General features: G+C 33.9%; 6 protein-coding genes across 6 annotated transcripts in view; 3 read left to right on the top strand and 3 right to left on the bottom strand.

The window, feature by feature from the left end:
- LOC133193309 (uncharacterized) overlaps positions 1–871 on the top strand; it is a 10,331-nt gene extending 9,460 nt beyond the window's left edge. The window contains exons 8-9 of the mRNA XM_061329258.1: positions 184–216; positions 397–871. Of these exons, the coding sequence (XP_061185242.1) occupies positions 184–216; positions 397–434 (71 nt within the window). The 3' untranslated portion in view covers positions 435–871. The remainder of the gene's footprint in view (positions 1–183; positions 217–396) is intronic.
- A 4,190-nt stretch (positions 872–5,061) lies between these two features.
- LOC133193308 (uncharacterized) lies at positions 5,062–8,047 on the top strand. Its single transcript, XM_061329257.1, has 2 exons — positions 5,062–5,304; positions 7,777–8,047. The coding sequence occupies exons 1-2, from the start codon at positions 5,096–5,098 to the stop codon at positions 7,955–7,957; spliced, it is 390 nt and encodes a 129-aa protein (XP_061185241.1). The 5' UTR covers positions 5,062–5,095; the 3' UTR covers positions 7,958–8,047.
- Positions 8,048–22,883: 14,836 nt separating this feature from the next.
- LOC133193439 (protein PALS2-like) lies at positions 22,884–46,846 on the bottom strand. The gene is made up of 20 exons (XM_061329384.1): positions 46,795–46,846; positions 46,452–46,655; positions 45,448–45,630; positions 44,819–44,861; positions 44,398–44,558; positions 44,031–44,171; positions 43,042–43,165; positions 28,593–28,714; positions 28,021–28,179; positions 27,723–27,884; positions 27,406–27,484; positions 26,920–27,068; positions 26,086–26,217; positions 25,854–25,971; positions 25,510–25,569; positions 24,688–24,849; positions 24,133–24,335; positions 23,740–23,865; positions 23,597–23,617; positions 22,884–23,287 (listed from the first exon to the last, which is right to left on the bottom strand). The coding sequence occupies exons 1-20, from the start codon at positions 46,807–46,809 to the stop codon at positions 23,111–23,113; spliced, it is 2,541 nt and encodes an 846-aa protein (XP_061185368.1). The 5' UTR covers positions 46,810–46,846; the 3' UTR covers positions 22,884–23,110.
- Positions 46,847–47,715: 869 nt separating this feature from the next.
- Positions 47,716–64,420, top strand: LOC133193440 (proton channel OtopLc-like). Its single transcript, XM_061329385.1, has 9 exons — positions 47,716–48,353; positions 56,075–56,433; positions 58,701–58,836; positions 59,541–59,661; positions 60,054–60,270; positions 60,754–60,923; positions 62,339–62,492; positions 62,698–62,826; positions 63,360–64,420. The coding sequence occupies exons 1-9, from the start codon at positions 47,968–47,970 to the stop codon at positions 64,142–64,144; spliced, it is 2,457 nt and encodes an 818-aa protein (XP_061185369.1). The 5' UTR covers positions 47,716–47,967; the 3' UTR covers positions 64,145–64,420.
- Positions 64,421–76,189: 11,769 nt separating this feature from the next.
- LOC133193102 (uncharacterized) lies at positions 76,190–114,402 on the bottom strand. The gene is made up of 17 exons (XM_061329077.1): positions 114,327–114,402; positions 97,707–98,102; positions 97,462–97,595; positions 97,135–97,363; positions 91,697–92,092; positions 91,452–91,585; positions 91,125–91,353; positions 87,094–87,489; positions 86,853–86,986; positions 86,537–86,765; positions 82,766–82,816; positions 79,405–79,506; positions 79,206–79,230; positions 78,875–78,951; positions 77,755–77,776; positions 77,586–77,656; positions 76,190–76,275 (listed from the first exon to the last, which is right to left on the bottom strand). The coding sequence occupies exons 1-17, from the start codon at positions 114,400–114,402 to the stop codon at positions 76,262–76,264; spliced, it is 2,715 nt and encodes a 904-aa protein (XP_061185061.1). The 3' UTR covers positions 76,190–76,261.
- Positions 114,403–128,038: 13,636 nt separating this feature from the next.
- Positions 128,039–144,179, bottom strand: part of LOC133193311 (proton-coupled zinc antiporter SLC30A9, mitochondrial-like) — an 18,458-nt gene continuing 2,317 nt past the window's right edge. The window contains exons 5-19 of the mRNA XM_061329259.1: positions 143,280–143,343; positions 143,069–143,170; positions 142,764–142,840; positions 142,591–142,613; positions 142,330–142,397; positions 139,542–139,644; positions 139,245–139,300; positions 137,324–137,453; positions 137,133–137,175; positions 136,723–136,794; positions 135,170–135,380; positions 133,783–133,845; positions 131,818–131,944; positions 131,608–131,721; positions 128,039–129,045 (exon numbers count right to left, since the gene is read on the bottom strand). Coding sequence (XP_061185243.1) covers positions 128,986–129,045; positions 131,608–131,721; positions 131,818–131,944; positions 133,783–133,845; positions 135,170–135,380; positions 136,723–136,794; positions 137,133–137,175; positions 137,324–137,453; positions 139,245–139,300; positions 139,542–139,644; positions 142,330–142,397; positions 142,591–142,613; positions 142,764–142,840; positions 143,069–143,170; positions 143,280–143,343 — 1,313 coding nt within the window. The 3' untranslated portion in view covers positions 128,039–128,985. The remainder of the gene's footprint in view (positions 129,046–131,607; positions 131,722–131,817; positions 131,945–133,782; positions 133,846–135,169; positions 135,381–136,722; positions 136,795–137,132; positions 137,176–137,323; positions 137,454–139,244; positions 139,301–139,541; positions 139,645–142,329; positions 142,398–142,590; positions 142,614–142,763; positions 142,841–143,068; positions 143,171–143,279; positions 143,344–144,179) is intronic.

Raw genomic sequence — 144,179 nt, forward strand, 5'->3', positions numbered from 1 at the left:
TAATCATTGCTACAATTTTTACTATGATGTCACAAACAAAACAGTTTTTCCTAGTTTTAGACTCAAAAAGGATTCCCTATTGTACCTTGTACTTTCAAATTGATAATTTTTCAAAACATTATATAAGCCAGGTGAGCATTGTGGCCATCAAGTCTCTTACATGTTTTATTTCTTTTTCCACAGAGTCAAATACATCAGAAGGAATATCAAATTCAGGTAAAAGCTTTGAATGATTCATCATTTAATACATGTAATGATAAACTTTACACATTCATCAAAAAGATGTATGTCTTTACTATTTCACTGAACAGAATGTATAAAAAGTATGTGATTTATTATTCTATAACAAACATTACAATCAATATACATTTTTGAATTTCTTTTTTTCTGCTGCAGGAAAAAGAGTCAACAAATATGGAGATGTTATTGAATAATATTTTGTGCTTTTGAAATAAACTTATGTCTTACAATACATAGTTATCAAAATGATAAAATGATCGCTGATACCCTCTATTATCATTTAGTCCTAATGACTGAGCACATTTCGTCCTTGACAAAAGTATACAGGAGTTCATTGAAGATTTGAGTGCATAGTGTTTTATAAGACATAAAAAAATGTATGATAACTACGGTATTTCTCTATTGTAATAGTTCTTTTATGTATGTTTAAAAGCTTGTTCAAAAGTCAACTAAATAGATAATAATTCATAAATAAAAATACTGTTAAGTAAGAAAATGTTGCATATGTAAATCAATTATGCAAACTTTGCATTAATATAAAACAATTTTGACTTGTTTTAAAGCCGTTTTAGTACAGTTTTTCATTGTAACCATTGATGGGGCAAAAGGGCAAACATAAAGATGGGAGCTAAATGAACATTTGTTTTGTTTTGTTTTTTGTTTTGGTTTTTTGTTTGTTTTTTTTAATGCAGATAAGAGTACTTTGCATTTATTTTAAAGGAAGGGGGGGGGGGCACTTTTCATGAGCAAGCAATTAGAATTTAATTTCACTGGTTCATGCAGATTAATTTTGTGAGTGACTTGAATATACAGAGGATTCAACAAAAGGATATTTGACAAGGTAATTGTTAGTTGGGATGTAAATTTGTGGGTATAAGGGTGTATGACTCACAAAACCCGTGGACATTAACATCCCCCACCCCCCACCCCCCACCCCAAAAAAAATTCCACAGTAGCTTGTTATTTTTCTGCTATGTCGATTATGAGAAATTACATGAATTGTAAAAACTATATGGAAATATTTAAAATACTTTTATCATTTTTATACCCCACGCAACAAGTTGCGTCAAACTTTGCAGATATTTAGGACACAATGTGTAGATGTGCATATTACCAGGAAATTCCGATTCCATTATTTTTCTAGGAATTTAGGCACTTTTCAACTTAGATTTTTGCCCATATCTTGAATATAGAGATGAACAGATTGTCAGCGCAACTCCTCTTAAACCGCTGCACAGAATATATGGTCAAACTTTTCAGATATTTAGTACACAGTATGTACGTGTGCATATTACCAGGAAATTCCGATTCCATTATTTTTGCCCAAAGAGTTTTGCCTATTATTGAAGAAACTTTCCAGCTAGGTAATAAGGAAATCTATTGGAATCAGCTTTTGTAATGAAATTTTATGTGAAATATTTTATGACCTCAAAAAACCCCTATTGATTTTGAGATCAAAATATTAATAATTTAACACACATACACACACGCAAAATCTTGGATAGTTCTTACCCCCACCCCCCTCAAATTGGTGCTTTGCCTTAAATAATTTCGTAAGTACAGTATGTAAACTAATTCATATGACTACATCATAATTTTGTTTCCATCAATTATTTAAATGTGTAAATTGTCATGTGCTGGGCATGGACTTGCACTCGTTAACAAATCGAAATCACTGAGGAATTTAAATAACAATTTGTCAGCATAACTCCTGCACTGAATTTTCTAAAACTTTGTAGGTATTTCAGACATAATGTATAGATTTGTATATTACCAAGAAATTTTAATTCCATTATTCATCTAGAAACTTAAGCCCAATTAAATTTGTAACATACAAAGATTTGAATGTCCTTGTATGCACGAAGTTTTGATGTGATGATTCTTTGCAAGTAATGCCCCTTTCTGAATTATATTGTGTATTTAAAATGCACTGTGCCATTCATTACGTGTTGCATTGTCGAGTTTTGGGGGAGTGTGGGGTATATGAGCTTGCTCACTTTTTCTTTCATTCAAACAGATACATATAAACATTTTTGGGGGGAGGGGGTTGTCATTGGCAGCCACACTTTGTGATAGCTGCAGAACTGTAGTGTTATGATTTATATTTTAGACTTTGACCATAACGCCACAGATCCCGTAATGCAAATATGGTGCAATTTGCGGCGCAAAATTTTCTGCGCACGGTTGGCGAGAATTTCTCCACTTTCCAGCATTGGTCAATCAACTACCTACCTTTCACTCCTTAATTCCAGACATATTCTCTAACCAAATGTATATTTTATCTACCTCCTAACCCTTTATAGTCATAAATACAGACCAATACACTCGTTTGTTTTAAACTTTCTGCCATCCGACAAAAAAATCAAAACAAGCGAGTTTATTGGTCTGTAGAGACGACTATAAAGGGTTAGGAGGTAGATAAAATATACCGGTAAGTTATCGAATGTGTCTAGAATTAGGGAGTAAAAGATAGTTGATAGACCAACGCTGGAAAGTGGAGAAATTCTCCCTAACCGTGCACAGAAAATCTTTTGCCGTAAATTGCACAATACTTGCATTACGGGGCCTATAGCGTTATGGTCAAAATCTAAAATATAAATCATAACGCCACAGTTCTGCAGCTAATTTTGTTGCTGATATTGAATTTTCCATTTGCATATCACTTCAGGGCTAGTTGCACCTGCTAACAAAGTATATAACGTTTATGTTAAACAACACATGTTCAAAGTGAAATTCTCTTTCTCTTTTAATGATAACACTGATTTTGGTTTGAAATGTTTTTGACACTCACTCACTCTGACTTTTACATAAGAGAGAACCAAAACTTCTTAATTTTTTATTAGAAAATCAAATAGTCCTACAAGTTTAGTTCACCTGAGCCAAGGGTTCGATTGAGATTTGATCAAAATTTTGTCCATTATCGCCATTGTTATCGATATAAACTTTTCACATTTCGTCTGCATAACTATATATTTGAACCAATTTCAACTATACTTGGCACAGAGTATCCTTGGATTAAGGGGATTCAGATTTAAATTGTTGAATGAAAAACAATGTAAACTAATACACTAATAGTGGCCCAGATCCTTCAGATATTAGGATTCTAAAAGAGCCTTGAAGGTAAAATAGAACAAGGTAATAAAATATTTGAATGGATTTGGATATTTCTGGAAGATACAGGGGGAAATAGTTGACAAACTTGTGTTTTTTTTAATTTACTATGACCTTATACCACAAATGACATGAATAACAATGGAAGAATGCATTTAATGATTTGGATCATTGGCTGAGCTTTTTTCCCTCAAGTCTAAAGGCTTTTAATTTTACCTTCCAGCTGTTACGTACTAGCTAGCTACTTGTACACATTTATGAATATTGGTTATATTTATTTTCTGTTAATAAATTAATGCTACAGTAAAACACAGATCTGCTTTTTGCCTTATAATCTCACATAAGTTGGGGGATGTTTGAGACTCCCACAAGAGTATGCAATGGTTTGGGCCATGGACATCGGACTGGGTAACAGTTGGTATCTAGAGCACTTGATTTGTGATGCAAGGATCCCGGATTCAATTCCCAGCTCAGGCATACATCTTCTCCTTTTCTGTTACATACTTTAATTGATATGAAAATTATTAATTTGTTATAACTTATATACAAAGTAGTAATTTTAAAATAAAATTATTAATTTGTTAAAACAAATTGCTAATTTGTTAAAACAAATTATTAAAAGATACTGCATTTGTTATAACAAATTATCAACTTGTTTTAAGAATTATTAATTTGTTATAGCTAATTGATAATTTGTTAAAAGATACTGATGTGGCCCTAACACCCTTCCGTAGTTTTTTGTATGAGATTTATAATTAAACTTTCTTTCGAACGTTGGAGCTATATTATATGGCGTTTCTGAGCTAAAAAAATAATAATACGAGATTGAATGTAGATGAACAAATACATGATATTTGTTATTTACGTTCAAATTAACATTTTCCCCGATTTTGAACTTGAATATCCCCACGTTTCTATCATATTAAATTGACTTTAAATTTAACTGTGTCTGATATTTATTTAAATGCGGAGTCGGTAAATACATCGGTTATTAGTTCCCTACCGGTGAAACCGGAGGGGACTATAGGTTTCCTCTGAGTCCGTCCGTCTGTCCAGCTGTCTGTCCGTCCGTCTGTCCCTCTTTCTGTCTGACAGTTTGTCCCACTTGGTTTTCCGCACTTTTTCCTAAACGCTTGCAGATATTGAGCTGAGTTACAGATTAAGTTTGCTTTTCGTTCCGTTTCATTGATTTTTGACGAAATTACGACCTCTTCAATTTTTAAGGGTTTTCCGCAATTTTTTTCTAAACGCTTGCAGATATTGAGCTGATTTTTGGTATGTGACTTTACCTTGATTACTTATAGATCAAGTTTGCATTTCGTTCCGCTTCAATGATTTTTGACGGAATTATGGCATTTTCAATTTTTAACGGGAACCAGATTACACTTGCCGGTAGGGGACTAGTAATGCAATACTCTCAGAATGCTTGTTGATTTAAATTTCTAATATCTATGAAACGCGATTGATTTAAATTGTGTAACTTACAGGAAAGTCCTATTTTTATATAAAGTAATAAAACAAATAGAAAGATCTTTTAAATTTTAGATAGTCTGAACTTATCAAAAATACGCCAAATATGACTTTAACTTAAAGGTTTATAGGTCATGAGGTTACTTTCCAGAACTGTCAAGTAGTTTGCAAAAAACAAAAACAAAAACAAACAAACAAACAAAACAAAAAACATATGGTTGGTAAAAATTTCCAGTCGGGTTCGGTATTCTCCAGCTCAACTTTCAATGTCAAAATGGCTCCCAACTTTCCTAAGTTGGAATGGGGCTACGATTTTGCAGATTCTATTCGGGTTATCTGCGGTTTAGTACCAAAAAAGACACCGAATGTTCCTAAATTTGATCCATGGGATGTTAAAACATATAAAGTTGAAGATTGCATTCAGGAACTACAAGATTATCAAAAGAAACTAGCAGAAAAGGGACTAAAGGATCATTGGATTAGGTAATATTTAATTTAATATTAGATGCGGTGTTATATCCCCTACTACTCAAACTCCGTCACCGTAAGCGGAAAACACATTGCATTACTCTTTTAATTATTCTTTCTATTTATTTCGTGTTTGCTACATTTAGTAATGAACTTAAGCATTGTTTTTATTACTATAATTAAAAAAAAAATGGAGTTACTGGGCTTATATCAGGTCTGGTACAATCATTAGATTTAGCTACGTAGCTTAAATTACCTACATAGCTTTATTTACCTACCTGAAGTAGCTTTATTTAGCTACTAAATCAAACTTATTTCTTAAATAAGCATTTTTCCCAGAAAGTGCAGAAAATTGCACTTTGAAGCAGTGATAATTTTCAACTTTGAACTCAGCTGAAAACAATTCATGAATAAATCACTCTTGGAGATGTGTCTTTTTCTGCGCAATTTCAATCAAAGTTCTAAAAGTTTTGGGGCTATATACAACAGTTAATTTGTGACCAAACAGTTACTTCTTGAATGAAATAACAAAGAAAACCAGTTCTGGTTAACATGAGCACAATGAGAAGCAATCATACTTGTCCACACCTCATCGCACACAAGTTGGTGTACAGTTATTCAAACAATGGGAATACATCTTTTCCTTAGAAGTGTTCAAACGCAGCAATATTAAAACTTTCTCTGCTTTGGATTGCTCTTTAAATATCCTCTAGTGTAAATATAAGTAGTCATTTATTTGCGATTTTTTGTCTTTTTAAAATGAGAAACAAAATTGTGAAAAATTGCCTTTAAATAGCTAAATAAAGCTACCTGAGGTAGGTAAATAAAGCTGCGGTAGGTTATTTTAGCTACGTAGCTAAATGTACTGATTGTACTGGACCTGTATATAAAACCACTAAATAGAACGCATATCACATCTGTGTACATTACGTTCAATGAATCCTAAGTCCGTCACCAGGGCCCACTACAATTTGTCAGCATTTTAATTAGCTGCACTGTAGCTCTCTGCTAAAAAAATTCTGACAGACAAAGCAGAGAGCTACAGATCCAAGTGTTGTAAAAACCTTCGATTTACACCACCGCTTTTTTGTCACTCGCTTCAGGTATTATTTCTTGTATTTTTTGCTTTCCCCTGCTTTAAAAAATAATATCCGATAATTAACCATATATTTTACTCCTATTCCGATACTTTATTTACCTTTCAACGGTTCCAGATGGCTGTATGTGGTTTTGGAATACATGTATCAGTTTCAAAAAATGCATTCAGACGTGGCGACGTCGACGTTGGTGTCATCCAATAATACGCCTGAAATAACACGCCCGAATTTATTTATCTCTTTTTACATATTGTATTCTTTGTAGACAGTATCTTCATGACATTTGAATCTCCTGAATTTTTTATTTACATTTTCTTGGCAAGTATATGTTTTTTGAAAGACTTTTTTTTGCATGACCCCCAACATGGACATCGGAATGGTAATTTTTTAAACCGACATTCCAAAACCATTAAGGTCTGTTTGAGACCATTGAAAGGTAAATAAGGTATCAAGAATAGAAGTAAAATATATGGTTAATTATCGTATACTGTTTTTAAAGCGGGGGAAAGCATAAAATACAAGAAATAATACCCGAAGCGAGTGACAAAAAAGCGGCGGCGTAAATCGAAGGTTTTTACAATGCTTGGATCTGTAGCTCTCTTCTTTGTCTGTCCAAATTTTCTCAAGCAGAGAGCTACAGTTCTGCAGCTACATTTTAATAGAAATTTGTCGCCTGCTTAGTTTTTTTGTCCCTTTTCCTTAAACTTGTAAACACAAAAAAATAGTTTTTAAGATTTAAAATATTGTTAAATTATATTTTGAGAAACGTGTCAACAACAGAAAAAAAATATTGTTAATATAATGTATTTTATATGTAATAACGTCGCGCTGATGTTATCTCCTGTATAGCTGCTGAGCTGAAGCATTATGGTTTTATATATTAGTCTTTGACAAGAGCGCTACAGATCCAGTAATGTAAATAAAGTGCAATTTATGGCACGAGATTTTCTGTACTCTTTGGGGATGAATTTCGCCACTTTCCAGCATTGGTCAATCAACGATCTTTCATCCCCTAATTCTAGACATATTCTATAACCAACCTGTATATTTTATCCACGTCCCTTGAAAATAGTATTACTTAGTTCTGAGTTAGCATAATGTTTTATAAGAGGGAAAGAGGGAGTCAGCTTCTAATCATAGTACTGTTAGGACTGGATACCATCTAGAGTTTACAAATCAGGTTGATTGTATTGAAATTTAATGGAACAGAAAGTTGAGAGGGATTATGAATTGGTTCAGAATCCTGTTATTTATTTGGTTTTACAAACATAATTTTTTTTCTTCACATATTTTTGAGATCTGTTAGAGTTGGATCATATATATACCGGTAGTTTTTATATGAAAGCACTATTGAATGTATTGTTTGAAAACTGAACCCCTTATTTTACAGATTTGAGGCATCTCAATACCACAAAGACATTCATATCAACAAGAACTTCACAAGATGGCAAATGTTTGGCAGAATGTTGATTCCTGGAATCATTGTAGGGAGTATTCTGGCATACCTGAAAATAAATTACTTCACCTATCATGATTATGAAGGAAGAGAGGAGAGATTTAAACACCATTGATTATATTATTGCTGTAACACACAGAGCTGACTGCTAATTGACACCTATTTTGTGACTTGGTTAATAAAAAGAAAATGTTATGTCAACTGATTTAGATTTTATTTTTGTCTTCAGTGCTCAAATATTTTAATAGGTCATCTGATCCAAAGGCTCAAGTGAGCTTTTCAGATTGAAATTTGTCCACTTTTTATGTTGGTGGTGTTGTAAACTTTTCACATTTTCATCTTCTCCAGAGCCACAGGGCCAATTTCAACCAAACTTGGCACAATGCATTCTTGGGTAAACAGGAATCAAGTTTGATCAAATGAAGGGTCCCCACTTTTGAGGGGAAATAATAAAGAACTGATGAAAAATTAATTACATTTTCAAAAAACTTAGGAACCACTGGACCTAAAATGATGAAACTTATGTGAAAGCTTCATTACATAGTGTAGATTCAAGTTTCTTCAAATTATGACACCCAGGGGCAGAATGGACCAAAATGGCTGATCAAAGTTTGAAATGGGAATCTATAGGAAAAATCTTTTAAAAATTCCTTCTTAAGAACAGCAAAGCTATGATCAGTCATACTTAATACAGGGTTATTTTCGCCCCATGTTATTTTAGCACTTTCACACTTACAAATAATTTGCCCCGTTTTTGCCCAATTACAGTTCTGTTTAGGAAACTATACTGTGTTTTTTTTAATTTGCCCACCTGTGAGTAGGGCGAAAGGGGCAAAAATAAAACAGGGGCAAAAATTTCCCTGTATACAGTATTGCTATGGAAGCATCCTCAAGTAGTGTAGATGTAAATTTGTCCAAATCATGATCCCTGGGGGTAAGGTGGGGTCACGAAGGGTGATCAAAATTTTTACATAGGAATATAGGGAAAATTCTCAAAATCAGTAAAGCCATGATCAGTCATGGCAGCATTCACAGGAAGTGTAGATTCAAGTTTGTCCAAATCATGACCCCTGGGAGTAGGATGGGGCCACGATAAGTGATCACATATAAGAAAATTCTTTAAAAATCTCAAGAACAGGAAAGTAACGATTAATCGTACTGATTTGGTAGCATCTTCAGGTAGTATAGATTCAAATTTATTAAAATGATGACCCTTGGGAGTAGGGTGGGGCCTCAAGTGACTCTGGTGAGCATTATGGTCAAATAGCCTTATGATCTTTATGTGAAATGCTAATGACAGTTGAATAAAGCAGCCAATTCAAATGGATAAAAATAGACATGATATTAAAACCCAGGAATATCATCATTTTTCTAGTAAAAATTTTTAACCCATGGCATTTATAATACTGTAGATTCCTAAGTATACATGTAAGCATGAAAATAATTATCGCGTAATTTCGCGAGAAGCACCAATCGCAAAATAAAATTATTTGTTTTTATTTTTATGGTGCTGAAATCCATATAAAACCTTGATTAACATTCAACTCGCGATTTATTGTACTTCCAATAAAACGTTTAAGAACCATTTCGCGTTAATAAGTACTCGCGTAAAATAAGGAATCTACAGTATGCATAGTCTTTTTCTGGTCAAATATACGGAGGTCCACACCAGAGGAGCTTTATGCCTTGGTTAAATAACGGCTTTTAATCTTGTCTGTTCATCAAGTGAGTTTTTCTGATCACTTGTCTGTCTGTCCATCCATTTGTTAACTTTAAGCTCACTTTAGCCGTATCTTGCAAAGTTTATCACAGATTTCCTCAAGGATTGGGGTGGGGCAACATTATGGTGTCGGAGTTTTAAAAGTGAATTTGTAAAAACAAATCTTTTTTAGAGCAGCAGAGCCTCACTAATCATATATATACAGACATTCCAAAGTTATATTGTATTAACCTCTTCTTTTTTCAATCATGGTCCCTGGGTTTAAGGTGGGGCTGAAATTTGTTATCCAATTTTTACATAATATCTGTATACAGGGGGAAAAAATTTTCATATTTAAATTTAATGCCATATTTATATAGAGACATTCGAATTTTTGGATTCAAGTTTGGATATACGATACTAAGTATCCTCTTGAGGATAGGTTAAGGCCACAATATAAGGTCAAATTGTTTTTATGGGAAGAAAAAGAGGGAAAAAACATTTAAGGGCCAATGTGAATCAGGTGAGCATTGTAGCCCATGGGCTTCTTGTTCAGCATACATCAAGATGTTAGATTTAATTTAAGGACCCTGTATATACTAGAGGAAAGGATTTTTTGGAACCTAATGGCTATTATAGTGTGGAAAGGTGTAAATATTGAGTTCATTCATTACATTTTCAACACAGGATACCTCGCATTTACCCCCATGAAAAATGTTTTAAAAAAATGAAGTGCTGATGACAAGAAATCACTATTGTTACTCAAGTGGGCAAAGTAACTGCAAATGAAATGTTCAATCTATTCATCTTGGCCAATTAAAATGTTACGAGTGCTGATTTGATCACAAATTAAGTAATAAACTGTACATTTCAATTTATTTTATTCTTGATAAAAGGGTAGATTACACTATCTTCATAAAAAGAACTCTTTAGCGAGCTCTTGAATGAATGAAAAAAAAACTTTGACTAACAGTTTAACTACTGTTTCTAAAAGTTCCCTCATTGCAGCGGGTGTGAATTTGGAACTTTATATGTATGAGATATGAACTGTTTCTCCGTTAAAAATTCATGGACCTGACATGGATTTGAAACTTTCTTGCCAGTGAACTCGAACTTCCAGGAATGACTGTGTAAAGATCATGAATACCCTGTCAAGTACGAGCTTCCAGTGTATCTCTGTACAACGTTATGGTCCAGACACCATAGCACGGACAGGTATACAGCTAAACAGACGGACGGACGGTGTCATGGACAAGGTTATTCCTAGCTATATGCCTACCCAATCTTCCTATCAATTTGCCCCTCGATGTTAAATAATACCTTCCGACGTCCCTGTATTAGTGACAGAATTAAGAATCTGTTGTTACATGTTTGAATAATTTCTAGCTCTCTGAACCGCTGAGATCCAACATTGTAGAAATCATACATGTCGTGTTCACCTGCACGAGACCTTCCAGGTGAACATGACATTCATTTTTTTCTACATTGGACTAAAAGCTTCCAAATTGATATATTTTGTTGTGAAAAGTTATGTTCACCTACAACCATCTTCCTGGTGAACGTAACATTTATTTCGCTTCTATTACTGCTTTGTCTAAAACTTCAACAATTGTAAACAATCAAGAAAGATGGCAAGGGCTGTTGAACGAGTTTTGGGTCGGTAAATATTGTACTTCTCAGGTGACTAAATCATGGTATCGACTAGCTGCAGAACTGTAGCGTTATGGTTTTATATTTTAGTCTTAAGATAACCATGGTCAAAGACTAAAATATAAAACCATAAGGTTACAGTTCCGCAGCTAGGTATCAACTGGAAAAAAAACCCAAGCAGTTATTGCTTAAAAATTTTCAACAGAAACTGTTGTGTTAAGGTACATGTATATTTGTAGTGAATTTTCTGCGAGATGATAAGGCAGAGTATTGAGCAGTAACGAAGTGTCTTCACACGCACACTAGAGGGAATGAATCCCAAGAAAATTGATAACGATATAATTCAAAATAGACATTTTAACCAATGTGTACTGATAAAATTTATATATAAAACAGTTTTAAATCTCTCAATTCATTTAGAAATGTAAATTTATTAAGTGTGTTAGTAGCATAACGTTTATGATGTGTTTATGGGTCATGGATAAATTAACCCAATGAGGATTTTCCAAGGAACAAAGGTTAATGAAATTATTTTGGTAGTTTCATTGACATTTATTGGGATGAATTTATCATGCATTTTGTATTAAAGAGGTAATGGGGCGCTAAATGTGATAATTCCACGATCTATTGACTGTCAACAACGCAATGATAACAGATGTGATAATAACTTCAGTATAAAACTATTAACATTTCTTTATTGGGATAGTCTTTAGAAATATCGCAAAAATGAAGTCCAATCTTCCCGTTTACATTGGTATCTCAAATCATACCAATACATCAACACGTGATATTTACTCATTTGAGAATGAAAACTTCGCTCAATATACATTAGTCTTTTCTGACATCATTGGTTTCTTCGTCGTGTTGTTAAACTGCGGAGTGATATCAATGACGATTTACAGTAAATGTATCCTAAAGGATCCACGTTTTCTGTATCATCTGTGTTACTCCTCTGCTGATTTGCTTGTAGGTATATCCTTACTAGTGCAATGTTCGATACGTCATCTAAATCTTCATGATATGCACGTCGGAGAGAGATTGGTAGTGTCTTCTGAGTACGTGTTCTTTGCGTCGATTAACATTTCCTACTTCATGTTGGTTCTGATTTCTTTCATTCAGTTCCACGCCGTGTGGTTCCCAGTAAAACATAACAAAACCGTCTCCATGTCCTTCGTTGTGACATCATGCATGGCGACGTGGATGTCCGTTATTGTTCTAAGCTTTGCCTTGACGTTGCCCCACAAATGGTCTCTTATCAAGGACACCTTTTGGATTATCAGTTGGAGGGTGCATTTCCAATATCTTTTCAGCAACGAGAAGCAAATCATGGCAATTGCCTTTTGGTTACAGTTACTTTTGCTTGTGACCGTCAATACCTTGTCAGTGCTGAAAGCAGTAGAAAGGCGCGAGAGACACACTTGGAGCACCTTAACAAGAGGAAACTCGTGCATTAGCTCTCGTCCATCCAATACCTCCAGTGTAACTACCTATTGGCGTCGTTTGAAGAAAATAAGCACGTCTGTTGCACCAATGTTCATCGGTCGTATTTCGCTAACGGAGGAAAATAGGATGTCTGTTAAAAACAAAAGCAGTAGCACCAGCGAAACCGAGATGATTCAAAAGCAGAGCCACAACATCTATGTGGTTGAGGGCTCTCCAAGGTCCAGGGCAAAGTCTTTTGTCAAAGTAAGGTCTTCGTCACTCTGTAGCCTTTCTTCGGAGTGTAAAAAGGAAACTGAATCAAAGTCGCCGAAAAAGTACTTATCAAGAGCCGATTGGCCACGGAAATCCAATAATTACTTAGAGGAATTAAAACCCACACAGTTAAAAACAAGTAGTTTGATGATGCCTAAACTTTCCCAAATATCTAACCAAAACAGTAGTCCTCTAGTTGTGTCTTATCAAAGTCAGGCAAAGAAATGTGAAATTCTCTCTAGTCGTCTTTGTTGGACGAGATGTGAAAGCAACAACAATGGACTCTCCGCCAGTCCTAGCGTTTCTTCAGCATCAGGGGAAGTTGTGAACAGAGACAACAGCTTTTCTAGAAGAGTTCAACATTCCAAACTTTTCTGTGTCACCAAAAAGAATTCAACAACGAGTAGCAAGCTCTCTACAGGAAAACGTGGCGAACCTCACATGTCAGACCGGATACGACGACTCCGGAAGTACCGACCCATGAAGGGGAACCTGACTCTGGCAGTTTTCCTTCTGGTCTTTGTTTTATTTTCTGGTCCATTTTACGTGGCCATGACTTTGCAAATACTCTTTCCCAGAACCCTCCATCCGAATCTCTTCTATGAGGTTGTAACTATTTTACGCCTTCTTATGTTTTCAAATTTTATTGCCAACCCTCTCGTATCGATGATTCGTCTGCCTGTGTATAAAGAAACCATTGACAAAATCAAGAGACGAATGCTCCTCCGTGTTTTTCGAACAGCTCGTTAATTTAAATTAAAATGCTTTACATGCCAGACTTGTATCATTAAAGCGTCTTTCGTTCCCTTAATAATTATTGTTCTCAAAAATGGTGCTTATACTCCCCTTTGGCACCTAAATCCATAAGGGACTGATGGACTACCAAAGTATTCAGACTGGGCTCTGCCAAATGCGACAAGCGCTACTCTATGCGTTGAGCGCCCTGTTAAGATTTCTTCTAACTCAACATGTAATACTTCTTGAATGTTGCAGATGATGCTAAACTTGTGTATTATTATTGTTAAAAATCTTTGTTATCCTACTGTTTTATTTTGTATTTTGAAATAAAATATAAATTCCTGACAAATCTTTCGTTAATATCAGCTTACTGGTTGAATATTCAGTTGTCTGTAAACGGACAATGCATGGTTACTAAGTAGTTGAGTTTCCTTTTATTTTCTCTCTTTACTTCTTATTTAATTGTTCTTATTTATACCCCCACCTGAAAAGTGTATGTGTACGTGTGGGTTGGGGGTATAGTGATTGAGGTGTCTGTCTGTACATCCGTCAATTACACAAGGGGATAGCCAACCTTTATCCCCAAACTCTCTTGCATCACTGAATGCAATTTATTTAAATCTTTATTACATAGTGGCATGGCTCATCTGTTTTACGTTTCGATCGGACAAATATTTCAGGTTTAAATGGACTTTGCCATTATATTCTATAAAGGGGATACCAATCTTGTTAACGCAACTCCTCAAAAACCCCTGATCATGAATGAAATTCAACGGAACTTTCACAGAATCTCATTTAAATACTGCCCAAAAATGCACGTTGCCATTATACTCATATGGGAGCGGGGCTAGTCATTTTGTGGGCTCAGTGCTCTCACAGTACATGTACTAGTATACCTCTATTTTTGTGAAAGTCAATGACCCTCGCACATATTTTTGCCAAAAGAAAATGTGTATGTGATAGAGGATAGAGCTTCAAATCAGATTGAAGGTGACTTTTCCTTTCCTCAAATAGTCAAGTTGATACGTTTGTCTATAATTACAACACTTGCTAGATGTCTTATAAACTACTGCAAACCATCCCTCCCCAACCACCAATACAATATACCTACGGGTCTCTAATTTCAGAGTGCATAACAACTTCTTTTTGAAAAGATTTGGATCAGGCCTTACTTACTTACTTACTGCCCGTGACGCCTTTGGCGTATAGGGCAGTAACGAGGGTTTTCCATCCTTGTCTATCACTGGCTAGCTTTTGGAGTGTGCCCCGCTTCTCTTTTGTTCTTTAAGTTCGGCTTCTACTGTCCGCCGCCAAGTGACTTTGGGCCTTCCTCTCTTCCGTTTTCCCTCTGGTGTCCAGAAGAGAGCTGTCTTTATGATGCTGTCCGAGTCCCTTCTAAGTACATGGCCAAGCCATTTCCAGCGTCTTCTGATGATGATTGTGGCCATGTCCTCTTGCTGGCACCTGTTGAGAAGGTCTTGATTTGAGATGGTATTGGGCCAAAATATTCTTAAGATTTTTCTCAGGGACTTTGTATGAAATGTTGGCAGCTTGTTTAGGTCGCTCTCTGTCATCCTCCAACACTCTGATCCATACAAAAGGATAGGTAGAATGCAGCTTTTGTATAGTTTCAGCTTTGTTCTTGTTGTGTACTGACTTGATCTCCAAACAGTATGTAGGTTGTTAAAAGCTGCTCTTGCCTTGGATAGTCTCTCTTTGATGTCGGTCTCTGCTCCACCATCTGTTGTTACTTTGCTACCCAAGTATGTAAAGGTGTTGGTGCATGGAAGGATGTGATTTTCCACTTTGACCGCTTGTGGGTTGTTTACATTTAAGGTCATGACCTCTGTTTTTTTTGTGTTTATCTTCAGTCCAATGCTTCCTGCATATTTGTGTAGCCTGCTGGTTTTGTCTTGAATGTGCTAGTGGGAGTGGGAGAATAAGGCTATATCATCAGCAAAGTCCAGGTCTTCTAGTGTTGTAAATGTACCCCATCTGATGCCTCTCTGAATGTCAGATGTTGTATTCTTCATGACCCAGTCAATGGCTATGATGAATAGTGTTGATGACATTACACAGCCTTGACGGACTCCTGTTTTAACGTCAAACTCGATGCTGGTGTTTCCAACTCTGCATCTGAAGTTGACATAAAAACTCTTGATGACATCTATTAGATGTTGTGGGATGCCATATGACCGCACAATTTTCCAGAGACTGTCTCTATGAATGCTGTCGAAGGCTTTTTCGAAATCAATAAAATTAATATATAACTGTCGTTGCCATTCTGTACACTGTTCAATGATGTTTCTTAGTGTAAATATTTGATCAATACATCCTCGCCCTGGCCTAAATCCTGCTTGTTCTTTACGCAGTTTGACATCTACAGCTATGGATATCCTTCTGATGATGATTTTAGCCATGATCTTACTTGGGATGGAAAGCAGTGTTATTCCTCGCCAATTGTTGCAGTCATTTAGGTTGCCTTTCTTTGGTACTTTAATGATGACTCCATGGTTCCTCTCATCTGGTATGGTGTTTCTTTCCCAGATGTTATGGAAAATTGGCTGTAAAATTGTGGCTATTCAGACGTTACCAGTGTTCAAATTAAGTTACCTGTACGGTTTAATTACTGAGCATGTTTGAACAAAATTAGAGAAAAGAAAAATTCCATTCTCACTTGAATACTTCTTCCTCATTAGTTACGACGTTTCCCCCTTAATGCGTGCAATTACTCGTGTATCATTTAATTGGCACTTCATGAAAAATATATCTGGATGAAAAGTATCTAATAGTAAATAAGAAACTGAAATCAAAATGGAATAATACTTACAAGGTTTATTTAGAAAATAATTTTACAACCAGACAAGTAATTATAAAATTCAGAGTAAATGGCCATTTTTTTTTAGAATTGAAAGAGATAGACACAAAAAATATTCCAAGAGATTGCCGACTGTGTAAAATTTGTAATGAATTAGATTTCTTTCTTACTGTCAACAAAACCATTTGCTCAGAAATCAAATATTTTCTGAAATCAATAGTATAAACACTGGTTTTAGCTCACCTGAGCCGAAGGCTCAAGTGAGCTTTTCTGATCAAAAAGTGTCGGTGTCCCTCTGTCGTCTGTAAACTTTTCACATTTTTGACTTCTTCTCAAGAACCACTGGACCATTTTCAACCACACTTGCCACATCCTTGGGTAAAAAGGATTTAAGTTTGTTCACAGGAAGCGCCACGCTCTTTTTCAAGGGGAGATAATTAAGAATTAGTGAAAAATTAGTGGCATTTTAAATAAATCTTTTTCTCAAGAACCACAGGGCCAATTTCAACCAAACTTGCCATAAAACATTCTTTGGTAAAAGGGATGTAATTTTTTTTTTACAGGAAGTGCCACACTCTCCTTCAAGGGGAGAAAATTAAAAATTCGTGAAAATTTTGTGGCTTTTTAAAAAAATCTTCTTTTCAAGAACTACTGGGCAAGAAAAGATGAAACTTACGTGAAAGCCTTATTACATTGAGCACAGAAACAACAAGGGGCCAAAGTTTTACATAGGAATATAAAGGAAATATCTTTTAAAAATTTCTTCTCAAGAACAGCTAGGCCATTATTCGTCATATTAATAAAGAAGTATCATCAGGTAGTGTAGATACAAGTTTGTTCAAATCATGACCCCCGGGGGTAGGGCGACGCCACAATAGTGGGTCAAGGTTTTACGTAGGAATATATAGGAAATATCTTTAAAATCTTCTTCTCGAGAACTAAGTCATTATTAGTCATATTCATACAAAAGCAATCTTAAGTATTGTTAAATCAAGTGTGTTCAAATTATGACCCCTAGGGGTGTCAGAGTTATATGTAGCTCAAACCTATCAGAGGAGTTTAATTTGAAGACTGGAGTAAAACAGGGATACCTGTTCTCCCCTCTTTTCTTCACATTCTGCATTGACTGGATCATGCGAGAAACTACCAAGAATAAGCGGACGGAAATCAGTTTGGCTCTGTCAGAAATGATTGAAGACCTAGATTTTACAGATGATATAGCACTGCTAGCTCACCGACATCGTGATATATATGCAAGAAAAAACAACCAGCTTGCAAAAACAGCAGGAAATATTGGTCTAAAAATTAATAACATCAAAACTAAAATCATGAAGGTCAACACTAAATCAGACGAACCCATAACCCTAAAAATGGTATAAAAATTGAAGATGTCACAGACTTTGTCTACCTAGGAAGTAAGATCACCATAGATGGGAACTCCGAGGTAGATGTACTAGCTCGGATTTCTAAAGCCACAGGAGCGTATGTTGCACTGCAAAACATCTGGAGGTCAGCAAAGATCAGCATAAATACCAAAATCAAGATTTTCAAGAGTAATGTGTTTGGGTCCTCCTGTATGGTTCTGAATCATGGAAGTAACAAAAGCCATTTCAAACAAGCTAGATGCCTTCCAGACCCGTTGCATTCGCAGAATACTAGTATTACGCATTGTTATACCTTTAAAAATTTGTTCCTATATAAATCAATACTAATAAAAGTCTAACATTTCCAATGTTTTACTGAGCGGTCATAAAAAAAATCTATGTTTGACCGCGGAGTGAGATATTGGACCTGTCGATGAGATGTTGGACCGCTTACGTCATATAATGGGCGGTGTCAGCTAAATCTCATTTGCATTCTTTGGTAGTCGACATACATGTATGTCAAAAATGAAATAAAATAAATAAATAAAAGGTATAACAAAACATTTATTGACTGTGTTTTCGGGCAAAATGCGTTTTGTCGACCCCAAGAACCAAACTGTTTGCCTGAGGCCATTAGGCCGAAGGTAAACAGTTTGGTTCTTGGGTCCGACAAAACGCATGTTGCCCTCGAATCCAGTCAATACATGTATATTATTTGCCTTAATATCATCTCAAATAAAGAGCTATACAAAAGGACTAACACCATTCCTCTATCCCAAAGATAAGCTGTGGATAGGACACATATGCAGAATGCACCCAACCTCCATCCCAAGCGTTGCATTGAGATGGACACCAGCCGGTAAGAGAAAGAGAGGAAAACCAAAAGAGACCAGGAGATGATCGGTGGAGAAAGAAATAAAAGAGAACCACTGTACATTGGGACAGGTCCAGAGATTGACACAAGACAGACCAGCTGGAAGTCTCCGGTGACAACCTTATGTGCTGGCCAGCACGAAGAGGACTAAGTAAGTAGGGGATTGAAGGGGGAGGGGGCACAACAGATGGTCAGAGTTTTACGTAAGAATATGAAGGAATCATCTTGAAAAAATCTGCTCAAGAACAGCAAAGCCATGATTAGTCATATTATTATAGAAGCATCCTCAGGTAGTGTAGATTCAAGTTTGTTCAAATTTGGGGTGGGGCCACAATCAGAGTTTTACCTAGGAAATTTTTTTTAAAATTCTTCTGCTGAAAATCAGCAGTCATGATTAGTAATATTGATATGGAAGCATCCTGAGGTAGTGTAAATTTAAGTTTGTCCCCCTCCCCGTAAACTTTTCAATACCGATTCCTGTTTTTTTCCTAGCCAATGTGCGCAGGTGAGCGATGCGGTCCATGGGCCTCTTATTAAAATGTCAAATCACTTAATAAAACACAACAAATTTCATTTCCAACATCTGAACTTTTGTCAGCAGTTGGAGACTTTATGAAGCAGTCAAGAAAGGTCCATGTATTAATTTTTTTAAACATTATGCTATAAAACCATTTTAACTTTATGTCATATATGTAATTTTGATCTATGTAGTTGTTTGAACCATATGATATAATATGTAAATAAATATATATATGTACAGTAGCAGTTTTTCCAACCAGATACGCATCGTTCGAGGACTAACCGGTTAACTGTTAATCCTTCGCAGCCATAATATCTGAACATTCCCCGCAGCCGTAGGGGTGGGTGGGGTATATTTAGCAGTCATGGTAATTTGAATCTTCTTCTCTTAATTAGAATTCAAATAGGGGATCTTGACCCACTCACCCCCGGTTTAAAAAACAAATTTATAAGAAGGTCGGTATTTCCGAACAAAAAAGTCTAATAAGGGTTCAATATACATTTCACGTACTTAATAATCTCGACCCCCCACCCTCCCCCCAAAAAAGAAATAAAAATGAATAGGGGGTCGATATTTCGCAATCCCAATATCTTCAACCTCCACCTCTTTACTAAAGAGGTCTAGCGCAGGTTCAATATTTTGCAGCCATAATATCTTAACCCCCCCCCCCCTCCAAGAGCAAATCCTTAAAAAAAACCTTTAGGGGGTTCAACAATTCACAGCCATACTATTTTAAATCCCTGATCTTTTAACTATTAATGTCTTGAAGAAGGATCGAAATATTCTGGCCATAGTATTTTGAATACTGAATTGGATATTATATAGAAATTTCAATATTTTGAACCTAGGTTAAACAAGAGGCCCATGGGCCACATCGCTCACCTGAGTAACTTTGGCCATGCTGTTCTTTACCAGATTTCCACCCTTTTAATATACCTATTGTGGCCCCACCCTACCCCCGGGGGTCATGATTTTAACAATTTAGAATCTACACTACCTCAGGATGCTTCCAAATAAGTTTCAGCTTTATTGGTCAAGTGGTTCTTGAAAAGAAGATTTTTAAAGATTTTTCTTATATATTTCAATGTAAAACTTGGATTCCCTACTGTGGCCCCGCCCTACCCCCGGGGGTCATGATTTGAATAATTTATAATCTACACTACTCCAGGATGCTTCCATATAAGTTTCAGCTTTTCTGGCCCAGTGGTTCTTGAGAAGATGCTTCCATATAAGTTTCAGTTTTTCTGGCCCAGTGGTTCTTGAGAAGAAGATTTGTAAAAATTTTTCTTATGTATTTCAATGTAAAACTTGGATTCCCTATTGTGGCCCCGCCCTACCCCCGGGGTCATGACTTGAACAATTTAGATTCTACACTACCCCAGGATGCTTCCATATAAGTTTCAATATTTCTGGCCCAGTGGTTCTTGAGAAGAAGATTTGTAAAGATTTTTCTTATATATTTCAATGTAAAACTTGGATTCCCTACTGTGGCCCCCTCCTACCCCCGGGGGTCATGATTTGAACAATTTAGATTCTACACTACCCCAGGATGCTTCCATATAAGTTTCAGTATTTCTTGCCCAGTGGTTCTTGAGAAGAAGATTTGTAAAGATTTTTTCTATATATTTCAATGTAAAACTTGGATTCCCTATTGTGGCCCCGCCCTACCCCCGGGGGTCATGACTTGAACAATTTAGATTCTACACTACCCCAGGATGCTGCCATATAAGTTTCAGTATTTCTGGCCCAGTGGTTCTTGAGAAGAAGATTTTTTAAGATTTTTCTTATATATTTCAATGTAAAACTTGGATTCCCTATTGTGGCCCCACCCTACCCCCGGGGGTCATGATTTGAACAATTTATAATCTACACTACCCCAGGATGCTTTCATATAAGTTTCAGCTTTTCTGGCCCAGTGGTTCTTGGGAAGAAGATTTTTTAATGACCCCACCCTATTTTTGTCTTCTCTTGATTATCTCCCCTTGTGAGGGGACTTGGCCCTTCATTTTAACAATTTAAATTCCCCTTCACCCAAGGATGCTTTGTACCAAGTTTGGTCAAAATTGGCCCAGTGGTTCTTGAGAAGAAGTCAAAAATGTGAAAAGTTTACAGACAGACGGACAGACAGACGGACAGACGGACGGACGGACGACGGACAAAATGTGATCAGAAAAGCTCACTTGAGCCTTCGGCTCAGGTGAGCTAAAAATCTTGGTGTTTAATATGTTACATGACACTGGTGTTGTGTCTTAACATCCCCCCTTTTTTCAAATTGTAAATGAATTGACCAACATCTACATGTACCTCCAAGTTTTCTAAAAGAATAAATTTAAACGCATATATTTATTCCTATTTATTATTTTGTTAAAATAATTCAAAGTTGTTAACAACTGGTATGCTGCAGCACATTGCATAATGTTAAACTGGAATACAGACAAAAACTCACAAAATGGATTGCTTCACATATTTTTAACTATCATAAAAACTGGATTGTACAGAGCTGAGAAGAGGCTGGTCTAAAATATGGAATGTACAGGAAACAATAAGACTAACCCAGTATTTAGACATGTCATATTTACTTATTGGATTTGTAGAATAAACAATAAGTCATAGGCACTTGTTCAATAAAAATAATTGTATTCCACATAATGATGTATGCAGTATGCAGAATATATAATTTTTCATCAAACAAACAAATTGAAATGGAGATGAAGTAAGGACAAAAACAACACTTGTAAAGAATATTAAAAATTATTTTTTTTAAAAAATGCCCCCTCCTTCATAGTATTTAATACAAATATATAGCACAACCACCTTATAAACTTGTTCCCCTTTCTACACTAACTGTTGTATATATATTTTATATGGAATGCTAGCTGTAAATTGTGTATGAAAATTCTCCACTTGTACAAGTAAGGCGCACACAATATTCCTTCTTTCCCATACTAGAATTCTGCTTGATGAGACGTACTCTGAGATTCCACAAATTAGGAATGAATATTAGAAAGAAGAAATCCTGTTACAATACACATACTGATGGAAACTAAAGCAGCATTAAACAAGGAGAAATTCTCCCTTTAGTAGTAACAGACAAAATTTCAGAATGTATTGTGTAATCAAATCACAACCTTAAATGAAAATTGTATAAAATGCTAACAACCTTTCAATAGCACATAATGATGTTTAGCTAAATGCACATTTGTCGGACACACAACCAAAAACAAAGTAATTACGAGGATAAGTTGTGACATAGATACAGCACACAAAATTGATCACAAATTGCTAAAAATACCCTAATTTAAATAGTGTTTCACAGAAATAATAAAAATTATGGTATAAACACATGTATATAGTTATTTTGAAAGAAAAATATAGCACATGCAGTCAAGAAAATATATTACAAAAATATACATTTATATACATTTATAATTATTATTCCTGATTGTAGTTGAAATTCTTTGAAGTCTTTGATTAAGTGTACTTTTCGCAGTGTAAATGTTTGCTTCATATACAATTCACTGTAGTTGCACGATAAATCAAGAATAAGTGCTTTATATGCTAAAAATTCACTTTACAGGTATATATGTTGAAAGAATTCTTTATATTTGTGTGAATCTAAACAACACTGATCAAATGTGAAGGAAAAATAAGTGAAATTACATCTGTGAATTTAAACCTAATACATTATTTTATGGCTAATTTCCAATTAATCAAATACAAAATATAGTCTCCATCACACAGTAAATCAAACCATACACATCCAGGTACATACAGGTATACATTTCCAAGCAGAGCTGGATTTCTTGATTTTTAAGTAGCCTAGGTTTTTTTTTTAACCTCTTGATGATTTTCATATAAAATTCTGCATAGAAACTTAGATAATGGACATGAGTTTAATGAGATGGCATTTTTAATACACCCAATCCACAGGCACCCACTGCGTCGCTGCACTTAAATCTGTCAACGCTTTCTTTAGCTCTCGGTAAGTTTCCTCAAAATCATCGTTTACCAGGGTCAAATCAAAGTATTGTTTGTACACACGCTCTATCTGGGCACTTTCTTCCACAGTTCTTAAAAAGTCCTTTTCCTATTGATGGAGGAAAGGTGATATTAATGCATACTCACAGTTCTGTTAGAGTGTATTACATGGATGTCTGGATGCACTTGTATTTCTAAATGATTCACTTGGATCCACAATGACATACTGAATTTTTAGCATTTACAAGTGCAAAGGAAGCTCAGACTTTTAAAACGTTTGAGATTCACTGTATTATTTAAGACAATGGCAGTATTTACAAATACTTTAAGAATTATATTTGGGATCACATTCAAATACATTTGAATTTTACTGTTGTGAAGGACTGAAGGTATAACCCCAAACAAACATGATACTTACCGTCCTCATTTCCACCTGTCCCTATACAGGAAAGAAAGATATGATTTACGTCATTACAATGATTATTTGTCATAACAGTAACAAAATTAATGTACAATATGATAATCAGAATCTGGAGGAAAAATTATGAGTTTTTTTCCTACCCCTCTTTTCCCTGCTACACCCCTCCTTCTTCCCTCCTCCCACATCTGTTTCTGGACTTCAGCACTTGGTGCAGCGATAAATACTATAAAAGGCATGTACTCTGCATTCTTGAGGACTTTCAATGACTGGAAAAAATGAATTGTACAACATATCAAACAAACCTGGCTATGCCCTATACCTCAATAAAAACACTAAACTAATATACATATAAGTTACTGGACATAAAAGTACATGACATTGTATATCTAAATTACTGGAAATAAAAATCAGTTTTTATGCTGATATGTAGTAAGTTAGTTTCACAAATTGGTGCACCAAATGTGTTAAAACATGACTGATATATTACTGTAGGGCCCCTTCTGTTTCAGAAATGAATGACATTATAAACTTACCGTTGGGTTGACATCAAGGACACACATCTTGCCCTGCTGCACTGTGTAGTGAATGGAGTCAAGTTTAGTCCCATAAAGATTTCCATTGAACTCTCCATACTCCAAGAATTTGCCAGCCTGAATGTCTGCTTCCATGTTTTCTCTTGTATCAAAAAAGTAACCCTTCCCATGCTCTTCTCCTTTCCTGGGTTCCCTTGATGTGTCTGATATAAAATTTAAAAAGATTTATTTTATTTGTCTCATAGATAGACTTCTGCAATTAAATTTCATTAAAAAAACTGTCACTTTTGTCCACTTTTAGAATAATGACTTAAAAAGGTCAGGGTAGAAGAAATCCAATTTAGTGATGAATCACTTTTATTCATAATGTAATTGTTTGGTTTTTCTTCGGTTTTTACACAGGAGAACAGGATGACAAAGAGTTTGTGACAATGATGTCTGTAAGGCACTCCTTTACCATCTAAGGTGAATTACATGGTATAATTAACTATTGAGGCCTCCTTGCACTAATAAATAAAATCACAATTACATTATATCATTCAATAAAAATCTTACGAGGCATGACTGCACCAAATCGTTTGGGATCATCCCGAATCAACCGCTCCTTCATGGACCTCTTGCCTACATGGCTGGCTCCTACAAGGACTAAGGTCTTCCTCTGGAATGGAGGCATCCTTGTCACCTCCTCATAGATTGTAATATTACAATTATCAAAATCTGAAGAAAGGAAAAGGTATAACAATAAGTAAGATATAAAGAAATGATAAAATTGTATCAGAAACAGCTTTATTACATTTTCAACAGTGAAATACTGTGATTTATTTATTGAATAAGTGATATTCTCTCACAGTGTGAAAGGATACCAAAATGATATTCTCTCACAGTATGAAAGGATATCAAAGTAAGTAAAAAATAATTTCTGGCCTGTCATAAGATAGAGATAGCAACTAAACATCTTGATAGAGCTAAAACTGCAACTTTCATCCCAAATATGATGCTAAAATCCATGCCATGTAATGTTTTCAATCTCACAACTGCTAAGCTATGACGTCTTAACCACTCAACTATGACATCAAGCCTAGCTATGACACTGTGTTAAGAAAAGACAGAGGCAAAGGGAAAATCAAAGAAAATGTAATAAACAGAAGATTCAATGTTTTGTAGATGAATATGGAATTCATTTCACTCGTGAGACAGGATTTTTTTTTATATTTTCACTCGTGCTTCGCACTTGTGAAAATATCAAAAAATCCTGTCCCACTCATGAAATAAATTTCATATTCATCTACAAAACATTGAATATCCTCTATTTATTTTGATATGGAGATTCTCTGACAAACATTATCTAATCAATGACTTGTTATTTTCAACACATACCTTTATGGTTTCTAGTTGTATATTTAATGGTTCTCTTCTTTCTTTTCTTCAGGCCACAAACTACAAAAGACAGCAGTCATAGGGAATGGAATGTTTTTATGTTATGTGAACATGTACACAAAGTAATGGAGTATTTTGGTACTGAATATTTGGAATCTTACTATTTAACAGTCATTATGCTAAAAGGTTAAATGTAGTTAGATTACATAATTTCATATCATCAACTGGTAAAAACAATCAACAATTTGGTGCTTGAATCAACGAAGAAAGAACACATTATACTCTAAACATTGAACCAGTATCAACTGTATCTTCTTTAAATCATGCCCTGTTTAAAGGCTTACATAGACTGCTTTTAGAGTAGTCATAATCAGGCTGTACATAAGCCTGCCGCTTTTCCTCCAGCTGTTGGGCAGGGATTAGTCCTGTGGGTCCATCCCCTTCCTCTGTTACTATCTTAGCCTGCATGTAAGTAAATTACAAAGCATTGAAAATAAGCACTTTTTGATACCCAGCTTATAGACATTACACTCTTTAAACAAGAAAGTTTTTAAAAAATAGAAATTTTTTATCTACCTGCCACCAGTTGGGATCCTCAGTGCTCATGATGTGGAGAATGTCACCATCTTTAAATGGCAGACCAGCATCCTTGCAGGGTATCAGACGGTCTCTTTGAGGATCGTAATTAAAGTGTGCTTTTACGTATTTCTAAAATATAAACATTATTGCACAATATACAATCAGTTAATATCTTCAATACACAAGTAGGATTAGACTTTATTCAGTCTGACTTAAGAAAGAGAAAACTTCTGATAATTAAAGTTTCTTGAGTAAAAAATAATACTCCTTATGCAACAAGTATTGAGCAAAAATAATGAAATTGCACAAAATTTGGAAAAGAGTTTCAAAAGAGAGAAAATCAAAAGTTTCAAAAATTGTGAGGCAGAACTGGAAAAGATGAAGTATTATGTCACAGAAGTTGTGTGCCCAATATGCCATTCACCAAAAAAAAAAAAACAAAAAAAAAACAAACACACTCATAAGCTGATGACAGATTCAAATTTGGAGAGAAAAAAATTAGCTGTTTATTTATACTTGCAACCTACATGAAACTATCAGGAATAGTCCAAGTAAGCAGAAAAAGAACAGGTAAAAAATGTCACTGATATCAGTGTAGCTTTAAAGAATTTCCTACACGCAGATTACTTATATTTTGTAAAGCAATTCTGATGTTCAAGACAAAGCATGTCTCTAATCATACATATTCCAAGATTATTTCTACTAATATATTCAATATGTGAGCACCATTACATTGCATGCAGATTTATTCTTTGTACCAGTTATAGTCTATAACCTAAGGCATTGTTTTTGTCTATTTTACATCGGTAAGAAGATACTACTGTTTTATACCTGGGTCTGTGGTTGGTGCTCAGTAAAGTTCTGGACGATTTTGAGTGTGATTCCAGCATCAGTGCTACGTATAATGTCCATCAGTTGCTCTGGTGTAGAAACTGGGATTCCATTTACCTCCTTAATCACATCCCCGACATGCAGGAGACCTTAAATATATATTGTTTAATAAGAAAACTTTCAGAAATCATTTAATATTGTGCTATCTTTACAAAGAGATATTGATTTAATTCACATTTCAACTTCTTTTACTTCTTTTGGTAACTTAAGTACAGGAGCATGGTATTCACTTCTTAACATAAAGTTAATGCTTTGCACTAACTGTAAAATATTTGAAACATTCAAGGAACTTAAAGTACATCAACATTTATACAGATTTGAAAGTGTTAACCTACTTTTTCAAGAATACTGATACCATAATTGCAGTTTTAGTTTTGAATTGATCTACAATTTCTTCTGCATTGATTGCCAACATCAGTAACCCACCCTGTTTGTCAATCATGCTGCCTGCCAAGATACGAGCAATAACTAGTTCTGCTCTCTCATCTATTTTCACAGTTATACCCTGAAAAAGAAGAACTGAGAATTTTAAAAAAAAAACAGTCATTCTACATCTTCCTTTGTAATCACATGCTGGTGCCAGCATACATTCTCATAACAAAAATTTCCTGCTTAACGCTTAATACTGGTATTAAATTTCTCAAAAAAAAGAAGCAAAGAATAGGTACTTCTTTTTAAAGATAAGACAGTGTGTCTTGGAAACATTTCATATTCTTTAAGTAACTTGAAAAGGTTTGGCTTACCAAGGGTGCATTTTTCTCTCTCCTTATTCCTACCAGACGAACCTGGTCAGGCATGTTACTAAACATAGAAAGTGGGGGAGGAGGAGACATCATCTGAAAATCTTCCTCGATCTCATCGCCATAGTTACGGTCAGCCACATCATCATGTGCCCTTAGCAAAGCCTGAATAAAGAAATTAAGAGCTCATATGTATATACTCCATATTCAATGCTTAGAGACATTTAAGTTAATAAGTATTCATAACTAATTGAATTATTTAAAATATACAGTGTATATGACATCATTTTTGTAAGATTACCCCTATGTGAGGATTAGACAAAATGTCTTCAAGTTCTTGAGCCTGCTCATTGTCATCCAATGAGGGCCCAAGAGCATTTACAGCATCAGTTGCCAGTTTTCCTGCACTCTCGTCTGTAACAGGTTCCAGGGGACTGTCGTCCTCTAATTTATCCTTTGCCTAATAAAAGATTTTTTTAACACTGAATGGAAGAATACGAATACCAAATGCTTGTGTTTATCAATCAAGTTTACTGTTACATGTACTTAAAATTCTTATGACTTCAATGTTTTGAACATAATATATATCTGTCTCATGGGACTGTTAAATGATATTTCATGATGTCGAAATGCCTTTATGAGAATGAACTTTATAAAGTATACACTGCAACTCCAACATTTATCAACATTTATCTCTCATGGTAAGTTTATTTCATCTGCTTTACATGTAACACCCCCTTCCCCCTTCCTCCTTTTTTAAGCTGTGAAAAAAAATCTCTCAGGAAAGAGGAATTCTTTTTGTGTCTGGTCATACTTGGTTTTTAAATGTCTTAATGATTCATTAAGTGATAATGTACCATGAATTTTCCTCACCTGTATTAAGCTTTTTACAGCTGGATTGCTTAAGAAATTTTTCAGAAAATCCAAATCATTTTGATCAGCTTCCAAAATATCTCCAATTTCATCAAGATTATTTTTGAGCTTGTGAATAGAGACTGAAAATGGAAAAAAATTATCATGTACAAACTAAAATAAAATAAGATTCATGACAAACACCTGTACAACTATTCAAGATACACACAGATTAATATTTTTTTTAAATGTTTGTTGTCAATATGACTGGAGGTGGCATATTGCTCAAATAACAATTAATGCAATATCATACAATTAAAAAAGAAATAAAGCAAATAAGAGCATCCAATATGAAAATTGTGCCAGCATTCTTTACTTTTTAAAAATGCATCAAAAACTGCAATAAATATATTCTAAATACATGTATCAACAATCAATGGATACTAAATTGTTTGCTGCAGCATTATAAACAAATAGACTTAGATGATCTGATCATAAAACAATCCCCTGTTAATAAAGTAGAAAATCAATAATCAGAGACATAATGATTAATAACCATTCACAAGCCACACCTTAATTAGCTTCAGGTTTCCACTATACACATGATTCATGGAGATATCAATCATTCATAAGCAAAAATTTAACCTACCTAGGCCCGACTCACGGGCTTCTCGTGTGGCCGCAGGCATAATTTGTTAGTGAAGATCTCCTGAAAAAGTAAAATTTAAGAAAAATAAACATTATTACACATTTATATCTACTATAGACAAACTGACAGTGACCAGTACATCAGTGATAGAATCTTGGACACTATCAAATTATATATCGAGCTTCAGTACATTATAGAGAGAAAATAAACAATTAATCAATTTTGACAGCACAGATTGAGCGCCAATGTAACGTATGGGATGCAGTTAAGCAAGTTTACATCACAACCACTTCCTGTTTTCGGCCATGTTTTGTTTGGAGGGGATGGATTTGTACACACACGAAGTTTGTTTACCTTCAAACCATACGTTTTGATCAAAAGCATTAACATAAAGCAAAGGATTAGATTAATCTCTCATAGTGCACTTGCTATGAATAAGAGAAGACAAAAATTAAAGCTTTATGACAATTTACGCATTGTAGAATTATTACCTGTAATCAAAAACTTCACCTGTTGCGGTATGCGACACTGATATGCATTCCTGTTTTTCATTGGTTGCTATTTATAGTACATGATTGGTTTATATATCGAGCCCGATTTCTATGTCCACGAACTTTCAGATAATTTCGATACAATTAAAATTCCTTACGCAGTTCCAACTGTAAAGATTAATGCAATGTATTTAAAAAGGATTTTTCTCGTTAATTAAAAAAACATTTAATCTTTAAAGGAGAAATTAGAATCTCAGCCTTCATCCCCTTCAAAATGTGATGGATGTGATCTATGATTAGGCCTAAAAGATATAATTAAATGTAATTTATATTTCATTTGTTAAAATATAAAAATTTAAAAATATCATGCCCCACCCTTTAGGAAGCACGAATCCCTCTTTAATTGGAAAGGAGAGTCATCATATATCTTTCTTTATTATTTATTTATTATTTCTTTATTTATTTATTACATATCTTTTCTTTATTATTGTAATAATTTCATACTTGTCTGTTATGGGCTCTAAATTAGAAAATAAATGTTCTGTTCTGTTCTATACTTAATTATCATTCAATTGGCGTCATAATTTCATAGATATTATGAACTCTGTCGGAAGATTACGTCGGGCGATGGGCCAAATGTGAAAAAGAAGACCGTGATACTTTGTCAGAGTGGATTGAAAGTATCAGATGGATGTTGAAATCTCGCATTAAACGATTGAGGGGCAATATGAAAACCATTTATCCTTCTGTCTTCAATAATTTAGAAGTAAAAAAAGAAATTAAATAGATTATATATGTACACGATCAATATGTACTGGTTCCAGCTGACAAAGCAGGTAACAACATTGTCTTTGTTTGTAAGGCTCATTATTCAAATAGTTTTTTAGAGGAACTTGGATTTAATTCTGCAAGTGGTAATCCAACTTATACTTACGATTCCCTTTCTAAGAAACATATTTCCCCAAATCATTTGTCAGTTTTAAACTCTTTTTAATATTCTCAACAATCAAATTGAATTATACATGTATAGCGGGTTCCTATGGAATTCCATATACGACAGCCAACTGGTTACTGCCAACTGCTCACTGCCAACTGCCACTGTTCATAGATAATATTGCCTGTTTTGTTATTTTTAATATCTTTAACACGCATGCTTAATTGAATAAACCCTATGGTGGATTGCAATAATAAAAAAATTTGCGGATTCAGGAACTTTTTAAACGGTGAAGGCAAGGAAGGAATAAATAGGAGGAAAGAGAATTCCTTCTTAAATACAAAACATCTAACTCCCACATTTCCTTGCAGGCAAATAACTCAGTAGATTTTTTGATCTGGGGAGAGGGGGGTAAAAAAGGCTTATATAAGTCAGAAAAAATGGGGGGGGGGCTATTAGTAGAATCTTGGGTTATATTTGTTGGTATATGCATTTATATCAGAAATACTAATAAAAAATCATAAAGGCCTTTTACTCTATGTAAAAACAGTTGATCTCAGGCAAGGAAGCAATTTCAGTGCATGGAGGGGTGGGGGGCACAACCCAACGTAATTCCGTTGACAAGGAATAAAAAAAGTCACAGGCGTCCTTATTGAAGGAGCACTACTGTATAGTATCTGTTGAAAATTTAGTGGGTACCCCCCCCCTCACCACCACCACCATCACGAATATATATATATACATGTATCTAACATTAGCCAATAAAATGATTTACATAAGACACGTATAATAATACCGAAATAGAGGTACTTTTCCTAGGGGTAAAAAGAAACACCGAAAGATATTACTAGATATTTTACACCAGGCAAAAGTTATGTTTTTATAATTTTCAATAATATTTCTAGTATAAATACAAATACCAACAAATGTTACTCAAGACCCTACTAAAAATTTTGTTCTTTTGTCGTATGTGACCCCCACCCCCACCCCCCTTGCGTCAAAAAGCTACCGAATCATTTGCCCTGCAAGGAAATACAGAAATTAAATATTTTGTTTTAAGAGGAAATACTTCTTCCTCCGATTTACCCCTTCCTCGCCTTTACAGTTCAAAAATTCCTAAATCTGCCAAATTTTATTATATTGTAAGAATTACACGCTAACTCTCGATTCCCGCCTACATTTTCCATCAATTTAATTCAATATATTTGGCAATTTGGACATTAAAACTTGTTTGAATGCAAAGAAAATTTCATTAGTATTGAGTACTAATTTTAAAAACCAGTGACAAAAAGTTAATTGCTTTTATTTACAACTCCTTTCATAAGAGGGTAGAAAATTTTATCAATTGAAATAAGGCTGAAAACATCATCAGATTTTCAAATACTCATGGAAATGGATAAATGACTCTTAAATCTCACCGTATGTTTAACATGTTCCATATATGTAAAATTCAATACAGGTAACTCTTGATGGCTCGAACTTCGATCTCTCGAAGTTCTTGATCGCTCGAAGTGTTCTTGAGAAGAAGATTTTTGAAGATTTTTCCTATATACACCTATGTTAAATTTTGATCGTCCATTGTGGCCCCACCCTACCCCCGGGGATCATGATTTGAACAAACTTGAATCTACACCACCTGAGGATGCTTCCATATAAATATGACCAATCATAGCTTTGCTGTTCTTGAGAAGAAGACTTTTGAAGATTTTTCCTATATATCCCTATGTAAAACTTTGATCGTCCATTGTGGCCCCACCCTACCCCCGGGGGTCATGATTTGAACAAATTTGAGTCTACACTACCTGACAATAATTCCACATGAGTTTCATCTTTCCTGGCCAATTGGTTGAGAAGAAGATTTTTCAATAATTCCATTAATTTTTTGCTATTTCGTAATTATCCCCCCTTGGAGGGGGGGGGGCGTGGCCCTTCATTTGAACAAACTTGAATCCCCTTCACCCAAGGATACTTTGTGCCAAGTTTGATTGAAATTGGCCCAGTAGTCTGGAGAAGAAGATGAAAATGTGAAAAGTTTACGACAACGCCAACGACGACGACAACGACGACAGACAACGGACAAATTTCGATCAGAAAAGCTCACTTGAGTCTGACACATGTTTCATATATGGATATTTTACTAGAAAAAGACGTTAATGGTTACCTAACAACAAAGCTTTATGATAAACGTGATGACTTCAACTTTTCTATCCTCAACTCCCCCCCCCCCCACGCTTTTGCGAAAGCGAGGGGATATTAAATCTCATTCATCTGTCAGTCTGTCTAGCTGTCCGTCTGGCTGTCACAAAAACTTTTACTGTGGCCATCACTTTTGAATGAGAGGGGATAAGATTTTCATATTTCACAAGTACATTACCTGTAATAAGACCTTTCCAAATGTACTATGAATGTTGACCCTGTGACCTTGAAGTTTGACCTCTACTTTACAGAATTTTTTAACAAACATTAACCTTGGTCATACTTTTGAATGAGAAATGATAGGACTTTCATATTTCTCTTGTACATTACCTGTGACAAGACCTTTCCAAAAATACTATAATTTTTTACTCCGTGCCCTTAATCTTGAAGCTTGACCTAGTTTTCAAAAAATTAACATTGCCTATTACCTTTGAATGAGAAAAGATAGAGCTTTTATATTTGACGTCCATTACCTGTGACAAGACTTTTTAAAGATGCTATGATTTTTGACCCCCTGACCTTGACTTCCAAGTTTAGTAGTGGTGATACTTTTGAATGAGAGATGATAAGGTGTTCATGTTTGACAAGTGCATTACCTGTCTTTCAAGACCTTTCCGAATGTGATATGATATTTGATCCCGTGACCTTGAAGTCTGACTTTATCTTCAAAATAATTAACATTGGTGATAACTCTTGAACGAGAGATGATAGAGTGTTCATATTTGACAAGTGCATTACCTGTGTCAAAAAGTTTCCAGGTGTGCTATGATATTCAACCCCTTGACCTTGAAGTTTGACCTAATTTTTCGAACATTTTATCATTGTTGCTAACTTTTGAAGGAGCTAAGACAAGGCATTCATATTTGTCACGTATATTTGCCTGTGACAAGCATTTCCAAATGTAGTATGATTTTTAACCCCTGGACCTTGACCTTGAAGTTTGACTTAATATTCAAAAATTTTATAATTACTGATAACCTTTGATTGAGAGAAGATAGAGAATTTAGATTTAACACATTACCTGTTTTGAGACCTTTCCGATTGTATTCTGGATTTTTACCTCGTGACCTTGACCTTAAAGTTTAACCTACAGTCTTTAAAACTAATTTTAAAATGGTAATAACTTTTGAATGACAGAAGATGGGCTTTCATATTTTTACATGTACATTACCTATTACAACACCTTTTAGAAAGATATATCATTTTTGACTTCGTGACCTTGAGCTAGAATTTTGACCTTCTTCTAAAAAAAATTTGACTTTGGCTATACCCTTTGCTCCAGAAGAGATAAGGCTTTCATATTTTTTCACGTGTGCTTTACTTGTGACGAGATCTTTCGGATTGTATTATGATATTTGGTTTATTCCCACTTAGCCAACATTTTGAAAAATCCTATTCCCACATAGCCAACATTTTGATTTTTACACCTGAGTGATCAACAGGCTATAGTCTGTTTTCAGGTATATATGCTTTACCTGAGAATTTCTACCTTTGAAAAAAATAGTGTAAAAATAAATTCATATGAAAACTTCAGTCAAAACATAAAAATAAAATTTAAATTAAAAAAAAATGAAGTTCTAGAAAAAAAGAATTAATTTATATAAATGTAGTAAAAAACAAATGTAAATCTGCATTTTTTTAAAATTAAAAATTGAATATTGATAAAAGAAAATATTGAAAATTAATTAAGAAATAAAGTATTTTAAATGATACCAAAGAAAAGTGTATATTACATTGCAGAAACAATTTTGAATATTCTAAAATATATTCATCAGTTGAGATTAAAAATATTTATCTGAGTATGTAATATTCGACTGTGATAATGATCACAGTAACAGAATCTTTTGATACAAACTGATTCATTAGGCCAAAGTTTTTATTATTATTTTTTTTTTTTTGGTTTACGATTTTCTGTCTCAAAAAAATGCATTGGGTGGTCGAAAAATAAAAATAAAAATAATTTAGGATTTAACAGTTTCATTTTAAAATACCAGCAATGTTTATTTTAATAAAAATAATACACGTCAATAGTACTTTTAAGTTTTATTGTCTAGATCACATAACTCTTTTTTATTTAATTTTAATTCATTTCTAACTTTAGACTGAATGTCATTTTCATTTACATATAGTTCTGATTTTTGTTTGTCAATCAGAGCATGGTTCATGATGCTCAACTTCTTTTTGTGCTCTTCAGTGATAAGTGATGTGTTATAAACCTCGGTATGCCCACAAACTAAAAATAAGGATCCAAATTTAAATTAAATTTAGATTGAAGAAAAATACAATTTAATTGTTTAACAATATCAAAAGTAATTGACATTGAAATAAAGGTTATAATAATTTGATCATGCATCTATCAAATTTAATGTTCAACCTGCGGCACAAAAGCCTAATAATTCCTCAATCAAGTCCTTCTTTAAATTTTTGTTATGTACCTGCACAGTAGGCAATGCTCATTATTTTCTTAGTAATTCAAAGCGCTTTGATCTCAATTGAGTATGAAATTTGCAAAGATTTGTATATTGAATTTACTTCTATAAATTAACAAATGTTTTATACACATTTGAATTTATCCAGTGAAATACTGGTCAGCGTTACTTCAACTAAGATGTATCTCTCAACACTAAATTGGTCTAACTATTATCCATGGATTTATCAGCCTATTTTGGGAAACACCATTTTTGGGGAATTGGGAATAAATTATCGGCTATTTGATGAAATTGGAAAAAATTTTAAAATGTTACTTAAATCCTGTATTCAGGGGTAATTCATTTAACATTTCAGCATGAACTCTAATTTGGGCAACCAAACAACAATTAAATATGATCCATCTTCATCATACAAGATCAATTACGAATAATAGACTAATGAAAGTAAATTGGACTTCAATGAGTGTAAAGCAGTTACACAACGTAGGGTTGTACATGTGTGTATGAGATTTTCAATTTAGATCATATAGTATCTGTTTCTGGAGATTATAAACCTCCTGCATAAATACTAAGTACACATTTTCTAAAAGTCCTCTTTTAATATGTATTAATGCATTGGAAATATATTTTTCTATTTGAAATAATGCCCAAAGTCCTTACCATTCACTCAAAGGTCAATTGAATAGGTGGAAATAACTTAATAAATCTATATAATTACACAATATCATCATTTTTAGAAAAACGGAGGAAATTCGGATTAAAAGTTGGGGATGTTTTTAAACATGTGTTATAATTGTAGCTTTGCTAAATGAGTTAAATAGATGAAAATTACAGACAGTCTGACAATTTTACTTTGTGTTTTTTCAAGATAAATAAAAATAAAAGCATTGTTCACCAATTGGCAAAAAATACTGCCAAATTGGGAAAAACTGAACTCATTTTCAATTGGGCAATTGTACATGAGAAGGCACTGATAAATCCCTATTATCTATAGGTGTAACCGTGTCTGCTAGGTCGATCAGGATTGGGCATTATTTTTATTTTCATGATTGGTGAAAATTAGGGTCGGCGGAATCGTAAACCAAACGAAAAAAAAAACTTTGGCCTTATCTGATTTAAAAAATCAACTAAGAAAATTTCATGCTTGATATTCACAAACCTGTCTTTTTTAACTATATATGATTCTAATAGGGCCTATATATTATTTTATATCATAAAAATGAAATTTTTTTCGGGGGGGGGGGGGGGTTCCTGTCATTTTGTTTTATTTTTACTCAGCCATGGAAAATGTTAAAAAAAAACTATAAATTTACTGAAGAATTAATGTTTGTACTTTTTTTTTAAATTTCATATACAGTTTGAATATTTAATTCTATGTTGCAGCATATTATGTGTTTTACATTCAAACTTTAAAATTTTAGGCTTGATTCAAGTTGAGCTATAATTTATTTAAAAAGAAGAAGGATATAATGATTAATAATTTAAATATATTCAATGATCGATTTTTGAATATTTATTTTATAATAAATATATTTAAAAACGTTTCCCGCCAAAGATGTTACAAATGTGACAAAGAAAATTAAAAAAAAAAACAAAACAAATTGTGATACAGCAATAAAGAAGAATAAAACTGTTAATTATTAAAAATAATTAAATCACACTGTAATTAATATATCAATTATTATTATATTGTTAAGAAAAGATATTTTTGTACTTGCACTGAAACTCAATTCATCAAAAAAAATATTACATTCCTCATGGTGTTCTTATATGTACATGCTACAAATTAAATAAATTATTTTATTCGGCTTATACATGTAGCTTAAAACAGACTATAGCCTACCTGTAATTCATTTCTTTTGTTCTCAGTCTGCACCCCATTCCCACTTAGCCAACACACATTTACCTGTGTTTTACCTGTATTTTTTCAAAATGTTGGCTAAGTGGGAAGACACCGATATTTGACCTCATTACCCTGATCTTGAAGTTTAATACAGTTTTGAGAAACTTTAATCTTTGCCATAACTGTTATTAATTCAATAACTCATGTCTTTTTTGTAGGATGCACTGATATTATATGGATAAGAAAACATTATCATATAATAATTTTAATTTTACTTATTAATTTTTTATTTCGAAAAAGCAAAAATGTCTGATTCTTCTTGAATAATATGAAATAATCAAGAGCTTACCTCAGTCTTCAATGCTGAAATCATATTTCAAAAGAGATGTTTACATAACGTAAGTCCCGTAAGTAAATTTTTGGTGAGGTACGCCTCCTTAATTTTTTTTTGTTTAAAACTACATGTACGAGGTTTGAAATGCATTTTTAGAATTCACACTATAATTGAACATCTTAGCAGGTAACTTTCATTTCAACTTTCAGCCAAGATGTTTTTGCTGTGGTTTATATACATGTACATGTATAAGGTTTGTAAATCCTACCCTGGGAAATAAACATGGGGAAATTTGGTTCTAGAATGTGATTCCCCCCATCGAGGGGAAATCCTACTCTAGAGCACAGTTTCTGGGGGAAAAGTGGATATTGGGCCCTGTCCCCCTTTTTCGAGTACAGTATTTTGCTATAGTAAGTTATCCTCTAGATGCTGGTCCCCCCCCCCCCCCCCCCCCCTACATACACACTTTTTGTTGCTGTAAGGTCGAGCACTGGCAAATTCCAGGATTTGGACAGTTAATATATTTTTTTTTCCTTTTCCTTTTTTTTTTTTTTGCTTGTCAGATTTGGGAAGTTGCGCCCGCCCTCCCCCCACCCCTTTCAAACTTTTCGGACAGTTAAGGTTGTTGTTTTTTTTTTTTTTGCTTGCTTGTCAGATTGTTTAATGAGGTTGATTTTTGTAGTTTCTGGGAGGAAAGGTGGCTATGGGGCCCGGCCCCCTTTTTCAAGTATAGTATGCTATAGTAAATTATCCTTTATAGATGCTTGTTGTTCTCCCTCCCACTTTTTGTTGCTGTAAAGTCGAGCACTGGCAAATTCCAGGATTTGGACAGTTGATAAGGTTCCCCCTTTTTTTTGCTTGTCAGATTATTTTGGGAAGTCCCCTCCCCTTCGGACAGTTTAGTTGTTTTTTTTTTTGATTGCTTGTAAGATTTTTTTTGAGAGGTTGCCCCTCCTTGAAATCGTTGCTACAGGCCTGCGAATTACAATAAAATATGGTCAAATCAAAAAGTCTCAATTTGGAAACAAAAATAGCGATGTTTTGATTTTTTAAAGCTAATCCTTGATAATAAAATGTATTCTGTTACTCAAGGGATTTTTCACTTTTTTCAAGAAAAGGAAAAAAAACGGAAAGGGATAGAAAACCCGTGGACTATCTGCAACGAATGACTTGCAGGAAGGGTTCGTTATTTTCATGACACTCAAGACAGAGGATAAGCGAGGAAAGAAGCATGTTACATGTATGTTTGTTGGATCAAACTTAGTTGTTGGACGTTTTGAAAAAATACATATAACTTTTAAGTTATTTAATGCTTACAACAGAATTTCTTGAATATTGTGCTCGTATTTAGAGCTATTGTTTAATCTCTCGAAGTTGTAGTGCATGCAACGAGTTCTGCTGCAAGTAATGGTAAGGATAGACCATGAGAGTGAGGGAAGGGGGCTGTAAGTTACATCCTCAATAAAAATTGAAACAAATGCAGGAAAATAATAATCGAATTAAAGTAAAATTTGGGTTTATCAGGCTGTGAAAAGAAAAAAAGGTGTTCATTTTGTACTATGTGAAAGCTTCCTTACTAGCTTCCTGATACTTCTTTTATGTCACATGACTTTCAAAGCATAGAAAATCAAAGTACTGAAGGTACTGATGGGAGTTGATTTTAAGGACGATTTATGTTTTTAACCTTGTTTACAGCTTTTCAAATTATGTACAACATTATTGCTTCTTAATTTGGTATGCGAGTATCAAAAGACTAAAAAAATGTCACGATTCTAAGGAGTCAAAAAAGTAAGGCTTGTTTTGATTTGACCACAACTTTTGAATGATATGCAAACACGTGTAAGACTTCTTCATTGCTCAAATTTTTTCAGTAATTTAAGGTATTTTCCTTACCAAAAATTTGTTTAAAAGTGCCAGAGCGACTTTTTTTTCGTCAGAATGTGATTCAAGTTGTTGATTCCGCTCCTATACATGTATATATAAAATCTTAGAATAAATGATTTTTAAGTGTACGTTTGAATTTACATATAGAGAAATGGAGTACGTTTTGCTAATTTGCATAGGCGCCATATTGTTTTCAATATGGCAGATTTTTGTTCAATGCATTATAAAAGAAAAAAAAGCATAGATTAAAAAATATTAATTCGGAATAATTTCTTCCTCATTTGATTCTATCTTTTATTGTGTCCTGTATCGGAATGCAATCTTTCGTTTACAAAATGACGAAAAGTTGAAAGTTCATTTCGAGTTTGAAAATCTAAAGCGAAGCTTCATTACAATGATATTCATGTAGAAAAAATGTGATGAAAGAGCTTACAAGGTCTTTATCAAGCCAATTTATAAATATTTGTCATTTTCCGATTTCATTCTCATCCTGCGTGAAGTTGTCAAATTTGCAATTTCAGTTTCTAAGATACATGTAATCAGATGTTGTTTTCTTTTAAACTGAAAATCCTGTTTTAGACAGAATTCAGAAAAACCTAACAAACACTCCCAGTGTGGAAAATGCAGGGGTTTTTTTGGTTATTTTTTTTTTTACCTGAGAAAATATTGAACTTCATTATTGTCATACGATGAGGGATACGATCAAATAATTACTTATATTTCATTATAAAAAGATTGATAATTCATTATTATTATTATTATTTTTGTTGTTGAAAAAATCACAAAAATAATGAATATTCATTTGCGACGGTCACGTTGTCATTAATTCATGAATAAGGTGTACAACATTTAAACATGTGATGTACTCTGACCAAAGTTAAATCACGACAAATACCATCTATATTGGTGATGAGAAAATTAATGGAGCAACATGTATACCAGAAATAGAGATTCTTCTCAAATTTATGCCCTCTTTCCAGATTTGTATTGTTTGATAGATTTTTAGAGATCAATCACTGTCTGTTATCTTCACCTTTTTCATAGTGACTTGGATTTACAATATACATCTTCACTCTTGTAAAGGTGGAAAAGACTTACCAGATTTTCAAGTCTATACCAATAGCTTATCTTTGATCTTACAATGTCGAAGTGTAGGGGAAATCTACCAAATTCAGATAGTACAGCAAAACTATTTGCATATTTATGTACATCAAGTATTAATTTGCAAACTTTCAGTTTATCACAGAATGATTTGGATAACATCCTATCTATTGTACCGCCAGGGATGCTTTTTTTGTAGTAAATGGATTAAAATAAACCCAAATTTCATATGCATACAATAATTAAAATAGGGTTAATTGAATGATCAAAAAAGTGAACAATGGTTTTAATGTCTAAATTTATTGAAACTATGAATTTTTTCTTCCTTTTTTAAAACTTAATTAATTAATTTATATTTTTGATAAAGTTAATATACTTTGAGCAAACGATAAGAGCATGAGAAATGATACACTTAGGTATATATTTGTTTAAGATACACTATATATGACATAACAGTGTATTTACATATAAATAAATTTCGTTCGTTTATAAATTAAACCTTATTGCGTGGCATAATTCATTTTTAAATGTATCATTTTTATTTTTTATTTTTACTTTTCGCTGGAATCTAACTAAGATTGCAGCGAGATGAAATATTTCATTACAGGTACATTAAACCACAAAGCAACATATTTGGTCTTTGTTCGCAAATATATACGAATCACACGGTTTTGTTTTAGAAGGAAATGGGCTATTTCAACACCCCACTCCACTCCAAACATACTCAATGTGCCCAAAATTAGCAAAATTCTGGATCCACTCCGAATTCCGTTCTATCAACAGTGAACTAATTGTTGAGACAATTATGCATGCACAGCATTAATATTCCTGCAAAAATAAAAATATTAAATAAGCCATCTCAATTACACATCTAATAAAAATTAATCCTGTGTATACTATCAATAATTATCATTCCAGGCACAAAAGTAAAAGGCTGCTAAATAAGTTAGTCAAGTAGGTCACGTCTGCTGCAGTTTGGAGATTTAGAACTTTACACATGTTAGAGATACTGGAGGCACATAATGCCCGCTGTGATAATCAGTCTTGCTCGCATATGTACATAAACATTATAGGGTTTACATCAGTTGTCTGTATCAATCTGATTTTGTGTTCTCTGTATAAACTGACATGCATTTAATCGTATGTCTGATTATTAATCCCGTTATTATGGGACTCATATTGTCGAAGCATGGTGTTTATGCATTGTTTTAATCACGAGGATACTTTCAGCCTTTCCCTACAAACTGATGAAAATGACGTATCTAAGCTATTTTAGGAGCGAGTTTCCTATCTTAAAATTAGAATATATGCACTATTTTCTTATTCGCAATATCTGTAAATCTATTTTCTTACATAAATATTTAGGCCTGCCGTTTACTGAGATTATACATTGCATTTTTAAATCTTCACACCCTGCTCAATTTGTAGTTTAAACTCTAATTTCAACATTTCTCCCATTTTCACAACATCCTGCATTTAATTGAGGACACCCCCTTGGTAGCTGTTTGTCATTTGTATGTATTGATGCGCCTCTGGCGCGCTGACTATGAGGAGTTGATAAAATCAACTCCCAAATCCACAACGAGCCTATGGACCGCAATGCTTACCAGGGTCACATTTCTCTCATTCTTATTGCAAGTTTTCTCTTGCCCTCTTATTTGAACCTTCTTGTAATGAACAAGTCAACCTACTATACTCTCAGAGAGTAATGAAGCAATAAGTTTAATATATAAAGCTTTTATCCCTTGACTTCAGCCTGGTGCTGTTTAAATACCAAGCTAGCCTTCATCACAGCAAATAAAAAAAATATAGCACTACACTTATCACTCCTCAAGACAAAAATATACACTGTACATATATAGATCTAATACTACAAAAATAAGATATTTGTATTTATTTACCTGCTGTATCTGTACATCTACTTGATTATTGACATTTCAAAGGGTGAAGTAAAATGTTGATGTAAAACAAAATGGCATTTTTGAATGCCTCTAATCACAGGGTATTATCCATAAAAGTTGATCTACACAAATCATGATCATTGAAAGAAACATGGCTCTATATTAAGTAGCTGGATGAAAACATAAAATGCATCTAGCATGAGAAAGATTTTAATATTGAAGACCTTATGAATAAGACATTTGTTAAATTTAAATAAAAAAAAATAATTTATATAGATAAATTATTGTTGTTTTTTTTTCTTTAATCTAGCACCAGTTTAAATACATGTATTAATAGTGCAATATAAAGGCACATAAAAAATCTGATACAAAAATATCCAATAATTTGTAATAAAGATATGAATTATTTACAATATACTGTAAACCAACTTTTAGTCGCCTGCGAGAAATATTCGCAAGTTTCGTGATCTTCTATAACTCGCGAATATTAATCCCTGCGAACCATTTATTTTGCTTTGTATTTGTATACAGTAATTTCTCAGTCGCGAAAATTAATCATCGCGGATTGATTTCAAACTGACGAATCACGAATAAAAGATGATGCGAATAATAGTTGGTTTACAGTACTTTCATGTAAGATAAAGTTTTACTGACACACCCCAGCACCTGTTGTACAGTTTGATCCTGATTCAACAGTAAACAGTCTACCACTTGGCATACACACACACATCTTGTACACTGTTATGTTAGTGTCCGCTGAGTATTGACTGCTGTTTGGAGTATCCTTGTTGATAAACGTATGGTTGGATGCTTCAATGTTGATGTTTCCTACCTAAATTTAACAAGGAAAGCATGATTTTTCTTCATCATACCCACCCAAACAACCCTCTCAAAGTGTTTTTTTTTTGGAGTGGATGATCATCATTTACATTGTTCATGTACAGATTTAAAATGCTTTCAATTTTACAAAGAATGTACCGGTATTTAAACAGCATATGATGAAATACATATACAAAGGGAATTCAAATTTCTCTTTTACAATGGTTCAATCTAATTGAAATTATAATTAGATGTTACATGCACTAGCCTACTCGCTGCACAAGGCATATAGCAAGAATGTGAGCAGATCTAACATCTAATTTTACTTAGATTGACAGTGGTAGAAATGATACGTTCATTTAAACAATAAAATGCTTTCTTTGGTTGATAGTATGGGAATTGATGTTGCAGCTGTTGCAGAAAAAATGCATAACCTGCGTAAGCGGGTTATGTGATTTTTTTCCTGCAATGGCTGCAATGTTAATTCGTACTAACAAAGAAAGAAAGACATTTTATTGTTTATATTTATATCTGTGCAAATATTCATTCAAAATAGGATTTAGTAGATGAAATAATGTATTATTGATATGCACGTCACTGTACGTTTCATGGAAGGAACAGCCATTGCTTCAGAAATGTGTAAAGGTGATATGCTTGGCGGTGTTTACGGACTGATAAATGGCAATGGTTTTCTTAAGAAATAAGGGAGATAATATTCAGTGGATGTAAATATTAAATGATGGAAGAAATGTCATCATTAAGCTGAAATTGTCTTTTCTCCCAGAGATCACCTCTTATACAATATTCAAAGACATAAACTTTAACCGGATGGCTATACATGTGTAGCTGTATTCATAACTGAGACAAGAATGACTTACCTTAGACTGAACAAGAAGATTACGACCTACATTGATGTGAATATGTTTATCCCGAGAGACCATATCAAAACTCTCCATTCCTGTTAGAAACATTCTATCGGCCTCCATAACTAATCTATCCACCCCAGGCAAACTCTTTATCTGTATGTATTCAACATCATATGACTTATATTAAAAATAACATTTTAAACAAAGGCTACTCTGGTATTTTAAATACATGTACAAAAGCTTGCAGAATAATATCCTTGTTTTACATGAAAAATAGATGACAAAATGATTATGATTTTTAAGATGAATTCTTAGTTTTTAAAAGATAGATGATTCTAGTATTTGATATATATATATGACAATATACTGGTAAACTTACATGACCAGTTGAAAGAAATGGGACATGCAGATTTAATCCAGCATTTTGAACATTGCTCCATTTTTGAGATTTGGTTGAGAAGAAATTGGTTTTTGTTTCCAAGTCAGAAACCACAAATTCATCCAAAGAATGGAACTGAATTCTGTTTGGATTTATTATACCTAAAGATGCAAAGAATCAAGTACTTTTTGGCACAATTTTAGCTGTACTAGAATTTACAAATACCTCTTTTCATGTTGTAACAGATACTGAATACGTTTATATATACACTCAATGACAAAATAAATGTATATTTGAACAATTTACTTTATATATTTAAAATAAATGTGTATTTAATCAAATCATTTTATGTAACTGTTTTAAGGACACTTGCATCAGAACATAAATATATTGCATCTATCTGCCTTTTACTTATACTTACCTTCAACATCTTTCTTCTTTAAAGAGGATGCATTTAATACAATCTAAAACAAAATTTTATGTATAATTCATAATAAGTTTTCTTCCCATATATGGAATAACCATGAATCAAACTTTTCACAGAATCCTTTAAGTTAATATTTCAAAAATTGTGACCTCCTTTGGAATACTTAATTGCTAAAAAGTTTAAGTACATTGTGCATATACCAGTACTGGTATACCTTTAAGAAATCTGACAAAATGGTGAATGTGGATCAGAAATAAAGCACTGAAAATTTTGTATTCCATTGCATTTTTTTGTTTATAAAAATATACCATGAGATCATCTCTCTGTTATTTGTTCCTTTGAAGATGCAGTGTAACATTTCATAGGAAGACAGTCTTGGTCATTTACATGAAAATGAGTTACTTCCCATTAGTCAACTTTGCACTTCCCAAGCATTGGTTATCAATGGTTTTTTTTTAAAGTTTTGTTTAACACATGATAGAATTTACATAAACGGTAACCATGACATGCATATTCATTTGAAATTTATGTTGCACACATCCTGTATGATATTTTATGTAATTATTCTAAATGTGATCAACTGACAAAGCTTATCTTTCAATAAGGTGAAAGAAGAACCATACCTGTTGTCCAGAATCAATGTTTAATGAAGAAGCATGCCTGCTGCCAATTCCACCTTGGTACAAACTGATAGAGGGCAAGGTAGTCTCTGCCAGAAATCGCAGCAGATTGTTTTCTGGGATAAACTCCAGCATTTCTATTCCTTCTGTGCTCACTCTTAGCATGTACAGGATACCTGCTGTCATCTAAATAATTGATAAAAATACCCATATGATTATACAAAACTGCTTTACATCAAGTTATGGGAAAAAAATTATTGTTTTCTAATTGTATCTATTTCTAAAAATCCCCTTCTCATGAAAATTCTCTGTTTTTTTTTTTTTTACTACATTCATGTAATTGAGACATTTAGTATTTTTTAAAATTTATTATTACATAATATATTACGTGTTACAAAATTTTACAAACCAAACTCCTGTAATAGCCATACAAATGACTACATGTAATATTCTCTTCACTGTACTCTTCAACAATTTAATTTTACCAGTATATTAATATACAAAAGAAAAAAGCTATTAATTTATAGCCGTCTCCCTCAATACAAACATCTGATAACCCTTTTCTTCTTTTTTTCATTTTTTTGTTTTCAGGTAACTTCTGTTTGCAGGTGTGTGCCCCCCCATCCCACAACTTAATATTGTTAAACGCAGGTAAGGTAAGAGGACCTGGTTCCATTTGACTTTAATTTTTCCTCCAATTAAATAACACCATTTGAATTTTTCAGTGCCTTTTTATGAATTTGAGATGATATAAAGATGTGGATAGACGATAAGCCTACTACCTTTCTTATTTCACAATAATACATAATGTCATCATTTTTTCCAGATTTTGCTTTTTTCAATTCAAAATAAAAAGGGTATGTATAGGACTCTGTACCAAAAACCGGTTCCATTAAGCCCCGGGCATGCATGGTGCAATGGCACCTTTGTCTATATGCACGATTATGGGTCGTACTTACTACGCACACAAGGGAGTTGGCAGCCCTATATTAATATTTAGTATTTACCAATATATTTAGCAGAGCTAGAACAACCAGAATGAAGATAAGGCAATACAGCAGGTAGACTTTACGACCTCTGACCCCAGTCCTGTGGAGATACTGCTCATCAATGTTGATGTACCCGGCATTGAAATTACTATTGTGTTCCCTGTTAACCCGCCGCTTTACAAAGTATCTACCTCTCCTCGTAACTACTTGATTATCTGGGCTCTGAAAACATTCTGAACAATCAGAAAGGAAAATTGGATAATTCTGTTGATGAGGTTTCAATACCCTCTATAAAGAAAAATTATGACAAGTGAAATAAAGCTGTATATTACAAAATTGTACATAAATGAATTCTACTCACATCATCCAGGTCCATTTTAGATATTTTGATTGCCGAACCCGATTTTCAAATATAAGTTTACAACTTACACCTTGTCCTCGTTTTTACAAAAGAACTTACGACTAAGACCAAAATGTAATTTTGTAAATAACTTTCTGATTTACATTTATTTGAAAATTGTTTTAATCTTTTAAATAAAAAAAATTAGAAAGATATTTTTATGCAAGCAGTTTTTAACAGAATCATTCATTTTGCAAGATTTTACAATCAACCTAACTTTTTGGTCTTAGTCGTAAGTTCTTTTGTAAAACGCGCCCACGGAAGGCATACTGTATTTTTGATGAATGAATAACTGAGAGTAAATTTTTTACACAATTTTAAGAAAATGCACTCACTTTTACCAAGGCAAACCGGTTTCGATAAGCTGCAGAGTGTTTAGTTCTCTCTTTTTCAAAAGGCTGCAAAGTCTTGTAATTAAATGCTTCATATTTCGTAGGCTAATATACGATAATTCCGCATCTCGAAAGAGATGGTGTGTGTGTGAGAGAGAGAGAGGACATTATTTAGCCCACCCACACCTTTAAACGATGTATATGAATCATTTGTTTAGAAAGCCCAAAATTCATAGAATCAATTAATTGTAAGCTTACTCATCTAGAATAGACCAATGAAGAATGTAAAGCTTACACTATCGACAACATATTGGAATCAAATCATGGTAATGAGGTTATTGTTTTACTCATCTCTTCTATACATTGCGTAATGTACAAATTATATATTTACTGATAAAATGTTCTGTTCCTCAACCGACTACTTAATCAAACGGCCAATGTTTCACAGCCGAGCACTGTCAGGATGCTTTGGTATAAGGGGTTTTAAAAGGCAAGGGGTATTTTGTATCCTCCGCGAGTAAACAGTAACTTGAATATCACAGTGTGATTTTTGTATGGAATATTGTTATGACAAAGGAGAAACGAAAAACTCCAGATTGCTTTTGATGCCGGGGCAGCACCAGTAAAAATCAGTTAACCGCTGGGCTAATGAATGCAGAAGAGAAGCGCGAACCGCAGTGCAGACGTCTTTTGACAATGCTGTGTCAGTTAATGGATTGCCAGTGTACTTTATCAAAGACCAAGGAATAATTTTGTGTAGAAAATTCTGTTTCTGGAGACTTTCCTATCAATCGGTGTCAACATGAATGGATATACGGCAGTGACTAATTTTAAAGACACCACAAAGACAATAAATATTGACAAACAGGAGCCTAAGATTGGAATTCATAAAAATGACTGTAATTTGGACATTCCCGAGTCAGACAGTGGGGACGATTCTGAAAATACTTATAGACCTTATAGTGACACAGTGGATACTGACGCCAGTAACACCCAGGACGAAGGGGACCCGCCGTCACCGCCTGTGTCCCGGGTAGCGGACAGGTGCTTGTTGAACAATTTGAATATAGTGAGTAGTATAATAAGCAGCGACTCGGACAGCTGCACGGAGGGGGAGTTTATCTTGGACCGTGGTGGGCAGACGACAGACGAAACCAGCACGTCGTCTGAATCTGATGAAACGCAGATGTAAGTACTGATTCCAGTATAAAGAAAGTGAGAAAAGGAACCTTCTAACCACTTCATGTGGATTTTAAAAAATCCCTCGGGGGGGGGGGGGGGATTGTATAATTGTGTTTGAATCATTGAATTTTTTTTTAAACACAAAAAACAAACAATTAGGAGCAAATTTGTTTTACATAAAGTATTTCTAATCATTAGGCATGTTAGATTTATATCAAAAACTGATCTACTGCATATTATGTGTCTCTTTAAGAGTAAATGTTATCACCATTAAAAGAGTAACTTCAAAAAGAAAACATGTGAAATGAATACATTGTATTAGGGACTTTAAAATTATTATTTACGGTGTAGTTTTAATGAACATGTATTCATGAAAACATTATTACAGGAAAAACAAACTATAAACAGATGTTGGCTCATAGAACGAGCGCGCAGGGGGGAAGAGAAAGTGTTACCAAAATGATTCAAATACTTGGAATGTAGTAATTTCGTTAAAACAAATGTTTCACTGAAATGGATTCGGTACGATTAAATGTTAATGTTGATCAAGGGTTATCTAGTTTTGTTTTATGATGATTGCGCTGCGACACTAATTGATTCGGTATTTTAAGGCAATTACTCAGAGAAGCTTTCTCTGGTTTTTGTTACGAAGTACGGAGCAATTAAAGAATTCCCTAGGGTGGATAACTGTCTGTCTTCCAGGTCAACAACTATCTCTTATGTCCTTGTCAGGTTTGAAAAGTAGATGATATGTGTCTTACCTAAATTATCTATCTTGAAATATAGACATAAAGAACAGTAACAAGTGATATGTTTTAAATCAATGTCAAAGTATTAAAAATAGAGTTGTCGTGTACATGCTGTCCAAAGGAATCCGGATTTCTAACCAACAGTCCATTTTACTTTGGAAAACTTAAGGTTCATAATCGTAGCAAGTGTCAGAGTAGGAAAAAAATGTCTTTAGTAATTTGCTGAAGATCAATATCTCCGATGATATTCCAGATATTTGCAGTTGCACGCATTTTCGTCAAGAAAGGTGCGAAATCGGTGAAATTGCAGAGATCACTTAAATGAAATCCATTAACATCGGATTTGTTTCGTTGCTCTGGGGCTTTTTCCGTATGTCATCCTCACCTCGCTGTGTGAACTTCTGACGGAACGACCGGGACACATGCCGGCCAGACACGAAGGTGGCTAAGTGGATCCCCACGGGTCCCCAATCGATATCACTCACAAAATTACCACACTACATTTTATGACAGCATTGAAGATTATGGCTTATAATTTGATTGAGCTGGAAGATTAGAAAGCAGACATTCGGGGAAAAAATCAACTTTTGAAAAATTTCGAGTTTGTCTATTTTTTTGTCTTGAAAAATTAAGAGATGTCAAAATTCGAATATCTCACTATCAGGTGGCAATGTACAGTACCAACCAGACCCAACCTGACACCAAAGCAGTCCCAGAAAGCAGTCCCCGGGACTGCTTTTGGGACCGCTCTGGGACTGCTGTGGGACCGCTATGGGACTGCTGTGGGACTGCTCTAGAAAGCAGACCCGGCAGTCCCAGCAGTGTCTGGGACTGCTTTCTGGGACTGCTTTGTTCACTCATGCGTGAAAAAGGTTCTGAGTGACATGATAGCTCCGCCCCTTGTGTATTCTGAATTTGCAGCTCTTTGTTGTTGTTTTGTTTACTTTCTGCAGAGAGGTGTTTAAGATAGAAACAAATATAAAAAAAACAAGTATTAATTTCTTACAAAAATTGAATAAATAGAGATAGTTATACATGTAATTACTAAATGTCTTAAGAGGGCTATAAATTTACACAATTGTAGTCTAGAATTAATTTTAAGAAAATAAAAGTAGTTAAAAGGGAAGTCAGGGGATGATTTTTATTCCTTAAATTAAACTTCAATACAGGTGTTTGAAAGAAAAAATTCTAGGCCTATTTAATAAATTAATGCTTTCAAATTACATGTGTACTCAAAGTTTGCATTAGCACTATTTAAAAACAAACAAACTTGTCATTTCAGTAAGATACATGTATTCAGAGGAACGTACTGTACTGAATTTTTTTTTCTTAATTGAAAAAGCTAATACCATGCTTAAAAAAGAGCACTCCATGCTATTTTTTACCACCCTCAAATAAAACCTAATAATTTATTTAATGACCATGAAATAAAATTATTCTACCATTCTTCTGTCACATAAACAATGTGAACAATTATTCGGGGATTTATTTATGAATTAGTTTTTAATTTATAAACAAGTTATTAAAAGAGTACATTTATTTAAAAAATAAACATTTGAAAATATCGGGAATTGTGACCTGTTTCTTATTTCTTTGTTTGTGTTTACCTGGCCGGTTAATACAGCTGGATTGTATAAAATGGTGTCAACACCTGAGGTTTCAATCGCCTTTGGGCATAATTAGCAGAAAGTCAATGCATGTTATTTGGGTATCAGTGTTACACATCATTGAACACGCTGGTCAACATTGACACTAATTTCAATCTATGTCCTGCAAAAAATCTTAGTTTCAATAATTGTGTATAAATTTATTTCGGGATTAATTAATTTTGAACATAATCTGAGGGTTCCATTTGCGTGATTTACAGATGTACACTCGAACATTTATAAAATAAAACAATTAAAACTGAGAATCTAAAGATAATTTAATTAAGAAGTCATTGAAAATAATCATGACTGAAATATAATACTCAGCAATGTTTAACAAAGAATTTTTCAAAAGCTCCAATACTTAAGAAAAATGCATTCAGAGTATAGTATGGGAATCGGCCTTGCTCTATAATTATTATTATCTATTTAAAGCTAATTCTGGTATAAAATAAACAATTCAAGTTTAATTTTCTATATAAAAAATAAATATGAAAACCAATATCAATCACAAAAAATAAATTGGTTTATTTTGGTTAAAAATTAATATACCAAATAATTGTGTTTAAATATTCATGTTATTAATATATGTGAGCGTCTTCTTCATTCAATAATTATAATTTGTTTCTATACACGTACTGTGATTTTCTTAACAGTTCAGAAATGACTGTCACGTAAGAATTGTAAATATCTGTTGATACTACTCAGAAAGAATTGCTCATCAATTTCAACTGCCTTTTATATAGTTACATTGTTTATTGGTAATCTCATTCTGAGTAAGCTCCGCCCATTAAATTAAATAACCCCGCCCACTGGGACTGCTGGGACTGCTTTCTGAGACCGCTGGGACTGCTGGGACCGCTGTGGGACTGCTCTGGGACCGCTCTGGGACTGCTCTGGGACCGCTCTGGGACTGCTCTGGGACCGCTGTGGGACTGCTTTAGCAGTCCCAGAAAGCAGTCCCCGGGACTGCTCTGGGACTGCTTTGTGTCAGGTTGGGTCTGGTTGGTACTGTACTGTATAAGATTTCTTGGGGCCCAGTTGGGGACTCATGATGACATTGCATTGATAAATTTACCCTTGTTTCCCAAATTTACATGTAATTCAATATCATTCCATATTATTTTTTTATTTTGATGGAAAACTAACCGTAGAGCGAGATTAAAACCATCGGGTCAACAAAGTCGATACAACCTGTCAAAGTCTACAGGATTGTTATTTTAAAATTTTCCTTAAAAATAGTAATATCTTGTTTCTCCCAAGTGCTAGATAAATCGATGACCTATAGACACGCCTTCACCTATCAGCTTATATGAACGTTTGGTCGGAGTACGAACATAAATCTCTCCTCGCGTCCATCATCCTTGTTTTTCAGTTTTTGTGGACTTCGATAACAATTTTATTTAATTATGTCATTGAAAAGACCTTGCTTTAGGAACCCGAAACTTCCGCCCATTCTTCTTGACGGAGACGTTGCCGCACAATTTATCAACATAAAACTAAAGAAATCCCTTAGGAAGCCAGTGTTAGATTCGTCGTTATCGTAACCCTGGTCTAAAAGACATGAAAATTAACAGAAGTTGGAAAATTTAGTATTGGTGTATTAGACCCTTCATTTGAACGTTCTAATACAATATGGAGGGGTTAAAGTAAGGAATTTTTTACACTCTGGTCTGTTTTGTGGATCAGTTGTCGAACAAGGACCTGACGTTAGATACTAAGAATTGATTATATGTTATGGGAGTTATGAACACTTAGTAATTAAAATCCTTCAACAACGTTCCCTTTTTGTGTTTGACTGGATATACTTTGAAACTCAAGATTGTAGAAGAAAAAAGGGTACTAGTATAGAGCTGATAAGCAAATTATGATGTTCTTTGAACTTTTTAAAAACAAATTTAGATAAAAGATATATATTACTATGTTATTTTGATTCTGCTGAAGTATTATGATGCTAATATTAATTAAATACAAGATTATTGACGCAAGTGCTATGTTAACAAATAATTTACTTTACATAGTCTGGATAGTTTCCTAATTTGAGAATTTCGTTTGTATACGTGCAAGTAATTCATTTCTGTTGATTTACATGTACTATACTTATCATCTTATGCATCTAAGAACTAGCGCTCGATTTAGCTGGTAAATCAAGCAATTTTTCAATAAAACAAAATAAATCACACACACACCCTCACACACCAAAGAAAAAAAATGAAACAAGAGGCCCAAGGGCCTTAACGGTCACCTGAGTACAATACAACAATTTAGAGGATCCATAAACTGAAAAATGAAGCTTTGTTGCCCAAAAGCAAGAAAAATAGTATGATTAGCATCAACAAAATAATTGGTCTAGTATCTATCTGCCTATCTGACTTTCCAAGTCATTAAATCTATGAAAGTACATTTTCATTATACAATAAATTATCTTGCATAATTCTCTTATTCTATTAAGCTTTCAAATACATTATTTACATTGATTAATTATCAAAGGTGAATGGCAAAGGGGAATAACTTTGCTCAGCAGAATACAAGTTAATAGAGCCCTGGCCAGGACTAGAACACTTGACTAAATGGTCCAGGTGTTCAAAATTCTGGTAAAAATACCCTTGCATATTAAAACTTTTACTCTGTTTGCCTTGAACATCCCCAGAAGCATAGAAGATTTTCAAAGAAATGCATTTTCACCATAATATTAAATAAATAAAGCCCCATCCTTACCCAGAACATCTGACCCATTGGCCATGAACTCACAATTCTGGAAGAAGCACCCTTTCTCATTATAACTATACACTTGTTTCTTTACTTTATAACCAGCAGTAGAAAAAATATTTTGAAAGAAATTATGCATTTTCACTATATATAATCAATAGAGCTCTTTCCCCCTCACCAGAACCCCTGACCCAAGGGCCATGAGGCATTCTTCCTTATCATAACCATGCACTTCCTTTGTTTGAAAAAAACCCAGGCGCACACAAGATTTTGAAAGAATTCATGCCTATTCCCTATCTAATCAATAAAGCCCCGCCCTAACACCAAAACCCCTTACCCAGAGGCCATTAAATTCATAATTTCTGAGGCAGCCATGCTCATCATAACTATGTACTTAGTTTATTTAATATCCAGGAGCAGAGAAGATTTTCAAAGAATTAATGCAATTTTAATATATAATCAATGGAGCCCATCCCTAACACCAGAACCCCTGACCCAAGGGCCATGAAACAATTTCTGAAAAGGCAGTCATGCTCACCATAACTATGTTCTTAGTTAGTTTATTTAATACCCAGGAGCAGAGAAAAAGATTTTCAAAGAATTAATGCAATTCTACTATATAATCAATAGAGCCCTGCCCTAACACCAGAACCCCTGACCCAAGGGCCATGAAATTCACAATTTTGGAAGAGGCACTCTTGCTCATCATAACTATGTACTAAGTTACTTTATTTAATGCCCAGGAGCAGAGAAGATTTTCAAAGAATTAATGCATTTTAACTATATAATCAATAGAGCCCCACCCTAACACCAGAACCCCTGACCCTGGGGCTATGAAATTCAAAATTTTCAAAGAGGCATTCTAGCTCATCATAACTATATACTAAGTTAGTTTATCTAATACCCAGGAGCAGAGAAGAAGATTTTCAAAGAATTAATGCCTTTTCACTATATAATCAATAGAGCCCAGCCCTAACACCAGAACCCCTGACCCTGGGGCCATGAAATTCATAATTTCAGAAGAGGCACTCTTCCTCATCATAAATATGTACTAACTTAGTTCATTTAATATCCAGGAGCAGAGAAAAAGATTTTCAAAGAATTAATGCATCTTCACTATATAATCAATAGAGCCCCGCCCTAACACCAGAACCCCTGACCCTGGGGCCACGAAATTCACAATTTTGGAAGAGGCAATCTTGCTCATCATAACTAAGTACTAAATTAGTTCATTTAATAACCAGGAGCAGATAAGAAGATTTTCAAAGAATTAATGCATTTTAACAATATAATCAATAGAGACCCGCCCTAACACCAGAACCCCTGACCATGGGGCCATGAAATTCACAATTTTGGAAGAGGCACTCTTGCTCATCATAACTATGTACTAAATTAGTTCATTTAATACCCAGGAGCAGATAAGAAGATTTTCAAAGAATTAATGCATTTTAACTATATAATCAATAAAGCCCTGCTCTAACACCAGAACCCCTGACCCTGGGGCCATGAAATTCACAATTTTGGAAGAGGCACTCTTGCTCATCATAACTATGTACTAAGTTACTTTATTTAATACCCAGGAGCAGAGAAGAAGATTTTCAAAGAATTAATACATTTTCACTATATAATCAATAGAGCCCTGCCCTAACACCAGAACCCCTGACCCAGGGGCCATGAAATTCACAATTTTGAAAGAGGCACTCTTGCTCATCATAACTATATACTTAGAAAATTTATTTAATACCCAGGAGCAGAGAAGAAGATTTTCAAAGAATTAATGCATTTTCTCTATATAATCAATAGAGCCCCACCCTAACACCAGAACCCCTGACCCTGGGGCCATGAATTTCACAATTTTGAAAGAGGCACTCTTGTTCTTCATAACTATGTACTAAGTTACTTTATTTAATACCCAGGAGCAGAGAAGAAGATTTTCAAAGAAATAATGCACTTTCCCTATATGATCTATATAGCCCCACCCTAGCACCAGAACCCCTGACCCTGGGGCCATGAATTTCACAATTTTGGTAGAGGACTCAATGCTTATTACAATTATGCCAACAGTTTGACTGCTTGATGTCCAGGAGTAAAGAAGAAGATTTTTAAAGATTGCATTATTTTTGGTGGTTTTAGCCCCACCCCTCAGGCCCCAGGGGGACAGGGACCATGGAATTCACAATTTTTGTTCCCCTTCACCCATAGATGCTATATGCCAAATTTGGTTGAAATTGGTTAAGCGGTTTCAGAGAAGAAGCAAAAAATGTTCAAATGTTAACACACGACGCACACCGCACGACGCACGCCGACGGACGAGAACGGATAGCAATAGGTCACCTGAGTGACTCAGGTGACCTAAAAAGAAAAAAAAAAGAACGAAACAAAGACCTCCCCCCCCCCAAAAAAAAAAGAGAAAAAAATAAACAAAAACAAAAACCATCTGATAGGTTTCAATGTACGTGTAACGGTAATTAAGCCTAATTAAAATGCCAGATGAGAAAATTTTTCAATAGAGCACATCGTGATGCCTGTTCTTGTATTGAAGAATATAAATGTAAATTTAAGTGTACTGCATGGTTCTCAGCAGAAAAATAAATTTACATTTGTTTTCCTTTTACTGCGACAGATGGGTGGGAAACCGAACAAGGACCAGTGGAAGCGTTTCCACTCCTCCACTTCCTAGTTTGACCAGCTCCAATGCCAGCGACAGCTGTGTCCAAAGCCCCAGCAACCGGAATAATACAATTCCACGGTACTCCTCCCGTGAAGTTTCCTCATCTGGAAACGCGTCAGTGGTGACGTCACAAGCGGGCACTGGCGACGAAGCTAACGTGGGCAGAAGTCACTCATGGCATGAACTTCCAAGTGACGTTGAATGTCAGATTCAGAGAAGGTCGTCCAGAAACATCAGTCTTTTACGCCATAACCCAAGGACTGGAAATACAGAAACAATTGTGATTGAGACCCACCCAAATGGAGATTCAGGTATCAGAATTTATACTTAACATGTATCCATGAATAAATGGCCAAAAAAAAATAAATAAATAAATAAATAAATAAATGAAATAAAATTAATAAATAAATATACCCCGCTCACTAAGAAGACAGACACAAAAGATGATACAAGTACCCGTGAATGAATAGTACATTGTATTTTCAATACTGTTTAAGTGAGAGGAAGTACATTTATATAGAGGATATTCATGTTTTATGGATGGATATGAAATTTATTTCACGAATGGGACAAGATTTTTTTAAAATATATTTTCATGAGTGCGAAGCACAAAATATAAAACAATACTGTCTCGTGAAACTACAAAATATTGAATTTTCTGTTTATTACATTTTCTTTGATTTTTCCTTTGATCTGTCTTTTCGTACCTCAGTGTCATAGACTGTGACATCATAGTTGAGCGGTTGAGACAGCTTAGCAATTGTGAGAATAAACATTGGATTTCAACAACATAGTTGGAAAAACTCTGGCAGTTTTAATCTCTGTCGGGTCGGTATACATTCTACCTTATAAGAGTTAGGCCAGGGAGTATGTACAACAAAATTCAAGAAGGGAAGGAAAATCTCATGTTTTGCCGCACTTTGATAATCTTTCACATTGTGACAGAATATATCACTTTGATATTCTTTCGTACTGTGACAGAATATCACTTTTATTCATTTAAATAAATTACAGTATTTCACTGTTGAAAATATGATAAATTTCTTTTTTTAAAGAAATTCTTATGGATAAGTTTGAGTAAAATAAGCTATCTGTTTTAGCATGGGATGGTGTAACACTACCAATCAACACAAGTATTTAAAAAAGATGTCTGTGTCAGTGTGTGTAAAAATTAGCAACGAAAAGTACTAATTAAATTAATCAATATCCTTACTTACATAGTTTCAGACTGGAATAGTAAAAATGTGAATATAACCCTTTGCATAAAAATAAAACACAATGATTCATACGATGAAAATTCGGGTACATTTCGACCTTCAGTCGACCGTAGTTAAACGCATCCACTTTAAAGCCACAATGGGATTACCTATCGCTGAAACATCTCCCCTGGTATCGAATGCCTGACACCTTAAAACACTGACACAGAGACACATTTTCTCGCATCTTTTAGAGCTCGAAATGTCATTTAATATAGATATATAAATCTTTGCAATTGGATTTAATGAAAGTTCGTTCCTTCCAAGCTCTATGCAAGTTAAAACGTAATTAAAATGGAATTGTGGCGAGGAATGATTTTTTTGTAAAACTCGTTATTATGGACTGTTGTAAATCAAACAATTTTTGTTTTGACTCATACGATAGAGGTAAGAAGAATTTTCTCCTAATTTCGAAAAATAAAGAACATTGTAAAACATAATCAATTTACTGTCTAAAGAATAAGAACATAAAGCGTTGATAAAATAATATTTATGATCTCTGTTTTCTTGTATAAGTTACACGAAAATAATTAAAATACAAGTTAAAATTCTTTTTTTTTCCTTTGAGATCTGAATTTTCACTGTATATCACCAAAAATTAGTTTGGGATTAATTTCATTGAAATATTATGCTTAATTTTTCTCCATAGAAAAAAATCATCAAAATCTGTAAAACGTATTTCAGTATGATATATACATGTACAATGTATATTATTGTTCTGATTTTTTTTTTCTGAGAGAATTCTTCGACAGTATAATGCTGTTGTTATTTCAGTTAAATTAATTGACCATGAAACAAGCGCACGGTTTAGAAATTACTTAGAAACATGATCTTAAATGTATTTTACAGATACCACACTATTTACTAGGTTTATATGGAAATGAAATATGATTTTCAAAGCCAAATAAATAATAATTGAAAGAAATGCATGTTTTGTTCTTACCCCTATAATCATACTGTGAGAGTGTAATATCATCTTTATGTTGAAGAATTGATTCCCCGTAAAATATTCCTGCCCATGCCAGTTGTAGATTCGTGTCTTTCACTTGTTTAATTTCCTTCATGAGAGCACATTTGGAAGCAACATGACCATCTCACGCAAACCCCGCTTAATTCACTTCTTGTAAAGTTGATGTATTTTCCAAACCATCCAATTAGCATGTCGAATTCTTGAAAATCTAATGATTTAGTGCAACCTTAGAGTTTAACCTCATACGTTACAAATAAAAATGATATTATTAAATATTTCTTTCATTTATCAAAGCATCAATTAAATTCTGTTTATTCGAAATTTCTGAGACTGGTACTTTGTGTAATTGCAGGACTTGGTCACGATGTCCATTCTAATTCTGAAGAACTCTTCTATCCGGATTCGCCATCAAATGCATCATGGTCCATTCTAAAGAAAAACAATGGCCGATACAATGACGTCAATATTCCTGTTGATTCCACTCTCATGTGAGTAGTGGAAATGCCGATGAAAACATGTTCATTGTTGTGTACAAATATTTGTACATGTAATTTATAATATTTAGTGGATTTTCTGTGGTTTAGAGTAAAATGATATGAAGTCAACTTGATCTAGTCCTGCACTGAAGACAAATTCAGAAATTTGGTCTTTATATATATATTTTCAATTATTTTATGTAAATTTTGGTTATATAAATGTGGTGCTCAATAGATTTTAAAAATTACTGTCACCGTCTTTCTAAAGTTTTCTCCGGAGGCTTATTCCCCACCTCTTCCAAAGCAGGGCCCTTTTGTAACAAAAGACATTGCATGTACCACTAAGGCTAAACAATTTTTTCTTGACCCTCTGAAAGCCTTTATTAAATGCTAGTATAAAGGTGTATGACCGATTTTTTTTTTACATTAAAATAACTGCTTACATTAATTAATCCCAAAAAAGAAAATAATTGTAAAACACATTTAAAAAAAAAAAATAATCCTTTAGAAGATCTTTTGTAAAATGAATCCCTGACCTGTAAATATACTCAGAAATTTATTCAAACATATTTCAAATACCATGTGCAGAATTAACTTTGCCGTTGTAGATGATTATAATAAAAGTATGTTGCATTGGATTTTTTTTCACAGTAGCCAAACGTTGCTTTCACGTTTTAACTTTATTTATTCAAATTAACCCAATTTTCTTTTGTCAGGGACAACATGTTCACGAGCATCAGCGGATTATATGCCATGGCGGTTGTTGTATTGGGTTGTGTTATTCCTATATCAAAGATCTTCTCCAAAGAAACTTTCATCTTTTCTTTCCTTTTTGATGTATGTTTTATTTTATTACATTTTATCTCAATTTTCGTTCGTAATATCGTGTGAAAACTCTTCCAAATGACGTTGAAGCTAAGGTTTTATAACATGCATCTCTTGTAATTATAATTAATCCCGTGAGGCTCTTGGTAACGTCTTCAAGCAATAATGTTAACACTTCAATCAAGAATCTATTCATTATTTTTATCTACGTGAGAAAGGTTTTTTTTTTGCAATATTAAAGATGTCCAAATAATTTTTGGGAAATAAAAGAAAGGAAAATTATGCGATTTTTTAAAATCATAGTCTTAAGTAATTATTATTTCAAATCATTATATATCATAAAATAAAGGAGAATTTTTTTCCCAGCGTTTTTGAACGTCAAAAATTACACCTCTTTTTTTCAGGGTTTTTATATATACATATACACAATCAGTGTATTTTTTCTAATATATGCGTACGTCTACCTCCTCCAAGATAAATCCCTCAAACTTCGGAAAAACCTTCGAAGAGGACAGTACACTACAACTTCTGGGTCACGTGGTAATTTAAAACGGAAGTACTCATTTGATGATTCCCGAACCTATCATACCGGAAGTTTCTACCTGAGACTCGGTGCAGTAGGTAAGAACACTGCTATTAGTATATACGTATGCTACGTCAAAAGCAACACTTAAATTTTGTAGCGTTCAGATATATTGATAAGGAATTGTGACACGAATGCTAAACATGCAAGCAAATAAACGAATGACCATATCAATTTTGAAAATTTTACAAATTAAAAGAAATGTATGAATACAAATTTGTACCTGTAATTGTTGTGATCAAACTTTTTTTCTCTCTATGGGTTATGCTAAATATTGAATGACGAAAAAAATATATATCTGTGCATCATGTGTACATAGATTTGTTTTAAATGTCTGGTTTAAAAAATAGTTTAGAGAGACGTATCTTTAAATAACGTAAAACAAAAAAACAAAAAAAAAAAAAAAAAAAAAAAAATGAAAATATATATTTTTTAAATATATATCGTAAAATTATTTTCTCACATCTTTTGAATATAATCGTCATGTAATCATAATTTGGAACTAATTCTATTATTTCTAGGCTTTGGTATTGGTAGTATGATACAGAGTGGGCTTCATTTTGGGGAGTTATTTGACACACACCCAGACCCCCCTTCCTACCCATGTGAAAATATCGCTGAAGGAGCCAGACCTATTTTGCATCTCATATTCACATTTGTACAACTTTATTTTGTATTCTTAAATTCCAAGGTGAGATAATATTTTATTTTGTTCTCTTCATTAAGTAAATATAATAAAAGTTTAATTCTTATATAATTTCTCGCTAAAGTGAATGTATAATATCTTTTGAAATATTCGGAAGATTGATATTATTATCCAACCAATGCACTGAGTGAATTTTAAAAAGCAGAACAATTATCGTGAAATAAAACAAGTTTTTGTCATTCTATATTTTTTCTCTCCCCGTGGAGATTCTTATTTATTTAAAAATATAATTAGTAATTACAGTACTAATATTTTTCTTAGCTGCAAAATATGTGGTTACCAAACTCAGAAAAATAACCCCACCCTATGAATAAATAAAGAAATAAAGAAAAACGTCAAAAAAAAAAAAAAAAAAAAAAAAAAAAACTGGGCATAATAAAAACAGCACAGAAGAAATAGAATCTTACATTTCAAATGTAAGGAATATTACAATAAATTGTTATAAAATGAAAATTTTCTTGAACATATGTACTTGTATAATATAAGGGACTAAATTAATGTATATATTGAAAGATTCTAAATAACTTTTCTATATAGAGGAAATTTAGTCATACATGTTCAGTGTATAATTATGAATCCAGGCTGCAGACTATCATCCGTTCATAAAATAATAAATGTTTCATGCAGTGAAGATTTAGTGGGGTGGAACGTGTTGATACTAGGTCCTCGTCTGTAAACTATTGGCCAGACTCTGTACACAAGTCAAATATGATATATTGTTTACAGATAAAATTATCTTTTGCAAGGAATTGTTTAAATATTCAGTAAATCATACCTCGATGGCCCGATACCTTGGCATTTCTGTTAACGCTGCAAAGGTGCATTCTCTGACAGTAAGGTGAACCATATGGTAATTAAACGGTCACCCGTAGTCAGTCTGCAAAGGGAAACTTCAAAGAACATTTTAAGATATTAACATTTACACCTGCTCTTCGTTACTATCGGTGGGAACAGAAGGGCAAGCAAACACCACATAACATATGTTGTGATTTTTATCGACTGTCGGTTGTTTTGAAATCTAACAGTATTTGATGGAGTAATGGAATATAGGAAGTTACCTATCCATGGATAAAATGAATAACAAAAGCTGTCTTTAACTTTAATTTGATAATATTTCTTTTAAATAAAAAAATTAATTCTTGTAGAACATTCATAAAAATATTTTTAGTTAGGGAGCATTAACACATAATTTAAATGAACGCCTGCCAAGACCCTGTAGCCAATATGAGCGTTATATACTTTTTTCTTCTTGCAAAGTTAAAATTGTATATAATCATTTTTAGAAATTTATAAAAAGATTATGTCACTTTTGATCAAAGGAAGGTTTTTCGTTACTCGTATTAGCTATTTTCTTTGTAAACATCAGATGATGGAATGGTTTTGTGGATTGCTTGTTTCAGATGTGCATACATCGATATAAAACAGTGGCAAGGTTTGGGTTGATGCACATGGTGGCAACAAACGTTTGTGTCTGGGTCCAAAATATTGTCCAGGAGACCTTGCGTGAAATCAGACCTCTGTATGAAACAGGTGCAGGCACCAACGAGACAAGAGGTAACAAACGGTTTGAAAGTTTATTGCGGCTTTTATTATTTACTTTATATATACTTAGTAGTTCTCTGGTTATTTTTTTTTTTTTACCTTTTCTAATAGCAGAAAATTAAGAAACATAAATCAAAAACTCTGAGTCTGAAAAGATTCTGAGCGTAAAGTAAAACGCCTGTAAAACGAATGTTTTGTTTACGACTTCCCTTTCCAGATTCTGTTGTCCAAAATCACACAGGATACCGCCTAGGTTGTAATAGGAATTCTTTGATGTCGGACGTTGTGGAAACCTCTAGTTCTTACTTGTATCCATGTACCATTGAATATAGTCTCATATGTGCAGGTACTTTTAAATCATTACATAATTAAAATTTCCTATAGCTAATATCCAAACATAACAAGAAATCGCTTGTATAACATTTTAAGTTAAATTTACACGACTAACTACATGTATTAAAACGAAAACGTTTTAAGAAGCTAGCAAGCACAATGCCTACGGTGCGACAAATAATTACGAAGGTGAAAAATTAAATCTCAATTTAGCAAAATTTTCCTTGATATTTCATCTAACATTATTGTGTATTTCACGTAAAATCTCACAATTTGCAAAAATCTCAAAAAAGATTGAAATTATTTGAGGGCAAAAATGATCATTTCCTCATAACACAATTTTTCCATATGAGTGGGTCCTCGCTCCATTTTTTTGAAAGTTTATCCTCAAAGTCGGAGATCATCTTTAAAGAGAATTCATTTTTAAAGCTGTTAAAAAGAAATTTTAACATGACCAGAAAATGTACTAATCAACTGATTGTCAACATCTTTATTTTTACCTACAAATGACTTCAAAACATCGGTATTTTTTTTTAATTTAAATAGGAATTCTGTACGTTATGTGGAGGAATATCGGAAAGGGTGGGCGGACACATGAGGAGGTAACAAGTGAGGAGGAAAGCAAAGCTAAATCTCATCGTATGACGGTCGACTGTTCCCGCTCTAGTCGTGGACTCTTTTTGGGAATTTTTATCCTCGTAGGAACAGTCATAACTATGATAACATTCTTTGTTCTCATTAGGTCGAATAGTTATCTCAATACGGCCGTCAAACTGGAACATTTATCTGCTGTGGTTATTTACGTAGTGACGTCAATTGCCGTCGTATTGGCATTCCACAGAATGCAGACGTTACGAGTAAATTCGGAGAGGGAATTGGACCTGGAGGAGTCGTTGCTTCTGTTGGGTTTAGGAGGTCTCTACGTGTTTACTTTTTTCAGTATTATTGCCGCTTCCATGAAGAAAGGACCAACGGATTACTTAGTCATTTTGTCCTGTGTTTTCAGACTGTTTCAAGCCTCATTGCAAACAGTCTTCCTTTTAAGTGGAATGCGAAAGTCGTCATGGCGACGAGAACAAGAGAGACAAAAGCCTGGGCGGGAATATGTTACGTTCTTGTTAGTCAGTAACATTGCAATGTGGGGACTCAATACGTTTGAAATTCAGAGATCTCGGGCAAACCCAGTGCAACTTGAATTTTATGGATTTGTAGCCTGGACAATTTTTAATCATTTATCTGTCCCACTGACCATTTTCTTCCGGTTTCATTCTACGGTGTGTCTGTCAAATATCTGGAAAAGTGCATGGAAAAGACGGATGCCGGCAGTTTAGGTGTCTTTCATTTACTTTTTAGCACTGTTATCAAAATTATCAATAGAAATATGCATCGTATTTGCTTTATTTTGATGCTACCATCTTTTTCATAATCCTCAAAGGCTGATCATTGTGTCTAGTATTATATTCATAAACACATCAAGTATTATATTCATAAACACATCATTCTTTTATGAAACTATGAGTCCGGATATGAAAATAATTATTTTTATACAACTATCATAAATTTTTAATGCCAAAGGGCTTCAAAGAAGTTGCTATTGTTCTAATGTGTTCAATTTATATGTTGTACTTTTATTTCACAGTTTATTTTATGTCATTTGAAATAAATTCCTATTTCATTGATACTAGTATCTTTTAAAGCGAACGTAAAAATCTGTTTGTAAACTTGAGATAAATATTAAGAACTTAATATATTTCCTGTTTTCAACTGCATTTACAATGAATAATTACTCAGCACATTCGGCAAGAAAACATAAAAATAATGTAATATTGAAGAGATGCAACGAATCTGAGACTTTTTAATTAAAAATCCATCTTTTGTTAAAATGGTTGAAATTATTAGGGCAGCAACTATTATGCAAATTTTGACAGGATGTGCCAAATGAAACTTGAATACCAACATGCATTCAGGAGATAATGGCGATCGGTCTTTTTATATTATAATATATAATATCTGCATCAAAATCTTAATAAAGCAGTGGAGAATATAGGTATATGGGCCAACGTTGGCCCAAAATAGTTGAAACAAGACGCCATTTAAAGTCACGTGTGCACTGTGGATACGTGCCATTTGTCTTGCTTCAAGTAGGGCTTGTCCAATGACACAAAAAGGTTACCTTGTGAGGCCTGTCATTCAACCTTGGAGGACTCATTTTAAAAATATAGTTATTATTTTATTATTTATTTAAAGCAAATGCATTTTTAAGGGAAGTCATACAATTTATAGACTCCACATTATAACTGTTATATATACATTTTATATATGCTTACAATACTATACTTTCACATTTATTAAAAAGAACCTAATTTTGATTTTTTTTACTACAGATTTAGTCCATGGTTCTTATAGATATGCACATCTTATGCCTGAAAATTCTTTAGTTTGTTTGTGTGCCAAATATCTTGGAGTAATTTTAATTCAAAGGGAAATTTAGATTTTGGTTCCATCCCTCGTTCACGGGTGAGGAGGTCGAAATGCACAAATTCAGTTGTACTAAATGTTAAAATAAGTTAAGAAATCCTAAACAAGAAATAGAAAAAAGACAATGAGGCACTTGAGTTACTTATAAGTGAGACTCTCATAGACTATTTGAAAAAAAAAAATGGTAAATTCACTGAATGTGAAGAACAAATCAAATTCATTTGATGCGCGGAACAGTTCAGTTATTGATAGCATTAATTCATTTACATTCTATATGTATTGCGGGCAACAATTCAATTGAATATTTTGAAATGACCAGCTGATAATAAATATTACAGTATATGAGTTTGTAATAATTTTGGAACAACATAGAAATTAACTCCCTTTGATTCAATGTTGTTTCTTTAATGTTACGTTCTAAATTGACTAATTTGAGAGTTGTTTTTCACATCTTAATCAAAGACCCACAAACTTGCAATATCAATCATTATGTCAATAAGATGGAAAAAATATTTTTGTGGATATTTATTTTTTATTGCTCGTAGCCTTTACTATATTCCTGAAGAAATATACTGAAAGTAGATTCCCGACAATTTGCTGGTGAAAATTACGAAGCACAAAAGCAAACTGCAAATCCTTAGTTATGATATAATGCTTATAAACCTCACTTACTCGTCGTCAAGACACCCCCCCCCCCCCCAACCCGGGTAAATCCCGGGTATTATACTGGGGGTGACTATTTTTATAAAACGTTTATTGTATTTTTTTTTTTTTTAAATTCCATATGGAATACATTGTAAATGTGTTTTAGAAGAATAATTTATGAAAGAAGACAACTAAAATTATCCTTACATCTTGGGTGTATATTCGGGGGTGGGGGTGTTAGAGGTTCCTGTTCACAAGCACCTGTGGTACACATGTATAAACTTTTATGCAAACACTTGTAAACATCTCAGTCTATACCATTTTTATGTTATAGGTATAAAACATTAAAATGACCTATCGATCTTTTCAGATGAAAATGTAAAATTTACGGATTACTGTGTAAAATTTAAAGATTAAAATGTAAATTTTACAGATTAAAGTGAAAACTTAAAGATTAAGGTATTAATTTTACAGATTAAAGTATAAATTTTACAGATTAAAAAGTAAAATTTACAGATTAAAATGTATATTTTACAGAAAAAAGTAAAATTTTACAAAGAGTAAATTTTACAGATTAATGTGTAAATTTTACAGATTAAAGTGTAAGATTACAGATTAAAGTGTAAAATTTACAGATTAAAATGTAAATTTTACAGATTAAAATGTTAATTATACATGTTAAAGTGTAAATTGTACAGAATAAAGTGTAAATTGTACATATTAAAGTGTAGAAATGAAAAACAAAAATAAAAAGTGTCAAAATGTCACTAATACGCTTCCACAGTTTCACTAACCTCTTCTTATCTTAGGATATTCCTAAGTTATGCCGTAACTTTAAGACAGGTAAAACAATTCCTTCGGAAGAAACTAGAAATATTACGACTGTATATAGAATAATACTGAACTAGTATATGAATGAAGACTTTTACAGAGAGAGGGATCTATGGATGTTTGAGATCATGTCAAAGTTAAGACTGCTTCGTCATTTGATATTGGACATCTGTTAGAGATGTTACTCCAAGGTATATAATATGTCCATTGATGAAACAGAAATTGCAAATAGAATGTTTGACTTTTCAAAAGTTTGTGGATTTCCGAATGTTATTGGCGCAACAGACAGAAGTTCGAATAAAAGCCATTCATATTTGTAAGCAAACAAAAAAAAATCATTCCATAAACACTATGGCTGTCTGAAAAATGTCTTTGTCATCACCTGCATACGGGGTTCTCAGTTGATTCGATACGCAAGAGCATGCTCTACGTATGAATAATTTTTAAAACGAGGTAAGTTATTGGCAAACAAGCTGATGAAACAAGAATATCAGAAGTCTCGTTTAAAGTCATCATTTCGTAAGTTCTTTGGTCGATACAATGACCTTGTCAGCAAATGCAGTTTATCATTAAGTCACATGCTGACTGACGTTTTTCATACTAATTGTTTGGCCATTGATTACACACTGAATTGTCGACGGATTTTTCCGTTATTTCCCGATCATGACAAGGAGGCGGGTGTGACCGGTTGGCAGGGGATGCTCACTCCTCCATAGCACCTGATTCCACCTCTGATGTTTTAGAGGTCCGTGTTTGCTCTGCTCTTATTTCGTAATGTTTAATGGACTTTGGAGCTCGAATACTGTTCGTTATCTCCACATATTTCATCCCAGTGAGCTTGAAATAAATGATACTACATAGTCTGACACATCTGTTTCATATTTGGATATTTGACTGGAAGAAAAAAAAAACACGTAAGAATTAATCTAACAACCAAGCATTATGATAAACATGAAGACTTTAACTTTTAAATCTTCAACTTCCCTTACTTATGCAGCAATATACCTTCATCACCTGCCTACGGGTTTATATCTCCGAGTTGATCCGATACGCAAGAGCATGCTCTACGTATGAACAATTTTCAAAACGAGGTAAGTTATTGACATACAAGTTGATGAAACAAGAATATCAGCAGTTTCGTTTAAAGTCGTCATTTCGTAAGTTCTTTGGTCGATACAATGACCTTGTCAGCAAATACAATTTATCATTAAGTCAAATGGTGACTGACGTTTTTCATACTAATTGTTATGCCGTTGTTTACACACTGAATTGCCGAAGGATTTTTCCGTTGTTTCCCGATCATGACAAGGAGTACACGGCGGGTGTGACCGGTTGGCAGGGGATGCTCACTCCTCCATGGCACCTGATCCCACCTCTGATGTTTTAGAGGTCCGTGTTTGCTCTGCTCCATAATTTGTATTGTTTAATGGACTTTTGAGCTTGAATACTGTTCGTTATCTCCATATATTTTATTTTCAAAACAACTATTATTGTTTTTGTGCACAGCACTTTTGATGAACTTAAAAAAAATTAGATGCCAAACTTTCAGAATTGATCAAATAGTGCAAACTCTTATCATTATCTGGGGAGGCAAAGACCCCTAGGACACCCCCCCCCTTTTCCCACATTTTGCCTGTTTTTGGAAATAGATAGCACAAAGTTATGTTAAAAAATATGTAATTATGTATTAAAACGTCATGTAATTATTATATGAAATATGTACATGTACCATGTGTACACCTTTTTTAAAATTTCTAGACCCGCGCCTCACATTGGACTTGTGTCACCCTACGAGTACTAGTTTTATCATTATCATTATTAGATTGCACATGGTGTATACATCATTATATCAGTAGGAATTAATTCATTGTGTGTTTTAATTGGAATATATTTAATGAAGTTAACAGAGCTTATGTCAGGCAGTAAGTACAGCTTTAGGTATAGAATGGGGTAAAATAATCTGAAATGCAAATGGTTGGGGTATAGTTTAAAAGGGTCAAAGATCATTGGGTTCCACATGCATTTAAATATTACATTGATGCAAGTCTCGGGGGGGGGGGGGGGCATTCCCATTTCCTGGATACCGAAGCAATCAAATAACTTTAAATAAAATCGGAAACCCTGAAGTGTCTTTGTATTCATTCATGGCGGATTAAATGGCATAAGGGGTCATGAATCCCCCCCCCCCCGGTCTCCTTGGCCACCCCCTGCCCTTCAAACGACAAATGATCATGTAACTCAAAAATGAACTTAAAATGTTCACAGTATGACCTGCATTGAATTCAAAAGTGCATCAATGACAAGTTTGCTCGATATTCCATTCATGATTTTTGGTAAACCCATCCTCCCAGAATTAGGAATGAAAATCATTCAGAGAGGCACACTATTAAACTTTGTACCCATTTTTGTACATATTCACAATTTTTTTAAATGTCAAAACAAAGTATTGGTTTGTATACATGAACAAACTAGATGCTGGGAAAAGGGGAAGGAGTTATTTCTGCATGTCTTTATTGTGAAAACTCCTAAAATTTGCGAATATTAACCCCACTTCTGACTTGTCATCATTATTTACTCTTCTTCCAACATACATGTACGTGTTTATAAGTCAACAGATATAGACTCTTGGTCATATTTCTTGTTCTTTCTTGAATCTGGAATGATGATATAAATATTTTAAGAATGATTAAGAGTTGAACATGTCTTGCATCTTTAAATTGATTAAGCTCTGTGGTTGAATTAGCTTTACCAGTATAGCTTGAGTTTGGTATTCAAAACACCTTGATTAGTTATTTATAATCAAGGCATACAGCGTAAATATGCAGTTTTTTTCCAACATGGATAATAGTCATACTATGGTGACATGGTTTCAGCTTTGAATTATTCTGAAAACAATGCATGAAAAAAAATTGCTTTTCAAATATTGTAGCTCTTTCGCAGCACTTGCGATCACACGTTTTAAGTTCTGCATAAGGCTACAAACCTGGGGTATTTTCTATCTCTCCTTTTCTTTCTCTCTTTCTGACATCTACTTTGACCAAAAATTAAAAATGGAATAATGTAAGTAGTTTCTATTTTAAATTGACCAACTTTTGGGGATTTAAACTGTGTAATTCAATGATTTCCCTCCCAGATATGTAAAAAAAAAAGAGTACTCACAATCATGTCTTTGATCTACATCTAATTACAAAAGGACACAACCAGAAGTGTTTTTCATAATTTTTTACAAATGTTACATGGAACTCCTATTACTCAAGAACACGTAATTTCTTCACTTAAATTCCTTTAAAAAATACAAGTCTGTCTACAGTATGCAAAATAAATTAAATTCATGTTAAATAATTTGAAAACAACTCACTGAACCCTCAACTGATTTGTTGAGACAGGTAAACATACTTCTGAGGGTGTAATTATCATACACGAGCCTCTACAAAAAGTTTTAACTTACTTGAACTTCATCACATAGTGTTAATTCAAGTTTGTCCAAATCATAACCGCCATGGTAGGGTGGGGCCACAATAGGGGATCAAAGTTTTACATGGGAATATATAGGAAAAGTATCTAAAAATTCTTCTAAAGAACCACTGGGCAAGAAAAAGAAACTTATGTGAAAACTTAAAATAGTGTAGAACCAAATTTAATCATTCAAAACTCTATTTCTTCTACAGCTTTGACTCTGGATTTTATAAATACTTGGAGCTCAAGTTGACTATACTAAGATACATAATTTTGTTTATCGGTTTTTGATATTCTTGAACACTGTTGCCATGGTTTGTAAAAAAAAAGAAGATATTTTTGTGAATTTCATTCAAACCGCTACTCGACCTTGAGTTTCGGTTCAATTTCCATTACTTTGCGCACAACAGGATATGGTAATGCTAAATGTAATGATAATACATTGCAATGCATTACTTGAACTTGAAGTATAAATGCTAGTAATGTGTAATCAAAAAATTTGAATTACATGTAATCCAAAGTAATGCTGGTATTACATTGTAGATACCTATTTTAAAGAATTGAAAATGGACATGGAAATTCTTGTTTATATTAATTTTTTTAAATAATAGAAATTAATGAAATAAAATTAACCTATGTAAATAAACTCTCTGTATCTATAAATACATTTTTTTATTCTGTTGAAAGTACAATTACCACACATTTAAATTTTCATACTTATTTTAGCTCAGATTTAATTTCAAAGAATATTTTAAAGAGTTTATTAAAGAATATCCTTAAAAATATTTCTGGTATGAGGGACACTAATTAATGTACACTGTAAACTGATAATTGCCACCTTTTGAATAGAGTGTCATCAAAACATACAATGCCTCTACGGCTATGTAACAATTAAAACATGTATTGTTTTGAGAAGTACTCCAAAAACCAGCCCAGGCATTCCTCTTACTGTGTTTCTGAAACATTAATTGAGCTGGTCTAACTTGAGCTGACCATAACAAATCCATTGCACTAAAAGGAAATGAAGACGGGTATTCTACTTTCAGAAGAAATGTACATACTGCCCAACCCTTTGTACAAGTTGGTCAATACATTTAATTTTTGTCATAATTTAAGGTACTTGATCTTCATATGTCTTATTAAGTTCAATTTTAGTTTTGGGGAGGGAGTAAATTGCAGCAAAGGTTAAATTGCTTCATGACATCAATAATTACCCAAAAAGTGTATTGTACATGTTTTTATCTTATTGGCAATTGAAAAGTTTGAACTTCATATGAATAATAAAAAAAAGATATGTAAATTATTTACAGTGTAATAAATAAAAGTACTGTAAATTAAATTTGAATTATCATTCATCAAGGGTGGGATGCATGTTTATGAAAATAGTTTTGCAGTTTTGTATTTTTATTTTTGAAAAAAAAACCAACAGTAATGGTAATGGTAATGCATTACTTAACTCAAGTAATGGTAATGTAGTGTCTTACTTTAAGAAATTTAAGTAATGGTAGTGGTAATCCAATGCCCAAACTCTTGAAGTAATGGTAATGTAATGCATTACTTTACAATGTAATTCGCCCCAAACATGGTGCACAAATAACCTTAAATTATGTACATAATTCAAGGTTTATCGGTTTTCGATTTCCATGAATGATGTTGCCATGGTAATATACTGAAAGTAGATTACAAATGCAGAAAAAAAGTCATTTTTCGACCCCTATTGGCCCCCAAGATGAAAATGAATTCCGAAACCTTACTGCACATCTACAGGACACCATCAGATTAGGCTACTGCATAAAATGTCAGAGGAGTTCTGGGAACAGGGTCTTTTTTGTATAAAAACGTCAGTTTTCGATCCCCATTTGACCCCCAGGGTGAAATTAAAATTCAGGCTACTGAATCAAATTTAAGAGAAGTTCTGGGAACCAAGGTCTTTTTTGACCCCATTTGACCCCCAGGGTGGAAATAAAAATTCCGAAACCTTATTGCACATCTATAGGACACCACCAATCATCTTCAAAATGATGATTAGTCTACTGCATAAAATGTAAGAGGAGTTCTGGGTACCAGGGTCTTTTTGTATAAAAAAAACCCCGTCATTTTTCAACCCCCATTTGACCCCCAGGATGAAAATGAAAATTTCGAAATCTTATTGCACATCTACAGGACACCACCAATCATTTTCTAAAAGATGATAAGGCTACTGCGTAAAATGTAAGAGGAGTTCTGGGAACCAGGTTTTAGTAGGGGAAAAAAAACATTTTTGGCCCTCGTTTTGCCCATGGCGTAATATTTAAAACTCCAAATTTTATTGCACATCTACAGAACACTCCTCTTAAATTCTATGCAAGAGCCAAATTATCTTTCGAAAGGTCTTGGAATTTTCATTTTACACCCAAGGGGCCAATTGGGGATTGATTGATTGATTGTATGTTGTTTTACGTCCCGTTCGAGAATTTTTCACTCATATAGAGACGTCACCATATACCGGTGAAGGGCTTCCAATTTAGACCTTTACTCGGCACTCAGGGCCATTGAGCAGTGAGGGATCTTTATCGTGCCAGCGCCTGCCGTGACACGGGGCCTTCTGTTTTTAAGGTCTCATTTGAAGGACCCGCAACTTTCACTTCAAAGTGCCGAGCGCTTTGCGAAGGAACAGTTGCTACCTATTTTTTATCGACTTAGGTCAGTCGCGGCCGAGGCTCGAACCCACGACCTCCCGATTTGGGATTGAAAACGACCATAAAAATTGGTACTAAGTGTATTATTTTATGTGGATATTTGCTTTGAGAGTTGGAATCTGAAATATTTTTAAGATATTTGAACAATTATTAAATGAGATAGGTTACACATGTATAACTCCGTGGATACTTGCCCAACAGAATACTTTTACTATTCACTAGAAGTCTCTAAAGAGACTGTAGCTTTACTATAGTGTTGGGACAACATATCAATACGTACATGTATATGTAAAAATACAGAAATATCGAAAACATATTTTCAGTTTTTTTTGTTTACTTAACATTCAGGTTTATTATGTAAACAAATTTGCTGATATTATAACTATAAATATGAAATAAATTTATAATTAACACCACTTTTGTTAAATAATTTTGTTTTACAACAGATAAATGCATTCCATGAATAAATTATTCTTAATTGTGAAGAAATATTTTGTTCATTTCAATACAATAAGATTTTATATCTCATCTAAAATAGCCTGATATGTATCTTATTGTGACAAAAATATCATAAAACATATCGATATAGAAGTTGTACCATTCCAGCCCTACTTTACTGGTTTGTACATATATGATGAACGTGATGTATCTTTATGAGTAGTGTTTTTGAAAAAAAAAATTAATTCTATTTTTAGTAAACATGACAACATAATTTTTTGAAATAAAAAAAATGATACTAAGTATATGAAATTATGTATCTTAGTATAGTCTACTTGAACATCAAGACATTGAAAATGAATTCAGACCAAAACTTTTTGAGTAGTATTTTGAATGAATTTCTATTTAGTACACTGTTTGTCAAAATCAAAAGAACTGTTGTAAAGAATTACATGTATTTATATTACTTTAATCTACTTCTACTCAAGTCATATTGAAATCAGACCAAAACTGTAGGAAGAGTAGCGTTTTGAAATAAAAAAAAAATCAATACTATACTACTTTCAATACTATACAAAGCAACCATGGCAATACTGTTCATCAAAATCAAAAACCTATAAGAAAATTATCTATCTTAGTATGATGTACTTCTTTACCGAGTCTTATTGTTATCCAACCAAAACTGTTGGAGGAGTAGGATTTTGAATAAATTTCATAGAAATTTCTACTTTTAGTAACCATGAATTATGTTTATTACTGTAGGCTTACTGTTTCCCATGTCTCATTGAAATTTAACAAAAACTGAAGGAGGAGTAGCAGTTCGAATAAATTTCACAAAAATATAATTTTTTACTAACTAAAGCAACACTGTTCAAGGAAATCAAAAACCGATGCATACATAAAGTCTACTTTTGCTCCAAGTCTTGAAATCAGGTCAAAACTGTAGGATGGATGGAGTTTTGAAAGAACAAATTTGTTTTTACACTGTGTAATGATTGATTGATTGTATTTTTTCCGTCCCATTCGAGAATTTTTCACTCATATGGAGATGTCACCGTATACCGGTGAAGGGCTTTTTAGACCTATACTCGGCACTCAGGGCCTTTGAGCAGTGAGGGTCTTTATCGTTCAAGCGCCTACTGTGACACGGGATCTCGGTTTTTAAGATCTCATCCGAAAGACACGTGGCTCTCACTTCTAGTGCCGGGCGCTTGGCGAAGGAACAGTCACTACATATATGTTTACGTCTTAGGTTTGACGCGGCGCGGCGAACGAGAATCGAACCCGGGCCTCCCGATCACGAAGCGAATGCCTTACCACTAGGCTACTGTGACCGATTCACTATGTAACGAAGCTTTTATAAGTTTCAATTTTTCTTGCCCAGGGGTTCTTGAAAGGATTTTTTTTAAAGTTTGCACTCAGTCTTATCTCCGTTTGAAAGAGGTGTGCCCTTCATTTGAATAAATTTAAATTCCCTTCACCCAAGGACACTTTGAGGCAATTTTGTTTAAAATGACCCAAAAGTTAATTCTTGAGAAGTAATTGTAAAAAAAAAATTGTGACGAAAAAACTATATTTTACACGTTGCTTTACAGAGAAATATTTTACACTTGAAATAAAACTTTTTTGTATATCTAAATATTTCATCACACCTCTAGCGCGTTTCTTGATATTTTAACTAGTAAGATAATGAAGATTTAATCCTGACTGGTTCAATTGTGTACAAGCCCATTTATGATATTTGTACTCTGAGGGGTATGTTAACCTGTCTCCAACAATTCAGGTGAGGGTCCACAGTGAGTAGTTTTCAAATATAACAGCATAACAAAAATAACAGTCATGTATTTTCCAAAGGATTAAAGTTAGGAACTTACACGTTCTTGAGCAATAGGAGATCCATGTGAAATTTGTAACAAATTATGAGAAAACACTTCTGGTTGTGTCCTTTTGTAATTAGATGTAGATCAAAGATAACTTTTTTTTTCATATTTCTGGGAGGGATATCATTCTAGTTGTAGTATAAATTACACAGTGTAAAATTCTAAAAAGTTTATCAATTTAAAAAAAACTTGACTTATAATTCCATTTTAATCTTTGGCGCAAGTAGGTGTTAGAGAGAAAGAGGAGAGAGAGATTACCCCAGGTATATACTAGTACATGTAGCCCAACGCAAAACTTTAAAAACTTTTGATCGCAAATGCTAGGAAGGAGACACAATATTTAAAAAAAAATTTCCATGCATTGTTTTCAGAACAGTTTAAAGCTGAAAATGTATACCTTTATCCATGTTTAAAAAACTGCACATTTAGAAAGAAGTATATGATTAATTACATGTAGATAAATCAGGGTGCTTTGAATAGCAAAATCAAGCTACATGTATACCAGTATAGCTAATTCAGCTACTGCAACAGAGCTTAATCAATTTTAAGATTGTGCAAGACCTGTTTAACGCTTAAGCATTCTTAAAATATCTATATCATCATTCCTATTCAAGGAAGGGATACAAATGGAAGCCATACAAAAAAGCCATACGAAGGGAAACCATACAAAATATGACCAAAAGTCTATGATCTATTGACAAATAAACGTGTGTTGGAAGAGGAGTCAATGATAATTACAAGTGGGAAAAGGGATTAATATTCATAATAATAGGAGTTTTTCAATACTTAAGACCATACAGAGATAATTTCTTCCCCTTCCCCCCTCTTTCTCAGCCCCCAGATTGTTTATATACATTGTATACAGTACTTTATTTCGACATAAAAATCTATCTATCTATCTATGTATCTATCTATCTATCTATATATATATATATATATATATATACGTCGGATTATAAAGGAAAAAATGGAATTTTTAAAAACTGAATTTTATTGATGACGGGACGATTTTTTACTGTTACACAGGTGTTTGACCTCATGCTCACTGCCGTTCTTCTAAAAATAAACACATTAAAAAAAAAAAATACTACAAGCATATATGAAACGGTTTGTAAAAACAAAGTTTGTCAATATCAACTGCTTAATAAATTTTTAGTGTATAAACAGTAGATTGAACAACCTTAGCTATTTTTAGTAGGAAAACTACTAATTTTCACCAATAAAAATTGAAACTCTCGGAAACATAAATAATATAATTAACGTTTTTTAAAGATGTTTATCAAAAGTATTAAGTATTTTACTTCCAAAATAATAAAACCTTTTTTATCTTAACGCAAATACATTCTTGAATTACTGTTCTGGATGTTAACTTTTTTAGAGACATTCAACTATTCTTGTCTAATTAATTTTGTTCTGTCGAAAAAGTAATGGTCTTTCTTTATTATCTGACGCGAAACTAGAATCGATTATAAATTTATAATAGCTTTCATGGTCACTTTCTGATAAATTCCAGTTCACTGTCTGACCTCCATTAATAGTGTGAAATTTAAAACAAAAACCTTACGGAAGTTAATTAAATTTCCTCGACATGCTACTACGACTTCGTATGAAACAAAGATTCATGCATTTCTTTGCGAGAAACGGTTTGTTTTCTTTTCATAGAAAACATTTTTTTCTCTGATATCCATGCAGCAATTTCGGAACATTTATACAAGCGTCATTAAGATTTGCAGTGGAAAGGTTTTTTAACATGACATTATCATGTTTATATATATCTGAACTCTTAACTGAATATTTAATCGTTAAATATGTATGTTTCTATGTTAAAATCTTAAAAGTTAATTGATTGTATGTTGTTTTAAGTCCCATTCCAAGTCGAGAAATTTTCACTCATATAGAGACGTCGCCGTATACCGGCGAAGGGCTTCAAATTTAGACCTATGCTCGACACTCAGGGCCATTGAGCAGTGAGGGTTTTTAAGTTCTTATCCGAAAAACCCGCGTGACTTTCACTTGTAGTGCCGGGCGCTTGGCGATGGAACAGTCACTACCTTTGTGTACGTCGCAGGTTTGGCGCGGCGCGGCAAACGAGAATCGAACCCGGATCTCCCGATCATGAAGAGAACGCCCTACCACTAGGCTACCGTGACCTGTCTCTTAGAGTTGAAATTATCTTTTACTGTATAAATATGATGTTACAATGGTAAATATGTAAGCTACATAAAAAATGTTATTTGGTAACATTTTTGTGGAATGACTGATTTACAGTCTTTTTCAACACGTTCTCATTGAACTAAATCTGCCTTTTCAATATTCTAAATGAGTCCAGAATTATCAGTCTATGCATAAAAGCATTATCACAATACCTGCATTGACATCTTTAACTTTGTCATAGACATTCTCAGAGTCTCTACTTCCCAAAACATCATACTGTGCGCTGTCAACACAATAAATGAATAAAAAACTGTAATATAAAAAAAATAGATACATATAAAGACATTTATCAAAAATTCTTCTCAGAAAGTTGAAGCTTACTTGTTCTCTTGGTGTGTAGTTTCTGCAACAAAGAAAGAAAAAATAGAGAAACTAGTTTTTGTAAAGATTTGTTCGTAAATACAGGTCTATTAAGTGCTTCATACAGTTTACACAAATTCTATTATAAAGTAAACCACACACTTTCAGAAGTTCGATTTCCGCTATATTTCATTTCAAATTTCGAATTGATTGTGAAGTTTCATATGTGTATGTTTTATTCAATCAGTGAAACATTTCCGTCTCGTTAAACCATAAATGACTGAGAAGCTACAAAAGTAACCCGTGGACAAATCGTTGAGATATACCCGTATGTAATTAATATGCACGGGCCATTTGATTGGCTGCTGCTCAGAGTCCTGTTTAGACTGGTACCCTGACATTGCTTAACGGGCGCAATAATTCCTAGTGGCAGCGACTGGAATCAAGGGCAGAGAGCCAGAGAAATCTCGATGGCAAATCAACCAATCACAGTTTACGTAACGTATGAATTTTCGGCAATGACAAAAACGTTTCCGTATTTAACACACCTATTGGGGGGGGGGGGGATCAACACATCTGTGCATTTTGCATTTGAGAAAGCAATTCTTATATTATTCCTGACTGGTATTTGATACCCGTGATCTACACGACTTGTCTTCTATCTTTTTAAAACAATTTCGCACCTTTTAACGGGCGTCACTATTAGATTAAATAGCAAACTAACAAACATATTTTCAAAATTGAAGACTTCCAACTTTCTGATTGGTTGTGTATAAGCGACGAATTTAAATATTTAACAACATTTCGGCGAATTTGCCCTCGGGTGATGAGTAAAAGACGAGATCACCCGCGGGTATCCGACGATGTGAAAAGTAAAGAAAACTATTAAATGAAATGCTACATAATAAGTGCCTAGCTTCCATCATATCTCTACATGCGTCATGCATTTACTAGAAATGGTGTATGAAAAACTATTAAGTGCATGTATGTAGCCTTAAGTCATTTACCGGAACGGAAAACGACAAGCTTTTTGTAAAGACTAAAATCAATCCCAGCCCTATAGGTTGGCGCTACATTTACACCCAAATGTTCCTTTATATTCGTATTATACTGAAATACATGCTATTGAGTAACGGCTTACTTCTAGCATTTCCGTCAATACCCTGATATTGGTGGTCATCAAAACCAGTAACATGCATGACGTAATCTCCATTTTTGCTGAAAAAGAATTCCGATTATCATTGGTTTATTTATCAATTTTTTTTTAAAATTAAGTTGGCATTAAAAGAATACACGCATATTTTTAATAAATGTCTTCCTTTTATATCCAAGAAAAATTAATAACTAATTTTAATTTTAAAAAAATGTCTAAAATGTAGACCGACGTTACATGTACACAGGCCAATATTTTGAAGAAAAATGAGTGTTTCTTCACTATTCTGAGAGAATCGCCTATTTTCATTTGCACTTACCCATTTTTCTCGACATGATTTCCTCCTGAAAAAGAAAAGAAATATTTTGGAGATTAATGAAATACGTACATACAGTCAGAATACAAAAAAGCGTAAAAATAATCAGGTTTGTTATCTTGATTTTTTTTAAAGTAAAACATAAATAACGGTAATAACAATTGCATTACTAAAACAATAACAACAACAATGAATTACGTACTACGTTTTTTGGAAAACTTGTAGAAAAATAAATATGCCATTAGTCCTGCACATATGCAGAAAAAAACTCCAAACAACGATCCAAAAATGATAGAAAGGTTTTCTGAAAAGTAAAGACTAAAGATATATATTTGAAATTCTAAATAAGTCTGAAAAGTAGTAAATCGACCTTAAAAAACTGGAAAGTATGAAGTCGGGACGAACATCTATGAGTTGTTCCTACATGTATTTTGAACATATATTCAATGTGAACTATTTCTTGACGGGAACCTTACTAACAAATGCAGATCTTTTGGCTAAACAGAAAGTGGATATGTTCGTTGGTACATCCGGAATACCCTGAATAGTAGGGAGCTCTACACTGAAATAACTGTTACAGATTTTAAGTTATTCAAATTTCAGATTCCCCAGCAATTCAAATGACAAATCAAATATAAAGGTATAACATGTAATTGAATCATACAATAAAACAGATAATGATTTACTTAAAAGATTATTGTGAAAGACCTCTGCTCATTTCTTCCTCAGTACAACTGTGTAATACCCAAACAACTCAAAGAGTAGATACCTCCAAAGACTAACAGCAAATGTAATACTGATCGTGAAAACAGTAATTCCGTATTCAATCAATAGAGTAATATGTATCTGAGGTCCAGTGCTAGTTCTTAGGAAACTCCTGGCTACAAGACCATAACTGAATAATGGAGATAACAAACAGTATTCAAGCTAAAAGTCCATTAAAACAATACAAATCGAGAGCAGAGCAAACACTGACCTCCAAAAACATCAGAGGTGGGATCAGGTGCCATGGAGGAGTGAGCATCCTCTGCCGACCGGTTACACCCGCCGTATGCTCCTTCTGATGATCGGGAAAAAACGGAAAAATCCCTAGACAATTCAGTGTGTAAATAATGGCCTAACAATTAGTACATGTATGTCAAAAATTTCAATCAGCATTTGACTTAATGATAGGTAGTATTCGATAACAATGTTTTTGTATCGAGCATAAAACTTGCGAAATGATGATTTCAAACGAGACTGTTGATATCCTTGTTCATCAACTTGTTTGTCAATACCTTGCCTCGTTTTAGAAATTGTTCGTACGTAGAGCATGCTCTTGCGTATTGAATCAACTGGGAGACAAAAACTCAATAGGCAGGTGTTAAGGGTATATTTCTACACAAGTAAGGGAAGTTGACGATTGTTGACTAGACCAGTAATTAACGTAAGTTTAGTTCACCTGAAAATGATTTGCACTTACTTTAAACTAAGATATTAATCTTGCAACGAGAAGAATGATAGATGGTTTGTAGTAAACAAGCCATCTTAGGACACACATTAACTTCATTCTCAGAGACTTTGAAAGATGGAAGATTCATATGGAGACTTCATACAAGCTAGCCAGTATCGAACCAGTTTGGATACATAAACACCATATGCAGGTGATAATGGTTAATTTCTATTTAAGTAAGGGAGTTGATCACATTTAGATTTGTTGTTAGTTTGCCATTAATGTCTTTCTTTATCTAAACATCCAATATGAAACAATATCAGACTCTATTGGGTCTTGTATTTTGAGTTCAGTGGAATTGAAAAGTTTTTCCTGTTTGCACCGAGGGTGTTTGATTCGGGCCACGTATATAGAGTTCAAATACGATCTCCCAATCCCCACTCCTTGTTATAAGTAGCAAACGTTGTGGACTCTTTAGCTTTCCGTGGTTTTTCTAAGAAGACTTGGACTTGGAACACACTTACAAAAATGAACATGGAAAGACAAAATTAAGACAAGATGCATTGCACCATAAGTGTTGACTTTGGCCCGTTAGATTCTAAGAAAAACATAATCAGAGCATAACTTGAAAACATTTTAACAAAGAAGACTTGAAACTTGGAACAGAGATCAATGAGATAAAGTTTAGATCCACTGCATTACAATTTTTGACTTTGACCTATTTCTTCAAGATCAAATAAAAAAAATGGCCAAATCTTGGGAACCCTGTAAATTAGGACTTCAAACTGAGTACATGCAAAGATGAGATTAAGATTAGATGCATTGCTGTATTTTGTGAAGTCTTTGACATTCAGACTTCAAGCATACAACATTTAATGAATATTAAGTAAGGATGAACTTTACGAAAAGATGATTTAAAACTTTACTATATAGTTATTTTGAGCAATATATGAAATGAGGAGAGAATCAACAATAATTTAGACTTGTCCCTATTATTACTCATATAATACTCTTGCATTCTTAATATGGAACGAAAACTTCCTGTGAAAAATTATTTAAAAATAGCAGATGTTCAGAACGTGATCTTTCTTTTCAACAGCCATTGACTTTGATCTTTGAAACATGATCTTCCCCAGTAAAGCTCCTAGGCAACTCGTTATGATCTTGACGTTTAAGATTTGAATTATGACATATCTTAATGTCTTCAGCGACAAATATGTATACGTTTCAATTTATTAAAGGGCATTTTTTCACACTGAATTGCCTCCGATTACCAGATCATGACAAGGGCTCACGGCGGGTGTGACCAATCGACAGGGGACGGTTTCCCTCCTTGGTACCTGATCCCCTTTAATGTTTTCAGGGGTACATGTTAGCTCTGCTTTTAATTTGTATTGTTTAATTGGATTTTGAGCATTATAGCTTTCGTTCTCTTAACATTTCACGCAAGAGCATGTTTAATTCACGTACGAACAATTTCTAAAACGAGGCAAGCTATTGACAAATAGGTTGAAGATACAAGAATATCAAGAGTCTCGTTAAAAGTCAACATTTCGAAAATTCTATGGTCGATTCAACGACCTTAAGTAGAATGTTAACTGACGTTTTTCATACAAATTGTTCGGTCATTACTTTCACACTGAATTGTCTACGGATTTTTCCGTTTGCCCGATCATGACAAGGAGCACACAGCGAGAGTGACCGGTCGACAGGGAATACTTGCTCCTCCATGGCACCTGATCCCATCTCTGATGTTTTAGTGGACCGTATTTGCTCTAATTACTGCTCGTTATCTTCATATTTCACTCAGAAGTTCTGGATGTACCTTATGATCTCAATAATACTGACCTCTAAAATATGTATTGAATCACAACTGTATCATACATGTAGTCTTTAGCAACAACACACTTGAATAATATACAATTAAGTTCAAGAATTATAGCCCTAGCAATAATTTATTATCTCATTCTTCAGTGATCTTGAGCTTTTAAATCTACTATATACGACAATGGCAACTAATGGGAAATTTTAACAGATTCGAATCAGATTGACCAGGGCATTTTGTTACAGATAGAACAGCTGAATGGAAAGACTGACAAACAAACATGCTATAACCAAATATGTCTCCTACCGTTGGTGGACACACAGTTTGGTAAACTGTGAGTTGATATTATTCTTCCTTCTGAAATTAACAATAACAAAAAAAACCATTAATGTCATACAAAATGGTGTGAAAATAAAGGTACAGATAAAGGAACGATGCTGACTAACAAAGTAAAAACAAGAGGTCCATGGACAACAGTCCCAACCTTGGCCCTGAAAATGTTAATATGACATTTTAATATGACTTATTGTAGCCCTGATACTCTTAGGAAGATTTAACTTTATTTTATTTCCATGTAAACTTTGAATCCCTATTTTAGCCCCACCCTTATCCCAGAATATGAATCTGTATTCCGTAGGAATATTTGGATATGTCATGCTTTATTGTGGCACCGTTGCTTTTGAGAAGATAAAAAATCTTAATATTTTAAGTATATATTTGATCCCTTATTATGGCTATATCCTATCTCCCAGGCCATACTAGTATTGAATCTGCACCAAATTGGAATGCTTGTATAATATAACTTACTAGTAAATTATAGCCCTGCTGTTGATGAGAATGATTTGAAGTTTTTTTTTTCACAATCCATGACCCCCGGGGAAAGGGTGAGGCCACAATGGGCGACCAAAGATTTATATAGGAATATATAGGAATAATCCTCTTCTCAAGAATAACAAAGCCATGGTTTGTTATTTTTTTTTATGGAAGTATGCTCAGGTAGTGTTGATTCGCGTTTTTTTTTCAATCATGACCCCCGTGGCCAGGGTTGGACTACAATAGGCGATCAAAGTTTTACATATGCATATATAGGGAAAATCTTTCAAAAAAATATTCTCAAAAACAGCAAAGCCATTATTGATCATATTTATATGGTAGCATCTTCAGTCTAGATTCAAATTTGTTCAAATCATGACCACTGGAGGTAGGGAGTGGCCACAATGGGTGATAGAGTTTTACATAGGTATTCAAAGGAAAAATCTTTAAAAATCTTCTTTTCAAGAACAAAAGTCATGATTGGTCATATTTATACGGAAACATCCACAGGTAGTGTAGATTCAAGTTTGTGCAAATCATGACGTCCAGGTTTAGGGTGGGGCCACAACGGGCGATCAAACTTATACATAAGAATGATTACAAAAAATCAATAAAGACATTTTTTGAAGAACAATAAAGCAATGATTAGTCTTATTAAGTAGAAGTATCCTCAGGTAATGTAGATTCAAATTTATTCAAATCATGATCCCCAGGAGTAGAGAGGGGCCATACAGGGGATAAAAGTTATACAAAGGAATATTTAGGAAAAAGTCATTAAAAATTTTCTTCTTAAGAACAGCAAAGTCATGATTAGTCATTTCACCTCAGAAGTATCCTCAGATAGTGTAGATTCAAATTTGTTCAAATGATGTCCCCCTGGGGTAGGGCTGGGTCACAATAGATGATCAAACGTATAGGAAAAATCTTCTAAAGCCTTGATTAGTCAAAGAAATATGAAAGCAACCTCAGTTCAGTGTAGATTCACGTTTGAAAAAATCATGTGCCTAAATAAGAGTCGGAGTTTGACACATTGTGCACGAGCTGGAAGCGAGGCCATGTTTGTCAATTCCTGACAGCGGCTTAGGCAAAGTCATACAAACCTAACACTGTTGTTATAGCTATGCTAACTGTTGCATTAACAAGACAATTTAAATAAATCCCCTGTTCAAACGCCAAATATCATTGATAATTTTCTTGCACATTCTTTTATCAAAAGTTATATGAAAATGCGTTTTCATGACTTGTGAAATGTATATTTGATTTACAATACTACGAACAGTAGATTTTCTCTTTAAATCCTTGTCAAAAGTGACACTTTTTTGCATAATATTTATTTTTTGTTATGTGTCAGATGAGTGAAACTACTTTAAAATACCTAATATAACGTAACGATTCTTGTTGAGCAAGCGGTAGCGAGTTCAATTGACATATGATCAGGATTTCGATCCCTATTGTGGGTGTTGACAATTTTTCCCTAGAAAAGCATGATTTCTGTTCGTTTTGTTCATATTTCATTCTTAGACTGGCTGTATAAATCCTTTGTTAATTGAGCTAAAAAAAGATTGGAATTGATTATACAGAGACAAACATACAGGAAGCGTAATACCGTAATACAGTCCTGCTGTTCATTAGAATTAACAAGATTTTTAAAAGACTGTTCTATATACGAGGTATTCCAATGTTAAACTTGGATAGCTTATTTTAAAGTTTCAGTTTCACCCAATGATTCAAAAGAGCTGGAAACTGCAACACTTACATTACTTGCAAACATCCAATCTCCTTTCCAGGCTCTACCCGAGCCCGGAATGGGGGGTGGGGGTGGCAGAATTCGAACAAAGAAGAAGGTACGGTTGTAATAAAAATCTAGCCCTGTATTTTTTTTAAATATAAAACTGTTGTGAAAAATTAAAACTTTTGCTTTCTAAATTGTTCAAATTCCATGCAATAGGATCATTCTTTTTCCCCATATATATTCATTCATATATATTTACATTTGCTTAATATATATTTACATTTGCTGTGTGTCGCCCGCGTGGCGCAGTGGTTAGAGCGTCTGCTCTAGATCGCGGAGTAAGGAGATGATCCTTACGTCGCGGGTTCGAATCCCACTGTGGGACGTGGAGACCGGTCCTTCGGATGAGACCGTATAAACCGAGGTCCCGTGTCGCAGTAGGTGCTGGCACGAAAAAGATCCCTCACTGCTCAATGGTCGTAAGTGCCGAGTATAGGACAAAATTTGCAGCTCTCCACCGGCAAGTCGTGGCGCCTCCATGAGTGAAAAATTCTAGAGAGGGACGTTAAACAACATACAAACAAACATTTGCTGTGCTTTTCTACTGAGCCAACTGTGAAATTGATTTGAAAGCCATTTTTGTGTATACTCACGTGTAGAAATATACACGGTGAAGTGACATCACAATGAGGTTACAGAGATGTAAATAAAAATGTAACGATATAGAGCAGCAAGAAATTCAAATATTGAGTATATTATTGGTGCTTTTAAACATGTAAAATGTAAATATAAGGAATGTTTTTAATTTTAATGTGAATTATTGGTGTGTAACAGGCCCGTAGGAAGCAATTTCAGTTTGGGGGGCACAGCCATACATTTTAAGTTGAGGGGAACACTACCAAAAATTTTCCGACAAGCAAAAAAAAAAGTCAACAACTACCAAAAATTCCTTGACAAGCAAATGAAAAAAAAAGTTCATCAGACGTTTTTATTGTGGGGGCACAAGCATACAGTATCTAAGTTTCCTATAGTAATCTATATATCGGCAAAATTATTGGGGGGGGGGGGCACGGTCCCCCGTGCCACCCCGGTTCCTACGGCCATGTGTAAATCACACAGACTTGCACGTAGACCTATTTTTCATGAAGCGCTAGCGTGCTTCATGAAATATGCCTACGTGACAAGTTTGTGTGATTTACACACTAATAATTCACACAAAACTTAAAAACATCCCTTAAGTAAATCACACATACTTTTTGAATTGAACAAAATAAATTATGATGAAATTAAAGAGTTATTTTTAATTTCGCAAATCACATTAACAAGCTAGCTGTTACAGAGACCTGCAGGCCTGCATGAAGTTATAACCAAGCAGGATAAATGACAGAACTTAAACACTCTACCAGCTATACATTAAATGCAATTAAAAGTAACACACTAAGCATGATGCCATTCTTTACAGTTTACATACCTATACAAAATTTCATATGAAAAAATGAGTTTATAAGTAATTAATACCTACATGTACTTACCTAATGTTATGTTCAGATACTGCTTAGCTGTCCCTGTTTCACAGAGACCAGAATGTCCAGACTCACATAAAAACTGCGTGTAGGTGTCATCACTTGTGAGGTTGTTTGTGATGGTACTAGAACGAGTGTACTGACAGCCAGGCGACGGTGAGGCCTCAGAGTGAACTGGGGTCTGTGGTAGCCCCGTGAAGGTAAAGTCTTGGGACTTCTTAGCACACCAACGGATTGTCTGAAAAATTACACAATAAAATTCTATGAAAATTTCAATCAAATAGTGAGATTTCTGTAGTTTTTAATGTTATTTAAGAATACCTACAGCACTTGGGTCACTACCGATCTGTCCGGTGCATGACAGCTGTAAAGCTGTCCCAACTGGAAACTCTCTCAATGCCGTGTTAGAAAATTCATTAAGTATCTTCACAGATGGCATTTGAATCACTTTTGGATGGACTGAATTACAAGAAAGATCCAGCAACAAGTAATATAACATATTTTTAATGAAAATTATTTTAAATATACAATTACAATGCCACATTGTGTAATCTGACTATGCATACCTATGTACGTAACATATTCCGGACTTGTCACTTGATTAACTGCAGCATTTGTAAATCCAGACATTGTACACATGTATCCAGTGAAATCCTGAGGACACAACACTTGATCTTTAGGAATCGTTAACTTTAGCTGAGCTATAGCAGGTGAGCTGACAGTGGCTGTTACTGTTGCCCTGTTTTGCAAATCTGTGTCCTGCCATGTTGTAGTATCTTGACCACTACTTGAACGAACAGAAACCACATCCTTCATTGAGTATGTATTTGTATTGTTTTTTTGTATCTGCATGGTAAAAACTGTATTAATTTGTGATGGGTTGATGGTGGAACAGGTTACAACAAGATCATTTTGCCCTAAAGTTACAGATAGCGGTTGGACCTGAATTTGGAGGTTCTGTGCTGAAAACATATAAAAGAATGAGTCATTCAAGATTTTTGTGAATAGTAAGAATACGCTTTCTAAATGATAATTTATTAGTTGACTGTAAAACTTTGTACGAGCTTAAAGTGAATTGTTTTGACTTTATATTTGTAATGGCCATTTTGTCATTGTTTAGCTATTTGTTATGACATACGTCATTGTACTGATATATTTTGCACGCCTGTGATAATGTACATATGATATAATTTTTCAAGTTTACATATGATATAAATTTTCAAATTTACACATGATATAAATTTTCAAGTTAACATATTATATAAAAATTCAATTTAACTTATGATATAAAAAATGAACTTTACATACTGAATATGATATAAATATAATAATTAAAATAGAATAAATATTCAAGTTTACGTATATGATTATTAGATGCTGTCATAAGACAGTATTACCCGCACTAAGGTATTTGCCTCTAAATGCAGTCTCCTTCATATATGGGTAACCAGGGAAGAAGCCACACTAAACTTATAATTTACACAGAATATTTTGTGTTTTGTACGGCAAGTCAAACGTTGCAATATTCGATCTTTTCCATTTGCATTGTATTATATTTATTTGAATTCTATAATTTTCCATTTGATTTGTATAATTTTCTATTTGTATTCTATATTTTCCATTTTTATTGTAAAAAAAAAATAGTTTGAATTTTATAATTTTTTATTTGTATTGTAGAATTTCTTATTTGCATTGTTAAATTTCTCATTTGTATTGTAAAATTTCTTATTTGTATTCGATAATTTTTCATTTGTATTGTCTTGACCAATGAAATCCTTCGTAACGAAATAAATAAACAATCCTCGGATACAATGCAAATGAAAAATTATCGAAAACAAATAAGAAATTTTACAATACAAATAAGAAATTTAACAATACAAAGAAGAAATTTAACAATACAAAGAAGAAATTATACAATATTATAAATTATACACTACAAATGAGTTTTTACAATGCAAATGGAAAATATAGAATACAAATAAATATTATAAAATACAAATGGAAAATTATACAATACAAATGAAACATTATATAATACAAATGGAAAATTATAGAATATGAATAAAAATCAAACAATATAAATGGAAAATTATACAATACAAATGGAAAAAATTGAATATTGCAACGTTTGACAGGCCATAGTTTTGTATTTATATTTATTATGTGTTTATCCTTCATTGTATACATGTAACTTTATGTTTCACACAATCCTCAAATGAGGGAAATAAAGTATGAATGAATGAATGACCCCTGCTTTTATTAAATAAACAAAGATGCTAATCTGTATGCATTGAATAAACAAAGGAGCCAGGACTACACACAATTTTTTATGGTATGTCTAGAAATTTTCATTTTTGCCACTTTTGAATTTCTTTGCGCCACTTTTTGGAAAAAAAACTCATTTGGCGAAAATGGTGAATCACAGCTCGACCACTGCAAGGCATGTATTTTTCTGGCTTTTTAATCACCTAAGATGTTATTCTAATGATACTAAGGAAGAAAAGATTACCAATACATAAACCAAAAGATTGTCAAGAAGGGACCCACCTTAGAGAGAATTTCTCCTATTATTAATCAAATGTGATACATACCTATCACAAAAGGTAATCTGGCATATCTACAGAATATTAATGAATGATAAACTATTTTTAACAACAAAGTCGCCATTGCTTTTTAAATTTCTTCCCGTTTCATGTGTATATACAGGTATATCTAAAGATAGTGAGACCTAGGTCATGCCAAGAGTTATACATTGGTGCAGTTCGTATATACTTTAAAAAACTAAATAAACATGCACCTGGGTGTTACTCAAGTGAGGAACTTAAATTATTAAAATAAACGGGGAGGTTGTAAGCCAAATATATTTATAGCTTAATAAAATCATGCTTGATAATATTATTGGTTCAGGCCCGTATAGGAAGGAATTTCAGTTGGTGGGGACAAACATACGTGTTTATTTTCAGTTGGGGGATATCAAAATTTTCATTAAAGATCCAATATAGCCCCACCCTAATACCAAAGCCTCCGACCCAGGGACCAAGATATTCACAATTATGGAAGGGGCCCTCAGCTTGCTCATCATAACCATGCGCTTAGTATGTATCTTAAATAACATGGGCAGAGAAGAAGATTTTCAAGGAAATAATGCACCACTTTTACTATATAATCAATAGAGCCTCCCCCCTGCACACCCCCAATGCCACAAATTTCAAAATTTTGGAAGAGGCATCCTTGATCATCATAAGCATGTAGCTAGTTTATCTTTTTATATAGAAGAAGAGAGAAGAAGATTTTTTACAGAATTGATGCATTTGCACTATGTGCAACCTTACACCAGAACCCCTGACCCAGTGGCCTAGATATTCACAATTTTGGAAGAGACACTCAGCTTGCTTATCATAACTTTTTCCTTGGTTTATCTGCTAAATACCTAGGAGCAGAGAAGATTGCACTTTCACTATATAATTAATAGACCCCATCCCACGCAGAACCCCTCATTTTTGGGGCTATAAATTTTCACATTTTGGAAGAGACAACCTTGATCATCATAACCATGCACTTAGTTTATCTTTTTTATATACAGGGGGAGAGAAGACGATTTTTTAAAGAATTTATGCATTTTCACTATATGATCAGTAGAGCCCCGCCCTAACACCAGAAACCCTGACCCAGGGGCCAAGATATTCAACATTTGGGAAAGAAATATATGGAGATAACGAACAGTTTACAAGCTCTAAAGTTCATTAAACAATACAAAATAGGAGCAGAGCAAACACAGACCTCAAAAACATCAGAGGTGGGATCAGGTGCCATGGAGGAGTGAGCATCCCCTGCCGACCGGTCACACCCGCCGTGTGCTCCTTGTCATCGACAATTCAGTGTGTAAATAATGGCCCAACAATTAGTATGAAAAACGTCTGTCAGCATTTGACTCAATGATAAATTGCATTTGCTGACAAGTTCATTGTATCGACCATAGAACTTACATGTACGAAATGATGACTTTAAACGAGACAGATGATATTCTTGTTTAATCAACTAGTTTGTCAATAAAATACCTCTTTTTAGAAATTGTACATATGTAGAGCATGCTCTTGCGTATCGAATCAACTGAGATATATATATAGAGAGAGAGAAAGAGAGAGAGAGAGAGAGAGAAACATACAGGAAGCGTATTACCGTAATACAGTCCTGCTGTTCATTAGATCAAGATTTTTAAAAGACTGTTCTATATACGAAATATTCCAATGTTAAACTTAGATAGCTTATTTTAAAGTTCCAATTTCACCAAAGATTTAAAAGAACTGGAAACTGCAACACTTACATTACTTGCAAACATCCGATCCCCTTCTCAAGCTCTACCCGAGCCCGGGATGGGGGGGGGGGGGTGGAAGAATTAGAGCAAAGAAGAAGGTACGGTTGTAATAAAAATCTAGCCCTGTATTTTTTTAAAATATGAAACTGTTGTGAGAAATTAAAACTTACGTTTTCTAAATTGTTCAAATTCCATGCAATAAAATCATACTTTTCCCCCATATATATTTATTCATTCATATGTATTCACTTAAATGAATCTCATTATTCAAAGTCAACTTACCTAGGGTTATGTTCAGATACTGTGTGGCTGTTCCTGTTTCACAGAGACCAGAAGATCCAGACTCACATAAGAACTGTGTGTAGGTGTCATCACTAGTGAGATTGTAAGTGATGGTACTGGAACGAGTGTACTGACAGCCAGTAGACGGTGAGGCCTCGGAGTGAACTGGGGTCTGTGGTAGCCCAGTGAATGTAAAGTCTTGGGACTTCTTAGCACACCAACGGATTGTCTGATAATTACATAATGAAAATTCAATTGTGATTTTAATTTCAGAGTAAGATTTTCTAAAAGTTATCCACTCTAATAATGTTCTTTAAAAACACGTACAGCACTTGCGTCACTGCCAATTTGTCCAGTACAAGTCAGCTGTATAGCCGTGTTAACTGGAAACTGTCTTGATGGTGTGTTAGAAAATTCACCAAGTATCCTCACACTTGGCATTTCAATCACTTTTGGATGGACTGAATTTAAAGAAAATCCATCAACACATTAAGCAGCATATATTATTTATTGAAAATTATTTGAAATGTATACTAGTAATTATAATGCCGCATTGTGGATTGTGTACATACCTGTATAAGTAACATACATCTTATTTGTCTCTTGAGTACCTAAAGCATTTGTAAATAAAGACATTGTACACATGTATCCAGTGAAATCCTGTGGACACAGCACTCTGTCTTTAGGAATCGTTAACTTTAGCTGTGCTGTGGCTGGTGTGCTGACAGTGCCTGTTGCTGTTGCCCTGCTTTGTAATTCTGTGTCCTGCCATGTTGTAATATCTTGACCATTCCTTGAACGAACTGAAACCACATCCTTCATTGAGTAAGTATTTGTATTGTTTTTTCGTAGCTGTATGGTATACACTGTATCAAGTTGTGATGGGTTGACGGTGGAACAGGTTACAACCAGATCATCTTGTCCTAAATTTACTGATGAGGATTGGATTTGAATTTGCACGTTCTGTTCTGAAAATATATAATTTGAAAAATTTGCACACATGGGTAAGCTGCGAATTATGAAACATTTTAATAAAGGAATTAGACTCATTCAGATTTTTGCGAATAGTTAGAATGCATTCTTCAAAATGATATTTTGTTAGTTGTGTGTAAAATTTTATGAAACTAAAGTGAACTGTCTTGAGTTTATATTTGTAATGCGCATTTCGTCATAATGTTCATCTACGTAACAACATAGTTGAATACTGTTATGCTACTGTCATAATGCATATATTAAAATTTATTAAATTTATTAAAATTTACATACGATTTTAATATTCAAGTTTACATATCATATAAATATTCGAATTTACAAATGTGATGAAAATTCAAATTAATATACAGTGTAGTTTAGAAATCCACTATAGGTTTGATAATTCTAATTCAACTTGATTGTTGGGAATATTAATATATTTAAAACTAACAGAAAGAGAACCATGAGTATAAGCTGGATTACAACTTGCAGTAAAAAGTTACTCTAAACTACAATATTAATAATGAGCCTTACAATTTATTCGCTTTATATGACTTCCATAGTTGTAATATTTCCTAGATTTTAGCATGAACAATTTAATTCCATATCTACAATTTCTCAAATATTCAACTGATGTATTACCATCACAAAACTTTTCGCTGCATATGGCAATTACATGCCATAGCTGTAATATTTTCTAGGTTTTTATTTGAACAATGAAAGTGTTGGAAGATTTCGAAAATCACATGTTACATTTTCCATAGTCTTCATTATTTTTACAATGAAATGGAGTAAGTCATCTGTTATCTTTACTTAGAGAGACAGCTTGATAAAATATATGAAATCAATAATAACAAACTATTACAATAATAATAACAAATAAATTCATCAAGATCAATGCTCACGATCTTGGCTTAGATACACTAGAAATTAGAAGAAAAAAACATATGAAACGTATATTATTTTATAAGATTGTTAACGGATTAGCTCCTCAGTATCTGCATGACTTACTAATATTACAGCAACATTTTTTACCGCAAAATTCTTATTAAGGAATCAGGACAATCTTACATTTCATATTCCACAAGCCAAAAGAACTTCATTTATAAAAAGTTTTTTTTTACTTCAAATATAAGACCACGAGATGATTTACTTTTTAATTAACGAAATATATGAAGGCCATTTCAATTAAATATTTGAGAGATTGTATACTTTGTACATGGAAATAAATCCCATTGCGAGGGTAGGCGCCGTCTTTGTGATTCCAGACATGACTAATAATTATCAAATCGTACCTTGTTTATGTAATTCTCCTAGTAAACGAATTTTCATGCATATATAGCCTTTAGTTACTGCAGATACTTTATCGTCGCCGCATGGCGCATTGGTTAGAGCGAAGAGTGAGTAACGTCGCGGGTTCGAATCCCACTGTGGGACGTGGAAACCTGTCCTGCGGATGAGACCGTATAAACCGAGGTCCCGTGTTGCAGTATGTGCTAGCAAGAAAAAGATCCCTCACTAGTGAAAGGCCGTAAGTGTCGAGTACAGGTCTAACTTTGCAGCCCTTCGTCGGCAATTGGTGGCGTCTTCATGCGAGTGAAAAATTCTCGAAGGGACGTTAAAGAAACAAACAAGAAAACAAAAGATTCTCTATATACAATAAATATAACATACAATATCCAATTTACTTTTTAGAATCATGCCCGTAGGGACAGGGTGGGGAGGAGGGGGGTTACTAGTTCTTTCCCCAATAATTTTGTCAGTATATATAATAGAAAACAAAGGTTATTACGTTTGCGCCCCCTCAATTTTGCCAGTTTTTGTATATAATATACACCAGCATGTGTCCCCCATTACATCCCCCCTTTCGCGCTTGTCAAGAATTTCTGTTAGGTTCCCCCACACTGATATTACTTCCTACGGACCTAAAATTGTAGCCAAATTAATTCAATTTATACTTCCATTGCAATATTCCTTTAATTGTTAACAGAATATATTTTAAAGTAAACTGCATCATTTTTAGACGGTGCTATTTATAGCCACAGGCTATTGCTGCTGCTTTTGGGCTATAAATAACAACAGTGTAAAATCACGGGGACCCTAGCGGCGATTTTTTCAGAGTCAAAATAATGAAAATAGGGTTGATTCAATGTTTGAAAATAAAATGCAGATAGTTAACAAATACTCTCAAGTTATTTCAAAGACATTTTGTTGATGGGCACAAAGCTTAAATCCTTATATTTGCCGTTATCGATATTTCTCGCTTCATGAATATTCATTAAATTACGCCAACCTACAACTAATTCGTACACAGACTGACTCGTGTATTCGTATGCAAACTACAGAAGTCACACCGTTTTTTTAACGTTGTGTTAATGTAAAATTTAAATAATATTTATTAATAGTCGGAATATTTAATGGATAATGGTTTCACATTTTAACTTTGAAATCAAATAATTATAATTGCTAAACACACCACAGTGGTTTCTTAGTTACATATATGCGACAAACGGTAATTACGAGACGTTCCCAATTTGATACTCCCTAATTATGAGATACTCCATGCTAGGAGAGCGTCGATCTCCAATTCCAAAAGTACAATATGATTCGAGGACTGCACATTCCCTGTTCCGGAATTGCGTGTTTTATAAATGTTTTATTTGAGACGTTTTGTGGATTTATTATACAATAAACTTTTAAAGTTAACTGTAATTTTACGATGTCTTTTGATTGTTTGAATTTCTAATATCTGTTGACGATAATATATTAGATATATATAGGATCTCCCATGATTTGTAGTTGGGTATGATTTTTATCCAACGAGTTGTGTGTTTTTTATCCCCAAGCCTTGGCGAGGGGATAAAAACACACAACGAGTTGGATAAAAGCCATATCCAACTACAAATCATGGGAGATTCTTTTTATCCCATGTTTAATACTTCACATCCAATGTTTTACACTGTCTTATACAGGACTCCACTTTATTTTACTTCATCACTTTAACGCAAAAACCATTGTGACGTCACAACTGCACTTAACTGTGGAATATGAAAAAATTATCCGATGAATCATATCCACGGGATAAAGGGGTAAACATGGGATATATATATATATATATATATATATATATATATATATATATATATATATATATATATATATATATATATATATATATATATATATATATATATATTCGGAAAGAAAAAAAAAGATCACGACATCTTATCGATAATCTTATTTAACAAACTTCATATGCTGATACATACTGATGAGAGCTATTTAACTGCATCAATATTTTTTACCTCGACCTTTCCTTTGACCTTGACCTCACTTTTCTTAAATGAGTGTTTAGCTCAGTTTTAAAGAGTCCATTCATAACATTTTTATCAAACTTCATATGCTAATACATACTGATGTAACCTTTTCAACTGCATCAACAATTTTTGACCTTGACCTTTCCTTTGACCTTGACCTCACTTTTCTTAAATTAGTGTCAAACTTCATATGCTGATACATACTGATGTAAGATATTCAACTGCATCAATATTTTTTCACCTTGACCCTTCGTTTGACCTTGACCTCACTTTTCTCAATTTGTGTTTAACTCAGTTTTAAAGAAACCATTCATAATATCTTTATCAAACTTCATATGCTAATACATACTGATGTAACCTTTTCAACTGAATCAACAATTTTTGACCTTGACCTTTCTTTTGACCTTAACTTCATTTATTTTAAATTAGTGTTTAGCTCAGTTTTAAATAAACCATTCAAAATATTTTTATCAAACTTAATATGCTGATAAGTATTTATGAGAACTATTCAACTGCATCAAAAACGTTTGACCTTGAACTTTTCTGGGACCTTGACCTCACTTTTCTTAAATTTGCATTTTGCTTAATTTTAAAGAAACCATTTAAGATATATTTATGTAAGCTTATGCACTTATACATAATTTGGTGAGAATTTATCATCTATATCAAACTTTTTAGATTTCAATTTCAATTTCAAAGAAACTATTAAAGCATTACTAATATACCCTCGGTGGGGCATTCATGTCCTATGGACATATTTCTATAGTTAATAGACTGTTCTATATACGAAGTATTCCAATGTTAAACTTGGATAACTTATTTTAAAGTTTCAATTTCACCCAATGATTGAAAAGAACTGGAAACTGCAACACTATACATTTCTTGCAAACATCCTATCTCCTTTTTAGGCTCGGTTCGAGCCCGGGATGGGGGGGGGGGGGAATTCGAACAAAGAACAAGGTATAGTTATAATAAAAAATCTAGCCCTGTATTTTTTTAAAATATGAAACTGTTGTGAAAAATTAAAACTTATGTTTTCTAAATTGTTCAAATTCCATGCAATAAGATCATACTTTTTCCCCATATATATCCTCGGAGATCCATAAGTCGTTATCCTAATTTGATTGTGTCCGTTTCGTAAAAAAAAGTCATACCTTACTTATAAATACTTTTTCTTTCAATTGAACTGATAGTTTAGAAAAATATTGCCTTTATTGATTGTTTACAACTCGTTCAAAGTGTCGATGTTTACCCGGCGCCATTTTGAATAACAGGTCCTAGGGTCGTGACCTCAGCGGAAATGACATTATAAAGGCCAAAAATTCCAAATCGGGTATGTAACTTCTGTTGACATAATGTAAACAATGCGTACGATAGCACCAAAACACTTGAGATAGGTCGTAAGAAAAAAAATATTTTAGGCTCTATTTTCAAACGTATGCGGTAAAAGCAGATTTATGCTAAGTGGGGTATAATTTTCTTTAAGACTGTATTTCCTGTTTTGACCTTATCATCGTCAGCAGTTGTAAAATATGACAAAAGAAATCCTAATAGAATTTTTCCAACGCTGTACGGTGATACAGAGGACACAATCTTGTGAGATACTTCAGGAAAATAAAGGGGCACGACTCTAGGACCATAACGAATTTAGGGCCTCCGACGATATTTATTCATTCATATGTATTCATTTAAATGAACCTCATTATTCAAAGTCAACTTACCTAAGGTTATATTCAGATACTGTCTGGCTGTTCCTGTTTCACAGAGACCAGAATATCCAGACTCACACAGGAACTGTGTGTAGGTGTCATCACTTGTGAGGTTGTATGTGATGGTACTGGAACGTGTGTACTGACAGCCAATAGACGGTGAGGCCTCGGAGTGGATCGGGGTCTGTGGTAGCCCAGTGAAGGTTAAGTCTTGGGACTTCTTAGCACACCAACGGATTGCCTGATAATTACATTATGAAAATTCAATTGTGATTTTAATTTGAGAGTAAGATTTTCTAAAAGTTATCCACTCTAATAATGTTCTTTAAAAACACGTACAGCACTTGCATCAGTGCCAATTTGTCCAGTACAAGTCAGCTGTATAGCCGTGTTAACTGGAAACTGTCTTGATGGTGTGTTAGAAAATTCACCAAGTATCCTCACACTTGGCATTTCAATCACTTTTGGATGGACTGAATTAAAAGAAAATCCATCAACACATTAAGCAGCATATATTATTTATTGAAAATTATTTTAAATGTATACTAGTAATTATAATGCCGCATTGTGGATTGTGTACATACCTATATAAGTAACATACTCTGGACTTGTCTCTTGAGTAACTAAAACATTTGTAAATCCAGACATTGTACACATGTATCCTGTGAAATCCTGTTGACACAACACTTGATCTTTAGGAATCGTTAACTTTAGCTGTGCTGTGGCTGGTGTGCTGACAGTGCCTGTTGCTGTTGCCCTGCTTTGTAACTCTGTGTCCTGCCATGTTATAGTATCTTGACCATTACTTGGACGAACTGAAACCACATCCTTCATTGAGTAGGTATTTGTATCGTTTTTTTGTAGCTGTATGGTATACACTGTATCAAGTTGTGATGGGTTGACGGTGGAGCAAGTAACAATCAGATCATCTTGTCCTAAATTTATTGATGAGGGTTGGATTTGAATTCGCACGTTCTGTGCTGAAAATATATAAATTGAAAAAATATGCACACACAGGTAAGCTGCGAATTATGAAACATTTTGATAAAGGAATTAGACTCATTCAGATTTTTGTGAATAGTTAGAATGCATTATTCAAAATGATATTTTGTTAGTTGTGTAAAATTTTATGAAACTAGAGTGAACTGTCTTGTCTTTATATTTGTAATGCGCATTTTGTCATAATGTTCAGCTACGTTACAACATAGTTGTATACTGTTATGCTACTGTCTTAATGCATATATTTTATTAAAATTTACATACGATTTTAATATTCAAGTTTACATATCATATAAATATTCAAGTTTACAAATGTGATGAAAATTCAAATTAATATACAGTGTAGTTTAGAAATCCACTATAGGTTTGATAATTCTAATTCAACTTGATTGTTGGGAATATTAAAATATTTAAAACTGACAGAGAGTGAACCATGAGTATAAGTTGGATTCGACTTGCAATATTAAATCCAAGTTACTCTAAGCTACAATATTAATAATGAGCCTTACAATGCAATTTATTCGCTTTACGACTTCCATAGTTGTAATGATTCCTAGATTTTAGCTTGAACAATTTAATTCCATATCTGCAATTTCTCAAATATTCAATTGATCTATTACCATCACAAAACTTTTCACTGCAAATGGCAATTACATGCATATGGCCATAGCTGTAATATTTTCTAGGTTTTTTATTTGAACAATGAAAGTAATGGAAGATTTCGAAAATTACATGTTACATTTTCCATAGTCTTCATTATTTTTACAATGAAATGGAGTAATTCATCTTTTATCTTTACTGAGAGAGACGGCATGATAAAATATATGAAATCAAGTTGCAGCTGCAACGAATAATAACAAACTATTATAATAACAATAACAAATAAATTTATCAAGATCAATGCTCAAGATCTTGGCTTAGATACTTTAGAAATTAGGAAAAAAAACATATATAAAACGTATATTATTTCATAAGATTGTTAACGGATTAGTTCCTCAGTATCTGCATGACTTACTAATATTACAGCAATATTTTTACCGCAAAATTCTTATTAAGGAATCAGGGCAATCTTACATTCCATATTCCACAAGCCAAAACAACTTCATATATGAAAAGGTTTTTTTTTACTTCAAATATAAGACCACGAGATGATTTACTTTTTAATTAACGAAATATATGAAGGCCATTTCAATTAAATATTTGAGAGATTGTATACATTGTACATGGAATTAAATCCCATTGTGAGGGTAGGCGCCGCCGTGATTCCAGATATGACTAATAATTATCAAATCGTACCTTGTTTATGTAATTCTTCTAGTAAACGAATTTTCATGCATATAGCCTTTAGTTACTGCAGATACTCTATCGTCGCCGCATGGCGCATTGGATATAGCGAAGAGTGAGTAAGGAGTTGATCCTTACGTCGCGGGTTCGAATCCCACTGTGGGACGTGGAAACCTGTCCTGCGGATGAGACCGTATAAACCGAGGTCCCGTGTTGCAGTATGCGCTAGCAAGAAAAAGATCTCTCACTAGTGAAAGGCCGTAAGTGTCCAGTACAGGTCTAACTTTGCAGCCCTTCGTCGGCAATTGGTGGCGTCTTAATGAGAGTGAAAAAATCTCGAAGGGACGTTAAAGAAACAAACAAGAAAACAAAAGATTCTATATATTCAATAAATATAACACACAATACCCAATTTACTTTTTAGAATCAGGGACAGGGTGGGGAGGAGGGGGGTTACTAGTTCTTTCCCCAATAATTTTGTCAGTATATTATTATAGAAAATAAAGCTAATTACGTTTGTGCCCCCTCAATTTTGCCAGTTTATGTATATAATATACACCAGCATGTGTCCCCCAAAAACGTTTGATGGCATCCCCCCTTTCGCGCTTGTCAAGAATTTCTGTTAGGTTCCCCCACACTGATATTACTTCCTACGGACCTAAAATTGTAGCCAAATTAATTCAATTCATACTTCCATTGCAATATTCCTTTAATTGTTAACAGAATATATTTTAAAGTAAACTGCATCATTTTTAGACGGTGGCTATTTATAGCCACAGGCTATTTGCTGTTGCTTTTGGGCTATAAATAACAACAGTGTAAAATCACGGGGACCCTAGCGGCGATTTTTGCAGAGTGAAAATAATGAAAATAGGGTTGATTCAATGTTTGAAAATAAAATGCAGATAGTTAACAAATACTCTCAAGTTATTTCAAAGACATTTTGTTGATGGGCACAAAGTCATGAAAGCTTAAATCCTTATATTTGCCGTTATCGATATTTCTCGCTTCATGAATATTCATATAAATTACGCCAACCTACAACTAATTCGTACACAGACTGACTCGTATATTCGTATGCAAACTACAGAAGTCACACCGTTTTTTTTTAACGTTGTGTTAATGTAAAATTTAAATAATATTTATTTATAGTCGGAATATTTAATGGAAAAATATTTGAGAATAATGGTTTCACATTTTAACTTTGAAATCAAATAATTATAATTGCTAAACACACCACGGTGGTTTCTTAGTTACATATATGCGACAAACGGTAATTATGAGACGTTCCCGATTTGATACTCCCTAATTATGAGATACTCCATGCTAGGAGAGCGTCGATCTCCAATTTTCTCCAATTCCAAAAGTACAATATGATTCGAGGACTGCACATTCCTTGTTCCGGAATTGCGTGTTTTATAAATATTTTATTTGAGACGTTTTGTGGATTTATTATACAATAAACTTTTAAAGTTAACTGTAATTTTACGATGTCTTTTGATTGTTTGAATTTCTAATATCTGTTGACGATAATATATTAGAAATATATATATATATATATATATATATATTTGGGAAGAAAAAAAAAGATCACGACATCTTATCGATAATCAGTTAATAAAAGAGTTGTTGGAGGCAGATACGATGCCGTAAAGCAAAGTTTATTACGATTCTATCTATAAAAAATAATAATAATAATAAGCCATTGCCTAATTATCTCGAACACAAAAACTACTTAACGAATGCTAATTTATCAAAGTTATAACTAAAAAGACTGTGATGGACAAAAGTTAACAATATATTTCATTCGTATTTGAAAATTCTATCGTGCCTCGAATAAAATTTACTCTTTAAAAAGTGTAAGAAAAAAGGTACTAAAATACACGTGCATGAAATATTAGGATTTTCTTGCGAATTCAGTGGGCCTAATTTAGGTCAGTCTTCTCCTGCGTGTGTTCACAAATTAAATTTCGTATTGCGCAATGGCTAGCAGCAATAAGCAGGGTCAGTGCATATTAAGATTACGTACGAGAAATAGCATCGTCACAAACCACGACCAAAATATACGATCTTCTCCCAATCTGAAGAGAGCTATATGCGGACTCCGAACTTGAGACGATAGAGAAATAGAGGCTGTCAAATATTTTGTTTTTCTGTTCTTCTTTTTTTTTTCTTTTCGAACAGTATATATCAAACAAAGAAGTAAGACTTCTGTTTAATTCCTGAAGTCTTTCAAGCTTTTAGGAATAAGTTAATTAAAGCCAGGGAATTTGGCAAAGATGGGAATCCAAGGATAAAGTCTATTTCATTATCTTTCAGCATATGATTTATGTCGCATAATCTACAGTACATGGCCAAAAGTGATTTATCATTTCCCTTTTTACCATATACTTTATGAAAAGTAAGTTTTTGTTAAAAAAAAATATTGTGGGTTCAATTCTACTCAAAATTTCAAAAACTTTTCCAATAAGTTACGAAAAATTGTTCATATTTTCTTTTTTTTTTTGGGGGGGGGGGGGGGATGCAAAATTTGATTATTGATCACTGAGTAAAGATTTGGAATTATAAACTCATAATTTCTAACTTCAAAACACCACGATTTCATGACACATTTTTGTAAATCATGCATCTTAGAATAAAAATGTTCGGTCTCTACATGAACATATCAGGAACCTTGATTCCCTTATGATTTATCATTTAGGATAAACCTTTCAAGCATTAATTTGTGGGAAAAAATACTTAAACATCCCAAAATCCATTATTTGAATATATAACTTCAATCTGTCCATCATCCTTAAATATGTTTTCATTTTTAAATTTGCAATTTTGACTGTACACCACAATAGTACATATAGAAAAAAAAACCTGAAATGCTCGAAGTTTAAAAAGACTTTTTCTCGATAAATATTTGTTATATTTATAAACTGTAAAAGTTTTAACTTTATAAACCACATAGTTTTGGAGCTATTGTAAAAATAAATTTTTGAACATGCTGACCTTTGGCAAAACCTTAAAAAACATGTATCGTGAAAAATTGCAATAAACGTTCATAATTTCCATCATATCATTTTACAGATTCTTATAATATTTTATCTCATTCAATGTCAGTCGCCGTGTGGCGCAGTGGTTAGCGTTTGCTCTAGAGTCACGAACATGAAGGAGTCAATCCTTACGCAGCGGGTTCGAATCCCACTGCGGGACGTGGAGACAGTTAAACCGAGGTCCCATGTCGCAGTAAGTGCTGGTCAGAAAAAGATCCCTCACTACTCAATGGCCTGGAGTGCTGAATATAGATCTAAATTTGTAGCCCACCAACGACAATAGTGATGTCTCAATATGAGTGAAACAATTCTCGAGAGGGACGTTAAACAAACAAAATCATTCATGACACCGTCTATCAGTACTTACAGTACTTTGATTTATGTAAAATCCATTCTCTATACTTTTGTTTTTAAATCTAAATTTTTTTTTAAGCAAACGCTTGATTAGGATATTACGAGTTTGTTTTTTCAACATGGACCTCATGCAATCATGCATATTATGTGACTTTGAAGTCAATTTTAAAGATACAGGTATCCTTCATGAGAGTGAAAAGGATCAGATCATACTTGACAAATTGCTACAAAGGTGATTTTCATCAAAACTTTACCTGCTAACTGTGTTAGAATTTTAGAACCAACTATATGTATTCTTTAAAAATAAATGAAATAAAAAACAAACGTGCACATGAAAGTTGTGCTAAATATTTGAAATTTAATAGAAACCCCTTAATGATATTACTTGATTAATAAGCGAGCACGTATTTTTCCATACATTCAAATCTTTATTGGGTTCTACCAGAGACATAATTTATGTCTCCGGTGCAACTAACAATATTCAGAAAATTAAACCACATGTACCACAGACAAGATAATAATAAATTTTCAAACAAAGCGTTCAATTTCAAAGCAAGACTTACCGGTGCCTACACATTTTGTCAAAGAATCTTACACTTACAAGACATAAACAATTAAAAAAGGTGAAGATAACGAACAGTGATCGACCTCAAAAAATCTTCAAACAATACAAATCTGTGAACAAGGCATAAAACACGGACCCCGGAAATTCTAGAGGGGATCAGGTGCCTAGGAGGAGTAAGCATCCCCTGTTAACCGGTCACACCCACCGTGAGCCCTGTGTATTAATCAGGTAGACGGAATATTCCAGTCAAATTTAGTATAAAAACAAAGGTCAAACAACTGGTAGGAAACTTTAGCCAAAATACGACCCTATGATAGGTTATATTTGTTAACAAGGTCGTTATAACGACCATAGAATTTACGAAATGCTGACTTTGAACGAGGCTGTTGAAACCCCTCTAACATTAACTTATGTGTCAGTAACATTTCTTGATTTAACAATTGATCGTACTTGGTGCATGCTCTTGAGTATCGAATTAGTTGGGAGACGTAAACACCATAAGCAATTGATAACAGAATGTTACTACATAAATAATGAAAGTCAAGTTGCCGATGGAAAAGCTGAAGTCATCTCGTTTGTCATAAAATTTTGTTGTTATTTGGCTCTATCATCTATTGTCAGTAAAACTTCCAAATATGAAACAGATGTGGCAGACTATATGGTGTCGAGTTGACCTATGAGTGGAAGTAACTATGCGATATATCTGAATGTCGAGTGGAAGGCCACACCAAGTGTTTTCTCATATCGAAATTTTTGAATGAATTCTGCATCATAGGAATATACATGTAAAAACAGGTTGGCTACTAAAGGAGCACAATTAGTGCTCATTGAAATTCCAAACTTTTGTTGGAAGACGTGGTCTTCGAAGACTACAAAAATGTTGTCAATAAGCAAATTCCAACATACTTTTAATATCTGTTTCAGAGTATTTGTGTGTAGAACCAGAGCGATTCTAACAAAATAATTTTGTTGATGACCAATCACAAGGTACGAAAATTTTCTTGTTTTATTTTTATTGAAGAAGCAGTTGCCTATGATATCAAAAAGCCTAGTTTTTAATATATCGTGAGGGTTGGTTGTATAAAGTGTAGAAAAGTCGTGCGTTTTGATGTTATTGACTTAAGAGGAATTGGTTGATTTTAAATTTTTTCAAAGTTCTTTGAAGTTTTTGAGAATCCACAATGATTTACAACTGTTGCATAGTCCGTCTGAAGTTTCTTCTTTATAACACTAAATATTTTTGTACAGAGTAAAGATAAGGACTTGGTAGATCATTTGTTTGACCCGGCAATGTATCTTTGATTGTATGGTTGATACAGTGCCAATCTTAGATTAAGTGTAAATTTGTTTGGGAGCCATGTTGTAGGATAGACTGATATAACAATTTCATAATTGCGACGACTTTAGTTTCGCTATACAAACATATCAAACTGTTTGCCATATTAACAATAGTAGGGTTTTACTGCAAGAACCTAAACATTACCTACACATCATGACTCATATAATAATATATGGTTTATTGTTTTTATCGAGATGAAGATATTTATTATTTATTTCCCATATAAAACTTTTAGAAAAATAAATATGTAGCCACAAGTAGCCCCAGGGTGATGATTTGAACAAACTTGAATATACAATACCTGAGGATGCTTGCATATCAGTATAACATTGCTGTTCGTGTTGAGATTTTCATTTTGATATATTCCTCCATAAACGTTTGACCCCTATTACGACCCATTCTAGTACCAGGGGTCATGAACGAACAAAATTAATAAACTACATTTTCTATATAAGTAGGTATAAGTATATAAGTATGCTTAGATCACGACAAAAATACTCCAGAATTTAATTTGTCAATATCTATTTGATAGACCATAAGTCTGTAGATATTATTTAAAAAAACAAAGTCCCTTAAATCTCGAACATGACCTGAAACACAGCATTACAAAATCAAACCAAGTTTCAAGTTTGTGATCCAAAACAAAATACACTGAAGTCCAAAAAACTTAATTGTCTACATGTAACGGTTAAAATTGCGTTTGTAAATAACGCAAAACACGCACCTACTTTTTAACCCGATATTTCTGCTATACATGTATATCTTATATTATTGATAGGTTCCACATTGCATTTTGTGAATATTTGAATTGAGTAGTTCTTCAAAGTGAAAAAAGAAAAACCAAAACCAAACAAACAAACAAACAAACGAACAAAAAAATCAATACAGGAAACACTGCTTTTGCATATGTATGTTCCCTCGGCCCCAGTGGTGTAATAGTAGAGAGCAAATACTCTCTTAAATTTTTGCAAAATTAAAAGATTAGGTTAAAAAAGCTACTTTATTTACCGTAATTCCATGGAAGTTTTCATACCCATTCAATACAACATTCCAAGGAAAAGGCGCGAAGATTTATTCGTGACATTTGGTGCGAAATTATTGTTACCCTTTCCTAGAAGATAAAGAACTAATCCAGTGGTATAGAAACTAAGTAAAAAGAAATTACACGGAAATGTCCATATAAGAAATCACATAGACATATAAAGAATCTCCGTTATAAGGAAGAAAAATTCGATGGAACAGTAACTTCCTTATAGCTGAGTTTTACTTGTGGTTGAATCCTGTTTCAGAGCATAGGCACTCCCTTTAACTGGTGAAAACAAAAAATATATCTACTATACTATAGTGACATTTTAAAGGAACTAAAAGTCTCTTGTGTTGTAACATTGAGGTGGAACGACATTCTGGTATGAGAGATATGTTCCAAAGAAAATATCTTAAGTTTGTCTTATCATAGTAATGTTCAGGAGACCATTGAATATTCAATTCACTCAAAACCTAATTATAACATGCAAGCATTAATTTCTATTTTCTTTTTCCAATATTTTTATGTAATAATAACATTTGACCTAAAACATTTGCACTTTCCGAGTATTTCTTTTAACTGTTACAATTCTGAATAGTTCCATCTCTTAAACGAAAATTTAAACATAGGTAATCAGAAATTACAGAGTTCACCTTAACGATTGTCATCTTAAAGTAAGGCAAAACCCCACACTAGAGTAATAATCTAGTAGTGTGCATCCATAGATGTAACGTTTATGCAATTTGGGTCTGATAGGGCTTGCAGTTACTTGGGAATGGACTTACCTAAAAACTAAAAACTAGTCACTCATCCAGAAAATGTAAGTCAAATCCAGCATCTGGAGCAAGTTTGAGAGTGTTAATCCTGTGATGCATCACCCTAGCAAGTTTGGCTCAGACAGCCGTAATGAACCTGCTCCAAAAACACTAACCTGGTCACTCATCTGGAAAATATAGGTCAGATCCAGCATCCGAAGCAAGTTCAGTAGTGTGCATCCATGCAAGTTTGGTCAACATAGGGCTTAAAGTTACTTGGAAGTGAGATCTGCTCCAAAAACTTTAACCCAGTCACTCATCTGGAAAATGTAGGTCAGATCCAGCATATCCTAAGCTGCATCCTTAGAAGTATCATCCATGCAAATTTGGCTTATTATTACTTGGAAATGAGACTTGCTCCAAAAACATTAACCTGCTCCAAAAACATTAACCTGGTCATTCTTTAGCTGAAATTGCAGCATCTAAAACCTTGACTGGTACAACAAAATATACTAAAAGCATCCTTCATGCATCTCTAATTAATATAGGGCATAGAAGTACTTGAAAGGAAATCTACTCCAAAACCTTTAATCTGGGACGCCGACACCGATGCCGAGGGTATTACGTAAGCTCCCCCAACTTCGTTGAGATAAGCTAAAAACAACAGATATTATCAAGTATCATATGTAGAATTTTAAGTAAAAAAAACCTTTTTCCTAAAACAAAAATATTTAAAAAAAAAAAAAAAAATTAACTCTTCCTGATGTCAGATGAATGCACTTTTTGTACAAGCACAGGTAACAATGTTATTTTCCGACTTAAACAGCAGCGATTCAATATATTTTCTACTGTGAATTTAATATTATGACACAAAATATTTTCACTCATACCTATATCCTCCATATACAATTCTCCTTCCTGTTCATGTTCTTCTTCACCCTACAACTATAGGCCTGCTGAACACGTTATTACTGGTGACGTAAATATAGTTAATAATGAGGACGTTAAATCATTAATTTCAAAAAGGCCAAAATTTAGTGAGCCCCGATCTTTTAACTGGTGTCAAAATTTCATATATATTTTATATTCTGTGGAAGATTACGCCAGGCAATGGACCAGACATGAAAAAGAAGACCTTGACACGTTGTCAGAATGGATTAAATGTATCGGTTGATGGGCAAAATGAAAACCAACTATCCTTCTGTGTTCAATAATTCAGAAAAACAAGAGGCCCAAGGGCCTTAACGGTCACCTGAGTATAATACAACAATTTAGAGGATCCATAGAGTATAAAATGAACTGAAAGGTGAAGCTTTGTTGCCCAAAAGCAAGAAAAATAGGGTGATCAGGATCAACAATATTATTAGTCTAGTATTCATTAACAGTTCATAAATTAGGTTCTAATCTGTTCCCCATTTATCACTCTCACCAGACAGTATGTAAACAAACTATCAGTGCTTCTGTACTCTTTTAATTCCTTGTTGAAATCTCTTACATTGGCCTCTCTTGGTCTTTGATGAACATTTAATAAGACAAGTTATTTTTGTCTCATTTTTATTTATCTATTATTTACAAGTCTACCTGATCATTAAAACTATGAAAGTACTTTTTGTATTATACAATAAAAAGTCTTGCATAATTCTCTTATTCTATTAACCTTTCAAGTACATTATTTACAGTGATTAATTATCACAAGTAAATGGCAAAGGGGAATAACTCCTCTCAGTAGAATACAAATTAATAGAGCCCTGGTCTGGACCAGAACACTTGACCAAATGGTCCTGATGTTCAAAAATCTGGTAAAAATACCCTTCCTTATTAAAACTTTTACTCTTTTTGCCTCTGATACGCCCAGGTGCAGAGAAGATTTTTAAAGCATTAATGCATTTTCACTCTATAATAAATAGAGCCCCGCCCTAACATCAGAATCTCTGATCCAGGGATCATGAAATCCACAATTTTGGAAGAGGCATCCTTGCTTATCATAACTATGCATTTGTTTAAATAATACTCAGGAGTAGAGAAGAAGATTTTCAAAGAAATAATGCACTTTCACTATATGATCTATAAAGCCCCACCATAGCACCAGAACCCCTGACCCTGGGACTATGAATTTCACAATTTTGGTAGAGTCACTCTTGCTTATCATAACTATTATTTAATTTGTTTAAATAATACCCAGTAGTAGAGAAGAAAATTTTCAAAGAAATAATGCACTTTCACTATATGATCTATAAAGCCCCGCCCTAGCACCAGAACCCCTGACCCTGGGGCTATGAATTTCACAATTTTGGTAGAGTCACTCTTGCTTATCATAAGTATGTATTCAATTTGTTTCAATAATACCCAGTAGTAGAGAAGAATATTTTCAAAGAAATAATGCACTTTCACTATATGATCTATATAGCCCCGCCCTAGCACCAGAACCCCTGACCCTGGGGTCATGAATTTCACAATTTTGGTAGAGTCATCCTTGCTTATCATAACTATGTATTCAATTTGTTTCAATAATACCCACGAGTAGAGAAGAAGATTTTCAAAGAAATAATGCACTTTCACTATATGATCTATATAGCCCCGCCCTAGCACCAGAACCCCTGACCCTGGGGCTATGAATTTCACAATTTTGGTAGAGTCATCCTTGCTTATCATAACTATGTATTCAATTTGTTCAAATAATACCCAGTAGTAGAGAAGAAGATTTTCAAAGAATTAATGCACTTTCACTATATGATCTATATAGCCCCGCCCTAGCACTAGAACCCCTGACCCTGGGGTCATGAATTTCACAATTTTGGTAGAGTCATCCTTGCTTATCATAACTATGTATTCAATTTGTTTCAATAATACCCAGGAGTAGAGAAGGAGATTTTCAAAGAAATAATGCACTTTCACAATATGATCTATATAGTCCCGCCCTAGCACCAGAACCCCTGACCCTGGGGCCATGAATTTTACAATTTTGGTGGAGGGCTCAATGCTGATTACAATCATGCCAACAGTTCGACTGCTTGATGTCCAGGAGTAAAGAAGAAGATTTTTAAAGATTGCATTAATTTTGATGGTTTTGGCCCCACCCCTCAGGCCCCAGGGGGGCAGGGGCCACGAATTTCACAATTTTTGTTCCCCTTCACCCATAGATGCTATATGCCAAAACTGGTTGAAATTGGTTTGCTGGTTCCAGAGAAGAAGCTGAAAATGTTCAAAAGTTTACGAACGACGAACGACGGACAACGCACGACGCACGACGACGGACGAAAAGAGATAGCAATAGGTCACCTGAGTGACTCAGGTGACCTAAAAAATCAAATAGATTACACGTTCAGTATGTACTGGTCCCTGCTGAAAAAGCAGGTAACAACATCATCTTTGTTTGTAAAGCTCATTATTCAAATTATATTTTAGAGGAACTGGGATTTTATTCAACACGTGTAATCCAACGTATACCCATAGCTCCCTTTCTAAGGAGGAAATTCTTCAAAATCATATGTCAGCTCTGAATACTTTTATATTCCCAACAACCAACATGATTTTGAATTACCATATCTATATTGGATTCCGAAACTTCGTAAAAAAGACACATAACGGGTTCCAGTAAATGTTCTACCAAGCCTCTTTATTCACTCCTCACTAAAATATTAACAGTAGTGAAGGAGAAACTTCAGGAGTACTGTGCAACAATATATTCGAGAAGTGGTGTTAATCAGACGTGGATACTTAAAAATTCCAAGGAACTTTTGGAAAATTTGAAATCACAAAATTTTATCAAAATCTACAACATAAAAACTTTTCAACTTTATATACAACCATTCCCCATGACAAATTAAAGTCCAGGGTTTTGATGCCATTGACAGCTAGGTTTATTTTCAATAAAAATGGAACTCGTAAATTTACTTACATTGTCACTGTCATTTGTAAAATTATTTTGTTAAAAAAATTCTGAATGTACACACAAGTACTCTGAAGTTGATATTAAAAAGATGCTCAAGATTCTGATCGACAATATCTATGTGGTTTTTGGAGACCAGGTCTTCCAGCAATCTATTGGAATTCCCAAAGGTACCAATTGCGCCCCGCTATAAGCAGAACTATTTTTGTATTCATATGAAGTATAATTTGTTCAAAATCTTATACATGAAAAGATAAAAAACACTTGCTGTGGCCTTCAACTCGACATTTAGATATATCGACGACGTATTGTCAATTAACAATGGTTATTTTCATTCTTATGTCGTTACGATATACCGGTGAACTTTAAATAAAAGATACCATACAGTCTGACAAATCTGTTTCATATTTAGATAATTTACTAGAAAAAAAATTAATGGTAATCTAACAACCAAGCTTTATGATAAACGTGATGAGCTTAACTTTTCAATCGTCGGCTTCCCTTACTTAGGCAGCAATATACGTTCATCACCTGCATACGGGGTTTATATCCCTCAGTTGATTCGATACGCAAGAGCATTCTCTGGGTATGAAGAGTTTCTTAACGAGGCAATTTATTGACAAACAAGTTGATGAATCAAGAATATCAACAGTCTCGTTTAAAGTAATCATTGATACAATGACCATGTCAGCAAATACAATCTATCATTAAGTCATATGCCGACTAACGTTTTTCATACTAATTGTTAGGCTATTATTTACACATTGAATTGTCGACGGATTTTTCCATTATTTTCCGATCACGACAAGGAGCACACAGCGGGTGTGACCGGTCGGCAGGGGATGCTCACTCATCCATGGCACCTGATCCCATCTCTGATGTTTTAGAGGTCGTCCGTGTTTGCTCTGCTCCAAAATTTGTATTCTTTAATGGACTTTTGAGTTTGAATACTGTTCGTCATTTCCATACATTTCATACCTAATATTTTAATGTCGTGATAATAAAGTATTGCTCTTTCTATACACTGTATCAAATTTTCGTCATATCATGGTTGACAATAAATTAATTCATTTCTGAAAAAGTAAGCATCACTTCATACTACATAAATCTTCCATCTTTTGCTATTGTTGCTATTGATAAAAATGAATGTTTGGAATTAAAACCAAAAATGACTGAATTCAAAGCACAGGGTCATTACAATTGTCAAATATAGAGAAGGAGAACCCCCTTTCCCATCCCCATATTTCGATAATATGGTCATAAATATTAAAGCAGAAAACAAAAAAAATGATTGTCGAACTATTGACGACGGAAGAGTTCTAAAAAAATTAAATATTCTTTTACTAAGCATAAATGGAACATACTTAAGACATATCGTTTTGAACTGGATTGAAAATATATTCTGTAAAATCACTTATTTTCTTGGTGTCATATTATCGTAGTTAGGGGAAAGTTGCTGGTTCTCGAGAGTTTGATTTTGTGGTTAAAGGGGAAAACATCATACTGCTGTATGGAATTGTAACATTTCGTGGGGAATATGAATTCTTGATCTATGAGCCTCTTGGTGTCACAAAAATATTGATAACCTAAACCCCATGAACAGGAGTGATTTCATAGAAATAATCATTATTTGAGATCTTGTTTCATCAATATTGCAAAATAGTGTAATGTGTGCGATGTGTATTTGAATGCACATCAAAAAAGGTTTTGACATCAACTACATTTACATGTACATTGAAAATCTTGCATTTATACATGCATGATCATTGTAATAGATACATGCGCTGTTCATACAGTTATTACAATGTACAAAATATAATTTTTGCCACAGTACTTAACTTTTTATAAGTTTTTTCTTCAAAGTAAAGACTTCTGTTATTTTTCAAAACATAGAAATGAAATAACTTTTTTGACGAAGAAATGTATTTCAATGACGCTTCTCAAGTTAAAGTTGACAGAAAGATCAGGGTAATACAGCACCTTTGAAATGCGAAGGTATCATATAATAGTTGAGAAAGAGTTTCGAAGTCTGAAGTTGCGCACATGGCAACACCACTCTCAAAGGCCAGTAAACGACCCAAAAGGACTCTCGTTCTACTTTGTATTTTGTATAATAGTGAAAGTATTTGCAACATCTTCAAGTTAAACCCCCACATTACAGAACTGTAAAATATCCAAGGTCTGGAGTTAAATATTAAGCATTCTGATAGTATTGCATAAGAAATACTAGTCCCCTACCGGCAATTAAATGCAATCATGCAGATTCCCCTTAAAAATTAAAAATACCGGAATTCCGCCCAAAACCATTGAAGCGGAACAAAATGTAAACTTAATCTAGAACTCATGAATATGGAAATTCAGCTCAATATCTGCATAAATTGCACATATGGAGAAATGGTGTTCATTCTGCTGATTTGCATATCGGTCATTTTTGAGCTATAATGGCGGCCAAATTTATAAAGGTTTATATAGAGAAAATACAAAAATTGCGAATTTTTATATCCTAACTATTTCGGATAAAGTTCTTCCGCCGATGGTTTGATTCTTCTTGATATCTTCTACCGGAAATGACAAGATTGTTGATACCAAAGTGAAAGTTGCGACCGCCTTTTAGATTTGAAATTCCGAAGCGAGAGTATAATGTTTTAATGAAGGAAAGAACACAGAATTGGTGTCTTTATCATTTTTGGTGATTAAATGTAAGTGTTTATTGCAAGTTGACAGAGTTCTTCCGCCGATTAATAGGTGCAGACGAATGCCTGTTTTTATAAAATACAGATGATTTATTGTTTCATGAAGAGTTACGAACGCCTTTTTAATTTGAAAACGGCAATTTCTTGCATCAGTGTGACCTACTTATTACCAAAGAAAGATGGTTTCATGAGTTGCCCACTGTTAATAACCCAAAACTCTGCCCAAATAAATATGACGGAAGCTTAAAAAAACAAAACAAACTGTGCTTGCAGGTTTTAATTAAAAAAATTAAAGAAATGGAATATTTCGAGTTTATGAAGGATCTTATGAATATTAATGAGAAGTAAATCACGTGGGAGCAACCTCATGAATAAACTGTACATCATTTCTCCATATGAAAATATCACAGGATAAAACTGCACCTTTCCGTCAACTGAATGGTCACTGAAAGGTCTGGAAAGGTCACTGACTGTCAGCGCTCTGCCATTCAGTCACCTTTCAGTCGCCTTTCAGTTATCTGAATGGCATATTTTCGTAATGGAAATGTATAGGAAAAAATTCGGAAAACCAAGTGGAAAATCTGGTTCCCATAATTTTTTTAAAAAAATGTTTTCCAGTAAAGAATCATTGAAGCGTAACGAAATACGAACTTGATCTATTTCTCATCAAGATACTCATATACGAGAAAATCAGCTCAATATCTGCAGGTCTTTAGAAAGGAAGTGTGGAAAACCAAGTGAGACAGACTAACAGGCAGGGTAACAACTAGATAGACGAACAGTCGAGGGGGAAACCGGTTTCACAGGTAGATACTTATTACATATTACTGCAAGCCATTTGTAAATAGGGTCCTAATTCTAGTAATATGCGGAGATACATTCACACAAAATAATGTTACCATACATGTCAACAAGAAGCGACGCGAAAGAGTTGTTTTTCTTATCTAATGAAAAAGGTAAGATAACGAACAGTGAACGATCTCTAAATATCTACAAACATTTACACAAATCTGTGAAGAGGCATAAAACAAGGATCCCCGAAAATTCCAGAGGTGGGATTAGGTGCCTAGGAGAATTAAGCATCCCTGCTGACCGGTCACATCCATGTAACTTGAGCAATATATATTGTTCAGATAGACGGAACATTCCGTAGTCAAATTTAGCATAACAAAGGCCTAACAATTGGTATGAAATACGACTTACCTCAAGAGAGAATTTCTCCGTTATTTCACGAAACAATACCAGTACATGATATATTTACCTTTAACAAATGATAATCCTTTATATATACAGAATATTGCTGAATAATAAACTATTTTTAACAACAAAGTCGCCATTGCTTTAAAAATTTCTTCCTGTTTCCGTTTACGGTAGCTCAGTCGGTAGAGCGCTCGCTTCGTGATCGGGAGGTCGTGAGTTCGAATCACGGCCGCGACTGACCTAAGCCGATAAAAAATGGGTAGCAACTGTTCCTTCGCCATGCGCTCGGCACTTTGAAGTGAAAGTTGCGGGTCCTTCGGATGAGACCTTAAAAACCGAAGCCCCGTGTCACGGCAGGCGTTGGCACGATAAAGATCCCTCACTGCTCAATGACCCTCAGTGCCGAATAAAGGTCAAAAATTTGAAGCCCTTCACCGGTATATCGTGACGTCTCTATACGAGTGAAAAATTCTCGAATGGGACGTAAAACAACATACAATCAATCAATCATGTTTATATACAGGTATATCTAAACAAAATGAGAACTAGGTCATGCCTAGAGTCATACCTAAGTGTAGTTTAGATACATCTTGAGAAGCTATAAAATATGCAAATGGGTGAGTTGGTGTTACTCTAGTGAAGAACTTTTTAACGGAACGAAAACGGCCGGGATAGCTTATAAGCTAAATTCATGTATAGCTTAATAAAATCGTAAGGGTTTACTGCCATTTAAAACATAATTTTGTAAAAAAAAAAAAAAAAAAAAAAAAAAAAATTAAAAAAAAAAAAATAAAATAAAAAAAAAATCGATTGTACAGTGTCACTTGTACTCTGATCCGGGAAAGAAAGGAAAAGGCTATTGTAGTAAATATGGATAGGGGTGCCGCTTGTCCGAAATATCTGACGTTTTCCAGGCGTTTTTTACGATTTTGATACATGTATTTTACGTGCCAGGAAAACGTCGGAACCGGCACCATTATGAAAAGTGGGAATTCGCCGCCTCCAACTAGCGGCATTCTCGGGTCGATTTTCGATACATGCAAACCGAATAAAATGTCCAACTCACATCTTATCATCAGTACAACGCTTCTAGTACTTACCAGTTTCGCTTTTATTGTCCTTTGTATTTTAAAGCGTCTGGTTAAAAAAATTATCAAACTATCGAGGTTTATTTTGATTTCGTGCATTTCGAAATCTCGTGAGACCTGTATTGAAATGTGGAGTGATATTTTCTTTTAAGCGATATTGGTGAGAACTAAGAGCATTGTGATAAGTTATGAGTTTGACATTTAATTTGATTTACAAATATCGAAAATCGAGTTCAGTTGGGGGCGGCGAAATAAGGCACCAGTTCTGACGTTTAATGTATCAAAGTCGTGAAAAACGTCTGGAAAACGTCAGATATTTCGGACAAGAGTACCGCCAACTTCAAAAATTACGACCATTACCTTTCATTTACCAACTGATGCATGCGGTGGGTCCATTTATCGAAATTGAATAATTTTGCATGCAATTAATCTTCTATACCTTTATCTTGATGGAATACCATTTTTACCAAAAATAAAGATGTTCATATTGAATTATTAGCAAGGTGCACCAGCTGTTTACATCTAATTTCTATTCACTTTAAACATTGTCCCATTGAAAACCCCTTCTTAAACTTTTTTAAAACACATTTACATTTCTGTAAACTCCAGTAATGATGCTAGCAACAATAGTAGGGATGGTGAAATTGCAAATACTTTTTATTTGTTTAAAACTTACTTGGATTCCTCGTTGAGTGCTTTTAAAATCGATATTCTGGAAGGACAGGAATTACGAGAAATTGAGCTTCAAAAAAAAAAACTTTAAAAGGACATTGCTTCGTCCTTGAAATCGCAAGGTAATAAAATTCAATTTGAATTTAATGAAGAAATTATTACCGCTGTAATGATTAAGGGCCATGTGTGTAAAACACAATGAAGACCTTAAATTGTGGAATGTCCTAACAACCCTTGGTATGGACCAGTCAAATGGCATATAAAGGGAAACTTGTGGAAATCAGGCATTCAGAAGCCACCAGAAGAAGTTCATAGTGGAAGTTAAGGGTAAGAGCAGAATAAAAGTATGAGATATAAGCACCAGTGGCAAGTAATACTAGGGAATTGATGTTAAGTTCTGGGTGTAGTTAATCTGAAGACGATTGAGACACCCGGATCTTCTCTATCAATTGGAACCTAAGGGAGAAACATATGGCGTTCCTTTGGGGCCACTCGCACCTTCGCACTCTCGCCTTTAGGGCGAAGATGCGAGAGTGCGAAGTTGCAAAGGCGAAAGTGCGAAGGCGAAGGAGCGATACTAGTCTCGCTCCTTCGACTTCGCATTTTCGCCCTCGCACCTTCGCACTTTCGCCTTCGCCTTTTTTGTAGACTTCTCTGTCGTTTGAAGATAATTTTATTTATAAAAATGGCGTCTGCAGAAGAAGATGAACTGTTTAGTCTGTTGCGAATATATTTCCAGCAAGGATTTTCGCATAATGAAATTCGAATGTTATTGTATTTAAACCACGGTATTGAATTAAGGTATGCTATTTAAGACAAAAGGCCCAAGGGCCTTAACGGTCAGATGAGTACATTACAACAATTTAGAGGATCCATAAACTGATAAAAGAAGCTTTGTTGCCCAAAAGCAAGAAAAATAGCATGATCTGCATCAACAAAATAATTGGTCTAGTATCTATCTGTCCCCCACTTATCACTATTACCATTCAGACCATTAACAAACTGTCTATTTTTTAACCCACTATTATTACTTCTCACATTGGCCTCTCTTGGCCTTTGAAGAACAATTAAAAAGGATACGTTATTTTTGTCTCCATTTTATTCATCTATTATTTCCAAGTCTACCTGATTTTGTATTATCCAATAAATATTCTTGCATAATTCTCTTATTCTATTAAGCATTCAAATACATTATTTACAGTGATTTATTATCAAAGGTGAATGGCAAAGGGGAATAACTTTGCTCAGCAGAATACAAGTTAATAGAGCACTGCCCAGGACCAGAACCACTTAATTAAATGGTCCAGGTGTTCAAAATTCTGGTATATCTTGCATATTAAAACTTTTCTCCGTTTACCTCGAATATGCTAAGAAGTATAGAAAATTTTCAAAGAAATGCATTTTCACTATATTATTAAATAAATAAAGCCCTATCCTTACACAAGAACATCTGACCCACTGGCCATAAGCTCACAATTCTGGAATAAGCACCCTTGCTCATCATAACTATACACTTGTTTCTTTGCTTTATAACCAGTAGTAGAAAAAAATATTTTGAAAGAAATTATGCATTTTCACTATATAATCAATAGAGCCCCCCCCCCCCCCCCCTTCACCAGAACCCTTGACCCTGGGGCCATGAATTTCACAATTTTGGAAGAGGCATTCTTCCTCATCATAACCATGCACTTCCTTTGTTTGAAAAATACCCAGGAGCAGAGAAGAAAATTTTGAAAGAATTTATGCATTTTCCCAATATAATCAATAGAGCCCCGCCCTAACACTAGAACCCCTGACCCAGGGGCCATGAAATTCACAATTTTGGAAGAGGCAACCATGCTTGTCATAACTATGTACTAAGTTAGTTTATTTAAAATCCAAGAGCAGAGAAGAAGATTTTCAAAGAATAAATGCAATTTTACTATATAATCAATAGAGCCCCACCCTAACACCAGAACCCCTGACCCTGAGGCCATGAAATTCATAATTTCTGAAAAGGCAGCCATGTTCACCATAACTTTGTTCTTAAATAGTTTATTTAGTATCCAGGAGAAGAGAAGAAGATTTTCATAGAATTAATGCATTTCAACTATATAATCAATAGAGCCCCGCCCTAACACCAGAACCCCTCACCCTGGGGCCATGAAATTCACAATTTTGAAAGAGGCACTCTTGCTCATCATAATTATGTACTTAGTTTATTTAATACCCAGGAGAAGAAAAGAAGATTTTCAAAGAATTAATGCATTTTCACTATATAATCAATAGAGCCCCACCATAACACCAGAACTCCTGACCCTGGGGCCATGAAATTAATAATTTTGGAAGAAGCACCCTTGCTCATTATAACTATGTACGTATTTAGTTTATTTTTTACCCAGGAGCAGAGAAGAAGATTTTCAAAGAATTAATGCATTTTCACTATATTATCAATAGAGCCCCGCCCTAACACCAGAACCCCTGACCCTGGGGCCATGAAATTCACAATTTTGGAAGAGGCACTCTTGCTCATCATAACTATGTACTTAGTTAGTTTATTTGATATCCAGGAGCAGGGAAAAAGATTTTCAAAGAATTAATGCATTTTCACTATATAATCAATAGAGCCCCGCCCAGAACCCTTGACCCTGGGGCCATGAAATTCACAATTTTGGAAGTGGCACTCTTGCTCATCATAACTATGTACTTAGTTAGTTTATTTAATATCCAGGAGAAGAGAAGAAGATTTTCAAAGAATTAATGCATTTTCACTTTATAATCAATAGAGCCCCACCCTAACACCAGAACTCCTGACCCTGGGGCCATGAAATTCACAATTTTTGGAAGAGGCACTTTTGCTTATCATAACTATGTACTTAGTTGATTTATTTATTACCGAGGAGCAGAGAAGAAGATTTTCAAAGAAATAATGCACTTTCACTATATGATCTATATAGCCCCACCCTAGCACCAGAACCCCTGACCCTGGGGCCATGAATTTCACAATTTTGGTAGAGGGCTCAATGCTTATTACAATCATGCTAACAGTTTGACTGCTTGATGTCCAGGAGTAAAGAAGAAGATTTTTAAAGATTGCATTAATTTTGGTGGTTTTAGCCCCACCCTCAGGCCCCGGGGGGGGGGGGGGGCAGGGACCATGAAATTCACAATTTCTGTTCCCCTTCACCCATAGATGCTATATGCCAAATTTAGTTGAAATTGGTTGAGCGGTTTAAGAGAAGAAGCTAAAAATGTTCAAATGTAAACGCACATCGCACGACGACAGACAAAAACGAATAGCAATAGGTCACCTGACTGACTCAGGTGACCTAAAAAGTGACAGGAGTCTTGAAGTGCGTACGCATTACGTTTTGAAATAGAGTTACATAATCATGATAATGTTCAAGCCTAGTTGGTACACTGGTTAAAAGATATGTCAGATAACCCTGTAAATATTAATGAATTTTTAATAATTACAACATGTAATTGATAGTAAGCACGACATTGCTTACCATCCATTTTGGCGCCGTCACACTAATCTAGCGCATGCGTACCAATAACATCCAAGAGCCCACTAAAATTAACTCATAACAATAAAGAGCTCCACAAAAGTAAAATGTGAAGGCGAAAGTGCGAAGTTGCGAAGGCGAAAGTGTGATATTAGTATCGCTCCTTCGCCCTCGCATCTTCGCACTTTCGCATCTTCGCCCTCAAGGCGAGAGTGGGAAGGTGCGAGTGGCCCCAACGGAACACCATAGAAACATAGTGCATGTAGTAACTTATCCAGTCCCCGTCTCTAGATAAAAGAAAAAGTTAAGTACTGTGTAATTTACCCTCAGACAGAGCGGTCTTGATAATCATTCCGATCAGATTAAGAGGAAAACATATATATCCCGTGTAGGAACCCGATCATACAAGTTACACCGCCATTGAAAAGGTGCACAAAAAAATTGTCTTTAAGCAAAGACTCTAACAAGTTGTGCAACGACGTTATTACCAAAATCAACAAGAGAAATAAGCTTTTCAGAATTGCTGACAACTCTTCTGAGGGATGGGCAACAGTTCATCAATATGAAACGAACGACGTCGCCTCAAATTCTGACGATGACAAGAAATTTCGACAGGCAGAAAACCGGCCTTTAAAGGCCGGTTTATACGGTAATACATGTCGTATACAACTTGTCGTATACAACTTTTGTAATATATTTCTCACGTGTCTACATGGTCAAACAGGTTTACATTCCATTCTATTGTTATTTAAACAAACGAAACGCCCCTTTGAGAAGTACGTTTTTTTTTCATTTTGTCAACATGGAAGCACAGGAAGAGGAAGACAGTTATTTTAATGTACATTTTTGATAATTTCATTTGCACTGCATTTATTTGTACCAGCAAAGGAAATCTAGAGGACGGGTCAGACAATGGATCGGGAGGAGAGACTACTATGGTGCATATGTGGGAACGCACTGAAAAAATTACGCTCTTTGATAAATTTCTTCAAAGTGCATTAAAATTGGGACAAAATCAATGCACTTTGAAATTTTTTTTTCAAAGTGCGTTAAGAGTGTACATTAACATTTTTTTTTTTACCATGGAGACACTTAACTTAACGCACTTTGAAAAATATGTATCAAACAAAAATTCTGGACTTAGATTTAAGTAATAGACAGCATTATTTTGTTATATTTCTTTCGAAAAACTGATGAATTGATCAACTCTCATCGAAAACGAGGAGAAGACAGGTAGAAGGTCCCTCAGCGTTCTTTCTCAGTTTATCTTTCCTACCCATATATATGTATGAACATTACTGGTATGACATTAATATATTTTCTCTCAATAAATTTGAGATAACATAAAATAGATAAAAAAAAATTGAGATAAGCTTTCCTAAAAAAAAAAAAAAGGAAAATAAAATAACGCATCCTATTATATTAAAGAAGAGAGGCTCAGGGGCCATATCGCTGACCTAAACAACAATAGCCAACTTACTATACTTTGGCCAAAGTAGCTTTACAAAATCAATTACAATACAAATAAAAAAATGTGTAAAATGCATAAATATTTTTTTCGTTCCTCTTACTGTAGATTCCTTATTTCTCGCGAAATGGATTTTTGACGTCAAATCGCGAGAACAATAGAATGGACGGTTGATCAAGAATTTTCATATGGATAACAGTATCATACAAATAAAAGCAAGTAAATTTATTTCGCGAGTGGAGCTTCTCGCGAAATTATCCGATAATTAATTCTTTGCTTATATTAAGGAATGTACAGTAATACTAATCAAATAACTATGAAAGACCATCATATTGTGCCGGAAAATTATTTTGGCTGAGGTTTATTTTTCTTACTATCAAATAAATGAGTCACCCATTGTTTCATCTATGTTCACTATATTTAGATGCATATGGTAGATTGAGAGAGAGAGAGTTTTCATGGTATGGAGAAATAATTTCCCTAAGAAAAATACAATGCTTTAAGTCACTTATCGACCCCTACATCTACCGAACGTATTACAGACTGGATAAAAAAAAAAGAACAAACGAAATTGTGCCATTAAACAATCATTCCTCCATTATTTCTTAAAGACTCATTTTCCTTTCATATTATTTACGAGAACCTTCGGGAAAATCTTTAAAACTTCTATATATCAGACTGATCCTAAAGTGACATCATCACCGAAAAGTTATCCAATCAAGTATTTATATATTGGCCAAGCCGTGCACATTATTTTCCAAAGTATGTGAACCTGGTCCCAAATTTAACGCACTTCGAAAAAAAATTTTCAAAGTGCGTTGTTACATGCATATCACGTTCATATTAAAGAACTAAGTACTGTTTTTAATTAAATTTTCTAGAAAGTTTCTGTGAATAGATATGGCAGATTTTGATGATCTTCTGGACGCAGTATCCTCATTTATAGAGAAGAGGGACATATTAATGAGAAATTCAATTTCACCAGCAGAGCGATTTGCTCTTACAGTGCGTTTTTGGCCACCGGTAATATAAAATAAACCGTCTATTTGAAATACATTTAAGGAGGAATGCTAAACCAAAAAATTATTTGATGGATCTTTAAGACATCCATTATAAAGTAGGGTTTCAGCATTAAAAGACTGTTATTTGCTCTTAATTATTTTATATGATTTTGTTTAATTTTTTCAGCGAAAAAGTAAAAATATTGTTCTACATTTTAAATTTGAACAAGCCATAACTCATGTAAATGTACACGTATAAAAAGGTTGAGGTATTCTTTTAGAAAAATTGAAGTGGTTAGTGAAGCATAAATATAACACCAAAATCCCAGGCCACTGATTGGCTAGAGAAAGAAAGTCTCATACGACTTGCTGTACAGAATAGAGACACGCTCTATTCGAACGCGTGAAATATATGACTCCGGGGAGATTTAAATTCCGTGTAATAGCGCCGTACACACGGTAACATTTTGCTTTATAAAACAAGGTTTATACAGCTTGCTTTACCGTGTAAACCGGCCTTAAGGCCGGTTTACACGGTAAAGCAAGCTGTATAAACCTTTTCATATACATCAAAATGCTACCGTGTGTACGGGGCTATTACACGGAATTTAAACCTTCCCGGAGTCATATATTCCACGCGTTCGAATAGAGTGTGTCTCTATTCTGTACAGCAAGTCGTATGAGACTCTCTATCTTTGGCCAATCAGTGGTCTGGGATTTGGGTGATCTATTTATGCTTTACTGACCAATTCAATATTTTAAAAGAATCTTCAACATTTTTATACGTTTTGGCTTGTTCAAATTTAAAATGTAATTTTTTTTTTACATTTTCGCTGAATAAATTTGAAACAAATCGTATCAAATAATTAAGAGCGAATATCAATCTTTCAATGCTAAAATCTTAGTTTAAAATGGATGTTTTGAAGATCCATCAAATAAATTTGGGTGTAGCATTCCTTCTTAAATATATTTCAAATAGACAATTAATTTTATATTTGACCGGTGGTCAAAAATTTACGCAGTGTAAGAGTAAATCGTTCTGCTGCTGAAATTGAATTTCTCATTAATGTGTCCCGCTTCTTTATAAATGGCCGGGGATACTACGTCCAAAAGATCATCAAAATCTGCCATATATCCATTCGCAGAAAATTTCTAGAATTCCATCAAGTGGTTCTGATATGCACCATAGTGATCACTCCCCTCCCGATCCATTGTCTGACCCGTGGCCTTTCGCTAGATCTTCTTTGCTGGCACAACAGTGAGTGGAAATGAAATTATCAAAATGCACATTAAGATAACAATCTTCCTCTTCCTGTTCTTCCATGTTAACAAAATGAAAAAAAGAAACTGTACTTCTTCAAAGGGGCGTTTTGTTTGTTTCAATAACAATAGAGTGGAATGTAAACCTGTTTTACCGTGTAGACATATAAGGAATATATTACAAAAGTTGTAAACGACAAGTTGTATACGACAGGTATTACCGTGTAAACCGGCCTTTTACGGGTCAAGGTCCCAACCCTTGAAGTCTACTCGTTCTTCTGGGATAGCTTTCAACCCTAGCTCCTGCCGCAGCCGGTAGCCAGCAACAGCTTTTTCGGCAGTATGGAAACTCTAGAAAGTACTGGAAAAGGCGGGAACCCTCCTCATTCGACAACAGGACATTGGAGGAAAATCTGTCGTTGTTCAATTCCGCAAGTCAATCGAGTGCAAGCTCTGGCATCGCCAGTGAATGATAAGCTTTGATTTTTGGCAAAGCGATAAGAGCGAAAAATCGCATTTGTTTAAAGAACAACACATTTATTTAAAAAATTCAGACAATTTACAATATTCTAAAGGTTAAGCATAGGCTTAGAAATTCTGAAGAATTTTGGAAGAATATTCAGACTCCAGATTATTGGAACTGGTCAAGTTACTCCGATTGTCAACGCCCCAAAAGATTTGTACTTGAAAAATAGCTAGCCGATCTGCATGTACTAACGAAGACTTTTTCAGGGGCTGCATCAGAACTCTTAGAATCTGGTTGTGTGCGTAGAGACATTCCATCCTATCGTTGTTAACCCATTGACCGTGGCGGAAAATAGCTCGGGTAGAAAGAGGCTGATTTCAGATTTGAGTGTTTTAATAAATTTTAATGTTTGTCAGAAATAAGATCAAGTTTGAGGATTGGAAGGTAGCAGTGCAATACTTTCAACTGGTTTGTCAGGTGTAAATTTGATCTCAAGTCAGGTTATCACCACATTGATATTTGTATAACTTAACAGCCAGTTTTAGGGTTTTTGCTGGAATGGTGACTTTCTCAGTTCAACATCTTACGTTTTTACAAAATGTCTTAGGCCAATGGTAAAGTTTTAGAAACAATCGGGAATTAATATCGTCTTGTATAAAGATGACGGTATAGGAATGTCGTCTTATCTTGAATGTTGTAGTTTTCAAAGTGCTTTTGTCAAAGATTCTTATATACAAGCTGGGTTTTCAGTGAATATGAAGAAAAGTCTTTTTTTCCAACCTATTCAGAAATAAGAATGGCTAGGTCTGGTGTTTAATTCTTCTAATTATTGAGCATGTTCTTGAGTATGGAATAAATTGGGAGACGTAAACCCTATCTGCAGGTGAAAGCAGAATATTACTACATAAATGTGTAAAGGTGAATTTTCAAACTGAAAAAATTAAACTGCGACCTTTTTGAAACTACCTACTTTTTGGTGGAACAATTATAGAGACAGTAGTAGAAGTTCCACAAGATAATTTCACTTCACAGGTATATGCCATCACTCCATTCTGGAACATTTTAATTCGCATGAAATATGAAATCAACCATAACTCACACTGATTTCTAATTCACCCCCAAAATATAAAGCATTCTCAATACAAACTTGTGTGTATATACAGAATTTATATACAAGACGTTTGATGCAGTTGCTGTACTGCATTAAATTTTATTCGGTGGTATAAAAGAAGAAGCGGATAAGAGATGTATATCCCAAAGCGTTACAGGCGGACGGACGTAAGACAGACGAACGGACACTCCCATTACTATACATCCTCCGCTTTTCAAGCGGGGAGGGGATTATAATAAATCAGTTTCAGCAAAATGGTCGTCATTGCCTTTTAAGGTCTTCCTGCTCCGTAATTAGATTTATTCATATCAATATGAAAGCAGATATGAACCAAGTCAGGTTTGAACAGGTTTCTTCAGTTGTACTTTTGCGCAGTTCACCTTGAAAAGTTCCTTGCTCAACAGGAAAAAAAACTTAATAACATTATATTAAAGGTTCACGGTTAAAAAAAAAATTGACGCATTAAAAAAATTAAAGAATGTCATTGAGAATTGTTGGTGATATAATTATTTGGTCATCCGAATTTGGTGACCTATCTGAATTTGTACGTGAGTCGGTTGTTAACTAATTTCAAGTAAAGAACTGCGAACGATAGCATTGTTCTCCCGCCTACCTCCAAGTCAATTTTCAAAAGTTAACATATTTGAATGATTTTTCATATTTATATGGATATTTATATGAATTTTCATAAAACATTACTTTTTGGGGAAAATAAAGAGAGGTAACTCTATAATTTGGGTAAAACTTGTGTTTTTCACTATAGAAATCAACGGAAAACGGAAAATATTTTTAAAACATCTCCCCCCCCCCCCCCCCCCCCGTGAAACACAAATTCCTTTTTACAGGTAATATGCACTGTCATTTCACAAATTCATACCAAAGCTTTTTGTGTTTCACGGGGGGGAACATATATTTACAGACAAAAAACTACAAAAAAGCTTATTTTTTCACCAATTTTAAAGGGTTTTACAACTAAAACATTGTATTTTATTAATAATATATGTTTAATTTTATATGCGTAAAACATAGGAAAAGATTTAAGGAACATTTATTCATATCCAAGAATATCTTAAAATGTTGTTGTTTTATTTGAACCAGAGACATTACATCTCATAGGTATAAATGTGTATAAAATGTGTTGATGCTTGAAAGCCCGATTTCAATGGAAAATATCGTCTACCCCCCTTATCTAAAGAGCTGCAATTAAGGGTAATTAACTATTTAACACTGGCATTAAAATTATCAGTCAATTATCATTGAACTGTCCTTTGCATTCAACAAAGAATTTGCGGCCAAATTGCCATTGGTGTTGAATTAAATCGGTGTAAAATGTAGGCGGGAATCGAGAGTTAGCGTGCGTAGTTCTTTTGCTTTAAAGTCTCTATGAGTTAAGAGGAAAATTGATGAATTTCAAGTTGTCTTTTTTTTCCTGGGCTTCAGAGGAGTGTGTCCTAAACCATATAAAAATTAACAAAATCTTTGCTCCTCTACTGCATTCATGAAGTCATTTTTTCACAAATATAACGAAATCTAGCAGGATTACTTTAAACAGATGAAAAATGAATTATTTTGTTTCAATAATGATATTTTAGAGCTTTTCTTTTTTTTTTTTGGGGGGGGGGGCTCATTCCGACGGCCTTCCATATATATACATTGTATTGAAAATCAGTATAACTAGGAAAACCTTTACTCTAAGACTTCTAGTAGGCAAAATTTTGCAAGATAATAAGTAAGTAAGTACTCAACTTTTTATCATAATTGTGAAAGAACTGCGAACGATAGTATTGTTCTCCCGCCTACCTCCAAGTCAATTTTCAAAAGTTAACACATTTGAATGATTTTTCATATGTATATAAATATTTATATGAATTTTCGTAAAACATTACTTCTTTGGGAAAACGAAGAGAGATAACTCTATAATTTTGGTAAAACGTGTTTTTCACTATAGAAATCAACGGAAAACGGAAAATATTTTTAAAACATCTTCCCCCCCCCCCCCCCCCGTGAAACACAAATTCCTTTTTACAGGTAATATGGACTGTCATTTCACAAATTCATACCAAAACTTTTTGTGTTTCACGGGGGGGAACATATGTTTACAGACAAAAAACTACAAAAATGCTTATTTTTTCACCAATTTCAAAGGGGTTTACAACTAAAACATTGTATTTTATTAATAATATATGTTTAATTTTACATGAGTAAAAGATAAGAAAAGATTTAAGGAACATTTATTCATATCCAAGAATATTTTAAAATGTGGTGATGCTTTAAAGCCCGATTTCAATGAAAAATATCGTCTACCCCCTTATTTAAAGAGCTGGAATTAGGGTTAATTAACTGTTTAACACTGGAATTGAAATTATCAGTCAATTACCATTGAACTGTTTTTTGCATCCAACAAAAATTTTACGGCCAAATTGCCATTAGTATTGAATTAAATGGGTGTAAAATGTAGGCGGGGATCGAGAGTTAGCGTGCGTAGTTCTTAATGCCACTGGGTTCATGGTTCAGCTGTTGGGTAGGACTTATTGGTCACACATTGAAAATACATCTTTGAAATGTGATGTAGTAACTGAGGTATAAAAACCAGGCACCCGTTTTACAAATGAACTAAGACCAAAATTTAATTGTGCTTATTAATTTCTATTTTACATTAATTTGAATATATTTTTCATCTTTTTAAAAGTAATTTATAAAGGTGTTTTCATTCTAGCAATATTGATAAAAATAATTAATTTTGCAAATCAACTAAAGTTTGTGGTCTTAATCATAAGTTCTAGGAAAATCTTTACTCAAGGACTTAATTCTAGTAAGCAAAATTTTGCAAGATAATAAGTACTCAACCTTTTACCATAACTGTGAAATTAACGCCACTGGGTCTGTGGTTCAGCTGTAGGGTAGGACTTATTGGCCACATATTGAAAATACATTACATCTTTGAAATGTTATATAGCAATTGAGATATAAAAACCAGGCACCCGTTTTACAAAAGAACTTACGAATAAGACCAAAATTTAATTCTTCTTATTACTTTTTTAATCTATTTTACATTAATTTGAATATGAATTTCATCTTTTTAAAAGTAATTTAGAAGATATTTTCATTCTAGCACTTTTAATAGGAATAATTAATTTTGCAAATCAACTAAAGTTTTTTGTCTTGATCGTAAGTTCGTTTGTAAAACAGGCTCAAGGCTTCTAATTTTGTGACAAAAAACGTTTTCTCTACAAAATTCTTAATGTACAAGTCTCCATAACTTTTTAATAAATCTCACTTCATGCAGTTTTACAAATCATTTTCATGCATGCTTTTCAAAGGCAATTTTTAAATTAATTCTACTACAACTGCACAAAAACTATAACATATAAATCTTGTCTGTATAGATTTTAAATACATGTATATATGCAGCACAATCATAGTTCATGAGAACTGATCCCACATCTGTACTCTTGTACTTAAACTATGCAATCTGTTACCTTCATCATATCTTTGGTTTATAATCAATGATTCACTCTCTGGCTACAGCTTTTAATATGCAGTCTGCAGTACAATCTTGTAAGAGAGAGAGAAAGGGGGGGATATCTCCATCAAATGGGAGGCTGTACTTCACCATCTAAGCAAACGGCAGTAGCCAGAGAGTGAATCATGGATCACAAAATACTGAAGATCACTTTTTTTATTTGCTAAAACTTTATTTTTGTGTAATTGCAAAAAATTTATTCTTGCATATATTCTTGCATATATTTGATTTATCATGATACTGTACAGAAATAATCAAATTCTGAAGATTTTGTTTTGCTTATTATTACCATAAAACTATCTCAGAGTCTAAAAAATAAGGTGTCACCAAAAATTTGGTCATCTTCAGTATAGCTGCAGCCTAATACTGTCAGGAAATATTCGTACATGTATGTAAAAATCAGAGATCCAAAAAGCATATTCTAAGGAGGCACAGTCCTTTATACACATGGAATTCTGAAGTATTTCACATTTCATTGAAAAACATTTTAAAAATTAATACTTCTATGTGAATTATCACATAAAAAAAGTCAAGCTAATGAATCCTTTTGGGTTACATTTTCCTGTTAAAATTCTTGTATCATTGTCATACTAAACACTGTTGCAACACTGGGATTTTTTGATTTACTAATCTTTAGTATACATTATAATGGCTCCAGGTCTACATGTCTTAATTTTATGTGGTACTTTCCCTCAAACTCCGCCTGAAACACAAAGAAACAGTTTAACAAAGATAAATTATTTTATTCACTAAATCTTAATTACCATTTCACAATAGAAACTGGAAAACTGACAGAGTCAGAGAGATCCCTGATCACGTCACAAGTGTTGACAGACAGACAAAAGTCAGAAGGATTGACAATGTGATTCCTATAGGGCTACCAGATTTTCATGCGGGGTCCAAAGAAAATATCACTGTTTAAGACCAGAAGTCACTGACAAGACTGTAGCTCTACTGGTTTTTTTTGACTTAACAAAAGTAGAGAAAGTTAGCACTTGGACTTGAAACTATGGCAGCAGCAATTAAAAAAATAATAATCCTCAGTTTGGTCTCTTTCTAAGTTAATTGCAATTGGACAAAAACTGAAGAAGGATTAACATTCTAAAAGAATTTCACAGATATATCTATTTGTAGTAACCATGATAATACTTCAACAAAATCAAAAACAGATTAACAGAATTATGTCTTTTATGCCCCCGGATCGAAAGATCCCGGGAGTATATTGTTTTTGTCCTGTCTGTCTGTTTGTCTGTTTATCTGTTTGTCTGTCTGTCTGTTGTCAACTTTAACCTTGCCCATAACTTTTGATTGGTTGGAGCTATGACTTTCATATTTCACATGTGTATTCCTTGTGACAAGACCTTTCTTTGGGTACCATCATATTTGACCTTTTGACCTTGACCTTGGAGTTTGACCCACTTTTGCAAAATTTTATTAAACTTTAACCTTGGCCATAACTTCTGAACAGTTGGTGCTTTGGGTTTCAAACTTCACATGTGTATTCTTTGTGACAAGGCATTCCTTTGGATACCAACAAATTTGACCTTTTGACCTTGACCTTGGAGTTTGACCTACTTTTGAAAAACTTTAACCTTGGCCTTAACTTTTGAACGGTTAGAGCTAGGGCTTTCATACTTCACATATGTAATCCTTGTGACAAGACCTTCATTTGGATACCAACCACTTTGACCTTTTAACCTTGACCTAGGAGTTTGACCTACTTTCGAAAAACTTTAACCTTGGCCATAACTTTTGAATGGTTGGTGCTAGGGTTTTCATACTTTACATATGTAATCCTTGTGACAAGACCCTCCTTCGGATACCAACAACTTTGACCTTGACCTTGATGTTTTACTTACTCTTTAAAAAACTTTAACCTTCGCCATAACTTTTGAACAGTTGTACCTAGGGCTTTCAAATTAAACATTTTTAATCTTTTGGCCTGGATTTTGACTTGCATTTGAGAAACTTTAACCTTCGCCATAAGCTGTCATACGGGGGCATCAGTGTTTCACAAACACATCTTGTTTATGTAGTGTACTTGTGTACCAAGTTATATTTAAATCTGACTAAAACTGTAGGAGGAGTAGCATTCTAAAAGAATTTCACAAAAATGTATATTTTTAGTAATCATGGCAACACCGTTCATCGAAATCCAAAACCTACCGGTATACACAGAATTATGTATCTTAGTGTAGGCTGCTTGTGTACTAAGCAATATTGTAATCAGATTAAAACTGTAGAAGGAGTAGCATTCTGAAAGAATTTCACAGAAAATTCAGTAACCATGGTTACTCCTTTCAATATCTTAGTCTACTTGTATACTAAGTTATATTATAATCAGATTAATTAAAACTGTAGAAGGAGTAGCATTTTGAAAGAATTGCACAGAAAATTCTATTTTCAGTAACCATGGTTACTCCGTTCAATAAAATCTGAAACCATTATACAGAAATATGTATCTTAGTTTGGTCTAATTGTGTACTAAGATATGTTATAGTCACTAATCAGATGAAAACTGTAGGAGGAGTAGCATTTTGAAAGAATTTCACAGAAATTTCTAATTTTAGTTATTACGGCAACACCCTTCATGGAAATCTAAAACCTAAACAGAACTATGTATCTTGTGTAATATGAATATGTTGATGGTGTGACCGTTAGGGCGAGCACAGATTCAGTTAATCAGTTTCAATTCAGATCCGTCTCTTCAAACTGCACATGATATTTTGTATGTCTAGACTCTGTTGTCACATGACAACGTATCATATGTAAGTTGCATTGTCAATGCGGAGCCTAAACAGTGCTAATTTAATTTTTTTTAAAAAGTTAAATCTAGCTATTTAACATCAATATCCATCAAATTATGGTGACTTTGTTTTTGAAGTTTTATTGTTACCGCGAGATTCTAGTTTACAGCAAGATGCAATTTGCAAAGGATTGTGAGTCCATTGGTTACTGAGGAAAAAAATTTGTTTGGGTCAATGTGCAAAGTCCAAATTTTCTCTTCACCCGGGCGTTGCTTTAAGAGCTCACAGTGACAAGCGGCACTTTGTGCTGCTAGCCACTGAGTTATATTGAAATCAGACCAAAACTGTAGGAAGAGTAACATTTTGAAAAATAGTTTACAGACAGACAGACAATGGACACCTTACAATCCCATAAGCTCTTCTGGTCTCTGACCAGTAGAGCTAAAAATATGAAGTTTTTCATAAAAATATATCAAAATTATATCAAATTTTTCGCAAATAACTTAATTTATGCTTACTTTCATTTGTCTTTCTATCCTGTCCACTTCTCTTCCCTGAATATTCTGAAGTTCATCAGCAAATTTCTTCATGTACTCAACAGCATCCTCATCCTTGGTTACATTTTTAAAGCCCTGAAAAAAATAAATGAATTATTCCAAAATAACAGCTTCTAATTCCAAAGAAGATAAATATTTGAGGAATACAAATGTTATACTAATATAACTTACGTTTAAAATGTCCATGCCTTCTTTAGACTCAAACAGAAGCTGAGCCAATTCTTTACCATCAAAAGCTACCTCAGCCTTAAATCTAACTTCATGTCCTATCTCCACAGCTTTAACATCAGAGACATATCTGTAGGAAAGATCACAACATTCTTACTTCAGCCTAGAAAGCAGAGGGAGGCATTTTTACAATAAAAAAATAGTAATATCACAACTTGAGTCATCCAGTGTGAATTCTTTTATATTAAGCATTCCGTCATATACATGTAGCTTTACTTTCATTTCATAAAATATGACATCTGAGACAAAGCTATTAGTGTGGACCCAGGTTAATGAATTAATCATGCAATTTGATCAAGCTACAACCAAATCACACATCCACAAAATATAAGTCAGATGTTGTTTCTGATGCAAGTCCTATATCACTTATCAGTGTTGAAAAACTATTCTTAACAAGATGTGTTTGTGAAACACTATGCCCCCGTATGGCAGCTTATGTCGAAGGTTAAAGTTTCTCAAATGCAAGTCGAAATCCAGGCCAAAAGATAAAAAATGTTGATACCCAAAGAAAGATCTTGTCTCGAGGAAAACATCTGTGAAATTTGAAAGACCTTGATACAACTGTTCAAAAGATATGGTGAAGGTTAAAGTTTTTTAAATAAAAGTCAAACGTCAAGGTCAAGGTCAAAGTGGTTGGTATCCAAAGGAAGATCTCGTCAGAAGGATTACATATGTGAAGTATGAAAGCCCTAGCACCAACAATTCAAAAGTTATGGCCAAGGTTAAAGCTTTTTCAAAAGTAGGTCAAACTCCTAGGTCAAGGTCAAAGGGTCAAAGTGGTTGGTATCCAAATGAAGGTCTTGTCACAAGGATTACATATGTGAAGTATGAAAGCCCTAGCATCAACCATTCAAAAGTTATGGCCAAGGTTAAAGTTTTTCAAAAGTAGGTCAAACTCCTAGGTCAAGGTCAAAGGGTCAAAGTGGTTGGTATCCAAATGAAGGTCTTGTCACAAGGATTACATATGTGAAGTATGAAAGCCCTAGCATCAACCATTCAAAAGTTATGGCCAAGGTTAAAGTTTTTCAAAAGTAGGTCAAACTCCTAGGTCAAGGTCAAAAGGTCAAAGTCGTTGGTATTCAAAGGAAGGTCTTGTCACAAGGATTACATATGTGAAGTATGAAAGCCCTAGCATCAACCATTCAAAAGTTATGACCAAGGTTAAAGTTTTTCAAAAGTAGGTCAAACTCCTAGGTCAAGGTCAAAAGGTCAAAGTCGTTGGTATTCCAAGGAAGGTCTTGTCACAAGGATTACATATGTGAAGTATGAAAGCCCTAGCTCCAACTATTCAAAAGTTATGGCCAAGGTTAAAGTTTTTCAAAAGTAGGTCAAACTCCTAGGTCAAGGTCAAAAGGGTCAAAGTGGTTGATATCCAGAGGAAGGTCTTGTCACAAGGAATACACATGTGAAGCTTGAAACCCTAAGCACCAACTGTTCAAAAGTTATGGCCAAGGTTAAAGTTTTTCAAAAGTAGGTCAAAGTCCAAGGTCAAGGTCAAAAGGTCAAAGTGGTTGGTATCCAAAAGAAGGCCTTGTCACAAAGAATACTCATGTGAAGTTTGAAACCCCAAGCTCCAACTGTTCAGAAGTTATGGCCAAGGTTACAAAATTTTGTAAAAGTGGGTCAAACTCCAAGGTCAAGGTCAAAAGGTCAAATATGATGGTACCCAAAGAAAGGTCTTGTCACAAGGAATACACATGTGAAATATGACAGTCATAGCTCCAACCAATCATAAGTTATAGGCAAGGTTAAAGTTGACAACAGACAGACAGACAAACAGACAAACAAACAGACAAACAGACAGACAGGACAAAAACAATATACCCCCGGGATCTTTCGATCCGGGGGCATAATAAACTAAAAAGTATAAATTTCAGCATGTTATTCATAACTACAAAATTCTCTTACTTTACAATTCTGTCACTTTGCAGGAAATCTGCCATGTCCTTCCTTTCATCCTCTGGAATTGATCTGGGAAGAGAAAAAGGGCATGTTATAGAAAGGAAAAAAATATACGATTTTTATGGAACAAAAAAAAAATGTTAAGTGTTAAAAATAATTCTACACCACATAGAAATGCTTAAGTAAGACTCATTGTGGACCTGCTATTTTTAAGAAACAATATTTTTCCTGTACATGACTAAACATAACTATGACCCTCTTTTGTGCCATCAACCTAGATCATTCTACTTTACATGAAGATGCTCACACACTCACTTATCAAGATGATTAATTGTGGACCTTCTGTTCTGTATAGACTTTTTCCTATACATTCCCTTTACAAAGCTTAAACCTCATACTGCTACCTTGTCCCAACCTCATGAGCCATGATTTAAACAAACTTCATCCACAGAACAAGAAGACACTTGCATATAATCTGACTTATAAGAGCCCTTTGAGATCTTAGCCCTGTTGTCCTTCAGAAAAATATTTTAAAGGATTTTGTCTTAAATGTTCCTATGTTAAATGTTGACCTCCTGTGGCCCCACCCTAACCCAGAAAGTCTTATTTAAAAATACCTAATTATACAATTAATCTGGATACATGTGTATTAATCTATCAACAAATGTATTACTAATTGTGCTGCTCTGGAGATCTATAAAAAATTTTCCTTTTAAATGACTATAATTATATGACTATGATTTGAACACACAAGAATGTAAACTACATGAGGATGCTTGCATATCAATGTGACTTATAGCAGCCCACTGTTAAGGAGATTTTTTAAAGCTACTTCTTATCTAAATTCAAATAAAAAAGTTTGAAGCCCCATCTAATATCCAGGACCATTAATTGAGAAAGTATGTATTAAGAAAGCATTCTCATATAAAAGTTTTGTCTTTTCTGACCCAGTAGTTTTTGAGAAGATTTTTAGATGACCCCACCAAATTTCCACTTCGCACATTGTATTTTTCAAGCTCCAATTGAAAGAGGGGTGGCTCTACATCTGAGCAAACTTAAGTCTCCTTTACCCAAGGATTACTGTGCTAAATATAGTTGAAATTGGCCAAGTGGTTAAGAAAAATTTGAAAAAGTAAAAAGTTTACAAAGAACACATATACAGTCGAACCTCGTTATCTTGAACTCAATGGGACTGAGAAAAAACTTCGAGATATCCAAGTTCGAGATATCGAATTAAAGAATAAGGGGTTGGGACCTCCAAATCACTTTGAAATATCCATGGTATTCAAGATATCAGTGTTCGAGATATTGAAGTTCAACTGTATACAGGAGGATGCTAGCCACAGCTCAGGTAAGCTGTAAAACTCTTTTCTTGATAATCTAATGCACTTACTTTCCAACCAGAGCTGGAATGTTGGATCTGATCAGGTAGGCAGCCACCATTCCCATCAGACCAGCTACACAACCAGATGCTGCTGTATCCCAGAATGGCTGAGCATAGAGATGTGACAGGGTCATTCCAGCAGATGCTATCAGCACACCACACACTGCTGCCATATCCTCCATAAACACTACCACTACATTAGGGTCAAAGCCTCGTCTGACTGCCAAAAATACATATATTGTAATGACTCTGTGAAGTTGGAAGATGATGAATGTAATCCTTAACAGAAACATAGGTAATCAAAGATTACGAAGCTCACCTCGACGAATGTTATCTATAAGTAAGGCAAATTTCACATCATATTTTTTTTCTAGTTAGGGTACATCCCAAGATCAATATCCATGCAAGTTTGGTTTAAGTAGGACTTATAGTTACTTGGAAATAGACCTGCTCAAAAAACTGTTTACTAATCAAGAAAATTTTGGTCAGTTCCAACATCCAAAGCAAGTCTGGAAGTTTCATCCTTGAATGCACCATCTATGCAAGTTTAATCATAACAGGCCATAATTTTATATAGCTAATCCAAAAAAAAAATTATCCTGGTCACTCATCTAGAAAATGTAAGTCAGATTCAGAATCCAAAGAAAGTCTGGAAGTGTTCATCCCTAGATACAGCATCCATGCTAATTTAGTTAAAATATTGCTAAAATTCACTCATGTGGAAAATCTAGGTCTGATCCAGCATCCGAAGCAGGTTTGTTAGTGTACATCCCTAGATGCATCATCCATGAAAGTTTGGTCCAGGTAGGGCAGGCGTGGTAGTGTCCATCCCTAAACGCATCATTCATGCAAGTTTGGTCCAGATAGGGCTTATAGTTACTTGGGAAAGGACCTGCTCCAAAAACTTTAACCTGGTCACTCATCTGGAAAATCTAGGTCAGATCCAGCATCCGAAGCAAGTGTGGAAGTGTCCATCCCTAGATGCATCATCCATGCAAGTTTGGTCCAGGTAGGGCTTATAGTTACTTGGGAATGGACTTGCTCCTAAAACTTTAACCGGGACGCCGACGCTAACGCCGACACCGACACCAACGCCGACGCCGGGGGTATAGCATAAGCTCATCTCGACTTTGTCGAGGTGAGCTAAAAAGTGTCTTATTAACATTTAACATATGGGTACTTATATATCAAGTTTTAAGTTGAAGTTCAAGCCAGTAGGGGTATTTGTTTGAAAACAGCTCATCCTAAAGAATGAAGCTCAAAGATTACACAATAAATAGGTGACCTTCAACAAACCTACATGTGTAAGTAACAGATAAAAAACTGGTGACACTGATATAAAGACATCATCAAACCATAGATTGTTTTTGTGTTGCAATATGGCCAAAAGTTCTTTAATTAAAATGTAATACATAGAGCACTGAAGCAATCTTCAAATTATTTATGTCTTTAGATTAATACTGAATATTCAAATGATAAAATCATGTGCAAGAAAACTCAAAAATTTGATGCAACAGACCAAATTTAATACTGTATGCAAAGTTATGTTATACTGTACTTACTATAGGGAAATAACTTCATGTCCCTTTCTTTAGCTTTTCGTTTCAGTTCTCTTGTAGCAAAGAAAAGAGAAACTGCAAGGGAAAAAAAAAGTCAAAGTCAATTAACCACTTAATTTTCTACCATAAAAACTTCCAAAATCTTGGAAATGATGCCTAATTTTTATTATTATTTTTTTAACACTCCTTTAATTCCATTCAGCTTCACTGGCACACTTCATTATCTACCTACTGCTTATTCCCTAATCCCTATTCTGTATTTTCTTTATAAAGAATAATCATGCATTTACCTAATTTTTTATGGGAGAATATACTTTAATATTTGATATGCTTATAAATTCATCTCTTAAAAATATTATCTGACAATTTTCCCTATTAACTAATGATATACTACTGCACTTGTTCTTACTCACATCCCTCCATAATGAATGTTAGATACATGACTCCTAAATGAACCTGAAAGGAAAACAAACAGTGTCATTTTATACAAATGACTGAAGTAGCTCATAATTTAATAATATTCTTCTATTAACACTGTGCAAATACATGAAGTTAGCTAATTTATCTTCCTTACAGTCAAGTACGAACAAAATATACAACTTACAAGTGATAGTGAGGTTTCTGCTCCAAGGAAAAAATAGAAATTCATGATAGATGAGAGTAAAAATCCAAATACAAAGAAGGAGAATCCACTGCAGAGAGAGGTGATGTTCTGAAAACTGGCATAGCCATACCTAACAATAGAAAAACAAAACAATGTTTGATGTCCTATGTATTAGCAAGAATGCATGAGGAGTAAATTCACAGATTCTTATACATGCCTGTACAGTGTACATGTGATAATGAATAAGTAATGGCAACATTTAAAGGACATCTTCATATTTTAGTCCCAACTTAAATACTGCAGAGTGCTATATTGTTGGCAAAACTTGAACGTTAGATGAAAAAAAAAATAATTGTCACCAGAACAACTCTGGAGAAAACACTGACAGTATTACTCAGGTGTCTAATACATTCCACAATTTAAACAAGAAGCCCATAGACATTGACAATCAAGTTAGTATCAAACACTGGTGCTTTTCATTTGGGCAAATTATGATTTCATTTGGGCGAAATGTTTTTTTCCCCTTTGAGTGGAGAAAATGTTTCCATTTGGATGGAATAATTTTTTCAAAAGGGTGATAAGTGAGAATTATGCGTAAAAACTAAAGAGATAGAGTCAGTTCTATTTTATTGTTTATTATTAATAAAAAAAAAAATAACAAGCACATGTACATGAAATATGTAATAAAAGTTTTTATAATGATGAATCTTCATGAAATCAGTTATAGAATACTATTTGGTTGTCATTTCTATCCTCAAAATGTTAATATAAAATGATGATCGAAATACAGTCAAACCTTGTTATTTCAAACTCAATGGGACCAAGAAAAAACTTTGAGATATCCAGGGTAAAATACTTTAAGGGGTTGGGACTTCCAAATCATTTCGACATATCCATGGTTTTCGAGATATCAGTTCAACTGTACAAGACAAATTATAGATAAAAGAACTCAAGACAGCATATGTAGTGTAAGGTCTATTCTAAATATAAAATTATCCAAAATCAGGCATTTTTTAACCTTTACTCCATTCTCATGCAAGCAACTCAGAAATAACACTTATTTCCTAAAAGTAATTTTTGCTCTTATCTGTACTTCAGATTAGTCAATATGTTTTCAGTTGTATAGTAAAGAGAGAACATTACTCTATTTACTTAATAGATTTATATCATTTATTACTGCCAAAATGAAATATCATAATACCCCCTAATGAAATAACAAAATTCCTCCCAACCCAAGAAATGATATTTGAAAAATCTGGCCAAATGAAATGCACCGTCACAAATTATAGAGTACACACAATCACAAATTTTTCAATGAACAACTTAGCACTACCTTAAAGACTAAAATCTGAACAAAGACGACATGAATTTTCAAATTATAAAAGACTTCATTGGTCATCATCATAATATGCCAAGTTTTCTGCTAAATGTCAGGAGTACCAGATAAATGATATTTTTAAAGAAACTATGCATTTTCAATGTCACATTTAACCCTTGAGTCTGATGGGACATTAACTTCATAATATTGGTAAAGGACTCATTACTTTCTATCATGCAAATAATCTATCTTTCTTACAAATTCAGAAGAAAGTTAACAAATACTTCATCAATAAAGAAGTTTTTGTATCAACCTTCAGGTCTTGGAGATCATATGACATTCATTTTTTTTCCTGTTTACCTAAATATGTTGACACTGGTTTAGAAATTTCAGAGGAGATTTGAGAATACACAAAACTTTACAGATGCCCACCTGTCTGACAAGTATGGATCAGGTAGAAATAATGTACCTGTTACTCAGATCACAGAATACAGTGTACAACAAACTGTTTTCATTGCTTCCATTTCAAATGATATCTACTGGTAGGTTAAGCTTTTAATATCAAATTTGAATTTCTGAAACATCGAGTCCTTAATTACTTACGGGTGATGTTTATCTGGTGCCTTCTTCGAAACATACAGGCCCCAATATATCATTCCCTATTACAAAAAAAGAAGAGGAAATGTATACACACATACAATGGAGGTTTAAAATATACAAGGATTTTTTTTAATCTTAAAATCCAATTCTGTTTAGTGTAAATCAGCTGATGGTAATTCAGGTATTGCCATATTGCATTTGGTCACAAAATTACATGACACAGTACAAATACTAACTGTCTAATTCACACATCAAATGCATGATGTGACAACACAATATAAAGCCTACAGTATTGCTTACTTGATTAGCGGTGTCCAACATTGAGTGAAGAAACTCTGCCAGCATACTTGGAGACATGGAAAAGGCATAAACAACCATCTTCATCAAGCATACTGTTAAATTCCTACAATTACCAATATTTTACAAATAATACTATTACATGTACCAATTTCATAGTATAAATTTATGAGATGTAAATTATCTATTGAGAGAAGTGAGCTGAAAATATTTTTGTTGATACATTTGAACTTCGGTATCTCGAACACCAATATTTAGAATACCATGGATATGTCGAAATGATTTAGAAGTCCCAAGCACATATTCTTTTCATACACCTTAACTCTATCACTTTAGGTGGAAGTCTACCACTTTTTTTACTCCATCTCCCGTCTACCACTTTTATTCATAAATCTACTACTTTTCAATGAACAAAATCCTTCAGAATTTCGAATCCTTGGTTATCTTGGTAATTCTTGGTGTACCAGACACAGATTTACAGTGTGACTGACATTTAAGTGTTCGCCAACCCTTCTATACATCATTTCAGTTCTTACCATTCCAACAGCCTGCCAGCTTTCAGCATTGGATACATTGTAGTTTACAATGTGGCATGGTTGGGCCAAGAATAAAAAATTATTTGTTTGATGTACTCCAACCAACCCATTAAAATCAGCCCTACTCAATCACTTTTTGAGTACTTTTCTTTTTTTATATATATACAATGTATATAGGAAAATACAGATTGTCTGTATTCTTTTTAAAGTTAAGGTTCATCATTTCTCTAAGACACTTTTTAGGTTCTCAGTTTTTTCAGCAATAAATATATCAAGAGGCCCATGGGCTTCATCGCTCACCTGAGCACATTGGCTAGGCAAAAGCACAAATCAGTTCATGATACTTCCATGTCAATATAACAAATGGCTTTGTTGTACTTGAGAAGATTTAAAAAAAAATTCCCATATATTCCTTTGTAAAAATTTGATCTCCCATTGTGGCTCCTCCCTATCCCAGGGGTCATCATTTGAATGACTTGAATCTACACTACCTGAGGATGCTTATCAATATGACTAAACATAGCTTTTCTGTTCTTGAGAAGAATTTTTTTCCTATATGTTCTTATGTAAAACTTTTGATCCCCCATTGGGACCCACCCTACCCCTGGGGATCATCATTTGAACAAAACTGAATCTACACTACCTGAGAATGCTTCCATATCAAAATGACTAATCATGGCTTTACAGTTCTTCAAAAGAAGATACTTTCCTATATATTTCTATTTAAGACTTTGATCCTCCATTGTGGCCCCACCCTACCCCCGGGGTCATGATTTGAACAAAATAGAATCTGCACTTCTTCAGGATGCTTCCATATAAATATGACCAATCAGGGCTTTGCTGTTCCTGAGAAGAAGATTTTCAAAATTTTTCCTATATATTTCTTTGTAAAATTTTGATCCTCCATTGTGGCCCCACCCTACACCCAGGGGTCATGATTTGAACAAACTTGAATCTACACTACCTGACTGCTCATGGCTTTGCTGTTCTTGAGAAGAAGATTTTTAAAGATTTTTCCTATATAATTCTATGTAAAACTTTGATCCTCCGTTGTGGCACCGCCCTACCCCTGGGGGTCATGAGTTGAACAAACTTGAATCTACACTACCTGAGGATGCTTCCATATAAATATGACTCCTCATGGCTTTGCTGTTCCTGAGAAGAAGATTTTTAAAGATTTTTCCTATATAATTCTATGTAAAACTTTGATCCTCCGTTGTGGCACCGCCCTACCCCTGGGGGTCATGATTTGAACAAAATTGAATCTACACTACCTGAGGATGCTTCCACATAAATATGACTCCTCATGGCTTTGCTGTTCTTGAGAAGAAGATTTTTAAAGATTTTTCCTATATATTTCTAAGTAAAACTTTGATCCTCCGTTGTGGCCCCGCCCCACCCCCGGGGGTCATGATTTGAAAAACTTAAATCTACACTACCTGAGGATGTTACCACATGAGTTTCATCTTTCCTGGCCCTGTGGTTCTTGAGAAGAAGATTTTTAAAAGATGCTATTTATTTTTCACTAATTCCTAATTATCTCCCCTTGAAAGAGGGCGTCATTTGAAAAAACTTGAATCCCCTTCACCTAAGAATGCTTTGTGGCAAGTTTGGTTGAAATTGGCCCAGTGGTTCTGGAGAAGAAGTCGAAAATGTGAAAAGTTTACAGACAGACAGCCAGATGGACTTCAGACAAAATGTGACCAGAAAAGCTCACTTGAGCTTTCAGCTCAGGTGAGCTAAAAACTGTTTTGAACAGTGTATAATGGAAACATCAATAAATTTCTAAGTTTTGATTTTTATTATGCTTATCAATGTAGTGGATAATTTTTTAAAAAAAAACTACCTATACCTACCCACCTTGAAAAATGTGGGTCAGAGTAGATCTAACAATTTTTTTAATGATGGCCTTGCATAAAAACTTATAAAATTCTTTATCTATGAAGCTCATGTGAACATGGATGAGAATACAGTGAAAACAGCATTGTTCAAACATGCATTGGTGACCTTGAAGAAAGTATTTTACAAGTATTTGAATGGAAATATCTATGAACATAAAAACACATAATAATCAAATTTTTGATTGATTAGTACATCTGAAAATATTTAATAATTTTTTTTAATATTTTAATTTACATATCAAATTCGGTGGTCCTCAACTTTTGAGTAAGTGTATACATGTACATGTATATACCAGTTAATTGATTTTAAAGCTTATGTAAGCATAATACTTTGTACATAATTGTAATACTTACACAACCAGAGCAATAGAAATAACTCGACCTTGTCTGTCCCTGAATCCAAAGGTAAATATATCATAATTCTGAAATTTAAAGGATAAAAATACTAAAATTAAAATCATTAAAATGGGTTTAAACAATGCACAATTTAATACATGAAACAAAGTAGTGGTACATCAAATTCTGAATGGAATACTGAACTATCTAGATTTTCTTACAAGAAGTACAATAAGTCATTCTGGATCTTCCACTATTTGCATGTTGAAAAATTGTTACCTTTTGCTCATTTGCATATTCCTCTGCAAAAGAAATATTTTTTCATAAAAATTTCTTGTCATTTGTATTTACAGCCATGTGTCAATTTTTGCAGGAAATTTGACATGGGCCTCTACTTATTTGAAATCTTTATTTGCAATATTACAATATATTTTAAAAACTTGCAGACAAACCTTTTTTGTCCATTTCCCTTTTGATAATTAGTCTACGCAATTTTATGGCCTCTTCTGAACCCCATTTTTTTAATGCCCTGAAAAAAAAAACAACAACTGCAGGTTAACCATGTTGTCAAAGATTACAAATTAGCTCACATTGATAAATGTTATCTTGCAGCATTTCTAATAAACTAATACAAAGTGATCTTCCAAAAAATCTATTAATAAAATTTAATTCATCTCTAAGGTTTTTTATACAATATTTTAATGTGGGTCTCCTATGTATATAATTTAAGACTAATAACATAGTCAAAATGACCTACACAGCATGGACTAGATGTTTTCTGTATCCGTACTTTATGTCTTCTGTCTGGGATAAGGACCAGCCACTTCTCATTTTCTCTCTGGGTAAACCTTCCACGTCCCTACATCATATGTCAAAATATCAGTTATAAAACAAAAATAATTAGATATCTTGATGAAGTATGACATCAATAGTTTCTACTTTCAGTAATGAGGAATCAATTTACATACTTTGGTGTCAAACCATATTCCCTGTGTAGCTCTTCCTCGTATAAAATAGTATTTTCCATTTTTTCTGAAAAAAGATTTTGCTGGTTCAAGATGAAAGTTGTCAAAGTAAGGAATGTCCTTTATCACAGCTGACTTAAGAAGATAAAATCCTTGAAGATGAAATTAAACTTGTCTATTCCAGATGTTGTGTAATCTGAAATCCTGCTTATTACAATGTAAAATTTTGGTCCCTTTCAGTGAACTTAATTGTTTTAAATGCCTAATATGGGCAATTTCTATGGAACCAGTGATGGCAAGTTTTAGACAAGTCTTACTGAATATCCTTATAGAGGAAGCTTATACTTCTATGTAGTTTTCATAAAAAGGCTAGAGTCATGTCTGATTCAGCAGCACACTCACTGTCTCTGATGAGACTGTAGCTCTACTGGTTTGTATTTATAACAAAGGAAGAGGAATGTAGCGCTTGCACTTGAAACTATGCAACAGCAATAAATAGAATAATGGTCCTTGGTTTAGTTGCTTTGTGGCAAGATTTATTGTAATCAGATAAAACTGTTGGAGGAGTAGCCTTTTGGAAGTAATTCACAGAAATTTCTATTTTTAGTAACAATGGCATGACCTTTCGACAAAATCAAAAACTGATATAAAAATATGTATCTCAGTGTAGTCTACTTGTGTGCATTGTTATATTGAAATCAGATCAAAACTGCAGGAGAAGTAGCATTTTAAAAGTATTTCAAAGAAATTTATATTTTTAGTAACCATGGAAACAGTGCTCATAAAAAAACAAATATCGATAAAAAATATAATGTATCTCAGAGTATTCTACCTGCGTGTCAAGTTATACTGAAATCAGACCAAAACTGTAAGAGAAATAGCATTTTGAACATAGAAATTTTT

This window comes from Saccostrea echinata, unplaced genomic scaffold, assembly GCF_033153115.1.
Source record: "Saccostrea echinata isolate AGI-Se365-2 ecotype Australia unplaced genomic scaffold, CSIRO_AGI_Sech_v1 ptg000027l, whole genome shotgun sequence".
Classification (NCBI taxonomy): domain Eukaryota; kingdom Metazoa; phylum Mollusca; class Bivalvia; order Ostreida; family Ostreidae; genus Saccostrea; species Saccostrea echinata.

Coding starts and splice junctions, on each gene's coding strand:
- LOC133193440 (XM_061329385.1), top strand. CDS start 47,968: ATGAATGGATATACGGCAGTGACTAATTTTAAAGACACCACAAAGACA. Junction 58,837..59,540: donor CCTGTTGATTCCACTCTCAT/GTGAGTAGTGGA, acceptor TTCTTTTGTCAG/GGACAACATGTTCACGAGCA. Junction 60,271..60,753: donor CCTGAGACTCGGTGCAGTAG/GTAAGAACACTG, acceptor TATTATTTCTAG/GCTTTGGTATTGGTAGTATG.
- LOC133193102 (XM_061329077.1), bottom strand. CDS start 114,402: ATGGCGACTTTGTTGTTAAAAATAGTTTATTATTCAGCAATATTCTGT. Junction 97,364..97,461: donor TTGGCACTGATGCAAGTGCT/GTACGTGTTTTT, acceptor TGTAATTATCAG/GCAATCCGTTGGTGTGCTAA. Junction 91,354..91,451: donor TTGGCAGTGACGCAAGTGCT/GTACGTGTTTTT, acceptor TGTAATTATCAG/ACAATCCGTTGGTGTGCTAA.
- LOC133193439 (XM_061329384.1), bottom strand. Junction 28,715..43,041: donor GTGTGTGTGTATGCCAAGTG/GTAGACTGTTTA, acceptor TTCCATTTTCAG/TCTCTATTCACAAGCTCAAA. Junction 27,485..27,722: donor GAGAGAAAAATGCACCCTTG/GTAAGCCAAACC, acceptor CTTCTTTTTCAG/GGTATAACTGTGAAAATAGA.
- LOC133193308 (XM_061329257.1), top strand. CDS start 5,096: ATGGCTCCCAACTTTCCTAAGTTGGAATGGGGCTACGATTTTGCAGAT. Junction 5,305..7,776: donor CTAAAGGATCATTGGATTAG/GTAATATTTAAT, acceptor CTTATTTTACAG/ATTTGAGGCATCTCAATACC.